A 110,632-nucleotide genomic window follows, 5' to 3' on the forward strand; every position below is an offset into this window, starting at 1 on the left:
AGTAATTGTCGAATTTGTAAAACATAATAACAACTTGAAATTTTCTATTTCATATTAGGTCGGGGGAAATATTTCGTCGTGTTTTATATAGAAATTCAAGCGAGCGCAAGCTCCCGTAATACGGTGGGGTTGAATTCAACCCCAGCAATGTAACCCCAAAACGAAGATTTATCTATTAATCTGTCTCATAGGAAGATTCCAGTAAAGTCTAAAATCTCAAATCGCTAGTTGTTAAAATTCGTCAAATTAATTCCCAAAGTTTTGATCTTAATGCACTAAATCACCATTTTTCCTCTTCGGCTGTCATTGATAGTACAAACTAAATTAGCTAGACGACGCGTTGGCGCATCGGTCGCAGTAGTGACTGTTGCGCTGGCGGTCGCGGGTTCGATCCCCGCTCTAGACAGATATTTCTATTGGCCATATAGATGTTTGTCGTGGTCTGGGCGTTTGGTGCTTGTGTATTGTGTGTGTTTCCGGACCCCCGACACAGTAGAAAATCCTACTGGGGGCCATTGAGTGTGAAGCGTTTTATTATTTATTATTATATAAATACAAAAAACCAGTTTTCTTTTTTGCCAACCCCTGATACTCCTGCTTTTTTTCTTTAGTCAGTTTACCGAAAGTGAAGTTAAGAGAAACATTCTCGCGGTTAAGTCCAATTCGATTGGATCAGATAGCATTAGTCGTACTATGATTATCCCTCTTATTGATATCATGTCCCATTATAATATTTATTTTTAACTTCTCCATCTCCACTAATTCTTTCCCGTCAGCATTGAAAGATGTCAATGTAATTCAACTTCCTAAAAAAAGTAATCCCTGTTCTATATCCGAGTTCGGTCCTATTTCCATCTTGAGCGTCTCATACATCAGCAACTTAGCTTTTTTCTTTCTAGATATAATCTCGTCAATCCTTTTCAATACGGTTTTCGTCCAGGTCATAGTACTAATACTGCACTGATCAAAATCATTGATGATATCCAATCCAATATGAACAATCAGAAGGTTGCGGTGTTGACACTGCTAGATTTTAGTAATGCGTTCAATACCGTGGACTTTGATTTGTTAATCGACACACTGCGTACCTTTAATATATCTCCTAAGGCTACTATCTGGTTTACTGACTATTTGCAAGGTCGTCGGCAGCGAGTTAGAGCTAATGAGTCATTTTCCAATTGGGCTGAGATCAGTGTATATCGAGAATAATAATCGGGACTAAGAATATAAGGAGTTTTCCAATAGGGACTTGAACAACGTTGAATTCAATTTGTGAACGCACCCTTTCACTAATCATCGAACTGTTTGAAAAATTGAGTGCCCGAATCTGCCCCCCTTGAAATGAAACGAAAAATGGCTAATGGGGAGAAAATACAAAATATTCCAAAAATTATTTTAGTTCTGATTGAAACTTCGACATATTGCCATCATATAATACGAATGAACGAATGCCAAAAAACTGTGTTATTCTCCACTATCCAGCATTCAAATAACCGATATAAGTGCTAAAGTAAATCTACAAGATTTGCTGGATCACACTTGTGCTCGCATCTTAAAGATTGAAAATGTTTACAACCCAAGAAGAAAATCTCTTAAATTGTTTACCAAGTGGGGATGTGATGGTTCATCGGGGCAAAGCGAATATAAACAAGTTTTAACAGATGAGAGTGACTTAGTATCAGATAGAAACTTATTTATAGCGTCTTTGGTGCCAATAAAGCTGACTGACACAGAAACACATGAGATAATTTGGCAAAATCCGGCTTGTTCTTCTATTCGTTATTGCCGACCAATCCTGATAGAACTTGCAAAAGAAACGCCCGAGAAAACCCGATCAGTGGTTGGTGATATTCGGGGTCAAATTAATAATTTGCAAACATCAAAGATACACAAGGAGACGCAGGTAATTGAAATAAGTCACGATCTATTTCTAACTATGGTGGATGGAAAAGTTACACAAGTTCTTACTGACACAAGTTCTGGAGCTCTATGTACAGTGTGTGGGGCTAAGCCAAGTGAAATGAATAATTTGGAGAAGATTGCATCAAAGCCAGATAATATAAATGCTTACGAATACGGTTTGTCTACGTTACACGCGTGGATCAGGTGCACGGAGCTAATTTTACATATTTCATATAACCTTTCATTTCAAAAATGGGCTGCGAAAGAAAAAACCTGGAACAAAGTTTGTTTCGAAAACAGATGGGATTGCACGTTGATAAGCCCCGACAAGGAAGTGGAAACAGTAATGACGGCAATGCAGCACTGCGTTTTTTTGAGAACTATTACTGCGCTTCAGAAATTACAGGGGTTGACGAGGAACTTATTAAAAAGTTCTATGTTATTCTGCAAACCATGACATGCGGTATTGCTGTAAATCCAGAAAAATTTGGTGAATATACTCGTGCAACCGCACAACTTTACGTAACAAAATATATGTGGTATAATATGCCTTCTTCAATACCTAAAATCTTAATACATGGGGAAAGTATAATAAGACATTTTACTGTTCTGCCCATTGGTCATTTATCTGAGGATGCCCAAGAATCGCGTAATAAAGATTACAAAAAATTCAGATTGCATCATGCTAGAAAATGCTCTAGGTCCGCAACAAACGAAGACGTATTTCATGGTCTTCTATTTACGTCAGATCCTTATATATCAAGTATCAGAAAACCATCAGTCACTATATCCAAGAAATTATTCGAGGAAGCTAAGAACCTCTTAGCTATTTAAATCGAAATAATGTATATGTTTTTAATGGAAATGTTTTTTATAAAAATCTCAAACGTACGGTTCAAAGTGCGATTTACAGAGAGAAATGTGTATACTACAAAACTTTTATAAACAATAACTTGAAAAATTCCGCACATTTATGGAAAAATCTAAAGCGCTATGTAGCATTTAAGACTAAAAAAAGCCATATTTTGCCATCAAGTCTTAGAGACGCCGAAAAACTCAACAGCTACTTTTTGGATGTACCAGGCAGGCAAGTGGCTTCTATTTTTGATATTACGTATTTTCAGTCACATTGTAATTTTACAAATACATTTAGCATTTCTGTCGTTGATAGTGTCACTGTTTTGAGAACGATAAAGAGTCTGAAGTCAAATGCTATCGGATGCGATGGAATTTCTTTAGACATGTTGATCATGTCCCTCCCCTGTACGTTAAACGCGATAACGAATATAATAAATAAATCAATCGAAACGAATTCATTTCCATCCACATGGAAAAAAGCAATTATTCGTCCTATCCCTAAAACCGACAACCCCTTAAAGTTAAAAGATCTGCAACCTATAAGCATCCTACCATGTATGTCGAAAATTCTGGAAAAAATTGTACATGGACAGCTTTCACAATTTCTTGAAGCCAACAATATTCTCCCAGAAAAACAATCAGGTTTCCGTAAAAATCATAGGACCGTAACAACGCTTATAGATGTAGTAGATGACATATTGAATGCGCAAGATAAAGGGGAGGGAACAATTCTAGTGCTACTAGACTATTCACGTGCATTTGATACCATAAATATACCGCTTCTGCTTTCTAAATTGCAATACTATGGTCTCTCTTCAGATGCTGTCGAGTGGTTTTCTAATTACTTAAAGAATAGAACACAAGTAGTGGAGACAATGGATGAAGATGGAACTGTAGTTCACTCGAGACCTAGATTTATAAACAGGGGTGTTCCGCAAGGATAAATTTTGGGTCCTTTATTATTTATACTTTATTGTGCCGACCTGGAAAAGCATGTGCGTGCAGCAAGTATCCATACCTATGCCGACCATATACAAGTTTATTTTTTCTTTTAAAGCAGACGACACTTTAAGTGCAGTAGACAAGCTTAATTATGATCTAGGAAATATATATGCATGGTCAGAAAGTAACGGTTTGGTACTTAATCCAAACAAAACGAAGTATTTAATTTTGGGAACCTCCAAGCAGATTAAAGAGATAACATGTAAAGCACCTATAATTAAAATAAACAAAGTAGACATAGAACGGGTTAGTGAGGCTAGGAATTTGGGCGTTATAATGGAACAACATCTTAGATTCGAAGAGCAAATCCTTAAAACTGTACGAAACTGCTTTTACAGATTGAAGGTTTAATATCAGATCAGACCTCTTGTATCGGCTGAAATCCGAGTAAGGCTATGCGAGGCGCTAGTTTTGTCAAAGTTGAATTATGCTGACATTGTGACAGGCCCTAGATTATTAAAACGCACGAAAAACATGGTACAACGTGTCCAGAATGCATGTGCTCGGTTTTGTTTTGACATTCCCCCGCGCACACATGTAACACCATATCTCAATGAAAAGGTTCTATTGAGAATGGAAGGTCGAAGGCAACTGCATTTCGCTACGTTGCTGTTTGGTATAGTTAAAAGTAAAGTTCCTAAATATCTTTTTTCGAAACTAAACTGGGCAAAGGATTGTAATAAGAGGTATAATACTAGAGCGACCTCCTATTTGATGCTGATACCCCGACATCACTCCGCCGCTTACCGGGGATGCTTTAAATACTCTGCGGCCAAAATCTGGAATGATATCTATTTCGTCGATATTTTCGGGACACTATTTTCTATAGCATTCGTTCTCCTTTTCTCTATGCTCCATGCTCGTAACGATGCGCATGAGTCATCGACAGCGGCACGCGCGGAAAAAGAGATAGCCACGCGCGAGAAAGAGACGCAAAGTTTAGATAATAAACATCTGTGATTGGTCATAAAATTTATCAACTATTGTTATACGTAATGTTTTGTTATTATTCCTTTTATATAAGTAAATATTGCCATTTTTTATTCAAATATTCCTCCCCTCCAACGACAATCTAAGCCGAGGTGCGATCTCGCTAGGAGACACCCTTAGGACGGACGTCACCCCCGTGCCCTCCAAAGGGCCCACATCTTCCTTCGCGGCCGGTGTCTTCAGTACCCGGCCCCTGTCACCCGTGACGCTATAAAGGCCACTAGGGCCAACAGCAACAGTCATTTCGAAAAAAAAAAACAAATATATTCGATCGACACCTGATCAAGACTTTTATTACGACACATCGATAGTCCCCAAGTATACCATGAGCTTTTTTGTATAGCCAGCCTTTTTCAAATGGGTCATAACTATTTTATGGTAAATTCTCAGAACTACAGCTATATTGTAACTAATCAAATATCTATCTAGCTCTACTTGTTCAAAAATTTCTTCACGTTTATCTATAACTTGACGTTGAGAGCGAAATGCTTCTTTGACACCAAAATTTCTTGACTGAAAATGCTTAAACCAATTTTGCACTACTCTTACTGACACCACATTAGATCCTCGCATTTTCCCCATTTTTTAAAGTCAAACTTTAAAATGTAAGTACCAAATTTCTTCGTTATATTCACTTTCACTCATTTTGACGGACGGAATAACAAATAATAATTGTGTTTGCTCGCAAACGAAAAAAAACCGACTTCAATTACATCGACGAGCAATACAACGTAGATCGACGAAAAAATAGTCAAGTAACTACGCGTTATCAAAGATTACTCAAAAAGTAGTTATCAGATCTCGATAAAATTTATATGTGACCACATGATAAACACCAGCTTTCGATTAAATTAAAAATTATCAAAATCGATACACCCAGTAAAAAGTTATTGTGGATTTTCGAGAGTTTCCCTCGATTTCTCTAGGATCCCATCATCAGATCCTGGTTTCCTTATCATTGTACCAAACTAGGGATATCCCCTTTCTAACAAAAAAGAATTATCAAAATCGGTACATCCAGTAGAAAGTTATGTGGTATAATACAACGTAGGTCGACGAAAAAGCGTCAAGTAAAAACGCATTATTAGATATAACTCGAAAAGTAGTTGTTAGATCTCAAATAAATTTAAATGGGACAAATTGACACACACCACCTTTCGATTAAAAAAAATTGTCGAAATCGGTCCACCCGGTCAAAAGTTCTGATACATAAAAAAAAAACAGTCGAATTGAGAACCTCCTCCTTTTTTGGAAGTCGGTTAAAAAGTGCCGGAAACTGTCAATTTTTCATGGTTTTGAAACCAGCCACTTACAAACACTACAATCAAAAAGATTTTATTGCACCTTTTTACTAGAAAATACGAAAAGACTTTTTCCCCGACCTAGTAAATTTACTTTTTTCAACCGTTGTCCATTATATGACCGAAAGTTGCGCGCGCAGAATATCATACCCTACCTACTTTATATACCCATTATTTGTTTCAATCAGTAGTTAAGGTAACAGTGCATAATATATTTAGGTATTTATAACCTAAATGTATAAATGTTGTACAATCAAATTAACCCGAAGGCCTCAAAGAAGGACCAATGGACTTCAACTACCTCTAAATTACCTACAAATTTTGGGATGGATAGTTTTTGCGGTGACCGCTTTAGTAAACTTCTTGTTGGTTGTTCAAATACAGTTCCAGGAATTGAAAAGCATATCGCTTATTATTTATAGTTTTTTATATGTATTTCACATTGTTTCTCATATTGCGGCTTGTTTGATGGATCCGGGCGAAAAAGACTTAAGAAAACAAAATATAAACACACTTCCAGAGTTCGATCGTACAATCCATGCCCATGTTATTGAAAATGGAAGATGCCACCTCTGTAACATTAATACAACTGACAAGAAAACAAAACACTGCGGGATATGCAACAAATGTGTGTATCATTTCGATCATCACTGCAAATGGTTAAACAACTGCGTTGGTCGAAGAAATTATGCTGTATTCATATTATGCGTTATTTCTGCCTTACTTCTAGCGGTATTTACTTTAGTACTGTGTGTTATAGATTTTTATTTCTTTCTTAAAAGTCCACAGAAATTAAGTACCGCAGCGCAAAACTTTATAAATTGTACAGAAATTGCAAATAATTTTGTTATTGAACAATATTGTAAAAATTCCATTTCTTTTCTAATATTTCTTGTAATGTTCTCTATCAGTGCCTTAGCCATAGCATGTGCATTATTGCATCTATTGTGTTTTCACATTTATATATCACTGTTAGGTATTTCTACATATGAATACATTATGAGAAACACACATGCGAAATCTCAAAATAATTGTAAGTGTTGTAGAATGAATATAAGAAGACTTTACATTGTAAAAAACAGTACAACAAGGTCAAATACTATTGTTAGTCCTGAACACAACAATAAACAAAATGTGGCACAAAAACAAAACACAGAGCCTAGTATGAAGAATTTAATAAATACTTTAGTTGCCGATGAATTAAATAAAGCAAAGAAGTTTTTTCTATACGAAAATAATAAAATTCACCCCAGCAAGGATGTGACGGACGATAGAAGATAGTAGCACAAAGTATTCAAAAAGACTATCTAGATTTATCAGTGTCATCGGTTTAAAATAATTTATTTTAAGTGTATTTCAATATACATTGTCATTAAAAAAAAACTTAAATTATTTAAAAACGTTATTAAAAAGTTATGGTTTTTTAAAGCTAATTATGTAATTTTTATGAGGCGTATCTTCTATAGTGTTATGAAGCTGAAGAATTTGTTTGTTTAACAGCGCTAATCTCGGGAACTACTGGTTAGAATCAAGAAATTGTTTTTGTGTTGGATATATAGTCCAATTCCTGAGGAAGGTTTAGGCGATATAACAACGCGGACAAAACTGCCGGGAACAGCTAGCTAATAGATAAAACAAATGTATTAATTTAAATAATCGAAACAACTTGTAACTTGCAAGAAGTTTCTAATTATTATTTGTCTTGCAATACAAACTTTTAAAGTGCTAAGATTCCCTTGTAGAACGACTATTTTGTACCTATAAATAAACAAAATGAATATAATAAGAACAGAGTTAACCTAATTTTGTATAATAATTTTTTAAACCATCTTATTTTTGGATTAATCCTGTTTGAATATACGCATCAATCTCAAGAAACTATAACATTGTTGATAAATCTACAATTACATATTGTGGATAGGACAATATTGTGACTTTATTTGTTAACTAGTACAGAACAGTGCGTAGGAAATTGTATTATTAACGAAAACGTTATAATGAATTGTAATAAAATTTCAATAATATTAATAATAATAATGTTGTACTTTATTAAATCAGCTTTCATTGCATCTCTAACGAGATCAACACTCAATTATGATGTTTATCCGTTTAAATACATAAGTCATATTGGTTTTACATAATTGTTTACTCGTAAACAAAAATAAAAAAACTTCAATATTGAAGTTTATTTTAGAAATTTATTTATTTTATAACTGCGAACTGAACAACTTTTTTGTTAAATTCCACGCGGACGAAGTCGCGGGCACAGCTAGTATATAATATATTTAATTAATCAAAGTATGTAACCATTAATTACTATGTACTTTTCCTATTTTATAAGTAGTTCATTGATACCTGTACTAAAAAACCAGTCGGACGGAAATCAATATAAATTGTATTTGTTCGCAAACGAAAAAATAGTCAAGTAAATACGCGTTATCAAAGATTACTCAAAAAGTTGTTATCAGATCTCGATGAAATTTAAATATGACCACATGATAAACATCATTTTTCGATTAAATTAAAAATCATTCAAAAAATAGTCAAGTAAAAACGCATTATTAGATATAACTCGAAAAGTAGTTTGTACGATTTTATTTTTGTGTTACCCACACATTAGGAATTCTAAACATTTTTGAATATCATATCAAAAATTGACCGCTCCAGCGGGATTCGAACCCGCGTCTCCGACTGACCGTGTCGGCGCTCTAGCCAATTAAGCTATGGAACGATGTACCCGCTCGAGCGAAATTTTTGATATGATGATTTTTATTTTCGGTTTAAGCGAACCGTGGCGCCGCGCGTCTCAATTTCAATTTGTGATATGATATTCAAAAATGTTTCGAAAAGTAGTTGTTAGATCTCAAATAAATTTAAGAGATACCGAATGACAAACACCACCTCTCGATTAGAATTTTTTTTGTTGAAATCGGTCCACCCAGTAAAAAGTTCTGATGTAACATACATAAAAAAAAAGAACAGTCGAATTGAGAACCTCCTCCTTTTTTGGAAGTTGGTTAAAAACAATAAAACGGTCATGCGATGCGCGGTACATGATGCGCAGTGTCCAATTGTCCCCCCGCGCAACAGTGGCTTACGAGTTACGGCAGCGGGCGCGTAATAATATCGTGTATTTATTATTTTAAATTACAGAACCAAATAACATACTATAAAGAACAAATTTTATAGCACTTAAATTAATATGTTGGTCCAACGCCATCTATCAAAAATCGAGAAAACGTCGTCGATAGACTAAAAGACTAAATTAATAACGTCGAGAAACTAATAAATTGTTTTATAATAGCGATAGATGGCGCTAGTTTATTTACCATTTTGATATTATATTTTGTGTTCAATTACAATAAAATATAGCCTACATCACTCCTGAATAGTGTAGCTTTCTGTTAGGGGAAGAATTTTCATGATCGAATCAGTATTTGCGAAGAGTACCCCCTACATACCAAAAAAGTTGTAAACTTTAACTCTTTATAATATTAGTATAGATAAATAATTCTTTGTCGCTTAATTCTAACATTCAATGATATATTTCTCACCTCTATGCTAACATTAGTTATCAGTATTGTCAAAATTGAGAGAACTAGAAAAAAATAAAATAAAAAAAACTTTATTTTATCTACTTGGCAAACAAATGATTGTTACTTTACTAGAGCAGTGTCAAAATATTAAAAAAATCTTTGCCGCCTACAGTTCCCACTTTGGGTACTATAATTTAATGCCAAAATATGAATAAACTAGCTGTTATCTGCGTGCGTTGCTACGCGTTTTGTTTTTGATTTTTTGGTCATACCAACTCAGAAACCTTTGTGGGCTCATTAACAACACTGCTGAAGATCATGACATGATCAAATGCATAGTTTACGATTCTATAAAGGACATACAGACAAACATTCATTTATATATATATAGAGTTTTCAATGAAATTGGTGATAACAAGCAGGTGTACCTCCTTATTAGTGCCTCATACATAAGTATGTTCTAGAAACTCACTCTGTTGTGAGATAAAAGACCAAATAGAATAATTACCACCAACAGTAATCATTTTCGTACCAGATGGAAATAAATAACTCGAAAATTATATTTTTTTCAATTTATTCCATTTTATGAAATTTATAAATTTCTGAACACAATGCAAAAATAAAATAAAAGAGTTATAAGATACAGTGTCAATTTAAACAACTTAAAACCTAGAGTAATAAATATTTATTCACGTTTGGAGCGACGGTTTTCTTTTTCCTGAAATGAAAAGTAAAACACTAGTAAACATTAATGTAACTAAATTTTTAATTTACTAAAAATTGTCACTCTGTGCATGTGTGTTAATTCCACTGGTCCAAACTTTAAAATTTATTTAAAGATAACATTATTATTTTAACTAAAGCACATAGGGAAAATTAAAACCACAGGCAATAAAAGTGGTTTAATTTATATTTTTTATACACTAATAGACTGTTTCATCAGCATATGCAAAGAAAAAACAGGGATAGCAAAAGTTAAGAACATTTCTCATATGATCTTAGTTAATAAAAAAGAACTAAAAGTTTCTTATCCAAAAAGGTGTGACAATTTTTTTCATCTTGTGTATAGTAGTACAAAATCAGCCAAGTGCAAGTCGGACTCGTGTATGACGGGTTCCATATCATTGACTAAACTTAATATAAATAAATGTTCTGTAAAATATTTAATTGTTAAATATTTTGTGAATATTTCAAGCGTTTACTTAATGCTGATTTTAATATCGGGCAAAAAGCAGCCAAAAAATCACTTGTTGTATGAGGTAATATTTTTTATAAATATTTTTTTTATTATAATTTTATTATTTATTATTAAAATAAATATATAATTATGTATTTTGTGAATATTTCAAGTGCCTACCTGTTACCATTTATTGATATCAAGCAAAAATAGGCAAAAAAATCGCGTTTGTTGTATGGGAGCCCCCCCTTAATTTTTAATTTTATTTTGTTTTTAGTATTTCTTGTTACAGTGGCAACAGAAAAACAGAATTTGTGAAAATTTCAACTGTCTAGCTATCGTGGTTCTTGACATACAGCTTGGTGACGGACGGACGGATAGCGAAGTCTAAGCAATCGGGCCCCGTTTTTAACCTATGGGTATGGAACCCTAAAAAAGACAGTAAACCTGCATACTACAGAAGAAATTCCAATACATGTTTAATATGTTATATTAATCAAATGCTACTAATCCTAAAATTTGATAAAATATTTCACATTTATGTTCTATTATAGTTTACCTTCTGTGTTAAGATAATAAGAAGTCTTCGTAGCATTCCAATGAAGTCAATAAACAACTCCAGGGCGTGTTGCACAAAGTCCTTGTTACCCATTCTACGTTTCTCAATGATAAGTTGGGTATCAAACAGAACAAAACCACACATAAGAATTAATCCCAGATAGAGGTGAGCCTGGAATAGAAAACAAAGATATAATTTATAGTCACAGTTAATATTTAATTTCATTTTAGAAAAACCTAAATTTATTGATTTTGTTATTGCTTTTATTTATTTGTTGTATTTTGATGAGATTGTATATTTCAATTTCCACATTTATAATTATTTTATTTAATTAGATTAGATTTGTCTGTAAAATTATGTGTACAGCTATTAAAGAAATAAATTAATTAACTTACTTGATAAAGGAAGTGATTCTGCATGAAAATATTAACCAAAGCCATCAATGACATAGAAGAAAGTAATGTCATAAGTGTGCCACCCAGGAACAGCCAGCTGCCTCGTTCAGCCAGCATAGCAGCAATTGAGAAGCATACAAACACAACTGTTGTGCCTAGCAGAGCTGTTACAATAATAGACGGATCTACAATGCTCACGTAGTCCAAAAGTGGACCCAAGCCCATACCTGCAATACAATTTAAAAATGAGTTCAATATGCATTACATGCTTCCACAAATACAAAATATTGTATGTATGCATTACCTGATGTTAAGCCAAAACCTAGAAGATAACCAAGTCGCAAATTTGTATTTTTTCCATTATCTGGGGTAGCAATCAACATCAACATAAGACCAACGCCGACCAGAGCAGACAGCAGACCAGCCTGGAATCTTGTATACATATCTATGTATACACCAGCCGAAGCTGCTCCACAGGTCATCATAAGTGTTCCATAAACATTTTTGAGATGCTGACGAACCGGTGGTTCCCTGGGGGTTTCAAAACAATTTTTTTTATTTGATATTTAAACTTAGAAGAATAGTGTAGATATAAATTCAATTGCTGGATTAATAAAATACAATTGTAATTTGCGAAGTAATCGTGACACAGCATTTTTTTGCATAATTGTTATAGTATGATTTGTTCATTGTGTACAACATTGATTTCTTCATTACACTTTATACAAATAAAGAACAGTCTAATAATCAAGGATGATTACAAACAACAAATAAAAACAGAATGACGTAAATGTTCTAGAACTATCACGATTTGTGACTTCTTATATTTGTTTATCATACGATTTTTTTTAAGTAAAATTGAGATAAACCATTTTAATATTTAGCCAAAATTATAAATGAAGAACATTAATACTTACAAACGGTTTTGGAAGCTATTAATAAAACTTTGTATATTTGGAGTCATATTGAAAACCGATTTAAACAATATAGGATATTTAGTTTTTAAAACGATAAAGTGAACTGCGCTGACAATAATCCGTCAAATAACACACAATTTGTAGATAAAACTTAGTACTGAGCAGCAATCTGTAAGATAAGTTGTGATGCAATCAATTTAGAAATGGTCTAATATGTGACACTACGTTGGTTGTTTTATATAGGATCTAGAACTTCCTTTCTATGCTTACGACTCAGTAACTCACAGACACAGAGTACATTGAATATACGGGTATAGAGTCATCAGTCTCGATTTTTCTTAACGCCATCTATTGAGCAAAGATGTAACTACAGTCTGTTATATATACCAATACCTATACTACATATTGTAGGTACCTATAGTATATACATACCAACGTATATATATATATAACCTACCTATACCTGTATAGGTTTAAAATTTTCTTTTATTTCTATTTTTGTATGATTTATTTATTTATTGGAGGAAAAATAAGGTAACGCTAATGACAATCATTATACTATATACACGAGCAAATAATTCATATACATACTATGCAAATATATAGATACATAATACTTAATAAGCTGACGAAAATAATCGAAACAATTACAGTGTTTAATGTTATTGAAACACATAAGTGAGATAAAAATCATTTATTTTTTTTTTCTTTTATCTTAATAAATATTAGCTTCCGCTTGAATTATGTCTTCCTTGTCAAAATCTTTACCAATCCCACATAATAATTTATTAGTGGACTTACACCAATTACACGCGAAAAATCTGCACGAAAAATCGAAGATAAATTCAGTTAAATCCTTTTTGTGTTGTGGACAATCTATGAAATTTGTGTCTACTGACACATGTAGCAGTGTTTTACAGTAATTTTTTAAGTTTTTTATGTGACTTTTATTTTTTAAAACATTGTGAATTATATCCTGTATACTTGAAAACAATATTTTCATGTTCTTTGTGGGGTACGAAAGATATTTTTTATTTTTAATATATTCCCTATAACTTATATAACTATTTTCCATTTCATTTTTATCAAATAATTTGTTTTCACAATATGTACAATTTTTAATTATAGATCTGCTTTTTCTCAATAAATAACCAGTTACATACTCTAATGGAGCCTTTATAGTAGGATGGTTTTCCTTTATTTTATAATCAATTATTATGTCATCATTTATGTCTTTCAAATCTATTTCACTGATTTCGGACAATTGATTTTGATTTTGGAAGAACAATTCATCAAATGTATGGAACATAGAACAAAAATCTTCCTCGCAATTGGAACCTACTGCATAATTGCTGCTTAAATTATTTATTAATAGTGAGGCAAATGCAGCTTCGAAGGCAGCACACGTAGGTGAAACATTTCTTATGCCATGACTACGTATGCTGCCAAAAAAATTCTCAAGTACATCTTGGTTCAAATGCCTACACCATAAAGATTTGATTTTATAATCAACAAATAATTTATCTCGTAGCAGCTCCATATTTTCTACAGTATGTAACCAGTTATTTATTGATGGCACAGTACCAGCAGACCCGGTGGCAGATACAAATTTCATAGATTTTAATATTATCTTTGACTGTGCCCACACTTTTTTGTGCAGAGAATTCGGTGTTACGCTTCTTAACAACTCTTTGCCACTTCTGGACTTTGAATTTTTAAAACTACCATTGAGAGAATCAAACAAATCATCCACAAAAATTAATAAGTCGGCTGTATCCTTCGCATCTTCAGGTAGTTTTCCATTCTCTGAAAAAAAAAAATACCAATTTGGTTAAATCTGAGTTTGAGTGGATTGGATGAAATTAGCACAGACAAGACACTGCTAAAACTTCAATGACATAGTCACAATTAGAAATTAGCTTTGAATAAAAAATACACCACAGGAAACTATAACTTGTTTGTTGAATAAAAATATAAATGTGTATGACTTCTTGAAAAAATATTACACTAAAATTGATTCGAATTTTGATATTATACTTATTTTACATGACACTTAATTTTGTTTGTATTATTTTTTGTGTAATACACATTAACGAGCCCGTATCCCCACTGGAACGGTCGATATTTTTGATATAATAAAAAAGTTTATGACATACTTATCTAACAAATAAAAACTAGAATAATCATAATTATTATTAAGTTTTTGAACTAGAACTATTCAATAAGACTTACCAGCTAAATAACCCATGGTTTTACCAACTGTTTGACTGAACAATTGGGATGCATATTTCACTTTCATTTTTGGTATTTTGTCTTTATTACAATGGTTCTCAGTCAAATTTTTTATAAGTTTTAATCCTTTATAAGATGGGTTATTTTCATACAAAATTTTTATATGTTCCCACTTGGCAATTTTTTCTTCACCATCCATTATGTATTTTAAATTTTTTGTGATAAGATTATTTCGTAATCCTTTTAATAGATGCGGGATGTCATATAAGGGTATGATACACTTCCCTTCAATTTCAAATACTGAGTGTTTCAAGGTCTCATTTTTTCTTAAATATGTTTGCCTAGTTTCTTCAATTAAATAATTGATAGCGCTAGTATTTGATGTCCCTTGGTCACAAACGGTAGCCAAAACAGTAAATCCTTTATTTTGTAGTTCTTTTATTATATTTTTTATCATACATGCCAAAACAATTTTTGGAGTGCTTCCAGCTGAAAATGCATAATAAATTGGCTGCTTGTAATTTTTTACAATGCCCCTGATCATAAATACTAGCACATGATCAGCAATTTTTCTCAACGGTTCTCCTTTGTAGTTTACAAATCCCGTTATTCTGTCTTTTTTTCTATTATAATCAAAGTGAGGAGTGATTGCCATTTCGTCGAAGATTAGGGTACATAATTTTGCTTCTCCTTTTATACCTTTCACTTTCTCATGCAGTTGGTTAAATATATTTTCATTAAACCCTGGCTTCAAGCCAGCCTTGCTTACTAGTCTGCTTAGAGTGACTGGAGATGGCAAGACAAAGCCGCTTTTGATGAGCCACCTATAAGCTCGAGGTCCCAGCTTGTATAAAGATAGTGCTATTATCTTTTCGTCTTTCGTGAATCTTCGTCCCATTTTAGATTTAGATACTTCTCTAAATTGCATCATTGTAAAAATAGCAGCCAAGGTTTTGAACTTTTTCAAAGTATTCTGAAATGAAGAATTTGTTGCTAGTTTTTTTGCTTTATTTAACTGCCGTTTATAAGAGTCTTTGTCTTTCTGCAATTTCTTTATTTCTTTCAACAACTTTTGCTTGTTTATCCCTGGACGCTTCTTGATGGTGCCTAAAATAAATTTAATAAAATTAAAAATTAAGTAAAAATATAACAGGAATAAGATTGCATAATAATGATCATCATTGTCAAGATAAATAAAACACAGGTAATAAACTGAGAATAATGATGATGCTTATGATGATAATGATCACCATGATCATGATCATAATATTGTTTTGTCTTTGTGTTTTATTTTTATTTCATCATTACAGCCTATACAGTCCACTGCTGGACATAGGCCTCCACAAGTTTACGCCAAAAATAACGTGAACTCATGTGTTTTGCCCATAGTCACCACGCTGGGCAGACGGGTTGGTGACCGCAGTACTGGCTTTGTCGCACCGAAGACGCTGCTGCCCGTCTTCGGCCTGTGTATTTCAAAGCCAGCAGTTGGATGGTTATCCCGCCATCGGTCGGCTTCTTAAGTTCCAAGGTGGTTGTGGAAATAGTGCTGTGTGGCTACGGCACTAAAGAATTTAGCCACCCCCTCTCTTCCCGTGGGTGTCGTAAGAGACGACTAAGGGATAACAAGGTATTTTTATTTATTCATCAGTAATTCTACAGTTATATTGTTACATTTTATACATTTCCTAGGAGAATTTAGAATTTGTATAAATGCCTAGGAAATGTAATATGAAATAGTAAACAGTAGATTACATATTTTATACTTTGCCAAAACCTAAACATAGAAATCATATACATTGGCAGTAATATCTATAATAGAGCTCTACAAATTTTTTAAACTTACTTGATTTCACAGATTGAGCAGTTTTCACTGGTAAATCATCAACATCCATTGGCTCATCTTGTTTTTGGAATAGTTGACCTGTAAATTAAACAAAGCTAATTTTTTTTAAAGGTTATTTATAAATTATAATATAGTCATCACTACACATATTATAAAATATGAATGTATGTTTATAACGGTGGGCAACAAATTTTCATGGGAACATCTCACTGATTTCCTCAAAAAAATAAATTGTTTGTTCAAAGTTGAACATCTTTTGATGGTCAGAATTGTTGGATTCGTAAGATGATTTAGTGGTGATATTTAATAATGTAAACTTAAAACTAAAATTACGAGGGTTCCTAACGTGTCCAAGTCTGAGAAGAGCCCACAAAAAACTCAGCTGGATATATATATATTTAGGTTAGGTGTTTTATATTCATAACCTTTTTTTGAACAATTTTGTTAGTTTAGGTGGTCCATTAAAATAGTTTGTGGTTATAAAAAGGAGAAAATAGAGTAGTTTTAATCAATACTTAATATTATAAATACAACAGGGTCCGTCTGTCTGTCTGCTAGCTTTTAATGACAAAGCAGTAACCAATTTTGATGATATTTGGTATATAGGTAGTTTGCATCCCAGAAATTGAAATAGGCAACTTTATGTTCCGGATAATGAGAGTTCCAATGGGATTTTTAAAAAACATAAATCCATGTGGATAAAGTCGCAGGCATCATCTAGTATTAACTATGGAAACAAATATTACCTGATGTTGTAGGAGTAGCAGTAGGATTATTCAGAGGTGTATCAGTTATGTCTATCTGAGAGCGTTTTTCAGCATAAGAAAGACCTGTAAACAAAATTGATAATATTTTTAAATGCCCCTCATATTTTAGGGTTAGGTATACTACAACAAATAATTACAGCATTATGGCTGTGTTACTTTTTATGGAAAACCATTCAAGCTAAATTAATTATTTCTGAGATTTCTTAATATAATAAATTATTAAATTAAAATAGCTAGCTAGATCCACCTATTTTATTTTAATACCAAATCACTACAAAATGAAAGTTTACCTGATGTTGAAGGTGTAGCAAGAGGAATATTCAAAGGTTGGTTAGTTATGTCAATCAGGGGGTGCTTTTTTACAAAAGAAAATTCTGTAAACAAAAATTAAGGTTTCTAAATAGTATACCTCAATTATGGCACATCAATTTTTTAACAATAACAATTATTTGATTACATTGGTGAATTGATTACATTTATTAGATTTTATACAAAGTACTTAAAGTGAATTATGAAAATGTATTAGTTGACTTACTAGTTAAATTGAGCGTGGGGACAGCATTAGCACTAAGCATTTTGCTCCTGGTGTGATATTTAACCTCAAAATGTAAGTGGCATACTCTTCTGTTCTTAAAGATGTATTCATTATCTTTAGCCAAAATATCACCTCCAACATTATATATCCAGGTCCTAAAGCGATCAATGTCTTTGTCGGGATTAGGAAATTTGTGAAGAATTTCACTATCCAAACCTGAAAATAAAAATAAAGACCAAAATTGTATAACTTGTTTTCAACTAATTAAAAAATATATGTATATAATAAAGCCAAAGTCAAAAATTTACAGATCAAACTCGCAACACATTTATTTAGTTAAAATAATAATTGTTTGCAGGCAAACAAAGAAAAACCGACTTCAATTATATCGACAAGTAATACAACATAGGTAGACAAAAAATAGTCAAGTCAATATGCATTATCAAAGATTACTCCAAAATATGTAATCAGATCTCAAAAATTTGACCACATAATAAACATCGGCTTTCGATTAAATTAAAAATCATCAAAATCGGTACACCCAGTAAAAAGTTATGCGGATTTTCGAGTTTCCCTCGATTTCTCTGGGATCCCATCATCAATCCTGGTGTCCTTATCATGGTACCAAACTAGGGATATCTCCTTTCTAACAAAAAAAGAATTATCAAAATCGGTTATTAAACGACAAAGTTATCCACGAACATACATGTTTATAGATAGAATCTATCAAACACACATGTCTACTACACGTTGTAGAAAGTAAAGATTACGTATTAATAAGTTAACTACAATGCAATATAATCTAATCGAATAGTGATAGTCATCTAATATTATCTACTTACCACAACCGGGCACACAGCACTTTTTTTCTGACATTGCCATTACAGTAAATCGTAGTCCATAAAACGTAGCCGGGATCAAATATAAAACAGAGTTGTCGGAATCCAAAACAGAGCACAGGTCAATACGGTATAAGAAAGCCACCAAATTCAATATAACAAAGCCAAGTCGTCGGGAAATATCATAAAAACACACCATGAGCACTACGGAACACATCAAATAGCTGGGAAATCACAGACGGAAATGGTTATAGTAAAATTTTAAATTGACAATGATAATCACAAACCACAGACTTAATAAATTAATATTTCCTCGGCTGTCCACAGATTACATAATACAATTGATCTGTTACTAGTGCCATCTGTCGAGGAAAGATGTCAACAATGCACTCTGTGCGATTTTGTACTGTGGCTAAAATGTACCTACCCCACCCCAGCCCGCAAAATAATGATATTTGTAATAAAAAAAATACTAATTGATAGATTTTGAATTGCTCAATTCAACTACGTTGTCCTTTTAAATTGCTCACCTCAAATTATATAATTAAAAATCAAAATTTAAAAAAAAAATCAAATATTTTCAAACTCCTATATCTTTCGATGTATACAATATTTTAAATTGCTCAAAGTGTTAAAAAACTGCTCAAGTTGCATTTATAATTGCTCAAATACAGTTTTGAACAACTCCGCTTTCCTTAATTTTTAAATAAATATAAATAGTTTGAACAAATTTATCGTTTATATCATAAGACAGGTGTATATACGCTGCGCGTGCGCATAGACAATGATAGGAAGCCAAAAAATTGCGGATATTCGTAATAAAAAAGATACTAATCGATAGATTTTCAATAGCTCAATTCAACTACGTTGTCCTTTTAAATTGCTCACCTCAAATTATTTAATTATAAATTAAAAAAGTCGTTGAAAAATATTCTTTTATCAATATTTTCAAACTCCTGTATCTTTTGATGTATACAATATTTTAAATTGCTCAACGTGTTAAAACCCTGCTGAAGTTGCATTTATAATTGCTCAAGTACAGATTTGAACAGCTCCACTTTCCTTAATTTTTAAATAATATATAAAGTTGGAACAAATTTAACGTTTATATCGATAAAGTGAGCGCTGCAGATGCGCATAGACAATGATGGGAAGCCAAAAAAATTGCGGATATTCGTAATTAAAAGATGCTAATCGTTCGATTTTCAATAGCTCAATTCAACTACGTTGGCCTTTTAAATTGCTCACTTCAAATTATTTAATTAAAAATCAAAAAAGTCGTTGAAAAAAATTCATTTATCAATATTTTCAAACTCCTATATCTTTTGATGTATACAATATTTTAAATTGCTCAAAGTGTTAAAGAACTGCTCAAGTTGCATTTATAATTGCTCAAGTTCAGTTTGAAACAGCCCCACTTTTTTTGGCAGGCAGATTTCATACTTTCCTCGTATAATTAAAATAATTACCTACTTTTATTAGTTATCAGGATTCACATACATTGTTAAAGTAACATTACTTTCCACTGTTATCCTCAATTGCCGGTTGCTTCTATTAAATAGTTTAAGGTGAGCAATTTAAAAGGCCAACGTAGTTGAATTGAGCTATTGAAAATCTATCGATTAGTATCTTTTTTATTACGAATATCCGCAATTTTTTTGCTTCGCATCATTGTCTATGCGTACGCGCAGCGTACACCTGTCTCATGATATAAACGTTAAATTTGTTTAAACTATTTATATTTATTTAAAAATTAAGTAAAGTGGGGCTGTTCCAAACTGTACTTGAGCAATTATAAATGCAACTTGAGCAGTTCTTTAACACTTTGAGCAATTTAAAATATTGTATACATCAAAAGATATAGGAGTTTGAAAATATTGATAAATGAATTTTTTTCAACGACTTTTTTATTTTATAATTAAATAATTTGAGGTGAGCAATTTAAAAGGACAACGTAGTCGAATTGAGCTATTGAAAATGTATCGATTAGTATTTTTTTTTACAAATATCAATATTTTATTTGTGCAAACTATTTATATTTATTTAAAAATTAAGGGAAGTGGATCTGTTCCAAACTATACTTGAGCAATTATAAATGCAACTTGAGCAGTTTTTTAACACTTTGAGCAATTTAAAATATTGTATACATCGAAAGATATAGGAGTTTGAAAATATTTGTTTTTTTTTTTTAATTTTTGATTTTTAATTATATAATTTGAGGTGAGCAATTTAAAAGGACAACGTAGTTGAATTGAGCAATTTAAAATCTATCAATTAGTATTTTTTTTATTACAAATATCATTATTTTGCGGGCTGGGGTGGGGTAGGTCTAAAATGTACTGACTGAATAGACCCTGCTCACAGATGAATGATGCAAAAAACGATATGAAACAGTTGTGCAACACAGCGGTAGTTTCGAGTAGTAATCGATACCTAGAGAAGCACAATATTATCGATTTTTATACAACTACGTTGTAGATAAAAATATTAATGTAAATTTAATGGGTAAAAATGTCTTAAATGTAAATTATACGTAAAAATTGCTATTTGAAAGACCATTGTATAAGTTATAGTAATGTAACGAATGTTGGATTTATCACAATAATTGACCACATTAGCGAATGCGAATGCGAATTCGAATGCTGACTTTTCACATAAAGTTCACTTAAAAGGTATGAAATTTCGTATAGATCATTTCGTATGAAACAAACATATTCGAACCAAGACAGGTTGATTGACCCATTTTTGTCATAATAACGGATAGCTGTAAATTTAGAAGAGGCGCGAGTGAGACGCCACGCCGGTCTGGAAAATATGTCTCATAGAAAAGGAAGAGAATAAGAAGATCCAGTCAGTGAAAGACAAGATTGTAAAAAAGTGGCGATATACCATATCGAAAAGTTCTTCAAAACTCTCCCCATTATACAGTCGGTAAAAAACATACAGTGAGACTTCGTCTCATCTTATGCTTAAAGGTCCTACACAATCCATAAGTTTTAGATCGTCGAATATGAACCGACCAGCAGTGGCGTAGCGCGGTTGTCGGGCGGAAGAAAATTTTGCCGCCCTCTTATTTATAAGGTATTTTAATTTAATGTATACTATACATTATTACAGAGAACTTTTCGGCAAGAACAGTCATCATTATTTTGCTTTGCACGGATGCAATGCTAATACTAAATGTAAAATAAATATTCGCAATGTATGTGCAAGAAATGTGTTTATTTACGACATCAGGTTAGAAATTGAGCTATTGAAAATCTATCGATTAGTATCTTTTTTATTACGAATATCCGCAATTTTTTTGCTTCACATCATTGTCTATGCGCACGCGTAGCGTACACTCGTCTTATGATATAAACATTAAATTTGTTCAAACTATTTATATTTATTTAAAAATTAAGGAAAGTGGAGCTGTTCCAAACTGTACTTGAGCAATTAATTATAAATGTAACTTGAGCAGTTCATTAACACTTTGAGTAATTTAAAATATTGTATACATCAAAAGAAATAGGAGTTTGAAAATATTGATAAATTAATTTTTTTCAACGACTTTTTTGATTTTTAATTAAATAATTTGAGGTGAGCAATTTAAAAGGACAACGTAGTTGAATTGAGCTATTCAAAATCTATCAATTAGTATTTTTTTTTTATTACAAATATCATTATTTTACAGGCTGGGGTGGGGTAGGTAAATCGGCCGGGCGGGATCGACCGAGAAGACCACAGATTAAATCCCATGTCTCCAGATCGATTATTGGAACGAAGTTCCTTACGGCAAGCTCGACATTTGGCTGGGCGACCGAACTGAAAAAAATGTGATACTAAAACCGTAAGAAAATTATATAACGGAAGTGACGTAATATCAGTACATACTCAGTATCGACTGTATAATATGACATTTGTAAAACTAAAATTTTACTACTAAACTTTTTTAAAATTATTTATGTAATTTTACACTGTCGATAAAAATAAATAAAGACATCTTTTTTATTTCACTTAATAGTTTGAATTATTATTATTATTATTATTTTGTTTGATTTATTTTATTTTACGGTATTTGTTATTTTCTAAAATACCAAATTTCCTGAATACTTTTATGTACTTAATTAAAAACCAAACAACAAATTAAAAAAAAAAAATCAAGAACTAGAAAATATATATAAAATTCAACATTTTTTTTTTCAAATTGTGTTGCTTTTATACTATCCGAAGGAACTTCGTTCCTACCTGGTGTCCCATGACACCACATAATTTTTTTTTCCTTTTTTTTCTAATTACACTCATGATTTTTTATTTTAAAACGAAAAATATTATTCATATTTTATCAATATGTAATTCGTATTTAAATGTGATTTTCAAAAAACACGATTTACTTAAAATACCGAGCTAAGCTCGGTCACCCAGGTACTTAGTCATAAGCGGTGAATGCACACAAGTAAAGACGCAACCATTGCCAGTCGCTGCAAAATATTATTCAAAGAAAAGGGATTCTCCACAATTCACGGAATTCGCCACAAAATAAGTAATTAAAAATTTGTTGCACCTTTCAATCGGTCCGAATTTGTAGTTGGGATAAAAATAATATAACATGGTTCCAATATTAAAAAATATCTTTATTATTTAAGTATTGTTAAATTTTGCCGCCCCCTAAAAAGTGCCGCCCGGGGCGAGCCGCCCCCGCCACCCCCACTACGCTATGTCACTGCCGACCAGCATTGAATGGAGTCAAATTGTTAAAGTTGTTATAGAGGAGCTCCTGCCAAATTTTTTAGACAGTACACACGCCAAAATTTTTAGATAGTACAGACATAGGGACTGACCTGAACTTAGTAAAGCAGATGCCAATTTTCCGATGTGAAATATGGTCCAGCCATAGGCAGCCATGGCATTCTCAGAATTTCTTCAAGTCAGGACAAAAACGAATAAATATAAAACGCGCTAAGTAATAGAAAATGGAATTATTTTTATTTACTGCAACTTTTCATTCTATTTCACTACAGTAGAAGGGGCCTTATTGCTGGTGGTGGTGGTTGCTGTGTGGCTATCGCAGTAAAGAATATAGTTACACAAAAAAAAGCCGACCGATGGCGGGATAACCATTCAACTGCTGGCTTTGAAACACACAGGCCGAAGACGGTCAGCAGCAAAGAGCAACACGGAGCGGAGTAGCCATAGCGTTTTTTACCGATACAAAACTGTCTGTCATTTTTTGCGGTGGAAAATCACGCACACGAACACTTTACTTAATTCCCACACAAAAATAATCGTCTGTCACTACGAAACTCAAACATACTAAATAAAAAACACACTTAGGTACATTTTTTACACATACATAGATACATTCTGTGTCATTACAGTACAATAGCATGCCGCAACTACACCGACAAGTTGCTTACAGCCGTGGTTGTTACAACTGTCGATACGCATTATCGATAAATTCAAGTACTCGGTTAGAGAAATTAGGTTTTTAAATTGATACAAAGGTAAGATGTTATTATAAAGATGGACTTTATTTATTATGTACTACATTAATTATCATGTCAAAAATAAACTAAGCTTTTTTTTTTAAAGTTATGTCCACAGGCTTATAATGCCCATGCATTTTGTCATTCCGATTTTTATTTTTGTTTTTGATCGTTTACTTAGTACACTACTGCAGCTTTCATTAAGAAAACTAATTATTCTATCTTAGTATCCCTAATGCAGACGTGAGTCCACCGACCAAAATTATGCTAACGTAATTGATATCTTACATGCAAAAAGACAGTTTTTTTTATGTTGTTATTTTTCTTTTTTATTATTATTTTTTATTTAATTTTATTATATTGGGCCTTATCTTAATTATTGTTGTCTGTTTATATATACTTCTAAATGTTTATATCGTTTTAAAAACCAGTGACAGTTGTATCTATTGCTGGTTTTTAAAATGGATTAGTTTTCTATAAATAGGACGAATACATTTTTGTGAGTTGTCTTTTTTATTATTAAGAAAGAAATGCTTGTGCCGGTATATTTTTTCCATTACTAATCTTGCCAGATCCACACTTGAAAGTCAGAGGTATTGAAATGATTTGAGCAAATGACACTATTTCTTGTGGGCGTTCAGCCTACTGTTATTACAATTTTTTTCCATGTATGCCTAAAATTTGGATCTTTAGGAAACCTGCAAAAATTAATATAAAACATTATGGTCGAAAATTTGTTAATACTCGTAAGTATTGTATGATATTTAATTCAATGCAATTTTATTATAAAACTATGTATATTAAAATTAAGCTCGCAATATTATATTATAAATAAATCAGAATCTCAAATATGTCTGTCTCCTCCTTTGCCTTTGCCGTTTTTGTTTCTAACTATCTACAAACAAACCGGTAACAACACTATCGCTCGGCGACAGCAACTTCTCGGAAATAGACCCGATCAGTCACTCGACTAGGGATTTGAGTAAAGGCTTCAAAAATCGCTTTTTACGTAATCGATTTTTTTTAGTTTTGGTAATAATCTATTTTTGTGCAAACGATTTTTAAAAGAAAAATAATCGTTTTTTTTTTTGTAAAAATCGATTTTTATGAGACGAGATTAGAAGCAAAAAAATCCCCACAGGTTGCTAGGTAAAGAATGTAGGAACAACAATCTAAATATAATTACAAAATAGTTTCATTCAGATAACATAATAATATTACCGTGCGTAGGTAGGTTGGTGTATGTAGATGTAAATGTATTCTTAATTACCTGATTAGCTATAATAATAATGAAATGAAATGAACTGAAAACATTTATTTTGTCATAAGGTGACATACACACTTAATGAAAGTCAAAATAATGTCATTTACAGAAATAATAATACAAATAAATTAAAAAAAAAACTCGACAATAATAAAAGAAAGTTAAGGCAGCAAAAAAAAAATCAAACAATAAAATAAAAATTTATGTCTTAACATTGGGTACACTACAAACTTAGGTAATATACCCAGTGTTATATGCAACCTTAATCAACATATTAAGTTATTTTTTCTAATGTCTCGGTAGATATTACCTTCCTATTATGTCCTCGGCTTTATTAAATATTACAATAAATAAGATAAACTAATGTCCCCAGTGTGGGCCGAGAGAAAAAAAACCGGAGGAAAAAAGCTCTCGGTACTTTTAAAAAAATTTAAAGTCATATACAAAACAAAAAGTAACAGTATGATCATGAAATGATCAGGACAAACACGAGACAGCCAATCGTGTGTGGCGAAACCACCACACGTCACCTGTAGTGCTATTCTGTAAGAACATTTTCGTGTCTCGACAGCGGAATCCGCGGTGAGATATCAAATTCGTATTCATTAAAACTCGACAGTCCCGTAGCGCCACACTTGTGAGTGCGGCGACGAGTCGAAACCTGTTGCGTGAGAACGTTGACATTTAATAATATGAATTCGGTATTCTGTAAGGGGATTTACCGCTTCACACATCACAATTCGAGACTTGATTCGACACTTGACTTCATGCACATATTCTAAAATAAAGTCATAAGAAAAGAATATCGATAAAATAAACACAGCTCTAAATTGCAGCTCTTCGATTCGACACTCACTTCACATCGCTTGTGCGTACGGAATGTTTACAGAATTCCAAACCAAGGTCAAGTGGGTTCGCTTTCGAAGTGAGCGCTGTCACTCAGGTGAAGCTCGATATCGAAATTGTTATTCTGCTCACAATATTTTAACTAGACCTATTTACAGATTGAGTTCAAAGACATAGCCTAGTCGAGCTTTATTCAATCCCATGCCTTTTTATCATTAAGATATTCATTGATGTTATAATATTTTTTTTATTATACATTTATACATTTCCTTATTTTGCATCGTTACATCTAAACTAGGCATAGCCTGTATCTTAGATGTAAGAGACTTACAGACTTCGTTACATATTTAAAGCAAAAATTTACATTACATGCTCATCACAAGTACACTATTTGTAATAACATTCTAACAAAATATAACAATAATTAATGTGAGGGTAGAGTAACAATTACATTGTGTTCAACCTAAAATGCATAGTTTGACAACAACAACTATAAACTTATTCACGGTTCTATGTATTATTTATTTCAATTTATTTTTTAGATATAGTGACTATGTATTTTTTACAGATTTCCCATTTATATTTATATATTATGCATACTATTATTTGTATTTTCGGTGTTTGTGTATGTGTATGTGTGTGTGTATATGCCGTGCATGCATGTGTGCGTGTGTGTGTGTGTGTGTGTGTGTGTGTGTGTGTATCTGTGTGTGTGTGTGTGTGTGTGTGTATCTGTGTGTGTGTGTGTGTGTGTTTACTTTATTAGCGTTAACATCTTTTCAATATCGTAATAATTCTGAAGTTTTAACCAGTTAATAAGTTTTTCTTTACATTTTTTGTTATTTAAAGGGTAAATGTTAATAATAGCATTAATCTTATTATAGAGTGAAGGGCCCAGATAGGATTTAAATTTTTGCGCAAATCTTGTTTTATGGGGCGGAAGACAGCAAACCCTATCTTTACAACGAACTGATGCTATTTCTTCTGAAAAAACTAAGTTTGAGTGCTGAGCTATAATGGTTTCTTTAATAAATAATTGCCTAACGGCGAGGACGCCACAGTTAGTGTAAAGATCTTTAGTAGGGTATCTAAAAGGTTTAAATGTCATTACTTAAAGTAGTGCTCTCTGTGCACGTTCAAGTTCAATCATGTGCGTTTTACAGGTACCGTCCCACGATGTTATACAATATAATATTATAGATTGTGCTAGTGCATAGTATACTGATTTCAACAAATTAAATTCCGCTATATGGCGTAACGTTTTAAATAAGTAGATTAATTTTCTAGTCCTTTTTGGAAAGTGATTTATTTAAAAAAAAAATAAGATTGAAGAAGTAAATTAAGATTGCACAATTCATTATTATACATTAGAAATAGGCTAGGACAAAGAACGCTTCCCTGAGGAACCCCGTATGATATATCGGTATAAGAACTATAATAATCTCCCAGCTTAACCTTTTGCTTGCGGTTACTTAAATAATCGGTGAATAATTTGTGTACAGTGCCACGAATACCAATACACTCCAACTTCCTCAGCAGCATGGGAATAGAAACCGTGTCAAAGGCTTTGGCCAGATGCAGAAACACTCCTACACATTTAAACTTTTTATCCAGCTGAGCTCCTACAAATTCACAGAGATCAGAAACAGCGTCCTTAGTCGATTTAGCGAACACTGTTAAAATCGAAATTGGCCGATAGTTTTTATCACCATGCTTATAAATTGGATGAACAATTGATATCTTAAAAGCCTGTGGAAAAACACCCCTATTAATAGATAGATTCACTATGTGCGGCAAAAGAGGAACTATTATTTTTTTGGTGGATTTAATTATATTTGTAGGTATGTTATCCCATCCGGTAGCACAGTCGTTCTTAAGGTTGTTAATTACATTTAAAATATCCTCATCCGCAACCTCTGACATGTACATGGAGTTCACTGTCGTATTAGAAAGGCAATCCAAAGTGAAATTGGTAAGATGATCGCACGACGTTGATGTTATTTTAGCGGCTAAAGTTTTTCCTATATCAGCAAAGTATTGATTAGCATATTCGATAGATTTTTCTAGGGTTTCCTTAATTTTTAGTAGGTCTATTGCAGGTTGTTTATTAGTTTGAAAGTTAGTATAGGTTTTAATGAGTTTCCAGGTTTTCTTTGGATTTTTTGAGGATTTTTTTAACTGGTCCTGGTTATATGATCTTTTTATTCTCTTAAGCAAGTCATTACAGAAATTTCTATACCGAGTGTATGTTATCTTTAGAATCGTGTTGTTTGGGTCTTTCTTAAGCTTGAGATGCAGTGTGTCCCGATTTTTCATACAACGGATTAATCCGGGGGTTATCCAGGGCTTAATACATCGAGTTCCCCTAGTAACTGTAAGCATAGTAGTATTTGTCGTTACAAGACTAGAAAGAACACCAATAAGTCTATCAGCTGCCCAGTTTGCATCCATTGAACACAAGATATCGCTGAAGTCAAAAGACTCGATATCTGATATAAGCTTATCATGGTTCAGTTTATGAATCACTGATTTATATATATATCATAGCAAAATTCTAATCTACTTAAAAATATTTTAAATTCCTCCATATTCTTTCTAATACTTCTAATGTTTTGAGTCAAAATTGTTAAACTTTTATGCGAGCCCTTTAGTAGATATTTGCCAGATTCTGTTGTAGTTGAAAACGATTCAACAGGGTTAATTTCATCAATACAGTGATTAGTAGCATTTTTTTTTAGAAAATCGAGTTTTATTTCGATAAGTAATGTGACAAACAAAAATGGAGTATTTTGTAGCACTTGTGTTTAATTTCACGAGGGCGTGTGTGAGTGTATGAGTGAGGGATCTTATGAAAGTGTGAGTACGTAATTTTTGTCTTAATAACTTGGTTGTACAGTGTATGAGATAGACGATTTATATTAAGTTTTAATTAAGATTAAGTTTTGTATTAAGTTTTATTGAGGAGTGTAGAAAAAATGTGTATGCTTAATATAACAAAAATTTGAAAAAATTACCCTTAGAGCTTTTAGTCGTAAAACATGAACGCCAATGAACGTTACTTCTGATACTAGTCATTTTTGGGTTTTCAAATTGTTAAGTTGAGCTTCACCCTTCACTTCTATATATTGGGTTTCATCGGTCTTCCTAATATAAATCCTTCCATTTATTGTCCAACAATACTTGAAATTGGCTATTTTCGCAATATCAAGAGCTAGGAAAAAGAGTCTTCGTCCTTTAGGAGTGAGAGCTTCAGACACGTATATTGGCTTGGAATAATTGTCTAATCCTATAGACGTAGTGTTGAGTTTGTTATTTGGATTATTTTTGTTGTACGTTTTAAATTTTTTTATTATTTCTTGCTTAGTGTTTTTGCTCTTGAACTCAGTTATTATTGTTTTGTGTTCCGCCTTACTTTTTAGGACAAAAACATCATTTATCTCATTTTTCTGTATGTCTACTTTAATGGCTTTGCAAGTATTTAAAACGATGTCAGATAATTGTGCCTTATTAAATTTATCGTCTTTTAATGGAACATTCCTAATTTCCACAGTAGAGGATGTCATAGAGCGTTTCATATCTTCTATTTTACTTTCCAAAGTAGTGATCCGAAGAAGATTGGCTTTGCGTTCATTTTCAAGTTTTACAACCTTTTCATGCAATTAATTGAAATGGGAGTACAGAAACTCAAGAGATTTCTCGATTTCTGTATTAGTTTCACTTATTTTTTGGTTCTGAATTTTAATTTCTGAAATATCAAATGCGAGTTTAGAAAGTGTCTTTGTTTGGCTTTCTTTCCATTCAAGGAGTAGTCCTTTAAGATCATCTGATGAGCATTGTTGAACTGGGGATTCTCTACGTCTTTTATAACGTTGGCCACCGCAGAAGGATTCCATATTAATTTCAGTATTACCGATATCCGAGTCGGACAAAGTGATTTGGCTGTCACCCTTTGGTGGAGATCTTAATACTTTCGGCATGATAAATTCTCGGTGAAGTTCACAATTTTAGTGTCGCACTCGTGAGTGACCAAAATTATTTGAGCACACAGTTGACTTGAATAATATGCTATTTGTGTATCTTTATATCATCATCATCATTCCAGCCTATTGCAGTCCACTGCTGGACATAGGCCTCTACAAGTTCGCGCCAAAAATGCGCGGACTTATGTGTTTTGCCCATAGTCACCACGCTGGGCAGGCGGGTTGGTGACCGCAGGGCTGGCTTTCTCGCACCGAAGACACTGCTACCCGTCTTCGGCCTGTGTGTTTGAAAGCCAGCAGTTGGATGGTTATCCCGCCATCGGTCGGCTTCTTAAGTTCCAAGGTAGTAGTGGAACTGTGTTATCCATCAATGTTTATCAATGTTAGTCGCCTCTTATGACACCCACGGGAAGAGAGGGGGTGGCTATATTCTTTGGTGCCATAGCCACACAGCGCACAAATTATACTTAATAATCAACGGTATTTGCGTGAACTAGCCATCGTATGAATTAATTGTGTTTTCAAAATTTCGACTCCTCACCTTACTCATTCTCTAACTCGCTGTTTAATTATGAAATAAGTACTTCCACCTCATCCTTATAGAATCGTCCTCATTGAGGTGAGAATTAATCGTTCACTTTTACGTATTTTGAACCAGACTTGTGTTTAAGTTATTCTAAATTTAATTTGATTTAATAGGTAAAGTGTAGAACTTCAAGTGAACAGAGTGCATAGTGCGAGTTTTATTCACAGAAACATGAGAGAAACGCGTTTATAGTGAAGATTATTTTACATGGGAATTTAAACACTGCAGCCTAGACGATAAAGAATAGTATACGATACAATCGATACAGAGTCATCTAGCGGCAAACGCGAGAACTAGGTTGAAATGTCGAATTTCCCATACAAAATAAAGTTAAAATTTACGCCCGTTATTGCGAGACGGATTAAACAAAACTTGCACTAGGCACTCTGTTGACGGAATCGATTAAATTTGCAATGGATTTACTATTTTGAAAATTTTAACCGTGAGCTTATGTTACATCACAATCATTATGCATCGATTAGGTATAATGAAAAGGCAACAAATAGGTGTCGAAAATATTTGTTGACAAAAAACTTTAAATAACATTTTAACGATACATAAACACAAAAATAGTTTTGCTTGGGATTATAATTATTAAACATAAAAAAATATGTAAAACATGTTTAAACAAAATTTAAACAACAACAAAAATATTTTGTTCTTAGAATGAAATTCCAAATTATACTTAAACGTTCACTTTACGCAATATGTAATGTATAAGTATGTTTTCTACAAATTACGAATGTTGCGACGCCGCGATATTATACTGTACGAGTACGCATTTAGTAATATTATTTTTATTACTGAAAAGTTTAAAACAAATTAAAGAGAGAATTTGGAGAGAATATTTTTATTAGGTATCTAATAAAAATACTCTAAAAAACCATGAACTCTAAAAACACCTAGATTAGATTGTGTTCGTAATTCAGATTGCTTGTATTGTATGCGATTTCAAGATCAATCGGTATTAAAACTATTAACGTTTACTTTTGATTTGAAATAAAAGACGACTCGTATGATAAGAATTTCGTGTATTGTCTGACCAAATAATAACGAATAATGAATGAAGAAAAGATGAACGGTACAATTTTAAATTTTTGAACATTACATTAGTAATTTTTTGTTTAAAAAAAATTTAAAAGAAGTTTACAGTAATAAAGTGATAAAAAATACTTACATGTGAAAGGTAACGTCATCTGACGTGGCAGATCTCTTTTAGCAGCAAAAAACAGAACAATTCGGAATTTTTTGAAGGACGTTGATTCAATCGTGCAACTAGATTTAGTCTTGTGATCAGTGCGGCTGCAGCTTTTTTGTACGCGTAGGACCATTTGGACTTATACGTTGACAGAGGGAAACGCCTGTGCATGGTTACTCCCCTCTGTATTGCTCTATGGGCAGCAGCATCTTCGATACGACAAAGCCAACCCTGCAGTCACCAACCTGCCTACCAAGCGTGGTGATTATAGGTTCATGAAGTTGGCACCCAGAATTATGAATTTATATTTTATGATAATTTAGTTTTATTTAATCGTCTGTTCGTTAAAATTTATGAAAAGCAGGATCAATGACATTTGTTTGCGCGTGACCTCGTTTTTGAGAAAAATCAAAATCAAAATTGGGTGCTACAACGCCAGCACCCAAAAATGAAATCCACTTTTGGCTTAAAAATGGCAGTATTTAATATTTTTATTTATACATATCGACTGCGCATGACACGCGCAGATGGCACCCGAAAGAATTAATGAGCTTATAATAACTCAATAATTAATTAATTTATTTATTTATTTATTATATTCCGCCTTACTTTAATTATTATTGTCATTATTATCTATGTTTATATATACACTTACTTGCTATCTTTAATATATGTACACTTATTTTCTAGTTAACGTTTATGTACACTTATGACTTGGCCTACTTACAATATACACTTAACCTATGTTATTGTTAGTAATTTGTTATATTTTTTTCCCTACATTAAAATACAATTTACTCTTACAAATAAGTAATAAGTGTGCTACAATTCTGTTGTGTTGTCTTCACACCACAAAACGTTTTAACATTTCGAGCACACCCTCAGTGACGGCGGCATCCCTGTGGTGACTCGACAACCTGAGGCTGTGCTCGAGGATGTCTTTTTTAGAGGCTTCCGCTGCCTTCGCCATAAAGCGACCAAATGCGTCGTCACGGTCGTCGGTGTAATAGACACAGGTGTTGGTGTGTTTAGTCACAGCGACTACAGCGTGCGAAATGCTGTCGTGGATATTGAGCCTCTTTGTATTTTTCTGGAGGACGATGACGTCCTCATAGGTCTAGCCCTGCGCCTCATGGATGGTTAAAACGCGCGATCCCTCACCGGACCCGTATCCCTGGTCAGTCAGTAATCTCTTTTCCTCTTGCGTAAATACAAGGTATCCCTATACCTCGGTCCCTTCCTACAGGAATGCGCGCGCCTTTGAGGCTCTCCACTCGCAAAGATCGGATCTTTGTGCTTGAGCTGTACACGGTCTTGTAAACCTCACTGATAGCAAAGAGAAAAAAAGGGACAAAATGCTGTTCTGTCTTCGTTGCACGTTGCACAGCACTACGGTCTTATGCACTAAGCGATCGTCATGCCCTCTCGGTAGAGAGTACCATATTCCTTGGTCATACTACTCATTCAGTTATGCTTCTGTCGGCTTTTAACCATAAAGTTATAGTGTTTGCAGTGGGATGGTAATAATAAAGCACAATTTCAACACTATCTTCTGCCTTTATTGAACTAACGTTTCAATAACATACACAAATAATAATAAGCATTAATTATAATATGCACAAGAAAAAAAACACCATAGTCACAGAAGGAGAAAAATTATCGATAGGATGATACAGTTCGTAAGCTAGAAGCACTATAAAATATTTAATAATACGAGCAATAGGTTGTAAGCAACACGGGCTTCGCGCGGGAGTACGGATCCGGACTAAGTGGCATCGAGCCGGCCGCTCGTGCGCCGTGTCGTATTCAAGCGATATATTTTTTATTTCAAATATGCGTATAATAAAAATGTTGATGAGTATGATGCGTTTGTGTGTAAATTAATTTTATAAATAATAAAGATAATAATATAGATAAATAATAAAGATACATGCTTCAGCCTGTAATATCCCACTACTGGGCATAGACCTCTTTCCCCATATAGGAGAAGGATCAGAGCTTAATCCACCACACTGCTCCAATGCGGGTTGGCGGATATATTCCTTACTACGAGTAACGATCGCTATCAGGTGTACATGATAACAACCGAGACCGACGGCTTAACGTGCTCTCCGAGGCACGGTGGGGAGACCCACAATGACAGCACAAACATCCAGACCACGGCAAACTCCTGTATGGCCAATACAAATGTTTGTCATGTGCGGGGATCGAACCCGCAACCGCCAGCGCAACAGGTACAATCCATGGCTGTAACGTTTGCGCCAACGCGGTGACGCGGGATAGTGATACATAAAAGGTAAATAATATGTTGTAAATGTATATGATATTGTTTAATTTACTACTAATAACTATTTATATTTAAGTAGGCTACATCACTCCCCCCAGAGACTGTCCCTACGGGCGATAATAGTGGGGAAAACGAACTGTGCGGCCTGAACGCGCTCTTCTGTCTTTATCCTGTACGGGGGCATCACTCAGCCTTATAGGAACAGGATCAGAACCGGAACCGGGCTTGATGCTAAAAGAGGGGTTCGGAGTGGACATGTCATGGTCAACTAATACGTAGGCCGGCTTCAGGCGGTCTATGGATACAGTGACGCTTTTACCAAAATTTTGTCACCATCATCGTCCCTTAAAAATACGTGACTAGACGAGGTAAGGTCTTTACAAATAAAAATTTTGCCTTTGCTGTGATGAGATGCCGGTGAAGGTTGCAATCTCGTTGCAAATCGGCGCAACTGAGTGGTAAAATCCGATATGTCGGTTGAGTAAGAAACTGTAGTTTGGAAAAATTCTCCAGGCAAACGCAACGGCTCACCATAAACCAGCTCGGCAGATGACGTTTGCAGGTCATCTTTAAATGAGCTTCTAATGCCCATTAGCACTAAAGGTAACTTATCTACCCAATTACAATCAGCGTGGCACATTAGGGCCGCTTTTAACTGTCGATGGAATCGTTCCACTAGGCCATTACAAGCCGGGTGATATGCGGTTGTTCTGCGGTGTTTGAATCCAATCATTTTTTCAAGGTATTGGAAAAGTGAAGATTCAAACTGTCGACCGCGATCAGTGACAATATCTGTCAGACATCCAAATCTGGATATCCAAGATATTAATGCCTTCCCAACTGTTTCAGCAGTAATATTTGCCATAGCTTCCGGCAAGCGTATGAAACGATCCACAGCCGTCAGACAGTAACGGTATCCCTGCGAGATAGGGAGAGGGTCGATAATGTCCACGTGAATAAACGCAAATCTAGCGCGAGGAAGATCGAAAGTGCCCAATGGAGAAGACACGTGACGATTGATCTTAGCGCGTTGACAAGCCAAACATTTTCGAGACCATTCTTGACAGTCCTTGCGAACTCCAGGCCAAACAAATCGCGCAGTGACCAGTTTCGCGGTAGCGTTGGTACCTGGGTGGCTAAGACTATGAAGACCGTCGACGATTTATTTCCTCAAAGGCTTAGTAACGAAGGTGAGGTGGTGCTGACGTCACAGTACAGTTCCGCTTTAGAGCCAGGGATTCTCAACCTTTTTAAGCGGACCGACGATTCACCTCCTAGAAGTTGAGTCAGCTCTCGATCAGAAGCCTGAGATTCAGCCAGTAAGTCCAAGTCGACTGGCATCTGTGGATCCTCGACGCGAGACAGTGGATCAGCGACATTGTTTTTACCAGAAATGTGTCTAATGTCGGTTGTGAACTGCGAGATGTAATCGAGGTGACGATAGTGACGAGGCGAACAATTAGATTTTCGTTCGCTGAAAGCATGACAGAGTGGCTTATGGTCAGTGAACACTACGAAATGCCTTGCCTCTAGCATATGCCGAAAGTATTTAATGCTTTCGTATATGGCTGAGAGCTCACGGTCGTAGGGAGTATACTTTTGCTGAGACGGGCTCAACTTTCGAGAAAAGAAGGCAAGAGGCTGCCAGTTGTCAACCTTTAACTGCTAAAACTGCACCCATTGCCAGGTCAGATGCGTCTGTCACCAGAGCTAGTTTGGCCTGACAATCCGGGTGTGCGAGTAATGCAGCATTAGCGACTCTTCTTACACCTGTAAAAAGCTAGCAGTGTGTCGCCAGACAAGTCCACAGGATGAGATGCCTTAACGCAACCAGTAAGCAAGGCATTTAAAGGGGCTTGGATTACAGCGGAATGAGGTAAGAACCGCCTATAAAAATTTAACATACCTAAAAATCTCCTTAGCTCCTTGACTGTTTTAGGGACAGGGAAGTCATTGATGGCCTGGACCTTGGATTTCAGGGGCCTGGTGCCGGACGCTGAGATTTGGTAACCTAAAAATGTTACCTCAGATGCTCCGAAAATACATTTTAAGGTGTTGACAAGGACGCCATATTCCTTCATACGGCTGAAGAGCTGGTGCAGGTGGGCCTTCTGCTCGGCCTCGTTCCTGGAAAATACCAAAAAGTCGATCGTCGATATTATTTAATTTACTACTAAGAACTATTTATATTTAAGTAGGCTCCAAAGTCAACGTATCCCCACTAGGCCACTACTATAGTTTCCCGACCTGTGTAATAAGACTGTATGATGGATATGCCAATTTTGTTTTGTTAAAGCTGGTAGATGGCTGGTAGCATTTTCCTATAGGTAATAGGTATATAATAAAGTACTCTGTGGGTAGCATTGATCAAATATAACCTTAAAATCGAAAATGTCAAAGTCAAAACCACTCGTCAAGTCGTCAAAACACGCATGTCGTTTTACCTTCGTTTCGACTTTTAAAGTATTGTTGAATTTTGATTTTTATTTATCGATGCTTCGGTGAAAGCCAAACATGGGGAAAAAAACCAAAGTAGGAAAACAGCGAAAGGATAAATATTATCAACTAGCAAAAGAGACAGGTCAGCATTTTTGGTTACTTTGCTAATCTGTAAATTATATATTTGTAAAATAACACCGTATATTTTTTACAGGTTATCGTTCTCGAGCTGCATTTAAGTTAATTCAATTAAATAGAAAATTTGGCTTTCTACAAAAATCACGAGTATGCATAGATTTATGTGCGGCACCCGGAGGATGGATGCAGGTGGCACATCAAAATATGCCCGTATCCAGCATTGTCATTGGTGTCGATTTGTTTCCAATCAAGCAAGTTCCCGGTTGTATTAGTCTTACAGAAGATATAACAACAGAAAAATGTAAAACTGCAATTAAAAAAGAAATAAAAACATGGAAAGCAGATGTCGTTCTTCACGACGGAGCACCTAATGTTGGGTTAAATTGGATACACGACGCGTATCAACAGGCGTCCCTTACACTAAGTGCTATGAAATTAGCATCACATTTTCTAAGAGCTGGTGGATGGTTTGTTACCAAAGTTTTCAGATCTAAAGATTACCATGCATTACTGTGGGTTCTGAAGCAATTTTTCAAAAAGGTCCATGCAACAAAACCTCAGGCATCTCGTAATGAATCATCTGAAATTTTTGTTGTATGTCAAGGCTATATTGCTCCAGATTCTATAGATCCTAAATTATTGGATCCAAAATATGTATTTGAAGATTTAGAAATAATAAAGAAAAAGCAGAACAATATATTACACCCAGAAAAACAGAAGAAAGCTAAAGCTGAAGGATATAAAGAAAATGATTACACAACCTTTAACAGTATTTCTGTGTCTGAGTTTCTGGAAAAGGATGACCCGATTGACTTATTACAAGGATGTTCAGAGGTAGTCTTGTAATTTATTTATTTTTTTAACTTTACATTGATTTACTAATTAGTTTTGTAATAAGTATTATATTACGTGGCTTAATTATGTGAGCTATTTTTCGATCAGTTTAGACCCCCTCCCCCCTTTAGGTGAGATAGTTTATTATTTAAATTCTTTATTGTACAGTAAATACACTAATACAAGTGTGTACAAAAGGTGGGCTTAACGATACAGCATTTTTTACCTGCTAACCTTGGTATGTATGTGCAAGAAAGTAGTGTGTAAGTATACAATAAAAAAAAAAACAAATAATATATTATAACATTACATATCTTTTAAAGGTTTGATTTTTTTTGAGATTTAGTGGGTTTAGTGAATATAACAGAGATTGACAGGAAATAATAAACTGTTCAAGTATACTATAGTTAATTTATTTAAATAAAATTCAAAGCTAAAACTAAAAGCTATGAGATTTATTTTAGTCAGCAAAATGAACACTCAAAATAATTTTAAGATTGTCAGTATGTTGTTGTTCACGGGCTCTTTTCCGCAACTTGACGTCTTGGTGCGCCTTTTTTGCGTGATAAGATTGTCAGTAATATTTTATATTTTTTGAAGTTGGTGTAAGATTTTCGACTATCCCTCGGTCTAATGAGATTTGGGGAGATATTATTGGACCACCCCCCATTCTGAGCTTACGTAATTAATGGATGTCCCCTTAGTTAAGTATGATTTATGCAAGCAATATATTTAGTTTCATATCATGATCAGTGTGTAAGTTTTGAGAGAACTAGGCTGTACCATTAAACCAACATATGGATAAATAATATATAAAATAGATATTTCATCAAATATAGAATGTGAAACAACCACCAACCAAAATTATCTATTTAATTAGTTATTAAGTAATATCCTAAAGCACACACTATACTAATACTTATAGAAAAAAAAAACATTGTCAAGCCTAAATTTGATTTATTTTAAGAAAATATAAAAAATTACAGATTTTATTGGATGATGCAGATATTGCAAATCATCCAAAAACTACAAATGAAATTAAAGAATGCTGTAAGGACATTAAAGTCCTTGGAAGGAAGGATGTCAAAGCACTGCTAAGCTGGCTTAAGCATATCAAGGAATGGAAACTTCAAGACCAGTCTTCAGAAGTAAATATAAATATTTATTATAATATACATATTATAGAAGTAAGTACTACTGCTGTGGGTTTATAAAAAATGGTTGTTGATTAAATTTTCTTTGTTTGTTTGCTTAAAGGGTAAAACAGGTGGAAAAGATGAGGCAGAAGCTGAAGTTGAAACCGTAAAAGATGAAAATGAAGAAGTTGAGGCTGAAATAGAAGAATTACAGGTTTGTTATTTATAGCTTTAATTAAGGAAATTAAAAACATTTACTACGCTATCCCATTGGTGCAGTTTGCAGGGCTGTAAGTTGATTTCTCACTCTGATTCTCGGCAGTTATTCTAGTTATATGAATATATGAATATATATATATATATATATATATATATTTACATATTTATATGCCGGTGCCAGTGCCAGGTCCATCGTGTGGCAGAGGGAGAAACTCAGAGTAGTTCCCAGGACCTGCGACCTAGGTGTAGGTTTAAGGAGGCCTCCTTTGAGATGTGCATCAATGCTCACCTTCACTGCTCGAGTTGCCCGCCCCGCCTAGCTAAATTATAGATAGTAATATAATATCTAACAATTAATTAATTTATTTGCACAAATTAATTATTAAAAGAGTCTAGGTTAAGCTACCTGTTGCTTACCTCAGAGACAGATGACTATAAGAAGAGAAATAAGAAAGAAGTAATTGAAGTAATTGCATAATAAGATAATATAGACCTAGAAGTGTTAGCAATTAGGCTACTTGTTGCAGCTGATGCAGGTTTTACTGTTGTGAATTTGATCTAATCAACTATTTCATCTATTTGAGAATTATGTTTTAACCAAATATATTATAATGTATTCAATTATTTTAAAAATTGTAGGAGGAAGAAAGGAGACAACTCAAAAGGAAAAGAAAACAATTAAATAAACAGAGACAAAAACTAGCTGAGAAAATGAATCTTAAGATGGTATTGAAAGGTGATGATGGTCCCATACTAGAAAGTCATGACATGTTTTCACTTGCTGATATCAAGGATGGAGAGGTAAACTTTTTTTAACACTCACAGATCATGTTGGAGAGAATCATCATCATCATTCCAGCCTATTGCAGTCCACTGCTGGACATAGGCCTCCACAAGTTCGCGCCAAAAATGCGTGAACTCATGTATCTTGCCCATAGTCACCACGCTGGGCGCCTGCCCAACCCGCCTGGGTTGGTGACCATAGGGCTGGCTTTGTCGCACCTAAGACGCTGCTGCCCGTCTTTGGCCTGTGTGTTTCAAAGCCAGCGGTTAGATGGTTATCCCGCCATCGGTCGGCTTCTTAAGTTCCAAGGTGGTTGTGGAACCTTGTTATCTCTTAGTCCCCTCTTACGACACCCACAGGAAGAGAGGGGGTGGCTATATTCTTTGGTGCCGTAGCCACACAGCACGGAGAGAGAGAATTTTGGAGAGAATATAATGAATTTAATGTTGATTCTATCTATCTATCTTTGATTTTTAGCAAATCTATCATTTTAGTGATTCTATAGTTAAGTTTTACTTTTTATTTGTTTATGTTTCACAGAAAATTAGAAATATGATAAAACATACATTATTATAGCATATATATTGTATGTGTTGTGTGTATAGCACAAACATGCACTATGCAATGAGTAGGAAGTCAATTTAACAAAACCTTTTAGTGTAAAAGTATCAGTTTATAATATCACTTTATTGTTTAGTGAATTTAATTTAGTAAAATGCTTTATTTATAAATATACTAATGTCTTATGGAATATTTATAACATAAAACATATATCGTACGTATTTCTTATTTTGTCTTATTTCAACACTATTATATTCATTGCAGTTATAAGTAAGTAGAACAAATATGGAAATACACTCCAAATAAAAATTTAAAATATTCAATAAAACTTTATGCTTAGAATCATATTATATTCTTTTGGTTTTTTTACAGCAATTAAAAATGGTAATTGACCAGCGACCCGACATTGTGCTAGATGAGAAAGATGACTCTGATGATGAATTAAAAATGAAATCCAAATATGTCAAGTATGATGTTGAATCCTCAAAATTAGATTCATCAGGTCTCTTCTATAAAGATTCAGACAGTGAATTGGAAATGGAATCTGATTCTGATAATGATGAAGAAAAGGAATCATTAGGTAATGTGGTAGATCGTGAAATATTTAATGATAAATATTGTTAAAAATTATCATGTTAATAGTAATATGTTTTCATTTTATTAAGATTAATGTTGGCATTTAAATTACTTACCTAACAACAATTTTTAAAACAAATGTACCTTTTTTTAGCTTTCTCTGATTCTGATAATGAAACTAAAAAAATTGATAAATTAACTAAACTAAATACATTAAGGAACAGTAAGGTAAAAAATACAGTATCAATTCCAAAAAATAATCCCTTGCTAACTGATCTGGACAATACTGATCCAGTTTCAAAAAGATCAATGAAGGCAGAACTTTGGTTCCAAAAAGATAGTTTCAAAGACATAGATGAAGAAGATGACGAAGGAGTTGATTTAGACAAATTAGCTGAGTCCTACAGAGAAAAAGGTAAGAGGAAATGTTAGATATTGTTATTTGATTAAAACTACTAATGTTATCATTTTGAAATCTTTGTTGTGTGGTGCTCAATGATAGATAGTAAATCAAGAGAATGGATGAAATTGTATGTTTTATTCCTATACCTTGGACTTTCAATGTATTTCCCTTTATCCAAAAGTTTATATTAATTTATTTATATAACAATCCCTGTTAATGTCAAAAGATTGATTTGATTAAGGCACATAAAGATATGTTCGTTTAATTAAATATTTTATCATAAATACTTTTTAGGAAAGACAGTCAAAGAAAACTTTTCGGAAAATTCTACAGAAGTAAAAAATACTGGTACTAAGAGGAAACAAGATGAGCTAAGTGAAGATGATGATTCATCTGACAGTGATTATGATGTGGAGGGTAATGCTGCACCAACTGTGCAAAAAACGGGCGCTAAAACCAGTAAAAAAGATGGTTTTGAAGTTGTTTCACAAGATCCTGGTATGTATTTTGCAATAATGCTTAAATAAGCTTGGTATAATTTTTTCTGGTGTTTTACTTATTATGTATTTAAATAGTAAAATACGAATCTAATACAAAATAAAACTATATATTCTTAAAGAATATAACTAGTCTGGCCATAAATAGTTACATAAAAACTTTTCTCTTTTTCAACTTTTTAATTATTTTGAAATTGGAACATGTATATTTTAAAAACTTATTTCGATTTTGCGCCATTTCACATATTTTTTCGTGTTCATTATCAAATTACAATATGGAATGGGGTGTTAAAGAAAATAGGATTGCAGTGATCGTCTTGCACAAAGTGGGTATGGAGCCGTCGATCATATTCCAGACCCTTCAAAAGCTTGGTATCAGCCGTATGTTCGTATATCGTACTATCAACAGATACAGCAACACTTCGTCTCTCGAAGACCAGAAAAGATCGGGGCGGCCGCGTGTTGTTAGAACTACAAAAGCTGTTAATGCTGTTAAAGCCAGAATTCATCGAAACCCCATTAGGAAGCAAAAAATCTTATCGCGAGAAATGAAGATTCCCACTGGGACTCTGTCGCGTATTATAAAACAAGACATGAAGCTCGGTGCTTATCTCCCGATATACAGGACATGCCCTAAATCAATCTTTACAATTAATGAAAGTGGATCGATTAAAAAACCTTCTGTCGCGAGATGCAGGTGAAAGGCACAGAAATATCCAAATATGATCCAATATGATAATATAAATGAGCAAAGTGTACGATCACAGTTCTAAAGAAGCTACAACTTGAGTTGTTGGAAAGGTACGACGTGGTCATCATCCTGCGTCAGTGATGGTTTAGTGGGGCGTGTCTTATCAAGGAGTCACAAAACTACATTTTTGTGAAAAAAGAGTAAAAACTTCAGCCAAAGTGTATCAAGATACAGTCTTGGATCATGTTGTGAAACCTCTCAGCAACACACTTTGGCCTTTCCAGTAGGACTCTGCACCTGGTCACAAACATGAACTACCCAAGCCTGGCTTGAAACCAACGTTCCGGACTTTATAAGAGTTAAAGACTGGCCCTCATCTAGCTCAGACCTCAACCTTTTTTATTATTGTCGAGTTTTTTTGTGAAATTTATTTGTATTATTATTTTTGTAAATGACATTATTTTGACTTTCGTTACACCTTATGACGAAATAAAGATTTCATTTCATTTCAACAGAACTTATGGCTGGACTAGGTATAGTTTTTAGTCTGCGAAATTTTATAGTTATATTATAAAATTTTATAATGTAATTAAAATATATTCTAGAATTGAAAAGATTAAAGAAAACTCTAAAAATGGATACTGAAACTCTAGCACTAGGAACTATGATGGCCACTTCGAAAAAATTTAAACGAGATTTGATTGATGATGCTTGGAATCGGTATGCTTTTAATGATAAAAATCTCCCGGATTGGTTTGTTGAAGATGAGAAAAAGCATATGAAGAAAGAAGTGGCAGTACCAGAGGTAGAAATTTATAGTATTTGTCTTTTTCAATGTATAATAGGGGATCGGATTTCAGAAAGCGTTTTAAAGCGTTTTATTTATAGCCTTTTAGTTACTCAAAATCATGTTTAATTTTTGTTTGTTTAAAAAGCCCGCCAAAACGCCACGTTATGTCATATGAGAGCGCGTGACGTCATTTGTGGTAATAACAATGGGCACGTTCCACCTAAGGCCCACAACGTCATCGATCATGACCGCTAAAATTGCCGTTCCACTCACATAAAAAATGCCTCGGCCGTTGTGGGTGAATTTTATAAGTGGAACGCAAATTTGGGCGCTGTTTAGTGTCAGGCGTCAGCTGTGTGCTCAGTGAGCACTGCTCACAATATGGCGGCATCGTGAAAACATGATGTAGACCTTGCGGACGATTAGTGGAACGCGGCCAATGCTTGATTGCGCCCCAAATAACGTCAAGCACTGTAGTCGCTGTTTCATTACTTAATTTAAAAATATTTAAATGAATTATATTAAATTATTCGATAAATAATGGTAAAACAGTATATTTATTTTATCTAAATAAATTATAGATTTAATCTGATGACTGTCCGATCCCCTACCATAAAGATCATTTATCTATTATATTATTAATTATAGATATTATATTATTAAAGATCATTTATTTCTCAAAATAATACAATTCACTTACATGAGAAATTACAAACACTAAAATTAAACAAAAATTTATATGTTGGGTTCATCGCTATTAAATAGAAAAAAGATGTGAAGTATCATATTATATGATGAAGTTGTACTTTCAATATTGTAATAAAAAATGTTACTTTAAACTGTACTGATAGAATAGCATAATGTTTAATAGTTTTATTTTTGTCCAATAGACATGCTTTTCACTTTTTTGAATTTTTTATATTGGACCAGGTACTGTCAATGAGATTGAATCATTTAAAATCTTAAATGAATTTTACAATCATTAAACAATCTCTATTGTCTAAATTGTATTTTGATTATCTTATTATTTTACATATAGGCATAAGGTTTCAAATTTTGTAATAAAAAACTTATTAGAAGACCAATTAATGAGAATTTCAATTACAGAAATATTCCGAAGAATACAAAAACAGATTACAAGATATAAACGCCAGACCAATAAAGAAAGTTGTCGAAGCTAAAGCCAGGAAGAAGAAACGCATGATTAAGAAAATGGAACGTGCAAAGAAAAAGGTCGAAGCTGTTATGGAAAATGCAGATATGTCAGAACGAGAAAAAGCACAACAGATTCGACATTTATATAAGAAAGCACAAACAGATGGTAAAAAGAAGGTTACATACGTGGTCGCCAAAAAACATACGACGGCTAAGAAAATGAAACGTCCTGCTGGAGTAAAGGGACAGTATAAAGTAGTCGACCCGCGAATGAAGAAAGATTTACGTGCCCAGAAGGCCAAGGAAAAGACAAAAGGTCGCGGCAAAAAAGGCAAGGGGAATAAGAGTAGGCCTCACAAGCAGAAAGTTAAGAAGACAAAATAATTGTTTTCTGTAGATGTAATATGATAAATGTATAAATTAATAAATGTGATGAAATAATTAGTATTTTTTATGAACTAATTCTTAATAGACAATACTATTATGACCTGGAAAAGTATTGAGCGTAGGCGCTGTTTGACATTAACAAAGTTATAATTTTATATAAGTTCAGGGTCGGCGATATTTGAGTCTTCGTGCGTCACTCGCGTCTAACTGCTAGAGTTCAGGGACAGACGGACCATAAATGATATCATTCACTGTGCGACCTTGGTGTTTTATTCTGATTCGTTTTAACAACGTTGTCTGCCTATTAAGTGGTTTTGTGTTTTTTAATACAGGCTTTAGATAGTTTAAACAATATTTGAGCATATTTCGATATTAACATAAACCATCTAGGCGTAGGCTTAGAATTTAGCTAGTGTGATTTTATATGAAATTTGAATTTTCACTAAATATTTATTTGACTTTTTTATAAACAACTATCTGTACCCTGCGCGCGTTGCTACGCTTTTTTTTTTTTTTTTTTTTTTCGGTCGTACCAACTCGAATACTTTTGTGGGCTCATGCATAATACTTTGCTGAAGATCATGACATGATCAAATGCAGTTTACGGTTCTATAAAAGAAATACAGACAAACATTCATTTATATATATATATATATATATGTCTATATATTGTATTATATATCTATATATTGTAACTGTCATATAATAACTGTTGCAATTTAAATTGTTTACAAAGGTACCTTTATTATTACGGAAATAACCAGAAAGCACGAGAAATTTAGTACGTAGGTTTGAGATATGTAGGGGGTAGGGGAGGGATTTCGTTAGGTAGGCGGACCTAAGCGGGTGGCGCTATATCGAGCGCGCGATCACGGCCAAGGCCGCAGCGCCGTCATCGCCCCGACCCGGGCTGTGAACTGAACTAATATATTTAGTAATAATGTTTAACGATGTTTTATTTGACTCGTAGTTCAAAATACAATAAAATTTTACATTGGTACTACGGTCTTCAAAGTTGTTCTTATACATATACCTATTTCTCACAATCAAAACAACGCATTACGCAACAGTAAAATGTTCAGGAACTAAATGGAACATCTGCTTATGGATTTTAATAAATAGGTCTTAAAATTAAAACATAAACATGAGTCAAGGTAATAAATTAGTAACAACTGTGTATATCGGTAGGTTTAGGTAGGCATGTCGGTTAGTGACGTCCGCGAACCAGGTAGAAGCGGCGCGGGGGGTGACCTCGCCCTCACAAGGTCACGAGAGCCGTACCATTCAAACACCACGTTTCTCCCCACTCGGTACTCTTCCAGGCCTTTCTATATCAGAAACGTATCCACGTATCTTTTTACCTACAACTTAGTACGTCACAATTTTTATTAGAAAATGTATTAATTAAACATGTAGGTTACATTAAATAAGAATTGAAACATAGCATCATAGCAGATGATAATAATATGTATTGTTAATACTTTATGATCATTGACGTTTTTATGCAAAAATAACCCGATTTATTTTTATCGATCGATGAGACAAATATGTTTGCCTTTTTTTAGATAGGTAAATTGTCTATCATTGAATAAAGTGTTCGACTCCTAATCGCGTTTCTTCAAATGGATGGGCCATTTGAAGGGTTCCGTAGGTGTAATGGAACACGTTCCGTTGTGAAAAAAATTCTTAGCGCATTTTTAAATTTGACTTCGTATTAATATAAGAGCTACTTTGGCAACGTACTTCTGCAAGAGCATCCAATACAACTTTTCTTTAAAATAATTTTTAAAAAAGGGCTAGGATTTTTTTTCGCGTGGAACGTGAACAAGAGCTCCTATAGATCATCCTGTACATATTGTTTTATTATTTACATATATTGACATATAGATAATTTACCTTTGAAGGGATTTATTACTATTAAGTTTAATAACCGTGTAAAGCCAGACCAAGGCGAGATTTTGAATGAGTAGAATATGTTTCGATTATACCTAACATGAAATTAAAACCAAGTTGTACATTTGTATAAACATTTTTTTTTGTTAATACTTTGTACCTAAGTATATGTAACTATTAAAAATTGTTTCTATTGTTTTAATGAGGCTTTGAATATTTTTCATTTATGACACGACTACCAAAATATCGATTAGGATTAATTTATGTATGAGTCGTACGTATAAGTATGTACTTAACATAAAAGCGCTTAAAATAACATGAGTCATCTAATCAAAGATAAAAATATTAATACGTTTTCGGTGGATTAACTACAAAATGTACATATCAATCCGAGATGCGAACCATTTCAGTGATATAGGTGTTGATGAGTTGAATTTGTGCAGTGAAGATTTAAGTACTGATATCTTCTTATCATTGCTATTAACGTGTTTTGTTATTGTTATACCAGTAATCAGAAGGACAGTGACTCAACTGGTCAGAACAGTAATAAATAAACACTTTTAACACCCAGAAATTTAAGCAACTTCAAAAGATCAGAAACCAGGTATCGTTTGGTATTTATTTATTTATTGAGTGGTGGTGAGAGAAGTCAAACGTCGGTATATCTACTTTTAAATTTATAATATTTACTATGCACATTCTTATGGTCCGAATCCGGCGGTAGCTGATAAAAACTTATATAATAAAAGTATTGACTCTTATTGACTTAGACAGAGGTCTACAGCATGAAACTCATTTAGTCAGTTCCCATCCAACTTTAATCATTTATCTTTCTGATTCGTTATTCTTCAAGTAATGAAAACTCAAAAAAGTTGAATCTTACTAATCATGTTATTAAGGGCGACGTTTTTTCTCATTTACTGTATTTTATTTATATGGATATATGTATATGTATTACGCTATATCTACGTTGTCTGTAACGGTTATTTGGAGCGGATTTCTATTAAACAATAATCTTTCCCACCGTGCCTCAGAGATCACGTTAAGCCGTCGGTCCCGGTTGTTATCATGTACACCTGATAGCGATCGTTACTCATAGTAGGGAATATATCCGCCAACCCGCATTGAAGCAGCGTGGTGGTGGAAGCCCGATCCTTCTCCTACATCGGGAAAGAGGCCTATGCTCAGTAGTGGGATATTACAGGCTGAAGCGAGTAATCTATCTGCTATATAATTTAATGCTTCAGACATTCCGTAAACGCAATTAAATCTTAACCTATCAGAATTCATAGCAGCTTCTTAAAATATGCTTACGCGAACCCTCGTAGCTTTTTTATATATAACTAGGTCGGTAAACAAGCGTACGGCTCACCTGATCGTATGTTTTTACCGTAGCTTATAGACCTCTGCAACACCAGAAGCATCGCAAACGTGTTGCCGACCATATTCATAATTCCCCTCATGGGCTCTGGTCATCTTACTCACCAACAGGAACACAACACTGCTTGAAAGCAGTATTATTTAGCCGTAATCTTCTGTAAGGTCGAGGTATTACTCTAAATGGGCTGCTCCATACTTTGAGCAGAAATTTCGTGCTGTGCCGTACCTAAGTTACTTTTAGCTTTGCCTGCAACATGAACATGGATACTATTTGGACGTAAAATTATAGATACTTGACAAATCAGAGTGCCTACAATTCACATTTAACGATAAGTAATAGATCCATTAATACATTTCTGCTTACTGGATTATTATTCAAACTAATTGAACATTTTACTTCCTCAACGTGACACGTACTGTTAACCGAATGTGCATTCTATTATTACACTGCCTGACACAATCACATTTCATCTGTTGCATATATCTCTACGTCAAGCATATTAGTTATCGTATATTGAACTCGAAAACTGCAGTTTCCACATTACTTGGCTAAAATAAAAATAAATATAATATTTGTTATATCGCCGTTTGGTATTTGGGTGTTCGGGCTAACAGTCGTTCTAGGTGAAGTAAACCTATGGAAGATTCGTGAAACTTTGCATCCCACAAGTGAGCTGAACTATATATGACCACATTTCAGAATTTCGTTAAAAGCTCAACTGGTTCATCCGTCTACGCCGGAATTCTCATATATTATTTCTTCTGTACTGTATAAATATTTCATCCGTAAACAGCTGCTTACCTAAAGGATAAGTTTGAATTCGTTAGTTCATGTAGTGAAATTTTAAGGTCATCGGAAAACCTTAAACTGCAAATATATCTTCAAGGAACAAAGTTTTATAAACTCTTGCTGTGCGAGCTGTTTTGCTATGGAACGACTTACCTGTGGCTATAAGACGAGGTCAAAGTTTGCTTCTATTTAAAAAGTATGTGAAAGCATATTACCTTAGTCTATAAATTATTTTATTCTCACTACATTAAATTAGTCTAAAAATTATTTTGATCTCACTATATTCAATTAATAAAAGATCTTAAAATTTGCCATTAAGCTATATAATACACGATTATTGTATTGATATATTTATGTGTATGTAAAGGTTTATTTTTATTTTTTACGTAATCTATATCTATATATAATATATAAAAGCGAAAGGTCACTCAACACGAAATCTCCGAAACTAAAACACCTACAAACTTGAAATTTTGCAGGTAGGTTTCTTATAGGGTGTAGACAACTGAGGTAGGGATTTCACAGCAGGAATTTCCTGGTCAAAATATGGAGCAGCCCGACTGGGGTAGTACCTCGACCTTACAGAAGACCACAGCTAAATAATACTGTTTTCAAGCAGTATTGTGTTCCTGATGGTGAGTAAGTTGACCAGAGCTCGTGGGGGGGATTGGCGATTGGGTCGGCAACACGCTTGCGATGCTTCTGGTGTTTCAGGCGTCTATAAGCTACGGTAATCGCTTACCATCCGGTGAGCCCTACGCTTGTTTGTCGACCTAGTGACATAAAAAAAAGACATCCGCTAAGAACGGATTTTACGATACTCGATCCCTAAGGGGATAAAACGGGGGTTGGAAGTTTGTATGAAAGTCCCATGTTTTTAAAGTAAGAGACTTGAAATTTAAAATATATGCTCTATAGATGGTGAGAAGGTGTCCAAATAATGTATCTTTAGAAATAAACTCCCTTTTGGAGTTAAAACGGGGGGATGGTAGGTTGACTCACTCATCACGAAATCTCCGAAAATATAACAGCTATAAACTTAAAATTAGGCAGGTAGGTTTATAAGAAAACTTACTTTACTTACTTTACTTTTACTTTATAAGAAAGTGTAGACATCCGCTAAAAACGGATGTTACGAAACTCAACCCTTAAAGGGGTAAAACGGGGGTTGGAAGTTTGTATGAAAGTACTATGTTTTTGAAGTAAGAGACTTGAAATTTAAAATGTATACTCTATAGAATAGTCCAAGTAATGTATCTTTAGAAATCAACTCCCTTTTGGGGCTAATACAGGGGATGGTAGGTTGACTTACTCATCACGAAATCTCAGAAATTATAATAGTTACAAGCTTGGAATTTGGCAAATGAGTTCCTTATAGGGCATAGACATCCGTTAAGAAAGGATTTACTTCTGTCATCACGGAGTCACGCAGGAGCGTGCGTTACGCTATTCCGTGGCATATAGTTACGTAGAACCATATTAAAAACTAAATTGCATGCAGTATATTTTAAACATATTTACACTACAATCCCCTCTCTTCCCGTGGGTGTCGTAAGAGGCGACTAAGGGATAACAAGGTTCCACAACCACCTTGGAACTTAAGAAGCCGACCGATGGCGGGATAACCATCCAACTGCTGGCTTTGAAATACACAGGCCGAAGACGGGCAGCAGCGTCTTCGGTGCGACAAAGCCAGTACTGCGGTCACCAACCCGCCTGCCCAGCGTGGTGACTATGGGCAAAACACATGAGTTCACGTTATTTGTGGCGTAAACTTGTGGAGGCCTATGTCCAGCAGTGGACTGTATAGGCTGTAATGATGATGATGATGATACACTACAATACTATATTATTACTACATTATTTCATACCACCATTGAAAGGGTTGCTTAATTGTAATAATGACACAGTTATTTTACGTGACTTGGGACACAAGAAATAATACTTTTCTTACTTTATACTATAATTTAAATTGAATTGTTTTTAATTAATACATTTTTAAATGTTACATGATAGTATTGGCCTTTTTTTGTTGTCTTTTGTTTGTTTCGATATTCTGAACATAGAATCTAAGCTTAAAGCTTCATAATGCTTTTTTCTTAGGAATGTTTATTAGGCTATAAATTATTGGAATATCTTAACACAGTTTCCAAAATTAACTATTTACTGAAAAAAAAACCAAAAGCGAGTACAACTACAGGTATCGCCTAGTGGTTCTATAAAATATGCCATTGAACTCCTACAACGTTCACACGAGAGTTATTATTATTCAGGTCACGTTACAATAAAATATGCTAGAACGATAACTCAGTTAACCTCTAAGCTGTTACAATTCTATGGATTCTAGGGTGGGTTATTACACTAAAACTATTTTTAGTTACTTTAAAGAATTAATAATAACTTCTTTGGTTACAATTATACCTTGTTTCATCGCTTTTGTAATGCTTTCGCGTGCGTATTTTACTATTTATCTCTATTTTTATGAGTAAACGGGAATATTTGCCAGGTACGAGATTTTTTTTTAAATATTTCTTAATGTATTATTACTATGTATATAAAAATTAAATTAAAAAAACCCCCGACACAACTTTTTAAAGGCAACTCAGGTTATTGTGTCGGGGTTTTTTAATTTAATTTTTATTTTTATACTTTTTATAGGTACACTTATTATAATGTAGATTTTGTATCTTTAGCAGAATCACAAAGACTGAGATGTAGTAATTGATACTTTCACTTGACAATCGTATTTGTATAATTGTGTAATTGTATTTCCATGTCCCAATTTTCTGACACCATAACCATAACTTTAAAATAACACTCTCGATTAAGTCATTAATATTCTTTTTCAGTGCTCTTTCATTTGATACAACATTAGGATACATTCACAGGCATTCTGTAGTCCCACTTTTAGCCCCATTAACTTCAAACGGCTCAACCTATTTTTTTTAAATATTTTTTCTTCATATTTATTATTAATTTTTAAAGCATATGATGCTAATTCATTTCGTAATTGGGTAAATTTACTGACATTCGGATTTCCATCCTCATTTTCTCCCCACCACATATATTTGCAGATATTGGGTATTTTACCCACTTTTACCCCTAGAGTTTTTTCAGGGCTCAACCGATTTTCATTGAGCACATTATTTTGTAATGTGCACGTGATGCGCTTTCATTTGAGACCCCATTAGATTATATTTGCATACATTCGGTTATTCTTCCTCACTTTAACCCCCCACAACTTTTAAACGACTCAACCGATTTTCATCAAACATATCTAAAAACACTCGCCCGTAACTCACATTAAATACAAAAAAAAAACTAAATTTAAATCGCTTCATCCGTTCGCGAGCTACGGAACCACAGACAAACAGACAGACAGACGTCAAACTTATAGCACCCCTCTTTTTGCATCGGTGGTTAAAAAATATCATTAACTCTACCTTGACAGTCTTTTCCTCTCTGTTTATTTTATTCGTAGTTTTGCATACAATGTAAAACTAAAAGCAAATTAGTGTAAAATAAATGAATAAGTTGCATATAAACTATTTTTTTTTAATATTCAGTTCTCAATTAGCCAGCAGATATCTATAACAAAGACTGCGACTTTCTTTCTGTCTGTCGCAAGTAAGAAACATATTAGTGGTCCTTTTAACCTTTAGATGTCAAAAAATTGTTAAGATTAGAGTATTTTTTGTCATCTGTACATGGATATCCTCCATAAAAGTTGGATAGATTTTCACGAGGCATGTGTTACGAGGAATAACTTTAATTTAATTTAAGAAAATATGAATAAAATAATATACCTACACTCTTCAGTAACCGACAATTTGACAAACAACTTTTAAAAGGATGGATGACCGTAATTGGTTTTTGCTTCATATAACATTTTTTTAAAATACAATTTACTGCAGTGTGTAAGTTAAGAAATCGACTTTTTTTTTGAGTATTCAAATATGAAATTATCTGCTTGAAAATTACATGAACATAGAGAAAAGCAATGCATTTATGTCAGTTGTCTATAAAAATACCAGTACTTATTATTTCTTATAATATTGCTCGTAAAATTTTTAACGTTTTTAAGTATTTTTTTACAAATACAACATACAATAAAATACTTGACTAATATTTAATACTATGTAGGTACTTGATTAGTTCATTACGCTATTTTTTTAATTTTCTTGTATATTGTTGTTGAATGTATTATATTGTAAAGGCCAAACAAATGTCGTCGACAGTTTACCGCCCCCACCCAATAAAGCTCTAAACTTTACGGAGCGAGAATCGGTGAGCGACCACGTTCATGGCCGGAGTAGCGGAAACACAAGTGATGAACTAGCGGCCTGCGATAAACAAAGCCTCAGTCACATCTCACTGACAGTTAGAGGCAGGTGAACGACAAACAACCTCGGCGAACGGTCGTTAGCCGAAATGGATTCGTAAGTTGGAGCGCCGAAAGCGACGCTATTTTTGGCACGAATGCCTTCCAGACATTTTACGAGCTCAATCGACAATAAAACTTGTGACGAATTGTTGACACATATCCACATTAGCCTCTCTCCACTTTGTTAATGTTTCGATACGTCTTATAAAGGTTATTTAAGAGCCATTTCACAATTTTACGCTCTGCAAGTTTAGGTAAATTTGGTCGCATCGCGCGAGTCGTACGAGCCGCGCGATCTTTGTGCTAGTACGTATAGTGTGACAACCAAAAGACCATCGTGGTCATATCGAAGTCCAAGCCGAGGAAGGCGCCGGGAGCGGATAGCGTCGACAACAGGACCCTGCGACACCTACCGCGGAGCACGGTAGCGGCAGTGACGCGCCTGTTCAACGGGATTCTGCGAACGGGACAATTCCCCGACGCTTGGAAGATAGGACTCGTGACCATGCTACCTAAGCCCGGGAAGAACATCCTGAAACCTGGGAGCTATCGCCCCATCACCCTGCTGCCAGCCATCTCCAAAGTATTCGAGCGTCTTCTGCTGCAGCGGTTATCGCAGCACGTGGAACTACGCCCCGAACAATTCGGTTTCCGAGCGGAACATAGCACCACGCTACAACTCTCAAGAGTGATGCACCTGCTGACGGCTACTGCCAACAAAAGGGAGAAAGCTGTCGCTGTCTTTCTCGATATCGAGAAAGCGTTCGACCGTGTATGGCACCCTGGGCTGCTCTACAAACTGACAACCACGGCCACTCCTCGTCGCATAGTTAGGGTGATCTCATCCTTCCTGGAGAGCAGGAGTTTCAGAGTGAAGATCGAGAGAACCACGTCCAACCTGTACCCAGTTGCTGCTGGTGTCCCGCAAGGCAGCTGCCTGTCTCCGACGTTGTACGCGCTGTACACGAATGACATCCCGAACACCGATGGAACCACATTGGCTCTCTACGCCGACGACGCTGCGTACATAGCGACGTCCATCAAGACGAGACGCGCAGTTGCCAAGATGCAGGAAACTCTCGACGCTCTCCCCGACTGGCTCTCCAAGTGGAGGTTGACCATTAACGTGGACAAGACGCAGGCGCTATCGGTGGGCTCACGCCCGATGGCGCCCCTGCTTCGCTTCGAGGGGAACAACATCCAATGGCAGGAGGCGGTCAAGTACCTCGGTATTACGATCGACCGCCGACTGACCATGTCCGGCCACACTAAGATAGTGATTGGAAAGACTAAAGCCACAATGTCAGCTCTGCGACCGCTGTTACAGTCAAGACTCCCGCTCAAAACCAAGCTGGGCCTCTACAAAACGTTCGTGAGATCACGCCTCACGTACGCCGCGCCAGCCTGGTACGCCCTTCTCAGCGACACCAACAAGAGGAGCCTCCAAGCGCAGCAGTCTAAGACGCTGCGCTACATTGCAAACGCGCCCTGGTGCGTAAAGAATTCGACCCTTCAGAGGGACTTAAAAATCGAGAGTCTGGAGGACTTCGTGGTCCGCCTAGCCAAATCGATGTTCTCTCGTGCGGATGCATCGGACGCACCGCACATCAAGAACATCGCACCGTGGCACGCAAGACCACCGGATCATCGAGCTCTCCCGCGGAACCTCTCCTCGTTCCCACGCAATGGTGTGAGTACCTAACTCCGGTTAGACGGTCGATCTAGCTGGGCCTCCCACGGGGCTACCGTGGGTCTCACCCGGCTGGGTCTTGACCTCACTGGAGAAGGGTCTCACGCACCACATTGCTTCCTTCCCATCCCGCCTCCCAACCTACACCACTCCACTCCACTCCTTTCACCCAATTCAGAGTCCCACGCGGCTACTCTTTTTATAGCCCAATCCAAGGACCCACCTATATTGATAGGTGGCGGTAGAAACTTTGTGAAAAAGATCTAGGATCTTGCGACACAATTCCCCACACCCCCTCATCGGGTAGTGTGAGAAGACCACTAGCGACCATCGTGATCATTTTCTGATGTATAATAAAAATTATAACTATGGTGTAAAATGTTTTTTACATAATTAATTTGTTAAAAATTTCAAGTATGTTATATAACAACAGTCAATAAATTTAAAATAAAATTAAAAAAATCAATTTTATGAAACAATTTTTTTAAATTGATTTAGTTTTTTCAGTTTACGAATGAATCTAATATTTACGATATGAATAAAAAAGCATTTAATGACATCGACACCGACAAACATATTAATTAACAAATAACAAGACAAACAGATTGAAATGCCTATTTGTATTGATAGTGTGAGAAAAGAAAATTAAATTATACATTTGTTTACAGAAATTATCATTATATTATTTTACAGTCATTTTCGTAATATGTTTATTTTATTTATATTTTATTATGAAAGTATCAAATGCTTTTTATCCGCTATAACAACAGGCGCTTGGCGCGTGTGAGCGAAAGAGACGGCTGCGCAGAATTTGGCGTGGACCTTACCTCTAAGAGCGCTAGCGCTCGACTGATTTACCGGGCTTGATGCGTGGCAATATATACTATCTTTTTATTATTTAATATAAAATGTATTAAAAATAATTACATCTTTTAATTATTTTTTTTGTATTCCTTAATGATGTAAGTTTACTTTGATGAAGATAGTTCGTTAAAATTTCTTAGTTTTCTAAGAGAAATATCGCTTTTAAAATTGTACTTATTTGGAAAATATTTATATAATTAATTTTTTTTTATCGTTTAATAGAGATACAAATGGAATAAAAATCTATGATAGTGGACAACAAAATTATATTCCACATATTATGATATTTTTTTAAAATGGTTTCAACGTAGAGGTTATTGAAAAGTAGGACTTCAAAGTATACATTGCGACCGTTTACCCGGGGAGGAGGCTGATGAAAAGGTTAATAATTTTATACACATAATATAAATTAAAATTCTGATCTGACTATGGACTACAACAAAGGTTGCTCTATTATATTTCAAGAATATAAATTACATTATTGCATCCAACACTGAGATTAACGACGTCGAAATATTACAATTTCGCGGATTGTTACCGATTTTTGTGAAATGGCTCTTAATAACAGCGAACAAATGAGTGAAAATAAGTGTGAACTAAATAATTGTTGGATCGTCTCTTAACTAAGCTCAGAGTCCGATTATTTTAATTTGTGATCGTATCTAAGTAGACAATAATAATGTTAATTACATACAAAATATTAAAAAACTCAGCGTTTTAGTTGTCACAATTACAGAGCTTTTTTTGTCGCCAATCTCCAACGAGGCAGATTAAACTCCATTTCTACTCCTTTTCATAAAATTCAATTTCTTCAATATAGTTGACGTTACGATATATAACTTTTAAAATATTTATCTGCGCGTTGTGTCCCCCGACAAACAGCAAATGTAGTTGTGCCGACTGATGCTACTCGATTAAGGGATTTTGATTTATCTATTTTGTGACAGCAGTATAACATATACCTACGTAATTGTGTTTGCTCGCAAACGAAAAAAAAAACGACTGCAATTACATCGTAGTAATATAACGTAGATCGACGAAAAAATAGTCAAGTAACTACGCGTTATCAAAGATTACTCAAAAAGTAGTTATCAGATCTCAATAAAATTTATATGTGACCACATGATAAACATCAGCTTTCGATTAAAATAAAAATTATCAAAATCGGTATACCCAGTAAAAAGTTATTGCGGATTTTCGAGAGTTTCCCTCGATTTCTCTGGGATTCCATCATCAGATCCTGGTTTCCTTATCATGGTACCAAACTAGGGATATTTACTTTTCAACGAAAAAAGAATTATCAAAATCGGTGCATCCAGTAAAAAGTTATGTGGTCGTCAAGTAAAAACGCGTTATTAGATATAGCTCGAAAAGTAGTTGTTAGATCTCAAATAAATTTAAATGAGACCAATTGACACACACCACCTTTCGACTAAAAAAAATTGTCGAAATCGGTCCACCCGGTCAAAAGTTCTGATGTAACATACATAAAAAAAAATACAGTCGAATTGAGAACCTCCTACTTTTTTGGAAGTCGGTTAAAAATAACAACAGCATATAACATATGATAGAAGCTTGACCGAAATATCAACAAACCGATGTTGGTTGGCTGGGACACCGACATGTCTTTGCTCCTTATTTAAGATAGATGCAGAAATGTTGTTGAATATAGTTGCAAGAATTTATCCGGCTAAGTAAATTACGACTATAAACACTGTAGGTGTTATTGACAATAACAAGATTTCTATATTTTATGTTCTTGTTGATCATTCAGTGTAAAATATAAAACAAAAATAGGTTTTTTTTAATCAAAAGGACTGTACCGTTCCTGTTTTTGTTCGAAATATACCTTAGATTACATACCTACTGCTAGGTTACTAACTTCTAATATTTGCTTATTTACTTATGTAAAGTTCTGAAATGATAATACATATCGAGAAATGTAAAATCGTCAAAACACTATAAACGTGTCATCAAGTAGGTTATTTTTTACTGTTAAGATATCTACAAATGATACCTTTTCTGCCAGCCCGTCTGTTCTTGAAACTTAAATGGTTGAGTGGCCTCCAGAATAGCTAGTTTTGCCATTCTTGCATTTTATTTAAACCTATTGCTAACAGTAGCAAAACGTTTGTATCAATATTTTCTATAAAATTAAGCGTGAAAAACTAATAAATATATATAACACTATGATAACAACACTATATTAGTAAAAGACTGTTGGTAGTACAGATTGGTATGATATCTGTGAATTTAAAACGTTACTTAGGTCTATGACGCGTTGCGTGTATCGTAGCTGGTTCGACGACCGACCGTGACAACATGGAGCTTGTAGGTATGAAACCCACATATACAGGCAATTACTGTTTTTTCAATGAAATTGTTGCAATTCATGTATCTATTACATGTATATTGAGGGCGTTGACACGCATACCGTTGCATGTATTATGTGTTGCAACTACAATAGCAATTTTAAATACATTCGAATATCTAAATAATTTGCATCTAAAATTAAATGTACTGTAATATATGCTCAATTTTACTTAACCTTATGATAAAGATACAAAAAAACATAAATATATGACATAATCATTCGATACCTTAAAAGCAAATTGTTTTCAAAACAACAACTACTATATTATTTTACACGTTAAATGCATCATTATACGCAGATGGTGTTAGTAAACAAAGGTGTTAATTAATTCAGTTGAGGCATATTGCAAGTAAAGTGTGCTGTCCGTTTGTGTATTATGCGGGCGAAACGCAGGCCGCGGGCGGTCGTCGACCGAGGCCCTTGACTTGCGTGGGTTCAGCGACACCGCTTGACACCGACGCGCCTCGCCGCGCAGCGCGCGCCTTCCCGACCGCAGCTCGCCGCACGACGCGCACAGCCTTATGACTTACGACTACACCGTGCACCTTACGCTAATTGCTTGTACGACGTGCTTAACGTATAACACCTGTTACATTCTACAGATAAACTTTATTAAAATGCTTCTACGCTTAGCATATTAATGAAAAAGTTCATTTATTTTAAGAGTATCATACTCGTTCTGTATGTTTCGCGCATTTTTGAATTTCGATATTTGGGACAGATTAGTAGATATTTTGAGTGCTTCTTTCTTCTTTTTTGAATTCTTTTTAAATAATTTGTCAACAAGCAGACCTCCTAGGTCTAGCGGAAAATATTTATTCAAGTCGTTATCGAAGATTCATCAAAAATTTTCATTTTTTTAAACGCTTTAAAAATTTCAAAACAACAAATAATAATTTTCTTATTAATAGGTAAAAATCTCTTAGGTACGATTTATTTGTTTAACTTTGTAATTTAATATGTTTCTACTCTTATTTAACACATTTACCTATTTTATAAGTAATTGATTAACTTGCTAATTCTAATTAACTCATTATCGTGCAGTCATTGAAGGAAGACAGTCAAGACGTCGAGCAAATTGATACCTTTATAATGCATACGTATGTTCATCAAGGAAGGACTTGGATATTCTACCTCTTTCTTAAAGATTGAAGTAAGGAATGAAGCCCAACCTATGTGAAGTAATGAATATGGTACTTTATTAGTGGGTTTGATATTAGAAATTTATCTAATGCATTTCAATATTTTTTTAATCCGAAAGTGTTAAAATATTTTTTTTTATGTGTGTATGTACTGTGTGGCTACGGTACTAAAGAATATAGCCACCCTCTTTCTTCCCGTGGGTGTCGTAAGAGGCGACTAAGGGATAACACAGTTCCACTACCACCTTGGAACTTAAAAAGCCGACCGGTGGCGGGATAACCATCCTACTGCTTGCTTTGAAATACACAGGCCGAAGACAGGCAGCAGCGTTTTCGGTGCGATAAAGCCAGCCCTGCGGTCACCAACCCGCCTGCCCAGCGTGGTGACTATGGGCAAAACACATGAGTTCACGTTATTTTTGGCGTGAACTTGTGGAGGCCTGTGTCCAGCAGTGGACTGTATAGGCTGTAATGATGATAATGATGATGTGTGTATTAAATAAGCAAATAGATGCTTGTTTCAGCGCTGCTATTCAGGAAATTTCATCCTTAAAACTAAACACCGACTAAAAATAAATGATAAACGTTTGCAAGAAAAGCCGTTACTTTTAAGTTAAAAGTGTATTTATTTTACACTAGCTGTGCCCGCGACTTCGTCCGCGTGGAATTTAACAAAAAAGTTACTGTTCAGTTCGCAGAGTTATAAAATAAATTTCTAAAATAAAAGTAGCCTGAGTTACTGCTTATTACATCAGCTATCTTCCAGTGAAAGTCCCGTCCAAATATATATACGCCATTTATATAAATACGCCATTCAGAAGTTTGAAGATTAATTACCCTTTAAAGGGGTAAAAAAGAATAAAGTTTATGCTGGAGCGCTAATATTTTTAAGGCAAGGTTATTGAAATAAATAACAGGGATGCTATTGCTAAACTTTTGAGTTTTTATAAAATAAAATAAAATTAAACTAAAGGACACGACCGATTCTTTTCAAAAAATTATTGGTCTCCAATCACAGGACTAACCTACCTACCTATTAAGTTGAATTGTTTACAATTGGATGTTACTGTTGCAAAACTGTATCTAACCTTCAAAGAGACGTAAAAATTTAATTAAACAGCAGTTTAGCTACATACCATTCCAGAAGAACACAAAAATAATAAATTAAAAATTGTATGTATTAACTTCGACAGGCGACTGGAGCTTACTCCTTGAGATTACCGTGATGTTTAAAAATATATTTAACTCCTTCTCGTAAGACACGTTGCGCGGTAAAATGTCACACTCGAGGCAAGTCTTAGCGTCACTGCTCAACGTTACTGTTTTACTCCCCATATTTTTGAAGTACAACTTCTTTACGCACGCTTGACTTGGGGAGTAAGCTGGTGAATCCGTGACAAGAGCGTTACGAAAAGTGTGATCTGGTGAGGCGAACGGAGCAAGAGAGAGAGAGAGAAAGAGGTACGAGCACACATTTTATTTCTCTCTTTCTCTCATAGACAGTTACGTTTCGTATATCTAAAACACTCGTTTTTTCATACACAATCATTTCTTCTGGAGTAAACTCCAATAAATATGGAAATATTTTTGAAGTAAAACATCTTTATGCACGCTTGACTTGGGGAGTAAGCTGGTGAATGCGTGACGAGGGCACTACGAAAAGTGTGAAGTTGAGAGGAAAATATAAGTTAGATGGCGCTAAACAAGTTTTACTTCAGTCGTGTGGTCTAAAGCACACTTGTTTTTAAAATATATCATCACCATCGTCACTTCAGCCTATCGCAGTCCACTGCTGGACATAGGCCTCCCCAAGTTCACGCCAAAAGTTGCGTGAACTCATGTGTGTTGCCCATAGTCACCACGCTGGGCAGGCGGGTTGGTGACCGCAGGGCAGGCTTTGTCGCACCAAAGGCGCTGCTGCCCCTCTTCTGTGTATTTTAAAGCCAGCAGTTGGATAGTTATCCCGTCATGCAGCCGGTGTTCATCGATTTATTAGACGTTGTCACGTCAAAAATAATCTTATGATGCCATTATTAATGTATATGATAAATAAGTAAAGACAAATCTAAATAACAATCAACAAACAATCATATCAAATTTGCATGTTTTTTAGTTTTTACTTACTGCCAAACGGTTGATAAATGTCAGATTTAATTTTTCATATATTTTTTTTTTTTTGTTACAACTGAACTCTACCAGTTTCAAAGTCAAAGGTCGGAATAGGACGATCAAGTTCTAAAAAACCAACAAAAATGGCGCCTTATACCTATGACAACCTGCATTTGTTTTCTAACGACTTTTTGTTAACCCTCTTATTGTTCAGTATAAATTCTATATTTTTTCTTAATAGCTTTTATTTCAATTATTGTAATCACAATGTAAAATAATTGTATTTGCTCGCTAACGAAAAAAAAAAAACCGACTTCAATTACATCGACAAGTAATACAACGTGGGTAGACGAAAAAATTGTCAAGTAAGAAGTGACTATTAGTGTCACCTAGAACAATATCAACTATCGAGTACAAATACACATACATATACAGCACAATACATACATACATAGATACATACATACAAACATATATATATATATATATATATATATATATATATATATATATATATATATATAATCATACGCATAAAAATACTATACTTACATATAAACGAAATACATATAATATGGATAAAAGCATAGAATACAAAATACAAGTGAAGCAATACTCCTATCCATTATGTTATGCAGAGATATAAAAACAATTATGACGTACTAAGTGACAAATAGTGCGCCTTAAGGTATTTTTTAAAGCAAGACAGGGATTGGGCTTGTTTTATGGGAAGAGGTAGAGCGTTCCAAAGTTGAACAGCTTTAACTGAAAAAGAATTAGACTAAAAAGAAGTAGTGTGAGCTGGAGTCGTAAAGTTGTTATCAGATCTCGATTAAATTTAAATGTACATGATAAACATCAGCTTTCGACTAAATTCAAAAATCATCAAAATCGGTACACCCAGTAAAAAGTTATGCGGTATAATAAAACGTAGGTCGACGAAAACATAGTCAAGTAAAAACGCATTATCTCGAAAAGTAATTGTTATATCTCAAATAAATTTAAGTGGGACCAAATGACACACACCACCTTTCGATTAAAAAAAAATTGTCGAAATCAGTCCACCTAGTCAAAAGTTCTGAAGTAACATACATTAAAAAAATACAATCGAATTAAGAACCTCCTCCTTTTTGGAAGTCGGTTAAAAAGAAGGGAACTTTTTACGCTGGCATACTGCAGCTGTCGCCTTTGTTTTAACGTTGGCAGTTTTATGTTACACTAGCGGACACGACAGACGTCCTGTCTTGCGAACTGTCAAATACACGCAGTTTAAATGTTTGTTACGTTTTCTGAAATTTTCTACTTCTTTAGCATCGTGATTTGAAATTCGATGAAACGCAAATGCGTCACGATAAAGAAACAAACGCCTAAATGTATAAGAGATAGTTAGATAGCATACATTACGCTCAAAACACATATGACCTTTTTCATGGAACCGAATCGCCGATAGAAGAAATCGCAACGACTTACTACGACTTTTCAATTCCTACGTCGTACGTCTTCCTACGACTTTTTAATTCAAACACAGCAGAAGTTTCACTTCAATACACTAACTAATTACACACACACACACGCACACAAACACTTTTTGAAATAAATATATTGTACATAGAAATAATGTACAATGTGCTGTGTGGCTACGGCACCAAAGAATATAACCACCCCCTCTCTTCCCGTGGGTGTCGTAAGAGGCGACTAAGGGATTACAAGGTTCCACTACCACCTTGGAACTTAAGAAGCCGACCGATGGCGGGATAACCATCTAAACGCTGGCTTTGAAACACACAGGCCGAAGACGGGCAGCAGCGTCTTAGGTGCGACATAGCCAGCCCTGCGGTCACCAACCCGCCTGCCCAGCGTGGTGACTATGGGTAACACAGATGAATGCACGCATTTTTGGCGCGAACTTGTGGAACCCTATGTCCAGCAGTGGACTACCTACAATAGGCTGGAATGATGATGACATAGAAATAATAAAATAAACATAATAATAATAAACCTGTTTTTGAATGATAGAAAGTGACATGAAAACATTGAAAATAATACCTACACAGATAAATAAAAAAATCAAACGGAAATATTACAGAAATGGAATCAATATTTATATATTTTATAGTCAAATGCCCCGTAATATGTATAACGAAAGAAAAAGTTTAGCTTTAATGGTATTGAAAGTAGTTTAGATAAGTTCGCAGTGAAATTTCTCTCGCGTACAAATCTCAACTATCCACGAATAAGTGACCTAGATCTTACAACCCTTTTAATAACATTCAGAATTTTCGATTATTTTGTTGTATAAAAAATATTTATTTATATTTGGGTCAAGTTCCAATAAAAACATGCTATTTTCTTTAGCTTCAACAGCCTAGCCATTTAGTTAAGGTTCATTTTCTTCAATCGATATGAATATGATTGGTATTTGGATGGATAATAAAGGCTCAACAGGGAGGGAGAGCAGTAGGAGCGCGGCGCGGCGCGCACTCGACAGTCGGCGCTCGCGCAGCAGAGCAGTGAAAGTGGGTTGAGTGCGGCGCCATTACTTTCAGTTTCTCTCGCGCGCACGCTTCGATGTGGACTCGTTACAATAAACATTGCATCCCGCCGATTTCTCGCTCCGCTAAATTTCACCTTTTCCACTCTATTATACTTGCGCGGGTTGACCTGCTCGCTATCTCGTGGACCGTCTGTAGAAAGTTTCTCGACTCTTTAACTTTTGTGTTTTATCCGCAATAACTACATTATAAATATGACCTATATTTAATAAAGAAACGTTCAGATGCTAGAAATATCCCATCATAAGGTTAATAATTAATTACGATTGAAGCATTATTATTTTTATTGTTTTCTTGTAGAACGTCTTAAGATCAAGGAGCAATGAAAATTTCAAATATTTAAAAAACTTTTCAATTAATATTGTAATATCATCTTTGAAATAAAATAAAAATCAACGAGATGTAATATTCATCTAAAATGGTGGTACTTTCCCTATCATAAATCATCATCTGTGTTATATACTATTTATCTAAAAGTTTGTCATTTACAAACAAAGAAGAGAAATATACATATACGCGATAGATTGGTTACAAAAGTAGAGCACGCGTAATATTTGCTTCAGCCTGTAATATCCCACTACTGGGCATAGGCCTCTTTCCCCATGTAGGAGAAGGATTAGAGCTTAATCCACCACGCTGCTCCAGTGCGGGTTGGTGGATATATTCCCTACTATGAGTAACGATCGCTATCAGGTGTACATGATAACAACCGGGACCGACGGCTTAACGTGTTTTCCGAGGTACGGTGGGGAGACCCACAAGGATTGCACAAACACCCAGAATGTTTGTCATGTGCGGGGATCGAACCCGCAACCGCCAGCGCTACAGGTACAATCCATGGCTGTGACCGTTGCGCCAACGCGGCGTCTAATATAATACTTATAGTAAGTAAATAAGGATTAATTTATTTCATTTAATTAAACATAGCCTTAAAGGGTTAATACGAAAGTTCAAACCGAGTAAATAGGAACATTAATAGGTACATACTAATTATGTTGCTGACATGATATGATCCTAAATATGTAGGAAATAATTATGTTAACGACCAATATACCATTAGAAAACTCCCGTGTTATAAAAGTGCGTGATTAGCGTGCCGCTGAAGAGTGGTCTAGAAAGTTTTAACTTTCGTTGTTTGCACGCCCGCTTTATTCTTTCGTTTCGTGCCAATTTGCCTAAAATCCGGTTTACATTTTAAGTGACATTATAAACATTTAAAATTCATTATTTTAAAATTTGTAATATAAGCAATAACTACTATATTGTTCTATATTAGGCATATAGCGACATACTCGTATTAAATATCACAGAAATTTAGATCAAAAGAGATATTGAAAATTAAATAACCTAAATAACTTTAACGATTGTGAAATTACTTACAAGTACAAACATGAAACTGTACCTAAAATTTATATTCTTACAATGTTTGCTCTAAATTCAATTACATATATGGTAGTTTAGACGAGGGTTTCTAACATTAAAAAAAAAAAAAACGAGTGTGCTTTAGACCACACGGCTGACGTAAAACTTCTTTAGCAGTATGCCTGCACAATAGGCCTGCACTGTGTCTTAGATATACGAAACGTAACTGACTATGCGAGAAAGAGAGAGAGAGAAAATGTGTGCTCGCACTTCTCTCTCTTGCTCCGTTCGCGTCTCCCGATCACACTTTTCGTAACGCTCTCGTCACGCATTCACCAGCTTACTCCCCAAGTCAAGCGAGCGTGATGTTGTTTAACTTTAAAAAAAATAGTGCTTTTGTATATCTTTTTCAACCTATTTAACTATAAAAGAAATAATATAATATAACAAAACACATGAATTCACGTTATTTTTGGCGTAAACTTGTGGAGGCCTAGTCCAGCAGTGGACTGTATAGGCTGTAATAATTGATTGAATATATTTATCTAGCTGACCCCGCAAACGTTGTTTAGCATATATGTTATTAACTCCCCTTAATCCCTTATAACTTAGGGTATGAAAAATAGATGTTGGCCGGTTCTCAGCCCTACCTGATATGCACACAAAATGCCACACCTGATAACACTAAAATTATGATACGAAAATTTTATATATAAGATTATAAGATGTAGGAAATATGCCAAATAACGAATAATAATTAAAAAATGGCAATTGGATTAAAGATAGGCACTAAGCAGTGTGGCAAAAATGTCCAACGCAATGCATCCGAAAAGAAATTAATGAAAATGAAAGTGGCCTACTTATGGCCCGCACCCGCGCGTTGATCTTCTCGCTTTCTCTCGTTTTTCAAATTTTAATTATGCTTTTTATTTTTATCGATTCGCTACTAGTTATGTTTTATGGTGTTATTTATTTTTATGTAAATGTAACTGGGTATAATTAGGGTAATAAGTAAAAAAATTAAACAAACAAACTTGTAATGAATATTGATTTAAATCCGCTTTTTTATTATTTTTTATGTTTATAATGTGTAAGTTTATACATGATATAATTTTTCGTCAATATAATATTAGAGAAAGTAAATAGATATACATATAATTAAACTCCTTATTTATTATAAATATACTTTAATTATTTGGTATTGTTACATTCACTTTCACATCTTCATCCTGTCTTTGCTCACAAACGACAAAAAAAATTTCAACTAGATTGACTAGTAATAGAAGTAGGTACAAGAAAAAGTAGTCAAATAAATAAAGATAACACAAATAAGACTTGTCAGATCTCGAGCAATTTAATTGAGAACCTCCTTCTTCTTTGAAGTCGGTTAAAAAAGAAGTCTGTCCAGCAGTAGAATATTAGGACGGGGAAAACGAAGGTAGTGACAGGATTTCGGTACTGTAGAAATTTAGGGACTTTTCATTAAAAAACTCTCTCTTGATGTAAACCTTACACTACCTAAAGGATTACGAGATGACAGCAATTTATCGAACAAAATGGTACATATATATTACTAGCTGCTGCCCGCGACGTCGTCTGCGTGAACGCTATACAGCACCAAAAATACCTACGGTTATACCTTTTAAAATAACATTCATTTACCCGTTTCTTCTTTACATTTAATATCTACAGAAAAATCTCATAGATGGCGCTGCTTTAAAATTGTCTTGTCTACTTATATTCATTTAATTAGGTTTATCGGCTTAGTTACTTATATTGCGTGGTTTTTATAGTGTGAAGCTAGTTTATGGCATGGTTATTAACATAATAACAACAAAAATATGCGTCGTTAGATTACACGTTGTTACAGAATGCGTTGAAGAAATAAAGGTTCACTGCTAGTTCCCCGTAGGTGATAGCGTGATAATATGTAGCCAATATGTTGACCCGACTTATTAATAATATTCGTGCCAAATTTGAAGTAAATCCATGCAGTACTTTTTGAGTTTGTCCCGGACATATATACAGACAAAAATTCTAAAAACTATATTTTTGGCTTCGGTATCTATTGAATATCACACCCCGAGTAAAAAAAAACTACTTTTTTTAAAAAGACTTTTTACTTTTCTACCATACGGATACTCTTTATTGTACAACGTTAAAAGAAACAACAAAATCTATACTAATATTATAGTTGTGTTTGCTCGCAAACGAAAAAAAACCGACTTCAATTACATCGACGAGTAGCAGCAGCAGCGTCTTTGGTGCAACAAAGCCAGCCCTGCGGTCACCAACCCGCCTGCCCAGCGTGGTGACTATGGGCAAAACACATGAGTTCACGTTATTTTTGGCGTAAAATTGTGGAGGCCTATGTCCAGCAGTGGACTGTATAGGCTGTAATGATGATGAGTAATACAACGTAGATCGACAAAAAAATAGTCAAGTAACTACGCGTTATCAAAGATTACTCAAAAAGTAGTTATCAGATCTCAATAAAATTTATATGTGACCACATGATAAACATCGGCTTTCGATTAAATTAAAAGTCATTAAAATCGGTTTCCCTCGATATCTCTCGGATCCCATTATCAGATCCTAGTATCCTTATCATGGAACCAAACCAGGGATATCTCCTTTCCGACAAAAAAAGAATTATCAAAATCGGTTCATAAACGACGAAGTTATGCCTGAATATACATTAAATCCTATATAAATATCCTATCCTATATATCCTAATCCTATATATATATATATATATATATATATATATATATATATATATATATATATATATATATATATATATATATATATATATATATATATATATATATATATATATATATATACGGTCGAATTTAGTAACCTCCTCCTTTTCTTGAAGTGGGTTAAAAATATTATCCCCCCCTCCCCCCATAACTTAGGGGTATGAAAAATAGATATTGTTCGATTCTCAGACCTACCCAATATGCACAAAAAATTTCATGAGAATCGGTCAAGCCGTTTCGGAGGAGTTTCAATACAAACACCGCGACACGAGAATTTTATATATTAGATAAAAAACTTCTTAATTGCGATCATAATAACAGAAATGGACGCGTACGAAGTCGCGGGCAACAGCTAGTAATAACATAAAAGATGTGCAAAGGCGGTCTTATCTCTGAAAGAGCGATCTCTTCCAGACAACCTTTGGATATAGGAGGACACAAAACAGAAACTGCAGTTAGGAAGTGAACAAGTAATTGGTGTGCGAATTAGAATATATTTCAATAAAGTACATATAGATAATATATGCAACAACAACAACATGACTAATCCGTTGGCGCAGTTTGTAGTGACCCTGCTTTCTGCTCCGAGGATTGTGGGTACGATTCCCACTCCGAGTCTGGGTGTGATATAAATATTTATTTATATATTTATATATGTATTATTTATAAGTATGTTTATCAAAAAAAATGTAGTACCAGTCGGCTGTTACCTATAACACAAGCATTAAGTTGCTTAATTTGGGAACAGACGACCGTGTGTGTATTGTGTAGATATTTATTTATTTATACTATATACATAATACTTACGTATATAAAATACATATATCATACAAAGACGATAATGATCATGACGGGTGCAGTGACAAATAATGTAGCTTAAGATATTTTTCGAAGGAGAAGAGAAGTTGAGCTTGTCTAATAGGAAGAGGTATGAAACGGAGTTTTAAGGAATAAATTGGTGTCAGATTGAAGGGAACGATCATGGGTGTCGCAAAGAAACTCAAAGCGTTCCTTGAAATAAGAAGGTGTATCAGGATGAAACGACACGCGATAAAGCAGTAATCAAAGTTGTGATTGTGATTGTATTTTTTCAGAAAGTTACAAACCTTTGTTATAGTATATGTATGTAGCATATCTCTGCCGTTGACTTTAAATTCATAACTTTACTTGGTTGTCCTAGTTTATGAAAGCTTTAAAATCAATTTTAACTGGAATATATGTAAGATTTGTCTATAATAGTATGACTATGCCACAAATGGAATGAACCGTATTATTTCCCGTTTTAAACAATGTATACCTTCAGAGCAGACGTGGGGGGATACTGAACGAGGTCGATAACCTCAAACACGTTGCGTGACACGATTTAAATATGATGTGGTTTACAACGGTTCTTCTTCTCAAAACAAATTAGACTAATATGTAATTGAACTTCGATTAATTACTTAACTTACTCCAAAAACAATATTATTTTTTTTTCAACTAACTGATTTTTTTTTTTGTATCGCATAGGAACTCATTTACTGCTTATATCCAGGACGCAGGAGGTATGTCAGCCTCAGCACTTGGGGGTGCAATACCGACCAAACCCCTGCGGGAGGCTTCAGCCGCTTTAATTGGAGGGTCCCGGATCTGCAGGCAACCGAATACCTCCAGCGACAGGCCGGCCTCGGCGAAAAGGCCAGACGTCTCCTCCATGGAGACTCAAGGGTGAGCCGTCCGGCAACAACAAGTAACTGAATTAAGCGAATAGAGCTTGGTGAACTAAATGTGTAACGAAATATAGGTAGTTGAATAAGGATTAATATAATTATTGGGGTTTAGCGTCCCACACAAGGCTAGTGGAGTGTATTGCGTGAGAGGCGTAAGCGGGAAATGCAGGAGGCAGCGGCTTGCGCGTGCGACTAGCGGGGAGCGGCTAGAGATAGCCGCGGGTCAGCGACCGATGCGAGGCCGACGCCCGCTGACGTAACGTTACGCGAATTCCGAGCACCCTCCCCGCGCTTGCACCTCGCACCGACCTAATTCCTTCGAAGCCACTTCATTTGTGCATCGCTAATTATAAAACGTCGTTGCACTGCCCCGACCGACTAGTTCTTTTTCTAATTAATTTAAGCCATTCGAAAGCTTAAAATTCAACAAATTTAATTTTCAATTCTTGTTCTCTTATACGAGTAGACTTCTAGATTTTAAAACTTTTTGTACAACACTAAGTTGTAAGAAGATATACTTCATTGGCTAGCTAACTTCAGGGTGTCGGTTTTTCGTGACGGTGTGCGCGCACATCGTAAAAATTTTCTCTTTTCCCTGACGCGACAAAAGAAGTAAGTATAACTTCAAAAAGCCAATAAAATAAAATAATCAATAACTTTATAAATGTTTAAGTAAACCATAGAAAACAGCAGTAGTTTGCTTTTGACTGACGCAAGTATATACCGTAACTCGTAAACTTCATTGTGTAGTGGATGGACTTGGTGTTCAGAACAATATCTTGACCGCAACGTTATCCTTATAAGTAATAATCACTCCATAAATAGATACAATTGGCCTTACATGTATTGTTAGGTAAAATTGAAGAAAACATTTCAAATTGTTTTGCAATTTACTATTTAAAAAAAAAAAACTTCTTAATAACTTTTAAGTGAACGTGTTTGCTTGTATTCCGTTTTTCACGGTTATGTATGTAAAAGTAACTAGCGGTATATATGCCTTAGTTTTGAAGTTTTTTTTATTTAATTAATAAAAGTCTTAACGACTGATTTACAACTTGCATACGTACTTTACAGCATAAAGGAATTGTTCTTAGTACGACGATTTTGATATCAGTTCATAACTATTTGAAAAATTGACTTGTAAACGTCTGCTGCAGAGTAAATGTCTATTCTGTTATCAAGGAAAAATATGAACTTTATCCGACGCGTTGCGCTTTTGCGGATTAGCGGATATGTCTTAACATTTATCCCGTGGCGTGTAGGTTTCCTTACGTAATATTCCTTATTATTAAAGTTTAGAAGCCCCATAATTAAATTATAAACTCTGAAATTTTATTTAGAGACTACATTTTTAATGTTTTGGATCTAATGGGCCGTTTTGGAACGGGATGCACGTAACTATGTACGTATATTTCATTCATTTGGTTATGGATTATTATCTTCGTATAGTGCCAAGTATAGATATTTTAACGTGTAAACTGATAAGTATAGTCATGTATTATTGTCTTTATTTAAGCCACGCGGTTTCATACGCATTATTTAAGAAAAAAAATTGCTCATAGTCTTCCTCCTTAAAGGGGTCCAAACATTTTTTTTTTATCTAACCAGTAGTTTCTGAAATTAGCGTGCTTAAACAAACAAACAAAAACTTTTTTTAGCTTTATATTATTTTTAAAACTGCGATATCTCCTAAGATATTCATTGAAATCGAATATATAAATATATATACACACACACACCAACACACACACACACACACACATATATATATATATATATACTAGCTGACCCGGCAATCGTTGTCTTACCGCTAAACGCTATTAAAAATAGGGGTTGATGGTAGAGGGTTGAAAATTTAGGGTTATATGTATTTTTTCATGTTGTATCATAAAAAAATAGAAATTAAAAATTTTGTTTAAAAAATAAAATAAAAAATTTAGGGGTGGACTACCCCTAACATTTAGGGGGATGAAAAATAGATGTTGGCCGATTCTCATAGATACTAGATAAGCACAAAAAATTTCATCAAAATCGGTGAAGCCGTTTCGGAGGAGTATGGCAACGAAAACTGTGACACGAGAATTTTATATATTAGATGTGTGTGTGTGTACGGTCAAATTAAGTAAGCTCCTCCTTTTTTGTAGTCGGTTAAAAATAAGTTAATTATGTGCCGTAATAGCTCGTTAAAAAATGTTAAGCAGATAAAAAAACTCATTAATGATTAATATTTCTACATTAATTCTAAAAAACAACAAGATTAAGTGTATACTAAGTACTAGGTATAGTAATACTTTCGTATGTTTAGATAGGTACTAACCTTGTTGCATTTCAAACAATACTTTGATAAAGTTAACATTGTTGTATAATAATAAGTAGATTTCTATGTCTTGTATCACTTAATGAGCCACGAACAAATAACATATGTTTATCTTGTAAAATAACAATAATTTTTCTAGTATATTCTTTTATTTATGACGAATTATTCTCTATTCGAAGAATCCACTTTTTGTCTTTATCTTACGCGATATCTTCGTGAATCTAATTTAAGCTTTCTAAAACAATATTATGGAACAGTGTATGAAAAGCTGCACAAAAATTAAAAAATTAACCAAAATTGTCATTGAGTTCAATCCGAGTATAACTCGATTCATATATGTGTATGTATCGCCAATTTTTTTTTCTTGAATATAATAATTATAGATATCGAAATAAAATATAGCCTATCTTTCAAGTTGGATTAAACTGCACACGGTGTGCAAATTTGATTAAAATCGATTAAGTAGTTTAGGAGTCCATCGCGGATAAACAACGTGATGCCTATTTTATATATATTTATATTGATTTTTTCCATTGAAAATGTATATCAATAATTTCTCAGTCTTAGTATAGTCAGTTTACATCCGAAAGTTCAATCTTCTAACACGGGCTGAAGTTCGAGTTGTCATTACTTGCAATAAAGTAACAAACGTTACAACGTAAACATTCAGTTCTGCAAACAATTATACATTATTGAAATATGACCTTGCTAGTTTCTGCGCGTCAGACGGTTGACGTCATTGCATTAAAGCATTTTGTTTAGCAAAATATCGTGTCGGTCATGCAATGTCATCCCTTTCCTATAGGGACGACGCCTGTTGTACGTACCGGTATATGGACTGTCAGTGGCAGTCGCATTAAATACGTCGCGTCGTCGGCGACTCACCTGCTGGGGTCACGTGGTTGAGCAAACTACTGTTACATGTGTATTACGCAAATAGTTCCGCACACAAATTGTTTTATGGAATTTTACTGGTTCCTGGAAATGTACTCTAACGTTTTAAAAATAACGGACGTTTGCACACTCTTACAACTTTTATAGGTATTAATTGACATTGTATGTTTGATAAAAACAAACGTTTTAACAACTTTAATAAACATTGAAGGAAATATCTTAAATCCAATCGAATACTATTCAACGAGTATTTCTTGTCTATATATATATATATATATATATATATATATATATATAATCTGAATCTCGGAAACGGCTCCAACGATTTTCATGAAATTTAGTATGCAGGGGATTTCGGGGGCGATAAATCGATATAGCTAGGATTCATTTTTAGAAAATGTCGTTTTATCCCTGTTTTTAGGCAATGAAAAAATGGCTACATTATTGTTATAATACGGAGATAAATTTCGCAATTGTCAATAAAGTTGTAATAATTCAGATGGGAAATCGGTCGGTCGGGGCGGATCGAAAAGACCTCGGTTCAAACCCGACGTGACTTCCAGATCGATTATTATTTTTTTTCTTTTTTTTCTAATTGCACTCATGATTTTTTATTTAAATAAGCAGTTCTCATTTTTTATTTTTATGTCGGTAAAATTGGAAAATATTATTCATATTTTATCAATATGTAATTCGTATTTAAATATGATTTCAAAAAAATACGATTTGCTAAAAATACCGAGCTAAGCTCGGTCACCCAGGTACTATTTATTGTGTGAACTAACAAAAAAAAAACTGCGCGTTTCTTGCTTAATTTACCTTACAATGTTGTAATTTGCTGTGTGGCAATTTAGCCACCCCCTCTCTTCCCGTGGGTGTCGTAAGAGGCGACTAAGGGATAACACAGTTCCACTACCATATTGGAACTTAAAAAGCCGACCGGTGGCGGGATAACCATCCTACTGCTAGCTTTGAAATACACAGGCCGAAGACGGGCAGCAGCGTCTTCGGTGCGACAAAGCCAGCACTGCGGTCACCAACCCGCCTGCCCAGCGTGGTGACTATGGGCAAAACACATGAGTTCACGCTATTTTTGGCGTAAACTTATGGAGGCCTATGTCCAGCAGTGGACTGTGATAGGCTGTAATGATGATGATGATGATGATGATGTTGTAATTTGCTAAACGTCAATTGTCTTTAAATATCTTTTTACATATAAAAAATCTACGACTACTAACTAAGTATAGATGATCCTCTGCGATACTACTGTAGGTACATTATAAGTACGGCAATTTTCAAGGTTTAAAGTAAAAAAATGTGCAATAAAATTGAATATACTAAACTGGTAAATTTCAAGTTCATTTTTTACTTTACAAGTTTGTTTTTTGTATATTTGGTACGTAAGTCGAACGTAGTGTGAACATACGTAGAATAATTGTAGTTTGCTCGCCCACAAAAAAACCGATTTCAATTATATCGAAAAGTAATACAATGTCGGTGGACGAAAAAATTGTCAAGTAAATACGCGTTGTTAGGATAAAAACAACTCGACAAGTACTTGTCAGATCTCAATAAATTTAAATGAGACCACAAAACGCCCCACCTTTCGATTAAAAAAAAAATATATATCGAAATCGATTCACCCAGTCAAATATTCTGAGGTACTTAAAAAAATACAATCGAATTAGAACCTCCTTCTTTTTTGGATGACACTTAAAAGTAGTTGGCGGAAATGGAACTCATTTCTTTTCTTCTATCATAGCAGCTGATCGCAGCTTAAATAAAAGCCAATAATAATTTTCCAAAGCTAATAATAATATTAATTTACAAAAAATATTAATTTCTTTTCATAATATATCTCTATAATATATGTAAACTTTTACTAGCTTATAAGGAATTATCAAAGGGCTGAAATACGAAAAATTTACCTATAATTAGATAAAAAATAATTAATCTTATTCTATGTTATAAACGATATACCAATACCGTGTAATTACACGTTAGCTAATAATTTTCATTAATTGTGGTTTGATATTGATTTCACATTTCACGTACGTTTTTTTTTTTTCTTTGAAATATTTTGGATATCTTCTCCAAGCTTTAATATATTCACCAGATCAGGGCATAAAATTAAAAAAAAAAAAAATACACGTGTAGGTGTAGTAGGTGTAGGTAGTGGCTTTTTGTGTCTAAATGTGCTTAAAATTTATTCAAGGCTTATTGGCAGATTTGAGTGATACTAAGAACATTGTACTTAATATCTAACTATCTACCCAGTATCTAGATGATCTATTAGAAATTTGATGATGTTCTGACGAGAAATGCTATATATACTTATATACACCAAATAATTATTTAATGGTTATTTGTATATCATGCAAATTTACCAATATAATTTGGTATAATTTTGCAAACTCAGAACTCCCAATATCCATTAATTTATCAATTCTATGGGTTTAATGTTGCAGATAAATAAATATAAGATAGGTTAAATGCTAATAAGTAAGTAGGTGAATGTTATAACTTTCGATATTTTACAATTAAATTTTATTATTCTTTAAAACTGTACATAAAAATATCAAAGTATTAAATAATTTATTAAAGATGCTTACTCGTCACAAAAACTTGTCTTTTTCCACTAAGCAGCTTTGGAAAACCTTGTGTTCGAATATGGGTACATAATTATTCTATTACGTTATCATTCTAATTTTATATAAAAACATAGTATACAAGCCGGTGTCGACAAATCGGCGAGCTATAAATGCAATTGCATTATCCACGTGTAAGTTTATTGCAGCGCACGCGTGTTGAAGGACGTCGATAGACCGCGGGCGGTCGCGAGGGGAGGGTTCGTCGTGGAGAAATGCGCTGAGCTGCGTCAGCGCACGCTCTCAGCGGATGCCTGTTATCGCAAGGTTGCAGCGTCCACGTGCTGTCGACCAGCTTATTATACCAAGTTGACTTCAAATTAAAGTAGAAACTTTAATGTTTATATACATATTTTCTTTATTTCACCGAAATGAGTAATCTTATACCGTCATACTATAATTATACAGTCATACTATTAATTAAGAAATAGATCGATCATTTTTTATTTTGTTTCTTTATTTACTTAATAACTATACGTAAAGAATTTAGAGTTTCATTTGTGCGCATTACTTTTACACAAATACTTAAACACGCTAATTAAGTCATTAAAATAATTATATTTAAAACGTTATTAAAATGTTACATTTTCTGCCAACTCATTATGACAGACATTATCATCAACGAAACGTGTTTATCAATTGTGTGGCCACTTAAGGAAGCAGGTATCATCTGGTGGTTGCTAGTGAGTCGACCCTACGTCAGTAATGGGCCATTACAATAGCAGATATAGTTAGCGATCGGAGCATAGGTGTCGTCGTTCCCGGAGCCGAGAGGGCGCGCGCGGTCGTCTCAAGATCAAGGTCGTGTGGCAGACGTGCGGCAAGGTCACCTGTCCTCCGCCCGCAGCCCGCACGCCGCACCCGACCCCAGCTCGCGCGCCTCTAGTGCGCGCAAATATTTGCGACCGTCTGTCCTCCACGACCGATATGCGGAGGTCAGCTCGTCGAGCAGGCCTTGAAGTAATATCGTCCGACTTCTCTAGAAAGAAAGAAGAATGATTTTTATCGGTCATTTCAACAATACACACTCAATTGGTTGTCTGATCCGAGGATGATCCAACTATCTTGACCATTATATCAAACGATGCGGCACTGCCGCCTGCCTGGTTTACTTTCTTACTTATTATGTAGGTAACGATATATGTAGGCTACGGATTAGAGTACGAGTTTTTAATTTTTTTATAGTTAAGATAAATGCAATTTTATTAAGACAAATGACAAATTAATAACATTGCTTACAATTTAATTATACAGATAAAGTATTGAAACTTTTTATTAAATCGAAGTACACTGAGGTAGGGCTCAGCAAGAAATATCCTGCTCAAAATTTGGAGCAGCCCGACTGGGGAAGTACCTTGAAACAGACTTACAAAAAGATCACAGCTAAATAATACTGATTTCAAACATAGGTTTCTAAAAGCTATCTATGTATGTCTCTGTCTATCGTAATAAACGCTTACGTGTATGCCGACCTAGTTGTTTAAAATTTTTTTTTTAAAGCAATAGCTAATTCCAAAATGATAGGTAATGTGGATATTACGAAAACAAAGTTATAAGTAAATATATACGTATATATACATACTATGTAAACATACCATAATAACCAATCTATCAAATAAACAAAATAAACGTGAAAAGGCGATAAACTGTAAGGTGTACTACTTCGATATACGAGTATACTACTAAACTACACTAAATTATAAAATGAAAATTATAAATTTAAAAAAAAAAATTATAGAATAAATTTTTTGTCTCCACTCATTACAACGGAATTAAAGAATTTTTCATATCTGACTTTATTTAGGCACACACATATTCGTCGAATTTAGTACTCTTGTGGTAAAAAAAGTTGTACTACCTAAATACCTATACTTTTAATCACTGTAATCTACTTCTTCATCTATAAGTTAATAGCGATAAATATTAGTAATCTTATATACATTTTGTTTTAAAGAATTATGCTATCAAAAGTTAAATATTGATATAATGGTAAATATCTAATTACAGTGACTATCAAGGACATATCTTCATTTTACCAACAAAGCAAGTTTTATGACAATTTTTTGCGGAAACATGGTTTACCGTATATTTGTGTAGCGTGCTACCTACTAGGAAATAATTCAATAAGTAATTTCATTGATTGTTCGTATGATAGTTCAGCTGTAAGATCTAGAAAGTTGGTAAAAAAAAAAACAGAAATACATAGATTGATACTAATTCGGTGAGGTCTCTTGGCTATATATTTTAAAAATGATTTTTATGAACTATATTAGTAAAAAATATTATTAGAAATAATTGAACCAGTTGCAGAAAACATTCTTTCATATTGTGTTCATTAATTCTTCAATTTCTCAACAAGAGAAATCTACCGGAACGGGAATTATGTTCCCGAAGAACATGAAAACCAAACAAGACTATTAATGATTTTATAAAACATACGTATGTTACGAACTTTGCACGTCATACTGGCCAATTTTATTAAAATGAATTTTCTTGAGTCATCTATCGACAATCAAGTGGATTCGTACGTTGATTCATATTCTCAAAAGCACCTAGCATTGCTTAGTGTGAGAGATCATATTTCGTTACCACGACGCTGTCTAATTTTATGTTGGACAAAAAGATTTGCTTACATTTTATTTATTTAAACCTCTGTAGTATTACATTGTAATTTAAGGTTTACAAATTATAAACAATTAGACGCATACTGACTAATATTTTAATGTTTTGATATTATCTTTAAGAAACGTAACTATGTACAAGTACATAACAATGAATAATTTATCTCTATATAAACGAAGTGTTAATGAATGAAATGTTATCAGTTTAGGAACACAACAATAGTCTTCGTGTGGTGAATTTTAATTAGTGACCATAAGTATTGAGATAGCTGCCACGATAACGAAAATATTGTATTATTGTATTTGTATCCGAGGAAAAAATAACAATTATACTTATTATTTCCGGGTATCATTTTGAAATGTTAATAAGTTTGTGTTAAGTGTCATGTTCAGCAACTTTGCAACTGAAAACTAGAAATCACACATTGTAAGGTGTTTAAATTTATTTCACTGTTTAAACAACTGCTCAGACTGTAAGGACACCATCTATTATTCACAAGGATTTCGATTGAAAAAAAACAATCGGTATCTGTAAATAAAGGTCACATAATAATAGTGAAGGCGACTAACTTCATAATGTTTTGCCTTGATATATGTATGTACGTCCGAGTTAGAGCAAGTCTTATATAATTAGTCACGATAATATAATGGTATAAAATACTAACCAGCAGTAATTTTTACATGGGTTAAGGAATCCTTATATTTGTATTAAATAAAGCATAAGTGAAATTTAAAAGGATTAGCAAAAAGAAACGTCATTGTTTGATATTTTCTTTATTATTATATTATTATTACAAACAGTAGTAAGCCAATAAATAATGCAGTATATGTCTTTGTCTATACTCAATTTGTATATTTTATGACCTCCAACTATGAACCTCTCTGGAGATTCGAACATGAGTTATCGGGGCCAAGGTTGCTATGAATTATGGAGTTTATGGTATTATTCGGGCACCGATATATGTGTCAGTGTTCTTGTTTCGGGGCCAAGCCAATGGTTATAACAGCTGAAGGTCCCGTCAGTTCGGAAGGTTGTTTTTCTAACAATGAATTTCCGGATATTTACTGTGGTGAGAATAAAAGTAGTAACTTTTATTTACGAATGTGGAATTAATTAAATTACAAGTATAAGGTTATAGTTTAAAAACTCCATTTTACGCATATATTTTGAATTGATGATTTGACTAGCCCGTTGGCACAATTTGTAGTGGAACTACTTTCTTGCTTGTATATATTATATTATTTCTATGTATAATTATCAAAAAGAATATTTAGCTATATAAGTCGGCTGTTACCTGTAACACAAGCCTCAGGTTGCTTTACATGGGAAGGAACAACCGTGTGTATGTTATAAGATATTTATTTATTATTTTATATTTATCCTGAAGTATATGTGACAAAGATATAACTTTATGTGTTCGTTCACACTAATGTCTAAAATTTTTATGTTTTGTTAGTACAAGCTGATCCTGACGCTGAATAATGTAATGATTCTACTACACTGAGTTTACAGGCTTTTAGACGGTTTACAAAGGATCTAGTAATTAAATTTTAAGGGTTCCGCAATAACAAGACCTTTAAATAATTAAAATAGTTTATTATCTTTTACAGCCTGCAATTAAGGCCTTGTAATAGTGACACTTTAAATGTGTTATTATTACGAGTATATTGGAATAGTTTCATGTTATCTTATATGTATAGGACTGATGATACTCTATGATAGGCTGGTATTTATGAATTTTTTCTTGGGGTTAAAGATAGACTTTAATGGTTTAAAATTTTTTTGTAAAATTTATCACAAAGGACAATGATCCTTGTATCCCGACATACGATAAAATGCGATATATTTTTCGCTTCATTGTATGAAAACAAAGAAACTGTTCATGTATACACATTTTGAACGAAAAGCGAACAAGCGAGCCGCACGGCCGCGTCGGCGTCGTTCGGCTACAAATGAGGTCAGTGGAACACGAAGCATTACACTTGACCTCTTTCCGAGTCCTTACCTCCACCAGACCTTCACACTTTTTACAACGCTTTTACGAGCTAGGTCGGGCCAATTAAGTTTCGTCGAACGGTCGTAGCTACAATGACGACCCCCCAGCTGGCCCTGGCTCCATGCGGCAGATGCAGTGCTCTCGACAGCCGACGCGCGTACGCAGCCGGCCAGTCGCGCACTCTTGACACACATTCGGGTTTCCATTCAATGTCTCTAAAGTTAATTTTTTGTTGATTACATATCTACAAGTCAATGCCTTCACGTACTTATGATACAAAGAACATATTTTATTTTAATTTGAAAATAAGTACTCTTTAAAAAAATTAAGTAGTTTAAGTTTATTGAAACAAAAATAGTTATTTTAATGAATTGTATTAAATTTGCAATTGTTTTTAAAATAATAAAAAATTACTGATTTTTTTTTACTTCATGATATGCTATATTCTATGCGATGAGATTATCCAATTATATAAAAGCATAAAATCTTGACGATTATCAAGTATATATAGTAGATAGAATACGTGCATCCATATCAAATAGTTCCGGGGTCAAATCCATGGTCTATACAAACTATATTTGTTTTTAAAATGTGTCATATCATTTACATTAATTAAGGCCTAACTGACCAAAACTATAAAATGGTTTAAAAGGTTAATTGAAGAAGGCAAATTTGCAAATAGGGAATGTTCGCAGAAGACTGGAACAATTTTTTTTTTAGTTTTTGTATTTTTTGTACTTGTAAACAAAAGTCAACACTTTATATTTTGTCCTTTTCTTTTCTATTTTAATTTTGGGTCCCTTTACACCTTGGCTGAAAATGTCAGTCCCATGATGCTCTATATCACAATCAACAATTCAATTATAATTTCTATCTTAACCTAAATCTATAAATTATCTGGGCTGTTTCCGACATTGGACTCGACAGTATAGTTTGAAAAATTCCTGCAGAATTTAAATTGAAATTTAATTTTATTATTATTTCCTTCCTCTTTTCTTCGTTTCGAACACATTCCACTATTTTTAGTGGAAGATATCCAACATTTTTATGTTGGATATCTTCTTCAACACCACAAATGTCATAGTTAGGTGAATTAACACAACATTTTTTTTCAGAGGAACGTGTCCAGAACGAAGATTTAAAGCTATTATAATTTATTGACGGGTTAATTTTGAATAGGAGAACCACGGGATACGAGGAAACTAATATTGTGTGATTTTGAACCAGATTCCTTCACTTTTTGATCTGTCGTCAAAATATTCACAATTTTTTTTAAAGGATTCTATTTTAAGTTTTCCCGTCGTTTCAGAATAATTTGGTTTGGTTTAATTTCCGCCCTTCTATTAAGGCTTTCTTTGCCAGCCAGTCAGCTTCCTCGTTTCCCATGAGTCCAATATGAGCTGGAACCCATTGCAATACAAAAGCTCCTTTAGAACATAAAGCGTTGATTTTATCTATTATTTTGTATGCTATTGTCAGACCTTTAGATCCTCTAATACAACTGATTATAGGATATATTGCACTTTTACTATCGGAGTAAAAAACTTTGTCTCTTGAATGTTTGTGTGTGATACATTCCAAATCGGTGGTAGCTTTGCTTTTACAAAAATAATAATCATTTTAAAAGTTTTGATTTTGATTGTTTTTGATTTTGATTGTTTTTGATTTTGATTTTGTCATAATAGATGTTTAAAGCATAGGATCAGCAACGAGTTCCACCGTCATAATGCAAATGCATTACCACGGAGTATTTTATCCTTCACAGATAAATTATTTATAATAATATCATGTAGTTTTTGTCGACAGTTTCTTGATATCTTTATTTTTACAGTATATTATTAACGAATAGTTAAAATTAGATGCTATTCAATAAAACACAAACAAATACATTTTTAATAAAATAAAAAACATAAATTATTATTGGCAGCTACTTACAATACATACTTTAGGTAATTTTCTTTAAATTCTCGAAGAAAGAATGTGATCTTTGTGTTTTGCATCTATCCATCCACGTGAAAAAAGATTCGGTTTGTAGTCTAGTCAATAAGTTCAAAAACTTGTTAAATTTAGCTCCTATTTTTTTTGTAAGTTAAACTTTTTCTTTGTTCGGTCATTGACTTTCGTCTTTGTGTAACCTAACTTTGACGGCTTGACCTATTTGTTATATAGGTACAATATAATAAATGTGAAAAAGGTAAAACTATACTAGCGTTTATTATACAGATATAATTATTTTATTTCAGTGGTGCGCTGTAATTTTTTGAAATTTCATTTTATCATAAACTAGCGACCATGCTGATACTAAATATAAAATATAAAATAAATATTTGCAATTTAAGCGCTATGAAATGTATTTATTTACGACATCGCATTAGAAACCTCTAAAACTATCTACTATATTATGCATGTATTATACGTATAAACCTTCCTCTGGAATCACTCTATTTATTAAAGAAAACCGCATCAAAATCCGTTGCGTAGTTTTAAAGATATAAGCATACAGATAGCGGGAAGCGACTTTGTTTTATACTATGAAACGATAAACACTTTACAATTTTAAGGATTTCAAATTGTAATTATTGGCTTTCAGACAACAGACAGAGTAACTTCTATTTGAAATATCCTTACAAAAATCTGTCATTCTGAGATATACTAGTTATTTCATTAGTTCAGATAACAGGTGAACTTAAATTTCAAATACATTTCTTTGTATCACTTTAATTATAAACGTGTTAATTGTACCACCTATTTATTTCTAACCAATGAATAAATTATAAAATAAACTAAGTAACTCAACGTGCAATGGAACGGGTTATGCTTGGGGTTTCTCTCAAAGATAGGATTAGAAATGAGACTATCCGCGAGAGAACGAAAGTAACCGTCATAGCCCACAGAATTAGCAAGTTAAAATGACAATATGCTGATCATCTGTGTCGCAAGACAGCGTGGCCGTGGAGCAGACGTGTCGTGGAGTGGAGAGCGCGTCTTGGCAAACACAGTATGGAAGTCCTCCGGCCCGCTGGACCGACGATCTACGGAAGATTGCCGGTGTAGACTGGATGAGGATTGCGGAAAACCGGGATGTCTGGCGCGAACTGCCAGTCCAGTTGTCCAGCAGTGGACTGCAATAGGCTGAATTGACTGACTGACTGAATGTAATATATTTTTTAAAAGGGAAACATTTGTTCTATAATTTCTGTAGGTTTACAGTCTAACGTTTGTAACTGAGAGTTACATACTACATAATTATGTAAACAGTAAATAAACTTTTAGACAAAGCTTAGGGTACAGTAACGATTCCTATTCTAAATGAGCTAATAATTATTCTAGTGTAACCTCTATAGTTTTATTAAAAAGCTAAACTCTGAACGCAAACGGAGTCTGTTTATATATATACAAGTATATATTCAAGTATATATACATAATACACATTGACACTTCGGTTCCTAGTAAACAAGGTCGGGGTAACCTTGGTGGTAAATTGTATTTTTATTATTATTTTTACAACAAAAATATCACACGGGCAAACAAGGAAGTCCTCGGGTATTTTGCCAAGCGATTAAGTGAACTTTATGTAGATGTGTTGTTTTACTGCCGTTTTAGATTTCAGGGCCACTACAATCTAGCAGTAACAAGGAATGATTCAGGCAGGAACTGATTGAGACTCGTACGCTCTGAGCCAGTAACGTTTAGACTAATAGACTTATTATGACTCAGTAGCTCGGGCAGATGTTTTTCAATATGCGGAACAGATATAGTGACATATGCAGTGAGCAATATTTGCTCTACAATATATGAATTATTATTTATAAAAGACCAGCATTTGCAGATTTCTGTGAAAACTAACTTTAGTGACAGAACTATCATACATCCTATATACAATATTCTAGCTGACCCCGCAAACGTTGTTTTGCCATATAATATGTTATAAACCCCCTTAATCTCCTCCCCCCCCCTTATAACTTAAGGGTATGAAAAACAGATGTTGACCGATTCTCAGACCTACCCGATATGCACACAAAATTTTATAAAAATCGGTCCAGTCGTTTCGGAGGAGTATTTTAACTTATATTGTGACACGAGAATTTTATGTATAAGATTACTCATAACAGCAATTTTAAACAGTTGTAGGGCACTTACTAGAAATGCAATCACATGTCTAAAATCGTTTACTATTTACAGAGATACTATAACGTGTAAAGAACATGACAGCCGCATAAAGAATTCCTTCCTTAAATATTTGATTTAACGCGTAGACTTTCCTTTTTGTAATCAAAACAATATTTTTTATCGGAAATATAACGCTATTTATTTTGTAATAACATACAACATAAAGAAACGAAGACGTACAGAAACTTCGTATTTAGGGACCGTAAATATTAATAAGTGTCATATTCCTAGAACATAACATGTGTATTTGTTACACACATAATGCTATCTTTGTGTTTCTTGTTTATACTGAATACGATAGCCCGCTATCACAAGTTCTTAGTACTAAAACTTTTTTCTGTTTATTTTAAATGTGCGTTTTAAAAAATAGCCTGTAATTGAAATAGAAATTCGAATTTCACATGCCTGTACATCTTGAAACTTAATAAAAAATACTACGCGGTACTTCAAATAATTAATCACACATCAATTTATTTTATTATAATAAACTATGAAAAAATATATATACATGCCTAAGACTAATAAACGAATATAGATTCGTTTATTAGTTTATAGAAAAGCATAATTATAATCCTTAAGGTACCGTGTTAAAAAACTGTATATCTTCTGTTTTTTATAATTTAATGAAATATTTAATCAAAAGTGGTGGTGGTCGGTGGTGGAATAATACAGCTAGTAAGTATTACATTTATATACAAAATAAAAACAAAGCATATATAAGCAGCAAACCCTAAGAGGTCAAGGCAGTGGCGTAGCATACCTTAGAGGGGTATGTATCAAAATTAGTTGAGGGGCCCAAATGAATGGTAAAGATTTCTCACTAAAGAAACAAAAATGCTTACATTAAATAAAATAAAAATTTATTGATTATAAGTTATTACTTCCTCCTAGAATAGACAACAGTCTTCCTCAGTATTAATAGTGACAAGTGCCTGTCCCATCGAAGTCCTTAGGTAATTTTTTATCAGTTTTGGTTTTGAAAAACTTCTTTCAGCTGTTGCGGTTGTAACTGAAAGGTTCAATAATAGAAAGCAAGCTGTTATTACCTTCGAAGTGAGTTTCTTAATGGAATGAATTTTTTGAATTTCGAATTTTAAGTTAATTTGAAGAGCTTGTAGCTCCAAGCTGGAAAGTGATCACGCTTGAGGTGCAGCAATATATGCGGGGGATTCTTTGCTAGGTGCATAACCTGAAGAAGAGATTCTACGCTGCCTCCAGGTCTTACAGAAAGCAAATCGCTAGGGCAAAGTTCAAACACTTTAGCAGAATTGGCGAAAGACTATTGGGCTTTCCAAATGGAACCCGTGCCTTTTAGTTTCTTGCCAAAACTGTCAAAGGTAATTTCTTTTCACTTCCATCATTGCGCGAATTTGAAGGTTCTCTGGTACATTCTGCAAAAGAGAAAACAAAAATTCTTTGCACGCTTTTTCCGTCAAATTCAACTAACTCTTGACGATGAGGGGAAAGCACCATCGAGCATTACATAGGGCAAGCACGCGATGCGTAACGTGCGCTTTGAGCAAAGTACCGTTCGTCGTGTTCTGCATTTCCTCGACGTCAAGAAGTCCAGTGTTCCTGATAGTATCCACACCACTTGGATGCATGGTTTGCAATCAATGTGCGAGCTTCGCACGCATTAATTCCACGTACATGCAAACTGTGGAATGACCTTCCATAATGAGGTTTTCTCTGAGCGTTATAATTTGGGTGTTTTCAAGCGTCGGGTTTATACATCTTTTCTCTAAAGGCCATGGGCGACGGTAGCCGTTAAACATCAGATGGCGTCGTCTGTTCGTTTGCCCCCATTGTTATAAAAAAAGATTAATTAATTGTTTATAATGATTAACTGAATTCCGCAATAAACGATGAAAGATGTTTTCAACTTTTGGGCGCATGCTTAACTCGGAGAAAATGGGATTGCTTTTTTGGATTTTTGTCATTTCTTAAGTAAAAACTCTATAGGCATGACAGTTTTTTTTAAATGTTTTTTCTCAGGAAGCACGAGATTAAGTGACATCGTAGATAACATTTTACTAAATTTTGCTTACACACGTTAGCACGGCCCTGTCGATAGAGCCGTGCTAACGTGTATAAGCAAAATTTAGTACCCCGTATCATTGATACGGCTGATATGGCTATACTATTAAACGAGCAATTCTTGTATATATGTATATATATATATATATATATATATATATATATATATATATATATATATATAATCTGAATCTCTGAAACGGCTTCAATGATTTTCATGAAATTTAGTATGCAGGGGATTTCGGGAAACATAAATAAATCTAGCTAGGATTCATTTTTAGAAAATGTCGTTTTATCCCAGTTTTTAGACAATGAAAAAATGGTTACAATATCGTTAGAATGCAAAGGTAAATTTCGCACGTGCAAATAATGTGCACGTGTAATCTAATAGCGCAGGTGGGAAATCGGCCGGTCGCGATCGATCAAGAAGACCACGGTTCAAATCCCTCAAATTTCCAGATCGATTATTATTTTTTCTTTTTTTTTCACTCGTTACACTCGTTATTTTTTATTTAAATAGCCAGTTATTATTTTTTATTATTATGTCGATAAAATCGAAAAATATTATTCATATTTTATCATAATTTTTTTTTTGATTTTTTATATTTTCTTATTATATTGTCGGTAAAAAACAATATTATTCATATTTTATAAACATCACATCACAGCAGCCTTACGCAATCCACTACTGGACATAGGCCTCCAAAAATGGCGTGAACTCATGTTTTTTGCCCATAGTTACCACGCTGGGCAGGCGGGTTGGTGACTGCAGGGCTGGCTTCGTCGCACCGAAGACGCTGCTGCCTGTCTTTGGCTTGTGTATTTCAAAGCCAGCAGTTGGATTGTTATCCCACCAACGGTCGGCTTTTTAAGTTCCAAAGTAGTAGTGGAACTGTGTTATCCCTTAGTCGCCTCTTACGACACTCACGGGAAGAGAGGGGGTGGCTATATTCTTTGATGCCGTAACCACCACCACGTAATTCGTATTTAATTATGATTTAAAAATACTATATTATTATATTTAACAAAGTGTTATTAATAATAATAACACTTTGTTTCCCTTTTTGGTTCAAAAATGTAATGATAATAATATTATAAAATATTGAAATAAAAACTTGTATTGTACAGTAATGAAAATAGTTTTGTTGCTACTAGGATAGTAGGGCCGTATTTCAAAGTTAAAATTAATATATAAATTCGAAATTTAATGATGTGTGATAACAAAGTGATAAGGTAAGGGCACTGCTCGACGCGAGGACTCTATCGTTCAAGATTAAGGTCGTCCGATCTATTTGACGTATCATAAGGTTGCGTGGAACTTGTTTACCTCTTGTAAGCATGCGCACGTTACTCACACACACACATTAAAATTGTTTACTTTAATGTACTCATAGATTAACAAAACAACATTCGTATAGTCTTGTTTTTTTACAAGTGAGTACCGAAAAATTTGACTGCGTTATTATTGGTTTATGTAATCAACATAGAGTCCATTTCACACAAACGCTGTAGTTTCATGGACACTCATTGACTCAGGCGCTACCTGCGCATAGTACGTTTTAGTATGTGAACCAGATATTATTTTGTACGTGAGTAATGGCGTACAATTTTTTATATAGTTATGCGTACTAAGCGCCTTTTGAAATTCACAGAGAAATAAATTAGATAAAATTTGTTTAAATCAGGGGCAGGCGGGTTGGTAACTGCAGGGCTGGCTTTGTCGCACCAAAGACGCTGCTGCCCATTTTCGAGTTGTGCCTTTGAAATCTAGCAGTTGGATGGTTATCCCACCATCGGTCGGCTTTTTATATTCCAAGGTGGTAGAGGAACAGTGTTATCCCTTAGTCGCCTCTTACCTCGCCGTAACCACACAACGGACATTATTTATTACAGATAGATGAATTTAATACACATGAGTAAATTACAAATTACTAATGACATCAAACTAAACTATAAATAAAAACATTATGTTATAAATATTAAAAGATATAGGTATCGTTTTTTTTTTTTTTTTTTAAGGTTATTGGAGACATGAAAACAGGTGGACCACCAAATCAACGAAAAAGAAAAGAAATCGCGAAAAAGTGTTATTAATTATTAATACTCAAGTGATGAGTTCACGAAAAGCACTTTTCGAAATGTGGTCTACAACCTTTATTTTTATAATGAAATGCCTACATTAGATAAAATCCTGAATATTATAAAGGAAGATTCTAATTCCCCATCTATTTCAAGATCGACATTGTACTAAGTACTGAAAAATTTGCGGTTTTCCTTTAGAGATAGAAACAGTATTTTAGTAGAAAGGCCCGATTTAGGTTTATGGCGACGAAAATATTTAGATGAAGTCAAAGCAGCCAGACAAAACGAAACTAGTATATATTATTAAATCAGATGACGGTAACTACCGGTCGTACAAAATCAAAAAACTGGGTTGACAATACAGTAACTACATCGAGATCGGCATTCTTAGGTGGGCTATCGACATGATTGAAAAAATCCGTCAGATGATGTATTGTATTTAATTTCGTATTTTTTGACGTCTAACGTCTTAAAAACGGATTAACACCGGCTGCACGCACGAAAAAGCGTCACGTTATTCCTGAGCCTGAGCGTGCAAGTGAGAGTTCGGAATAAGTGATAGAGAGGCATGATCGGCCTATTGGCTTGTGACATAATTATCTCTCTTCTCGCGTGACGTCAGAGCAGTTTGAAATAATTCAGTGATAATAATTCAATTAAATTCATAAAAGTATACAATTTTTCATCAATGTTTCTTTATGACGTTATCGCGTAAAACTATCGTCCGTAAACCGACTTTAGCCAATCTTTTTAAATATTTTTTTTTTTATAAAAAAATCTGCACATATCCTATAAAAACACGCCATATAAAATAAAATAAAAATAAAAAATTACAGATATATTCCAATATTATAGAAACATAGTTTCATTTTTTTTCATTCATGAGAAAAGTAAACTCCTCCTTTTCGTTCCTTCAATGATGAGGATCGCGACCACGAATGATATGTCTCCGTTGAAGGCGATCGTAAGCAGTATGTGTTGCACGGTACAAGCTGCCTCCCACTGTATTCTTGATGACATCCGACCATCTTGCTGGTGTCCTCCCTTTGGCGCGTTTCCCTTCAACTTGACCCAGTACTATAAGTTTCTCGAGACTATGCTTAGGAGACCGCATAATGTACCCGAAGAAGGTAAGGGCCCGCTACATGCAGATCGTTGAGAGTCGCTTGGAGTTCGTCCTCATGGCAGTCCTAGGGATTCGGAGTAGTCTTCGCCAACACCACATTTCCAATGCATTGATCTTGCTGCAATCGCGACTTCTGAGGCACCAAGTTTCGGAGCCATACAAGAATATTGAGAACACAAGAGCTCGGACCAGACGGACTTTGGTTTTGCAATAGATACCACAATTCCTCCATATCTTGTTTTAGTTGATCATTGCACTTTTAGCAATTCCGACACGTCGGCGAATTTCTTCAGTGCATATTATTTATTGACGACCCAAGATAGACAAATATTATTGGGACCTTTATCAACGCAAATAGCACCAAAAACAAAGATTGTTAGAATTCTTGTCTGTTTTCTGTGCGTTTGTGCACGCTAATCTCAGAAACAACTTACCCGATGTAGACGTGTTTTTATTAATATATTGTGGTAAGATGCAGTGTTTTTTTCATGTCAATTGGTTCATAAATGAAAAAGTTATGCCAATTTAAAGAATCACATTGAACATGTAAAGTCATAATTCCACGCGGAAGAAATCGCGAGCATAGCTAGTATATAAATTTGTATATGTATTATTTCCATGTATATTTATAAATATAAACAGTTGGCACTAGAACACGCATTAAGTTGCTTACCGTAGGAAAAGACGACCGTGTGTGTAAAAAAAAATTAAATATTAAATAATATATAATCTAACGATCACCGATCTCACTTTTTTAAAATCGGAAATGTTTGAGAGACATACATAGTAATCGTTTTATTTAAAAAAAAAACACACTATATTTTTCTAACGACCTTATGTCACACATACGCAGATAGAAATAATGATGAAACATAATTTGCGTCATAGTGAGACTTGGTAAATACCATAACAAGTTCTATAATTTAATTACAGTCTTGTTCACTATATGTACATATACCTAAAGATATCTTGGTTTTAATTGTATTTGATGTGTTATTAATATATAAGTATTTAAAGTACATATCATAAGATAATCTATATTTTATCGAGAAATATTCTTTCATACGTGACTTTTTTCAAGACCATCGTTATTTCTAGGAAATTATCTGATATTAACAGCAAATATAATTGTATTAATAATACTTTATTCTTGTGTATAAATGTGTATTTTTCAAAATATATATTGCTTTTTTTTCCAGAATAATTATGCAAGAGTACAATTTTTTACAGTTGTTCGTTGATGAATTTTTTTTAATTCCTTTATTTATTTATTTTATACTTTATTGTACACCACAAATATATTACAAACAAAGCATAAAGATAGTTACAGACAGTGAAGTACAAAATAAAAAATAAAAATAACGTAGATGTACGTACATGGCATATATTAATGGAAAGTTTTAATAGACATACATAAACGTATATATAGTTAATGAATTATTGTGATAAGATTGAAAGTGAGGACAGGAGATATTATGTGGCTAGCTAGAAATATACACAGTAAATGATTTAGTATAGAAAGTAGTAGAGTGGCGAGGAATTTTGATGAGACTCGTTGAGATACTTAAAACGTTTACGTAGGTAAGAAGGAGTAGCAGGATTAAATAGTATGCTATATAACAAAGTAAGTCAGTGAGTATTCCTGCGAAGGTGAATTGGGAGCCACTTGAGAATATACAATCTATATATTTTGTTACGGATAAACCAGGGCACGGGAAGAGGCTGACTTTGGATCGTGCGATATCAAATTCCTTTAATATTAGGATATTTCATCTGAATATTCTTTCCAGATACCATAAATATCATTTTTGTATTTAATTACAACTTCTGAATAATCTGAATGTATATTAATTTCCTTTCCTGACATTTTTCCTTCTTTAGTTAATCGGTTAGCCTCCCCATTTCCACTGATGCCGATATGGGACGGCACCCATTGTAAAATTAAATCGACATTAATATATTGAAATTGGTACAATTTGCTTATTTTATTATAGGTATACCTCTTTTCCCTAAACTACATCCTTTAAGAATGAATAATTTGTAAGTCATTTAAACAGTGACTGGTGAATGAATGTTATAGTTTGTAGCTATATTGCTTTCTAAACGTTCGCAGTATTGTTTACATAGCCATCGATATCGATCCTGAGGTGCCCGAATGTTTGGCAAATATCGTTGCGTAATAAAACGAGAACAATGGCGACAATAGAGAGTTATTGCCATAACATTAGCAACTTGCATTTCCTTCGAAAATCTTCGAGCTAGTTAAATGAATGTAACACGTTCAAGAAATCAATTATAAAATATATAACACTTATATTACATATAGCTTGTTACAAAAAAAAGGAAATTGAGGTCTCAACGATATTGAATATCTATATATTAATATGTGAAGCAAAAACTTTGTACCCCTTTTTACGAAAATTGCGCGGACGGCGGAATATGAAATTTCGTACACTTACTTAAATTTTTAATTATGGTCGAATTTTGACCACTGGGCGACCATTAGTATTTTAAAAAAACGTGTAGACTTTTATATAAACATTCTCGTTAAGACCTCAAATAATTTGCGTTACTGTTTTCAGGCTTCTTCGTGTTTTGCTGCCTCGACTCATCCTGTACAAAATTTTATTTTAAAAATTGTAATCAATGGATTAGTGTTATGTTTTATAAATTATACTTTTTATTTACTATTACCAGTTTTCTGCTTCGGTGGTTGCGGGCTCGATTCCCGCTAGGTGTTTTATTACACAAAACAAACATATTTTTATGTGTATTATTTAATGGATGAACAATAATTTTTAAAGTTTATAAGTTTGTGATTTTAGTCTGAATTAAATAAATTATTATAATTATAAAATGTTATTGTAGTCACAGAGTCAATACAAACAAGTACCCTTGAAGTCCCTTCACCATGGCAACTACGGCTGGCTGGCCGTTATTTTAATTTATAACGAATTTCCAAGAAAGACGTAGCTTGGTCATCTCGGAATTGATATTAAACGATATTGATTTCGGATGACCTTTAAATTAAAATTGGCGTTATTTATACAGGGTTACTTGTAATATGTCACGATCCCTTTAAGGGGTTGTCAGGAGGGATATAAGCAATCAAAGAAAAATATTTTAAAAAATCCATCTTCACCAAATTATGATTTTTTTTAATTTAATTATTATTGGTGAAAGACCCCCGAATCTATCACTTTAAAGAACATTAAAAATAAATGAATTGACGAATATTCGTAAAATCTTCATAGAATGATAAACAATATTCTAAATACCTAATAATAAATAACAACAAACATAACGATAACTTATTGAATTTTCAACCTTTGACTCACCAAAGTTAAAAAGAGGAAAATAATTAATGTCTTTGTTTTACAAACTTATGACGTACTGGAAAAAAATCTATGAGCGTGTATCTGCGTATTATTTTAAAAATATCTACACTTCTGAAGCTATTCAACGAGCTACAATAACCATGGTCAAACTCAAAACTAAAGTCTCAAAATGAAATAAAATTGCAAGCAAAGAAGAATAAATAAAAAATCAATACTAAATTTTTTTAACTATCTTTATTTACATGGCCGTGTTCAGTGGAAGATCATATGTGGTCACGATCCTCAGCAGTGAGGAAACGACGAAGAAGAAGATTTGCGTGATGTTATTTCAATTCATTTTCAATGTGGAACCCTTCGTTACGAATACAAAGGCGCATTCTTTTCCTTAAAATGCTTTTTACGACACTTGTTCGTAAAGTTTGCCTGATTTGTTCAGCAGCATTAATAATGTGAGTTTTCAATATTTCAATGTTCGGAACAAGTGACACATCATACACTAATCGTACATTAACCGACTTCAAAAAAAGGAGGAGGTTATTCAATTCGACCGCATATATATATATTATTTTTTTTTAATGTATGTTCGGGAATAACTCCGTCGTTTATAAGCCGATTTTGATAATTCTTTTTTTGTTAGAAAGGAGATATCCCTAATTTGGTACCATGATAAGAAAACTAGGATCTGATGATGGAATCCCAGAGAAATCGAGGGAAACTCTCGAAAATCTGCATAACTTTTTATTGGGTGTACCGATTTTGATGATTTTTAATTTAATCGAAAGCCGATGTTTATCATGTGGTTTAAATTTAATCGAGATCTGATTGCAACTTTTGAGGTAATCTTTGATAATGCGTATTTACTTGACTATTTTTTCGTCTACGTACGTTGTATTAGTTGTCCGATATAATTGAAGTCGGTTTTTCTTCGTTTGCATGCAAACACAATAATCTCGATGAAAATGAAATGATATTTTAGCTTATTCTACTTTAAGATAACATTGCGAATTTCTACATCAGTTAGGTAGATAAGGCACTTTATCGACTACTATAGGTGAGAGGTACCCGGTAGTGGAGATACGACGTAGGTACATTAATGTTCATCTTCCAGTATCTCTTAAAATAGCTGTCCAAACAACGTACTTTTTTAATGTTTGGCTTACCTGTCTACTATCTACGAATAAGAGATATGCATAGAGTGCTGAACACTTCTTTACATCTAATAAAAACCAACATGTTTGTAGTTAGTACATTATTAACATATCATTTACCATTACGTCAATGTAAATAGGTAAAGTATAGTAGGTAATACTTTTCTTAAACTTATTTTACAAACGTAAAATTTTCTGATTTAAAACATATAATTACGGAAATAAATTATTCGGCCTTCAACACTCGACAATAATATACCTAGCTAGCTAAGCAGCTGGCGAATGAATTTTTAAAATTGGTTCAGTAGTTCCAGAGATAACTTCCTACAAACCTAATAATAATTATAATAAAATATACTTTATTGCAAAGCAAAATAAAGAACAAATTAAAGATACAAACAATTAAACTTATATGTTTTACAATAAGGTGGTCTTATTGGTAAAAAGCAATGTCTTCTAGTTCCAGACGTCAGGCGCGGATCCAGGCCTCAAAAAAGGTTGTGGTCACAGCCATCCAAAAATTGGCCAAATTCTCAAATGCTACTCGGAGTGCGCTCTCGCTCATGAACAATAGACGACTTTTGAATTTGAATATTTTTGATTTAATTGATTTATTAATATTTTCGCGCATCAGGACTTTGGACATAAGGAAATATTCATTAGAAGAAGTTAGACCCGATTTTGGTCGTTTGTACTAAACAAGTACATTATGGTTGTGGGTAGTGGGTAAGATTCAGCGCCCTGGGCTGTTTTAATTTGACGCCTCCTTAAATAAAGGTAAAGGCAAAAACAGTGTACATATTATAGAAGTGTTAATGAATAATCGATTTTTTTCGGTGAAATTTTTTGGCTGACTTTTTTTAGTTATCCATTGTTGTAAAAAGGCTGTGGACATGCCCATCGTGCTCAGAAGGGTGGATCTGCTACTGCCAGACAACCTGTTGGTGAAAGGAATAAAGTATAGCAAAGGGCTAGGTAGTATAACAATATAAATATAAGGTCAATAAAAATAATAATTATAAGTAAATAGACGTACGTAATAAAACATACGTAAATAAAATATACATATGTATATAAACAACAAATATATATATACAATAAATACATATTCAACCAAATGGCAGAATGAACGTTAATTAGTTGACTTTGATGAAATTACAATAATTTATATACGAAGATAATACTTTTTAAATACATTTTAAACAAAAATAAATTTTGTGCACATCTTCTTATTATTATGTCAATAGGTAAAGCGTCCTTGTTAAGTTACCACCTTAAGTTACCAGCTTGTGAGTATGTTTATACTCACAAGCTACATCTGTAGGTACGTATAATATTAATAGAGATAAATAATTGAAAAGTAGCATTAAATATAGTACATAACTCTTCGAAAATATTTGTCGCCAATTCCATTAATTCTAGACAATGGAAAGGAACTTTTACGCGTTTTCCCGTAAATATGAATTTCGTTAAAATAACACTGGATTCTACAAGACTTACCGCAATAGATATTTTGAAACTCCCGATATTTCGGCGTCTTTTCCAGGCGACACTGTCGCGGGTGACTGTGGAGATGCGAGTTAGATGTTATTTTGCGGGGTGGCTGTATAGATACTTACTTGCACACGACTTGACGGTGTCTTTACGGTTACAATTTGCCCGAACGCCCTTTTTACATAACTCGAGCATTGTATTCCACGATCCCGATAACTTAAGCCATCTTACCGATTGAAATTGGGATATTTCTTGATTTAAATCGCCTCTCTAACGAGGCGTGGTATGAAACAGCGTTCAGTCGCAAGTATTTTCGGGTCATGGCGTTCGATCCAGTAATTCGTCTGTTTGTAGCAGGTGTTCCGCTATCGTCGACTTATTGATATCCCAGTTCTTGACTGCAGCTATGTGCTCTTTTACCTGTTGAGATATGGACCTTTTGGTTCGCCCGATATAGGAGCTACCATAGCTAAAGTAAATTTTGTAGACTCCTGTCCATTGGAATTGGAGAGCGTCTTTCGATGACGAAACGCGGCCTTCGTCACTTCTTTGATGAAATATTTGTTCTAATGTCAATTTTTATATTTTTTGTGTAAATATACCATGTTTAAGAACCTCAATTATTCACTAATATACCTAATAAGTTCGTTAGTAAGACAACAAGATTTATCGTTATTATAACATTAAGCAATATATATTTGAATAGTAAAGACATGGACAAATTATATAACACAGTAGGTATATTATCAGTTCCTGAACAACTTTATTTAGATAATTTTATGATGTAGGTATATTAGCCATGGTCGCAACTCCGCCCGCGCTAATTCAATCATTAAAATTACAATAGCTTTTAAAATTGTATATAGATTTTAATGGTATAAGAAACGAAAGTGGCTTAAATATGTTTAATGAATAAATATTATTATTATTATTTAGTTTTTATCATAAACTTAGCGAGTACTTTAACGAGTGACGTGAATCGTTGCTCTTAGTTAAATAATTTTAGTACAAAATTCTGTGATGTACATACATGTGAAATTCAAATTCGTATGATATGTAAATATGTAGAGCAGTATCTACTGTGAGGGAGCGGTAAAGCCGATGTGTTAGAAGAGATGTGAACCAAAGTGGGAGGAGGGCGGAGGGGCTCCAATGCCGAATATTTTTTCGCACGCGCAAGGTCGAGGTCATATCGTTTGACTTCCTAGATCAGCCCGGCCTTGCCTGCCACCGTTAACTCTTCAAAATATAGAGACCAGGAAACTGCAATACTTATACAACAATTTTTTAATATCAAATGTTACTCGAATTACGTAGTCCAATTTCGTAATAATAATTTTATATAGTTACATGCCTATTTAGTTAAATACAACAAATATTTTGTTACTTCAAACCATGGGTGTTCTCGGAATTTTATGAATTTTTATTCATTTACTGCAACTTAATTCATTTACTGCTTTAATTTACCTTCACTACTTCCAGTATTTCAATGATATCTTGCGGTGATTTTGGCTAAATCTGACTAAAATGTACTTTTAAGTAAATTTATTTATTTTGTGTAATCGGATAAACTTTGGTCTTCGTTCGAAAATCAACCGATTCAACTACACACGACCTCTGTGCATTATATATGATTCTCGCATATTGCATTGTGTCGCTCGGTGACTTTAATTTTAATAGTTACTAAATTAATATTTAAAAACCGTAATAGATGGACATGGACATCACCAGAAGAGTTACACAAAAACGAGATTGATGACATATTAAATAATTGTGTTTGCTCACAAACGAAAAAAAACCGACTTTAATTACATCGAAGTGTAATACAACGTAGATCGACGAAAAAATAGTCAAGTAACTACGCGTTATCAAATATTACGCAAAAAGTAGTTATCAGATCTCGATAAAGGATTCCAACATCAGATCCTGGTTTTCTTATCATGGTAATAAGCTTGGGATATCTCCTTTCGAACAAAAAAAGAATTATCAAAATCGGTACATCCAGTAGAAAGTTATGCGGTATAATACAAGGTAGGTCGACGAAAAAAGCGTCAAGTAAAAACGCATTATTAGATATAACTCGAAAAGTAGTTGTTAGATCTCAAATAAATTTAAATGGGACCAATTAAAACACACTACCTTTCGATTTAAAAAAAATTGTCGAAATCGGTCCACACGGTCAAAAGTTCTGATGACATACATAAAAAAAATACAGTCGAATTGAGAACCTCCTCCTTTTTTGGAAGTCGGTTAAAAACAAAAACAAACCTTTTGAAGACTGTAAGACGATCAAAAATTTCAACATCAATAGCAACCACAGGATGATATGTGCAAAATTTATAATTAGAGAAGTAAGAAAACAGATCATTTATATGTTAACACAGAAAAAAAAATTGAATATTTTCGAACAACAATCGAGAATCTTAATCTTCGAGATAAACCGACAAATTTTGGGCAATATTAAATACTGCAGCCATAAAACTCCTTTTCAACATATGGTTGTACCAATTGGTTCCTACCAAGTTGCGCATCCAAAAAATCAAAAGTCTTCCTAATACTCTAAGCGGCCACTGTCATTAAAAGATGGGGACCCAAAATAAGCACAAAAATGGACGGATTCTAAGAGATAGTAAGAAATTACAAACGGATGAACGGATTTTTGATATTAGACAAATAAAAAACCAAAGCAAGGTTTTCGAGAAAATCATTAGCTGGTAATGTGACACAATGGTATTGACATTACAAGATAACTTTGATAGTATTAGAGAGCTCACCGAGCTTGGGGTGGAAACTATCATCACTAAGACCTGCGAGCTTATTCTACAGTACCTCTTATATACAGTACTATAGTACCTCCTAATACCACTATACAGAGGCACTATGGCTGCATGTGTGGTTACGGCAGTAACGAATATAGTCACCCCCTCTCTTCCCGTGGATGTCGTAAGAGACGACTAAGGGATAACTCAGTTCCACTAGCACATTGGAACTTAAAAATCCTACCGATGGCGGAATAACCATCCAACTGCTGGCTTTCAAATACACAGTGGACGGGTGCGGGCATCCATCGCAGGGGTTTAGGATGTAAAAATCCCACATAACCTCCTTATCCGGCTCTTCCCTACTAGCGGTTCATTTCAAGATTTTTCTTCTCAAAAAAAAGTCAATACCAAATTAGGGTACCTACAGTTGTCGACGATATTTAAGTACTATCTTTCAATTTGATTATTTCTCTAGATTAATCTTTAACTTTGTTACTTGAATAATTAACCTAAAATTTGTATTCCTAGCTTCGAGTCAGGGTGGGGCAAACGCCCCACATTGCTTCACTGTGGGTACGACCATGGTTCAAACCAAAAAATAAAGTTTTATTATAAATGATTGATTTAATATAATAATGTTACATCAAGCCAATAATTATATTGAATATCAAAAAGTAAAAAAAAAAATGTGATAAATATTGATTTTAGCAAGCAGTGTCGTCTAAGGTCGAAAGTATTATATTACGTCGTGTTCGTATCTAGATATTACAAACATTTGCAAAATATCCGGATAAAAATATTCAGGGTCAGCCTCAAGGTCTCTCCGCTTCTCTGATTAGAGCCATGGCGATAAGAACGAAACGTGCAATGTAATATAATATCTTTTTTGTTGGTATTAGAGTATATTTTTCGATAGTTATTTTTAGTTATATAAATATAAAAACAATAAATATAGTTTTGCTGTTTTGTTGATTTTGCAAGGTTAAATATGTGTAATATATCAAGATTATTGTAAAAAAATAATCGAAAGACTGAAAAGTCTAAAAGATAAGGCTTTAAGGCTCCAAAATTAAACAGTAGTCCATTACTTAAAATTTATTTATACTAAAATGACAAACAGATATAAGAAGAAAAAGGCATACTATAAGTAAGGAATCATATCGTGTCCGGGGCTGCGAGCTCTCGCGGAGCGACCTTGTCGCGTGACATTGGCGAGCACGGACGCTTCCTGTTATCTCATTGCGATACTCTTCGACACTCGCGACCGGCATTAATCAGTATTGGAACAAAGAATGTCCACTCACGGTAATTGTAATTAGCACGCGTCGGCCTTGGCGCGCTCATTATCTCAGCTACCGCCGTCCGTCATGCCACTGCCGCCACGCGGTCACACTGGATCACGTCACAAAGGACTTCAACTATGTATACAAATAGGAATGTTTTCCTCGATCATTGTTTATTCTCTTTATAATTTTATTTGAAAAAAAATCGTTTAATATATTTCAAAACTACATTCACATGTCAAGTCTTCATAATACATACTACCAAGCTATAACTTTTATTGGCATTAAATTTTATGTGCCAAAAAATATCAGAAGGGGGTGTTAAAATTTTGCCCCTTCATTTGTAACTGCGTACATGTGCTGGAATAGGCCGTTATATTAATACATGTATAAGCAAATACAAAAGTTCGTATAACCTATAGGGTGAAGTGAGACGTCAGAGCGATATTGAGTGCGCAGTGCTTACTGCGCAAACATGTTTACCGACGACCACTCAAAGTTCAAGGCCCGGGCTAACGACAACTGTAGAACGATGTACTTTTCTTGTGGAGGTTGCCTCGAGGGCATGTGATTGATATTAGCAATGTGAACCGACGGTCTTGAAACCGGTTTCGGATTCGGACTGTCCTTCAACTAATTCAGCAAATTATTAAATAATGAGATTTTGATGGAAAAATACGATACGATTAAAAAAAATGATCTTTTAAAACATGATCTTTATTTCCAAACATAATGAATAAGAAATCCTACATTGTATTCGTCTCGTGTCATGTACTTCTTACCCTATGAATGACATAATTTGTAGCACTTTTATAATTTTATTTACGAACCGCTTTACCGATTAAAAATTAATAGCACACTTTACTAATGCGTTTGAGATAAATAAAAAACCGTCTGTTTTACTAAAAAAATTACGTAGTGAATAAAAAAGGTATATTTAAAAATAATCATAATAATATGTTTTTCTTTAATATATGAACTATATATACGTATATGAACATATAGATAGTTATATAAATTATATACACGTATATAACAACAGGTCTGTACATTGGCAGTATGCGGGTTCGATTCCCGCTCGGGGTGGAAATAACATATTTGTATTTGAACAAATGTTTCTTTCCGCTTTGGATGTCTGTCCTTGTGGGTCTCTCCACCATTCCTCGCAGAACGCGTTAAGCTGTCGGTCCCAGTTGTTATCATATACACCTGATAGCGATCGTTACTCATAGTAGGGAATAATTATATCCGTCCACCTGTAGTGGAGCAACGTGATGAAGAGAATGATTAAGCTCCGATCCTTTTCCTACTTGGTGTAAGGTGTCTATTATGCCCGGCCGCGCCGTTGGAAGTTACAAGCTAAATCGTGATTGTGACGTATACAGAGTGTTCGACTCCAAGCTGCGTTCCTTCAAATGGAGGGTTCTATAGATGTTATAGATTACATTCCACGTAAAAAAAAAATCCTAGCACATTCTTAAATTTGGCTTAGTTTAAATAGACAAACTACTTTGATAGACTCGTTGCGCATGATACCTATTGTGAGCGCGTAAGCACGATTATAATTTACAATAAAAAAACGAGTATGCTTTAGACCACACGACTGAAGTAAAACTGAGGAAACGTAACACTCTCTCTTTCTATCTTTACTAACTTATCTCCCTCTCAACTTCCGTTCGCCTCGCCCAATCTCACTTTTCGTAGCACTCTCGTCACGCATTCACTAGCTTACTCCCCAAATCAAGCGTGCGTAAGGAAATTTTATTTTAAAACATTCTACAAGAAAAATAATTCGTTTCCGTATGCGGTACTTTAGTTGTATGCGGCATTTACTATTACATATTACACTTTATCCACGTTTTTAGGGTTTAAGAAAAATGGTATTGCACGGTTATACAGACGTACGTTGCCAAGTAGCTGGTATATTAAGACAAAGTAAAATTTAAACAAGGGCTATGATTTTTTTTACGAGTAACGTGATCTAAAACACCTACAAAATACCCCGATTCGAAGGAACGTAGTTAGGTGTCGAACAGCCCTTTAAATCAACGTATGTAATTGAAAAATGAAATAAATAATTACGTGATTTAAATACATACATATATGTAATAGACGAGCAGAAAAACTCATTTTAGGCTATTAAAAATAACGTGTTTTTTACTATAATGTGCGTCACGTTATACAATTCACGATTGGGAAATTTAAGATTAAAATGTAAACAATTTGCACATTAAACACAGTTTTTAAATACTTAAGTCATATTAATTTGACAAATACATAAAATCCTCTTTTTCTTAAAAATGACTATAATAAGAATTTAAGATTTACAGAAAGTGTACTTCCTATTTTTATAACATAATATTTGATCATAATTAAACACGTAAGTCTCATTAAGTGGCAGGTTGATAGTAAAAGATTTTTTTAATAACTACAGTAATGTTTCACGTCTTTTAAGGACAACTACGAATTAAGAACAAAAGATGAGTTGTGGTTTTGACTCCTGGCATTGGATGGACTTCCTGTCTATTTACATTACTATAGGTTACCTTCACACAAGCGGGCTAAGGTCACCTGAACAGCGGTCTACAAGAACACTGATATTACACATGCCATTGTAGATGATTTCTTGTGAGAATAATAAATAATTGTTTTTGTGTTACAAAGTTTGTTTGTTATTTTGTAAATATAGTTTCGTACATTGTTTTGTAAATATATTTATACAAAAATAAAACAACATATTATTTATCAACGTAAAGCCCGTATTTCAACGTAGTGCTTTCTGTATTAAACTATCTACGTGTTCTACCGTTATAATTCACATAAACAAGCAATTAATAGTGAGCATTTCTAATTTTACTTTAGTTTTTCCTCTTTCCTGGAGTTGGTGGTTAAGGAAATCCGAGACGAGCACGTCACGCGATCAGCTAGCGAGTGGAGCTCAGCGCGGGTGACGGGCGCGCGGCGACCCTGACTCTTGAAATAGTCTTCCGCATTAACGCAGAGAGCGAAAATATCGTATGATGCCGCAAGGCCGGCGACACTCCTCCCCCGTACGCACCAAATAAGGACTTAAATCTACGAAACAAGATCATATCACTGTCCCATTTGTGACGCCATGACAGATTGTTTTGTAAAATATGTATCCATTGTTATTTGCTTTTTCTTTCGTTAGGAAAAAAAGTTACTTTAAATTGGCTCATTGTTAATAGTTTAATAGGTTTCTACAATTAATTTATTAAAAAAGCTATTGAGAAAGTGACTAACATACATGCGTACAAAAAATATTTTCATATATCGTCAATAAACAGACTACAACAATCGTAAGTATATAATAATAGTTCAAATCACAGTAGTATTGTTATCCATCGCTCGAGTAACCGTTCTATTCCGGGTTGGAGTTATTTGAATTAACTCATTAATTTATAATACCCATACAGAGTATTACAATTTATCTAGACATTTCCTAGTAGTCTGCAAGGTCTGTCTCGTTGTTGATTTTGTGATACACATATCTTTGTTATAATACGCATCAGTTTATCATTAACTAAACGTGGTCATGATAGTATAAATAATTGTACTAATACACTTCGATTTCCATAGACAATAAAATACTAAGTTATTAATATAGCATCAGATGTATACAAATGAAACTATGATTATACTAGCTGCCTGGACAGACTTCGTTCTGTCAATAAAAAAATGGTAGTAAAAATATGTTTATGGAATAAAATGGTATATAATATATAGGATTTATCTATACAAATAAATAAATTTGGAGTGTCTGTTTGTAATATTAAAATAACCGCTTTTTACTACATGCATATGAATATATACACGGTACATATACCAAAATAACATTTTTTACAATTTTTGTCTTTCTGTCGGTCTGTTTGTTCCGGCTAATCTTTGAAACGGCTGGACGATTTTGACGGGACTTCCACTGGCAGATAGCTGATGTAATAAGGAGTAACTTAGGCTACTTTTATTTTAAAAATTTATTGATTTTACAGCTCGTGAACTGAACAATAACTTTTCTGTTAAATTTCACTAATACACATAATTTGTTTTACATAGACTACTAGGTACTACACTATTTTTTGAAATAAATGAATGAGTTAATAAGTTTTAACATTGTAACGACACACTCGTGTCTCGCAGGTACTATAGCATGATTGTAATGGTAAAGGACACGTTATCAGCATAAAAATTGTAACATTGAATGTATCATGACAAAGCTGCAAATTTATTTAACATTTTTAACCGACTTCCAAAAAAGGAGGAGGTTCTCAATTCGACTGTATTTTTTTTTTTTTTTTATGTATGTTACATCAGAACTTTTGCCCGCGTGGACCGATTTCGACAAATTTTGTTTTAATCGAAAGGTGGTGTGTGCCAATTGGTCCCATTTAAATTTATTTGAGATCTAACAACTACTTTTCGAGTTATATCTAATAATGTGTTTTTACTTGACGCTTTTTTCGTCGACCTACGTTGTATTATACCGCATAACTTTCTACTGGATGTACCGATTTCGATAATTCTTTTTTTGTTGGAAAGGAGATATCCCTAGTTTGGTACCGTGATAAGGAAACTAGGATCTGATGATGGGATCTCAGAGGAATCGAGGGAAACTCTCGAAAATCCGTAATAACTTTTTACTGGGTGTACCGATTTTTATAATTTTTAATTTAATCGAAAGCTGATGTTTATCATGTGGTCACATATAAATTTCATCGAGATCTGATTACTACTTTTTGAGTAATCTTTAATAACGCGTAGTTGCTTGACTATTTTTTCGTCGATCTACGTTGTATTACTTGTCGATGTAATTGAAGTCGGTTTTTTTTTCGTTTGCGAGCAAACACAATTATTTATACTTGATTTAAAATCTACCGATTGATAAAAATCCATTTTGGCTTTCAGGACTCTACAGAAAAGTTCTGAAAGATAGAAGCAACCAATACAAGCAGTAAGTGTAAAGGCAATTAAAACCGCAAATTTTCTATTATTAAAAAGTGTCTTTTGACTTGATTTAGACGAGAAGGTGACTAATAATATGCGAAAGAATAATTTGAAATGTTCTTGAAAAACTACTTAACTACAAAATCTATCTACTATTTGATAATTTTATAACAAAGTAAGGAGCATATAATACCTTATGATCAGTCTTAGCTATTGTTATATGAATAAATTTTAAAATATTTGTACGTCACAAAACGACCTTGCGCACCACACTTACCGTACTACTGAACGTGTTTAAAACACTAAAATTCACACATCACAATTGTAAACAAAACGCCCACTCGTAGCAAAAACGCCGAACAAAAAAGTTCGCCTACCGAATTTTAGAGATTATTAAAACGCTCTCTGAACAGTCGTCAAGAGCCAATGTTTCAGCAGCTAATAATCATTATTTATTCATTTTGTTTATGTTCTGCCGCATTTTAATTCTGGTGTTGAAGCAGGTGCGTTTCTTTTATAAATAATTATTTTATTATTAAACTTTAAGAGAGCTTAACGTAACTACTTTATTTTATGTGTGAGATAATAATAATAATTACAACCCTAAACAGGTCTGGCTTCCATCGATGATTATTTCCGTACCTATAATGCGCGGTAAAAAAAATCAAATTCAAAAGCCGTTTATAAGTCATGATTGTTGATGAGCGAGTTCGTACTCCTAGCACTACGCCGATTTTCTGATGGCCATACCCACACTCTTTTTTAAGGTCTGGATCAGCCCCTAGCTAAATAGTAGATACTGCTTTCAAATAGTACTGTGTTCCTGTGGTGAGGAGGGTGACCAGAGCTCCTGGGGGATTAGGGGTAGCGACATAGTTGTAAAAAATGTCATTAACAAGACTAATTAATACATTAATAAGAATATACAAAGAATATTATGCAGAAGAGACGTAAAAATAGACGCATAATCACTATTCCAGCATGTAAGAATATCTCACGTAGAATTTTATTATTATTTACAGATATTCCTAGATGTCGACAGCGGCTCTATTTATCAGCACGTAAATGCTTTCAAAACTAAGAGTAGATCAAATAGCCACTTTTATAATCTATATCTTTGCGACGTAGATCTATGATCATCGGTATGGAAAGTAGATTCACAATCGTAGCGTAACGTTTTCTAATTAACACGAAATTGTTTTGGACCTGTTTTATCTGATTTTTCACAGTGAGATAAGTGTAAGGTATTCATTTTTTAAATCTTACTTCAATGTTATACTTCATACTCTTGTCAAAAAACTTGAGTTAAATTATAGTCTTAATTTTTCTTGATTGCAAAATATTAAGTCAAGAATTTTATTTTTTAAATTACAAATTGCATGAACCATGTAAAAAATTGTAAACAAGTAGTTGTAAGGAGTCTTATATACACCCATTCTATCAAATTATTTACTGTGGCTATACGGTACTAAAGAATATAGCCACCCCCTCTCTTCCCGTGGGTGTCGTAAGAGGCGACTATGGGATAACACAGTTCCGCTACCACCTTGGAACTTAAAAAGCCGACCGGTCGCGGGATAACCATCCAACTGCTGGCTTTGAAATACACAGGCCGAAGACGGGCAGCAGCGTCTTCGGTGCGACAAAGCCAATTTCATTTGAGTAAAACTTCGTTACCGTGAACTCGTTCTCGAACTTAATTTTAAAGATTTTACTATCACTGTTTGTCATTGTATCGATAATATTTACTTAAGCTAACTTTTGCATGTTTAGTTTCTGTTTTAGTTTTTGATAAGGGCAGTTGTTTGTGCACCTCTTTGATGATGCTAATAGATACTGCTGAGATGGGAACGACAAAAACTCTACATAATTATAATTCAGTTTAAAAAAAATATAAAAACAATTTTCTTCGCTTTCACAGAAAATGCATATAACAGCCCACGTGACTTCAGTTTTAATATCAAAATCAACATTTTTTTTGTTAATAAATCTAGACCAGATTATAGAGCAAATGTGCTAACAATTAATTGGTTATAAATTTTATTTTATGGTTTTAATCGTTACCGTAAACAGTGCCCAAGCATTGACGTTAGAAAGAAAAAAAAGGTCGCTCACTCGTTTTTTTATGTCATATTTGCTATCCGATCACCATTCGTCATATCAAAGAAAGTAATTCTCAAGTAAGTCGTGACAGCAATTGAAAAAAATCCGACAATACGATTTTAGTAACAAATGCAGGTTAACGGCCAATGAAAGAAAATATTTCTTATCATTTCATGTTACTACAAAATATAATTAGAAAACTGTTTTTATAATAAATAGAATGAATAAATTTTTTTAAATATCCTATTAGAAGATTACACAAAAAAAAAATTAAAATATGACATTCAAAAACAAAGTGATCGCGATGCATTTTTTGTTCGAAATACTACAATACTAGTTTTATCTTTATTTTAGAATGCCATACAACAGCTCTTCGGTGAGCACCGATGCGTGGCTGTTCGGCCCACTGCCCTGACCCACAAAGATGATGATTGTATGTAGATTTTGTAAGTCATAATTCAAGCGAGACGACAATGTGATGACAGCATCCATACGTTTTCTTCGCATATCATAGCAATAGTGAGATTCGTGTGACGTGGTCGCCGCACGGCGCGCCCTCCACAGCTCCGTGCTGCGGAGAAATTGAGGTGATATCGCTTATAATATAATCGTAGCTACATGTGCTCGATGCCCTAGTGACCAAGAAACTTGTTATATATATTTAGTTTATTAAAATTCCATAAGATCGTAATATATGTACATAGCACACGAAACTGAAGATATGTATATGAATTCGTACGACACAAAAAAAATATTATATGAATATATATTTTATTACATTATGTATTGCATTACATTATTCGAAACTGAAAATTTGCATATTTTTATTTATTTATAACATGTCATTGATTCAGGTGCATCTCATTCATTATCGCACTCATTCTGCATTATTAAAACATAAATGAGTTTATATTGTACCAGTAAAGTCTATAAAGGACGAAGTCCTTTCTCTTCTACAGGTCGGTATGCCTTTCTCGCACGCAGCATCCGTGCCGCCTAAGATTTCTCTCTTGTCCGTATTCGGATTCAGGTCGAGTTCGCCTCACCCAAACACACTGCTCTACATAAACATTGCTCTGCTAATTATAATTTTTGAAGAATTTTGAGATTTTTTAAAATTCCTTTCTTTAAAAATTGACATTACTACTGCTAGTATAATCGGTCGATTGAGTATTTAAAATTTATATTGTTTTCTTTTACGATCAAGCATAATTAATAAGGAATTGTCAGCATTCCCATTTCAACTTGAAATTTAAAACCACCCAAAATGAAAAATTGTGTAGGACTGTGTTAAGTGTTTGGACTTCGAATATGGAGCAATATCTTGGACCGATTTCGACAAATTTTTTTTTTAATCGAAAGGTGGTGTGTGTCAATTGGTCCCATTTTTTATTTGAGATCTAACTACTACTTTTCGAGTTATATCTAATAATGCGTTTTTACTTGACGCTTCTTTCGTCGACCTACGTTGTATTATACCGTATAACTTTCTACTGGATGTACCGATTTTGATAATTCTTCTTTTGTTGAAAAGGAGATATCCCTAGTTTGGTACCATGATAAGAAAACCAGGATCTGATGTTGGGATCCCAGAGAAATCGAGGGAAACTCTCGAAAATCCGCAATAACTTTTTACCGGGTGTACCGATTTTGATAATTTTTAATTTAATCGAAAGCTGATGTTTATCATGTGGTCACATATAAATTTTATCAAGATCTGATAACTACTTTTTGAGTAATATTTGATAACGCGTAATTACTTGACTATTTTTTTGTCGATCTACGTTGTATTACACTTCGATGTAATTAAAGTCGGTTTTTTTCGTTTGCGAGCAAACACAATTATTTTAATTTAATTTCCAGGCAGTATATGTATTAAGAGGAAACCTATGCCAGATTTTAAATTAGACCTCTAAGAGGTAAAATTTCCTGCGACCGTTAATCAATTACAATATCAAAATTTCATAACTACGATTACTAAGTAAAAATTTATTATTTTCATAAATATGTTTCCTCGGTAACAAATCGCTATATTGTGTCTAAATCTAAACAACTATGCTCGTAAATAGGTATTATAACGTGTCAGTACCGTCTATCTAAAACGCGAGTGTGGCCTCGAGGATCGAGGAGTGGTCAATGTTAATCAATATTTCCTGGTTAACCACTCAAGATAGGAAAATCGTTTAGAATGTCAAGTCGATATTTTTGCGTGACCATGAAATTATAAGGCCGGCTAAATATATTTTTGCGGGTGGTGATACTATCAGCACGTAGAAAGTGATTACGATCCGCTGATACTTTTTTGGCCGTATTCAAACGTTGAGTCGAAATAGAAGATGGGCTATTTGGTTATAATATTGATCATATTTTTGTTAAGATATCACATTTATTCCATCTAAAACTTAAAATATTGAATTATATTTTTAAATATGTAATAAAATACGTTAATTATTTTTTTTCAATTATTATTTATAACAAACGAGTAATCAATAATCGCTTAGTTAGGCATTGCTTGGCTTTGCGTCGATCGTCAATAATAATCAATGTCAATAATAGATAGTTTTGGTGAGCCACGTGTCACAGTCACGTGGTGCGATGCGGAAGCGTCTTCGTGCCCGCGAGACGTGTAACTCTGCTCGTCGAGGTTGCCGCGGTGCGGACGGTAATGTACGACGCTATCGGTCGCCATCGCCTCGGTGGTTCGCGTTATCGCGCGGGCACCTCAACGAAGGTCTCTCGGAGGTCACACGCTAACGTCATTGTGATAACAATTTGCGCGGTGACCTTGTCGCGAGCGCCGAATCTCAAGGTTGCTGCTATTTGTACAGTCGGATAGAAGAACATACCTAGCTACTCGCACCCACCAGTTGCGTTCGTCTCAAACTACGTCACTTACATTTTCATACCAATTTAGAGTACAAAAAAAAAAGTTTATTTAATAAACCAGCATCAATAACATTGTTTAATTAAAAATATATATATCAGTGAAAGAAATGATACATAAATAAGAAATGTGCAACTAAAATGTAAAGCCATATACGGAAACAAACAAGATAGAGCAGACAAGTTCGCGGCCGTCGGCGTCGCGCGGAACGCCAGACGTCAGCTATATTGCAAATATTGTTATTACGCAAAACGGCCTCGCTGTGTCGCGGAAGCGTTAAGCTACTTAGCAAATTAATATTGTCCAAGGATGGAATTTACTACAGATACATTAGAATATCAAATTATATGTACGGACCTCAGTTTTTGTATATCATTATTCTATTTATCTATCTTTAGTTTTTTATCCGAACTATTCAAAAACTTTAATATTCTATAACTACTATACATAAATATTGTACTGACCTGACAGTTTAAATTTCAGGCATACTGTCAGAATTTTAGTGGTAAGCAAATAAATATCGCTCTGAATAATTCTAAAACTTGGTTATGACCGTTAAATCCTGGTTATAATGTTATAAGTTATTAAATAAACTAACTGTATATTAGTAAACTGTAGATCGGATATCTTAAGAAGAGAAGTTGTCGCTACGTT

General features: G+C 34.0%; 4 protein-coding genes and 2 long non-coding RNA genes across 6 annotated transcripts; 4 read left to right on the plus strand and 2 right to left on the minus strand.

The window, feature by feature from the left end:
- The first annotated feature begins 6,287 nt into the window (after positions 1-6,287).
- On the plus strand, positions 6,288-7,334 carry LOC123653801 (palmitoyltransferase ZDHHC11). Its single transcript, XM_045589783.1, has one exon. It carries the CDS (start codon positions 6,288-6,290, stop codon positions 7,332-7,334), a length of 1,047 nt encoding a protein of 348 aa, XP_045445739.1.
- Positions 7,335-10,146: 2,812 nt separating this feature from the next.
- LOC123653516 (probable Bax inhibitor 1) lies at positions 10,147-12,920 on the minus strand. Its single transcript, XM_045589507.1, has 5 exons — positions 12,638-12,920; positions 12,025-12,251; positions 11,721-11,947; positions 11,326-11,496; positions 10,147-10,307 (listed from the first exon to the last, which is right to left on the minus strand). Exons 1-5 carry the CDS (start codon positions 12,682-12,684, stop codon positions 10,275-10,277), a joined length of 705 nt encoding a protein of 234 aa, XP_045445463.1. The 5' UTR covers positions 12,685-12,920; the 3' UTR covers positions 10,147-10,274.
- Positions 12,921-29,505: 16,585 nt separating this feature from the next.
- Positions 29,506-30,009, minus strand: LOC123653802. Its single transcript, XM_045589784.1, has one exon. The coding sequence runs from the start codon at positions 30,007-30,009 to the stop codon at positions 29,506-29,508; it is 504 nt and encodes a 167-aa protein (XP_045445740.1).
- Positions 30,010-32,876: 2,867 nt separating this feature from the next.
- LOC123653518 lies at positions 32,877-52,467 on the plus strand. The gene is made up of 3 exons (XR_006743117.1): positions 32,877-32,887; positions 46,737-46,748; positions 52,267-52,467. It is a non-coding gene; the product is annotated as an uncharacterized LOC123653518 (long non-coding RNA).
- On the plus strand, positions 36,888-45,149 carry LOC123653517 (pre-rRNA 2'-O-ribose RNA methyltransferase FTSJ3). Its single transcript, XM_045589508.1, has 10 exons — positions 36,888-37,066; positions 37,139-37,896; positions 38,883-39,044; positions 39,154-39,246; positions 39,891-40,052; positions 40,969-41,176; positions 41,327-41,587; positions 41,870-42,073; positions 43,369-43,568; positions 44,661-45,149. Exons 1-10 carry the CDS (start codon positions 37,000-37,002, stop codon positions 45,090-45,092), a joined length of 2,547 nt encoding a protein of 848 aa, XP_045445464.1. The 5' UTR covers positions 36,888-36,999; the 3' UTR covers positions 45,093-45,149.
- Positions 52,468-68,695: 16,228 nt separating the features above from the next.
- LOC123654014 lies at positions 68,696-95,453 on the plus strand. The gene is made up of 3 exons (XR_006743174.1): positions 68,696-68,775; positions 86,322-86,328; positions 95,442-95,453. It is a non-coding gene; the product is annotated as an uncharacterized LOC123654014 (long non-coding RNA).
- Positions 95,454-110,632: the final 15,179 nt, after the last annotated feature.

This window comes from Melitaea cinxia, chromosome 5 (assembly GCF_905220565.1).
Source record: "Melitaea cinxia chromosome 5, ilMelCinx1.1, whole genome shotgun sequence".
Taxonomy (NCBI): domain Eukaryota; kingdom Metazoa; phylum Arthropoda; class Insecta; order Lepidoptera; family Nymphalidae; genus Melitaea; species Melitaea cinxia.

Bases quoted from the DNA above. Each gene is read 5' to 3' on its own strand.
- LOC123653516 (XM_045589507.1), bottom strand. From the start codon at position 12,684: ATGACTCCAAATATACAAAGTTTTATTAATAGCTTCCAAAACCGTTT. The intron at 12,252-12,637 runs GTAAGTATTAAT...TGAAACCCCCAG, and splicing joins AATAGCTTCCAAAACCGTTT to GGAACCACCGGTTCGTCAGC. The intron at 11,497-11,720 runs GTAAGTTAATTA...TTTCTATTCCAG, and splicing joins AGAATCACTTCCTTTATCAA to GCTCACCTCTATCTGGGATT.
- LOC123653517 (XM_045589508.1), top strand. From the start codon at position 37,000: ATGGGGAAAAAAACCAAAGTAGGAAAACAGCGAAAGGATAAATATTAT. The intron at 41,177-41,326 runs GTAATGTGGTAG...ACCTTTTTTTAG, and splicing joins TGAAGAAAAGGAATCATTAG to CTTTCTCTGATTCTGATAAT. The intron at 42,074-43,368 runs GTATGTATTTTG...AATATATTCTAG, and splicing joins AGTTGTTTCACAAGATCCTG to AATTGAAAAGATTAAAGAAA.
- LOC123653801 (XM_045589783.1), top strand. From the start codon at position 6,288: ATGTATAAATGTTGTACAATCAAATTAACCCGAAGGCCTCAAAGAAGG.
- LOC123653802 (XM_045589784.1), bottom strand. From the start codon at position 30,009: ATGAAACGCTCTATGACATCCTCTACTGTGGAAATTAGGAATGTTCCA.